At 45.9% G+C, this 136,820-nt stretch overlaps 1 protein-coding gene across 2 annotated transcripts; it reads left to right on the forward strand.

Annotated features, from left to right (window-relative positions):
• The first annotated feature begins 1,368 nt into the window (after window positions 1–1,368).
• On the forward strand, window positions 1,369–115,776 carry NRP2 (neuropilin 2). 2 transcript variants are annotated; one of them, XM_063095111.1, is made up of 17 exons: window positions 1,369–2,218; window positions 16,222–16,399; window positions 34,460–34,641; window positions 40,087–40,317; window positions 41,371–41,526; window positions 43,245–43,414; window positions 45,301–45,456; window positions 60,095–60,239; window positions 63,161–63,510; window positions 65,239–65,383; window positions 69,513–69,629; window positions 72,517–72,657; window positions 83,929–84,191; window positions 85,771–85,867; window positions 86,980–87,000; window positions 111,197–111,247; window positions 113,682–115,776. In XM_063095111.1, the coding sequence occupies exons 1-17, from the start codon at window positions 2,146–2,148 to the stop codon at window positions 113,984–113,986; spliced, it is 2,781 nt and encodes a 926-aa protein (XP_062951181.1). In that variant the 5' UTR covers window positions 1,369–2,145; the 3' UTR covers window positions 113,987–115,776. The 2 variants fall into 2 exon arrangements, with proteins under 2 accessions (XP_062951181.1, XP_062951188.1); XM_063095118.1 differs by lacking the exons at window positions 111,197–111,247; window positions 113,682–115,776 and adding an exon at window positions 96,242–97,000.
• The last annotated feature ends 21,044 nt before the right edge of the window (window positions 115,777–136,820 follow it).

Consider the following 136,820-nt stretch of genomic DNA (forward strand, 5'->3'; position numbering starts at 1 on the left):
CTGTAATATCCCTCTATGGCTTGGCTCAACTATTTGCAAATCACTTCTGATTCAATCTTGTTTTGGTTATCTCAGAGTAAATAACTATTAAATGGGAGATACAGATTTTTCAAACACTAAAAGTGATAAGCAGAGCTAATGGCAGGTACAGATAAGGAGGGAAACCACCCAGAAGAATCCTCAAGTGCAATTAAAGAAAAAAATGTGATAGTCAGATGTTTTGTGCGTTCTGTCACCAAAAGTTTATTTTTCGTCATCTGCAGAGTGGCAGAAAAGGTATATGCGGGGGTTATGAAGGCTGCTCCTGTCGGTCTTTTTGATAATGTAGCCATAGGTGCCTAGTGAAGCAAGACAGGTTGGAATCCACAAAGCCGTCCTCAGAGACAAAGATACAGGTGTTTCCCCAACTGTTGCTTGCGGTTCCCAGTAAACAGCTTTCACGCCTCCATTTAAAAATAGTTGGCATAACGCTGTTTCCTTTCTCTAAGCGTTGTGACCACGTTTCCATGGGGGAAATGTGAATAGAAGTAGTTACAGTAGCATTTCGAGGAGAAGCTTCCCTGTACCTGTACTTTTTGTGGGGATTTTGGGGGAATCCCATTTAATTACCTGGAGAAAGTCTTCCTCTTCTTAGGACAGTTACGAGTTAAGGGTGCAGGGATAGCTAAGTCCTCAGCCCGAGAGGAGAGGAGCACGTCTGGGACACATAAAGGATCTGAGCAGTAAACGCAGGGGGTGTTTGGGGTTTCACTCAGCCCGGCTGACGGTGTGTGTCGCCGCCACGCACTGCTGCCTGCGCGAACGCATGGCTGAGACGCGACTGGCTCCCCACCCCAAACACCGCGCGCCACCCAACTCCTCCTGTCACGCCATTGCGCGTGGCATTGTGTCGGGTACTGCGTGTGCGGCATACGAGTCACGGAATTTAGGGGGAACGAGGATTTCCCCCGCTTCCCGCAGAGTCGCCCTCGGCCCTCGGGCGGGGGCGACGCGGCCAAGGGCAGCGCGCCCCGGAGGTGCCCGTGGGCGCCCCTTCCCCGGGGCGTTACTCCCAGGCGGCCGGACACAGAGGCACGGCGGGCAGGCCGGGGGGCGGTGCGGAGCGGGAGAGGGGCGGCTAGGGGCTGCCTGCACTTGGATCGGGCGGCGGCCCCGGGGAAGCCGCCGCGCCCCGCCCGAGCCGGGTGCCGCGGCACTGGGCTCTGCGCCGCGCGTCTCCGCGGCTGCCTCTTTAATCAGGAACACAGAAGGGGCGGGCCCTGAGCCGGCGCGTAATCGGATAGCTGTGCCGCGGCTCTGACATCCACATGCTGCTCGGCCTGAAAAGGCAGCGGGGAGCCGGAGGGGAGGCAGAGAAGGCGAGCGACGCACCCGCCCGCAGCCCGCCCCAGCACAGCCTCGGACGCGCAGACACTCGGCGAGGCGCCGGGCGAGGTGGAGGTGAGGGCGGGCGCCCGCCAACTCGGAGAGGGGCTCGCTCGCTCCCAGGCGATCCCAGCCGCCGCCGCACCAGCAGCAGCAGCAGCAGCAGCAGCTTCCTTCCTCAGACTCCCCTCGAGAGGCTGGCCAAGCGGGTGTAGCCGTTGGGGGAGGCTCCCGCTAGGGGAACCCGGCGAGGACAAGAGCAGGGCGGCCGCCTCCCACTCGGGCCGTCCGGCGTTCGGTGCCTGCGCCGCGTGTCCGTCCCGGGTGCCGGGGGACGTGTGTCAGTTTGCGCCTCTGAGATCACACAGCTGCCTCGGGGCCGTGGGATGCCCAAGGCAAGTCTCGGCTCTTATTTGTATTACTGTTCTTTTTCCGCTTGGCTTTCGGGAAATATTCGTGATGTTGTAGGATAAAGGAAATGACACTTTGAGGAACTGGAGAGAACATAGATGCGTTTTGTTTTTGAGAGGAGACCCGTCCCCTCTTCCTGGCTGGCTCCTGCTTTGCTGATTTCAGGAGCTACCCTCCTCCTGGTGAGGTGGGGATTCCAGCAAGAATAAAGGTAAAGACGGGCCGCCAAGACCCAGGAGGGAAACACTGACCATTAGAAACCTTTGCAGAAGACATTGTAAGGAAGAAAATAAGAGAGAGCGAAAACACAAAGACTTATAATTATACAAGAAACCTACAAACCCAGCTCTGGAGAAAGACTCCTCCAAAATGGATATGCTTCCTCTCACCTGGGTTTTCTTAGCTCTCTACTTTTCAGGACAAGAAGTGAGAGGCCAACCAGGTAAGCCCCTGAAAGTTTTTTTCTGTTCATTTCAACATGGTTTCCCCTTTAAATGCGACTGCTAATGCAGGGAGGTCACGCAGAATGGCACAGAAGGAGGCTCCCTCGATACTCAATAATTTAAAGAGAGATCCCAGCCGGCCCTCTCTCCAGCACCACTGCCGCTAGAACCAACTTTTCTCTCCGGCTAGGAGTGTGTGTGTGTGTTTTGAAACAGAATTTGGCGGTGTTCATATGTCACATATGGACTGAATCAAAGGTTTAAAAATACTACAAAGCCTTTGCATTACAGTTTTGGGGGATTTTTTTCCCCTGTCTTGAAGCAGAACACATCTCCCTTGAGTTTCTTCAACCTAGCCAGCGAAATATAAATCATTTGCATTCCCTCCTCTTGCTACATTGAGCAATGTTAATTGAAGGGCTTGGGAAAGACTAGTCTAGTTTTGGTTTTCAGATGATGAGATTCTTTGCAGAATGGGTGGATATGCTTCAAAATCATAGGGCTCGGGCTGGTGGAGCAAGTTGGCTTGCGGCTGAGATAGGGGCTTGGGGTTGGGCGTTGCTGGCAGTGAAGGCGGTTGGTTGTCCCTGCTCTTTCCTGCATCCATGTGTTTTCTGGGAAAGTAAATTATATGTTCTTTTGAAAATTATTATTAGATAAAACAAACTGCATGGCCCTCGAAGGTCTCTCACTCTTGTGAAGTGGTTAGAAACTTTTGAGTGGAATTTGTTCTCAACCACTGCCAAAAGCGGTATGTGGACAGACTGCAGAGATAAGCACTGCCAGGCCCGAACAGTCTGGGGCCAGCATTTGCGGGGAGTGGCAAGGGGTACGTTCCCTGAAAAGGGATCTCTGGTTTCAGGGAGTCCAGTGGGGCTTGTCCTTCCTTCCTAGGACCACTCTCCAGGGTAAGCCTCTCTTCTCTCTGAGAAGTGTCTGGAATCTGACAAAAAAAAAAAAAAACCTCTAAGCTGCTGCCACAGGTGACTGGGGATGGGAAACCATCTATGGAGGAAATAGGGAAAAGAGAGGAGAAAACAACCTTCCCAATGTGCCCTTACCCCAAGGCACTTGGAAGGTCGCAGTGGTAGGGCTAACTCCCTGCAGCCTCCTGGGCATCCCCCAGCACATCATTAGCGGGTCCTAAAGGGAAAGCTTTGAATCTGGTACTCTGGTTCTCAACCCCTCCCAGACCACACACACACACACACACACACACACACACACACACACACACACACACACACACACACACACACCCCTTACTTTAAGCTTGGGTGTTTATTTGAGGGGGAAGAAGATTCAGGAATGTCATTGCCACCCATATCAACACGTTTGCGGCTCCTTCTCTGCCATGACTGGTCTTCAGGGCAGCTGCAAATCCTATGAAAGGGATACGTTCAGGTCCCTCTTGGGGAGATTTTCTGGGTCTCCTTATTCCCTCTTGCCTTAATTCTAAGTTCCCAGCTTGAAGCGAAATTAAATTACCTCCTACAAACCTAGATGCTGCCTAAATTATGTATGTCGGTGTGATTCGCCGTGTGAGTGTGTGTCTGTGCGCGCGCGCGCCGTGAGGATGCCCACGGTATGTTATGTACTCAGGCACGGACTCCGGTAGGCCCCGGCGCGTGAGCGCGCGCACACTGGCACACACACCGGCGCGCACACGCATACAACTTCAGGTTCCGTGCGCTGTGCGGAGCGGGAGGGGTCGTGAAGACTCAGGGGCCATCTCCCACCCCAGATGTTCGCACATCTGTCCCTGAGCGCTGCGTGGAGTGTGTGTACGTGCGTGCGCGACACCCGCTCGGACCCACTCCCGCTCTACCACCTGCCGCCCGCGCTCTCTGCAGAGCCCCCTCCCATCCCAACTCCCAGCCGCGCTGCGTCACTTCCAGAGAAGCCCAGAGACGCAGAGTGCGGGGACAGGCCACCCACTACGAGGCCGCATGCAGCCTCGGACCGGGGGTGGGACCTCAGGATGGGACCCACAGCTGGGACCCGCCTGGGGTTATATTCTCCAGCTGCCCGAGAAGGCGATCGCCGGCCACGGGCTGCGCAGGCTTTCAGCCAGAGCAACCGACTGGCACCCGGGAGCTGGCAGCGGGTGGCAAAGGGTGAGGCCGAGCTAGACCTCTGACTCACCCGGTGTGCGCCAGCCCGGAGGGGACCGGGTCCAGCCGCCAACGGCTGCGGCGGAAACTGATTCCGAGAAGGAGTCAGGAGAAGGAGAGGGTAGAAGGTTCGCGCGGGGGAGAAATTGAGCCAATAACCCAGTGGTAGCGGCGCGCAGTCCCCTGGGCTGGCGGGCGGCTGGGAGGCCGCGTGGGCGCCGCGCACCAGGCTCCCCCTCTCCTAGCCACGCCGCCTGGCCAGATTTCAGCTCAGCCGCCTGCCCGCCCCCCACTCCCTTCGGGGCCCGGGGGCTCGGGGTCGCTCGACTAGCCCCTATCGGCAGCGCCCCCTCCTGCCCCCTGCGCTCCGCTCTGTGCCGCGTGCTCGCCGCGGCCCCTGAATCGGCTCTGAGGGGCAGGGGCCCGGGATCCAAGCGCTGGCCGAGCTGGGTGGCGGGAAGCCGGGCTGGGATTTCGGAGCGGAGGGCGGAGAGAGGCGGGAAGGAGCCAGCTTGAGCCGCAGGAATGCGCGCACCTTGGACGGCCTCGAGAAGCGCTGCGTGCCGAGCGCCGCCGGTGCGCTGGAACAGGTGAAGAGCGGGCTGCGCGCGGGCGTCCACGTGGTAGGGACGTGAAGGCCCCCAGCTCTCCCCTCAGCCCCCCACCCCCACCCCGGGCCGTCTCTAACGCCGCATCGATTTGTTTGGGCTACGCGGCAGAAACAGAGCCGAGCGATCCATAAACATTCTATTAGGCAAAAAATATTCCCAGAGAAAGCAGAAGCGAGGCTGAAGCCTCGGCGAAGTCGGCCGCCTCCAACTCCTCCAATCTTGTCCCCTCCTCCTCGTGACTAAGGACACCCCCAGGGAGAAGCCTGCGGCATTTCCTCGACGCTGCCCAATGCCGGAAAGTTAAGTCGCGGCTGCGGCTCTCGCCCCGGGAGAAGCCACTGCAGTCGCCGGCGAGCTCTCGCCGCCGCTCCCCAGCCGCCTCTCTCTTTGCTCTTCCACGTGAGAAGAAAAACTATTCACGGCCAATGCTTCGTTTTCACCGATTGATTTCTTTTTTATATGAACACGAGTTAATGCGCGCGAGGCGCGCTGGGATTAGAGGGCTGCCCCCACCCTTCGCCCCGGGCTGACTGCCCGCCAGTCTTTCCCACCAGGGCCCAGGTGGCCGGCGGCGGGGTGCGGGGCACCGGTAAAGCCGAGGTCCGGGGGTGGGCGGGGAAGGGGCCGTGCGGAGTGGGCCCCCTCAGGGAATCGTCCGGGGGGTGGGGGCCAATCAGCTCTCCAGACCGAGTCTGGGGGATTCTGCCCATCCGTGCTGCGGCCTCTGCGGCTCCGGCTGAATTTCTGGAAGGGTAGGGGTCCCAGCTCTGGTTTACTGGCGTGTGCTGGCTACTCGGCTCCCTCCCTCGCCTCCCGTCCTTTCGGTTTCAGACTGCGAGGAGAGCCCCCTGGCGCTAGCCATTCCCCGTCAGCGCCTGGCCTGAAACTCCCTTTTGCTAGAGTTAATCGTGATCCGCGGGGGACGGGGTTTTGCTCAGGAAATCATTCAGGTCCCGGATGGGTTTCTTCAGGTGGTGGCAACTTTCAGCCCTGACGTCCTCACCTTCGCGACACACCGCTTGGGGACAAAAGAACCCGGACCCTATAACCATCTCCCCTCCCCCCCGCCCTCGCAGGGAGAGCTTTGATCTGTGCTTGGGTTTTAACACCATTGCCATGGACACGGGCAGACTCGGTCAATTCAACCTTCCGTCTGGACTGGACGATCAGATAAGAGGTGTAAATTGGCTGTGGGAGACAGGTCTGGGTTCAAAGAGAAGCAATGACGCTCGAGGCGCCGGAAAAGGGTTTGAAGAGAGCGTCTTTTAGCCTGTCTCCCCAAAATGCAGGATGGCCACGGGCGAGCATAATAATTTGCAAGTGAAACTGTAAACTCCTAGATCCTACATAGACAGCCTGCTCTGGGCTCTGGGGACTGGTCTCATGCCCACATTAAACGTGTGCCAAGTAAACTTTTCCCAATAAGCAGCCACTGGAGGTAGCGAAGCAGCTGCCAGTGCCAACAGAGTACACAGTGCAAAACAGTGGGAAGAGGAGAGCTCCCCACAGGGCTCCAGGACAGGCCCCTACTTGTTCAAGATGTGCCTAGTAGAATTGTGAATGCCCAGGCAGCACCTCGGGTTTGGAGTTTTATGTCACCCAGTGGAGCCCTCAGACCTTAGGCCACTGGGCACTCAACTGGGAAAATGAAAGATAGGAAGGCTGCAATGATTGGAACCCAGGCTATCCAGACAGAACTCCTGCTGCCTACCAAATGGCTCTGGTCCCCTGCTGTTGAAAGTCGAGTCCACATTCTGCAAGGGAAAGATGGACTCCTATCTTCAAGACATAGAAAAAGCTCCAAGTCCGAATGCCAATTCATATGCAACAGGACACAAATACAAATAACAGTCAGGGAGGGGTCTGGGTGTCAGTAGGGAGAGACACCGTGGATTAGCTGATTCTGAGGACCCTGGTGTTTTTCATCTTACTCAGCTGTTCATTAAAGCAATCAAGAGAATGAAGTGACTTTGGGTGACCCAAGTGTGGGACAATTCTGAGTTGACAGAATTCAAGAGCCAAGTTCACTGATAAAGAGTTTTCAGAATACATTCCCCAAAGGTCTAGTTTGGGAAGACTAAGAACTAGAGATGAGATTTTCCTTTTTTAAAGGATGGAGCAAAAGAATACTACCTTTTCAATTTCTTGAACTGAGGAAAAAGGATATGAAAAGTGACATCATGGTATCATTAACATATTTGAGGTATTTTATCATTTGGCCATTATCTGCCACTGATTAATCTTTGAGGCACACCTCCTTGAGTGGCAGATATGTGTTTTGATCCCCAGACGTTAGTCATCATACCATTCCTTCCAGGTAAAGACTTAACTATTAGCTTTTTAAAAAAATTAACCCATTCCCGGTAGATGCTGCAGAAGTTTGTTCTGGAGATCCTATGAATTTTTCAAAGCTTTATCTGCCTTGATGAGAAATGGCTGAGGGCTTAATGGTTTCATTAGCTAACAGGATTCAATGGAGTTGGATTCCAGGACACAGTGGTCTTGTATCATGGCTGGCCCTCCAGGAGAAAGCATCTTCTAAAGGTTTAGGAAGCTGTCAAGTTTAGATAAGGTTGAGCTCCAATCCTATGGGACCTCGGTTGTATTAATAAGGAGAAATTAATTTTTAACCACTGGGAATGTTGCCAAATTATGTGACCTTTGGCAGACCAGCTGTGCTATAAAAATAAATCCCCCATTTCTGAAAATGCTGCTTCTATCCAGTAGAACAATAACAACGTGGCATTTAGGATAGGGAAGGGGGTTGAAAAGAAAGGAGAGAAATGAAGTTGACAAAAAAAAAAAAAGTTGCATGTTATGATACATGGTTTCAGGCCTGAGCATCCTATCCACAACCCCCTACCTCCCCACTCCCCCTGACCCCCACGCCCTGGGGTTTCCAGAACACAGGAAAGAGAGTAGGATGACAAGGAGCTGAGTGCCTGTGCGTGCAGGGAGTGGAGAAGGTGTTAAGTGCTTCCATCCCTCTCACACCCCAGCCTTGAACACATCTCTCATTGTTCACACAGATTACTGACACTGGCAGAGAAAAAAGGGTTTTCAACCAGGAAAAATGTTTGTATTTCCCTAAATGCCACCAAAAATAAGTTTGTTGCTGAGAAGTGTTAGGGGAACCGTCACTGGACTTCCCAGCTTCTGAAACCTGGGAGCCAGACCCACTGGGTTTAAAATCTAGCTCAGCCCCTTGCCAGCTCTGTGGTCCAAGTGCTCTGTGTGATCAGAGTACTTAATCTCTCTGTGCCTCAGTTGCCTTATCTGTCAAATGTGTTTGATAATAATGCCTACGTCCTAGGGCCGTTGTGCTGTGTCAGATTACATAGAATACCGTTGGGCACATAGTAAGCCTATTCTGAAGTCATTTTAAATTTTTTAAATAGCTTCAGTGGGGTTAACTGTATGACATAATCATAGAAAGCACACTATAACCAGTGTGGTAAGTTTATGTTACTATTTTGAGGGTTTTTTTTCCTTTTTTTATAAGTAAATAATTACTCCTTCTCAGCTCTTCCTCCACCAAACCTTTGTGTTTTATAAGCACTAGATTATCTCTCATCACACTGTTCTTCAGAGAAGGGTATTCTCTGCTGGATTCTCATCTTAGATTTATGTCTCCTCTTTTCATTTTTTTCCTCCTTGTTCTATTTTCAGTGTTCTCGCCTCCACTTTTTTTTTTTTTAAGTCTCTTTCTTCTTTCCTTTCCTTTTCCTCCCCTTCCATCCTTCATCACTGAAAGTGTGCTCAGCAGGGAGCACTGTGTTTAAGGCACTCTCCCGAATGTGTAATAACTTCTACTCTGGCATTAAGGCCCTTCAGCAGCTGAACTCAAAAAAGTCGTCATAAAGACAAAATAGCTTTTACCCAGCAAGACTCTTAATAATCCCATTTCCCTCTGGATCTTCATAAAAGAGTCATGATCTAATCCAGAAAAAAAAAAGGAGGGGGCTGGGAACAGCGCAAGGCAAGCTCTCTCCCTGGTAGCCTTAGGTGTAGTGGACGGGCTGAATGTACATGTTCCCGGTGCCCTCTCCCCACCTCCACAGATCCTGTGATAACCAGTGATCAGGTTCTGGAGAGTCTTTCATCGAAGAAGATAAAGGCAATTGCAAATTACTGGACCAAATGGTAATAACTGTTTGGATAAAGAAGAAAAATAAAACAGGTGTGCCCAGAGGCATATTAGGGGCCAGAGAAAGGGGGATAGGGAGGGGTTGAGTGGAGAGAGGTGAGCTGAAACCAACCAAGAGAAAACCCAATACCAGCAAATGGTTTAGTGATGAAGTAATACTTTGCACCTTCCTGGTGCTACTGACAGCAATTATTTAGAACTTGCCTTGGGGAGGGGGAGGGTCGTGGAGCAAGGGGACAAAAAAAAAAACCTCAGGTAAGTTAATTTTACTATTATTATAATTAAAATATGAGTATCCTTTGAACTTCGTTATTACTAAGGTTAGGGTGTCCTAGGAGACACAGTTCACACTAACTCTACTTTGACCTATGACTAGGCATTATTATCCCAGACAAGTTATTGAAACTCTCAATTCACCACTAAAAAACACTTGCATTTAGTAACAACTGCAGGTGGCTAGGAGCTGGAGAAGCAGAACAATTTGTGATTAGACTCAGAATTTGCAATATCTAGTGATACTTTCGGTGTTATTTTCATCAACTCTTAAGTTATTAATTCATCACATCTCATTGAGTCTGACTTCTGGGAAAGTCTCTCTGGGACTGACCCTATCAGGTTTGCCAAAGATGGATCGGAAAGGAGTCATGCCCGCAAGTTGCTGGTGGTCCAGCAGAATGGATAAGGCCATCCCAAACTCTCACACACATTAAAAGACACTAAAGATCTTCAGCCTTTGAGATACAGAGAGGGGAAAGATTACTCATGGAAGGGCAGAGGTGGTATCTGAGCCTGGATTGAGAGAATAGATGGGATTTAGAAATGGGAAAGGGGAGGGTGGGAGAAGAGAAATGGATGCTGGGTTTGTTTGGGGAACGCTCAGAAGCTGCAGTTTAGAAAGTGCGGTAGGAAATAATTGCAAATAAGGTTAGAAATAATAGTTTGGGCTCGATGCAAGGCCCAAATTGCCAAGCCAAGGGGTTTGTGTTTCATTTGCTAACCAATGGGGAGCCATTGATATTTCAACATAAGCTTCGGTTAATCAAAATAAATGAAAAAAAATATTATATTACCTTTTTTCTCCTTTGGTTTTTGGAAAGACCTCAAAATTATTCTTGTTTCCTTCCCCAAATGTCTGTTAAAATGGTCAGGAATTGTAATCCCAGATCTCTCATCAATGGCATCAAAATTGCATTTGCAATGAGGGCTGGAAAAGAGCGGACATAAATATAAACTAATAATATTATATCGGCTGCCCTATTGGAATTGCATTTGTTTATGATATAAGATGACAAATAACAAGGTTACCACAGGTGGCATGATTCGAGGTCGGGGGAGGTAATCGCATCAAACTTACATTTTACCGATTAAATGAGGGTTCATTTTTAGAATCCAGATTGAGGGTTAGAGACGGTTCAAAAGGCCCTATTTCCAGACTCAATTCCAGTTCTCTTCTTGGGGAATTCATTGGAGGTGTCTTAGAAGAGGGAGTTTGCTTCATTCCTCACTCTTTCCCATGCTTATGTGCTGGTTTCCTCTCCTGCTCTCTGGTTCCCTCTCTTCTTCCCTCCCAGACAGTTCTTTTATTCAGATTTTGAACTTTATCACTGCAAAAGTTCATAGGGATTTCCATTTGCTGTGCCTTTAGGAGTGCATCATTCACTGCCACCCGGCCCCATAAATTGAACAGATTGCATCCCTTCCCAGTTGCCTTAGGAAGTGGTCAAACAGTCGCATTCCTGGGCTGATGGATTGGCTCATTTCTTCCCAGCTTAAGCCAAGATACAGATTTTATGAGACTGTCTTGTGACCTGCTGAAGTCGCTTTGAATAAAACAAAATCCAGCCTCAGCTCACAGAAATAACTCTTAAAAAGCAGCTTATCCTCGGGTTGGTGAGCAAAATTTGTTTAAAACCCTGAGCAAAGTACTCAGATAATTTGGGTGAGGGATTTGAAGAAACTCCTTTTGGTCTTTTTTTTCATGCATCTCTATTGTTGACATGCTCACACACAGAACTGTGTATCCATAATATTTATAAATATGCAGCCACAGACCCAGTTAAGAAAAGAAACTCACGTCAGTAGAGCTAATGTGATTAAAAGAGACATTTGAACTCTCCATAATGCAAGACAGGCATGTTCATCTGAAGAATCCTGGAGTTTTGTTCCAGGCTTACCAAGCACATAAAGTGGGGTTAACACCTTGAATAAATGTCTTATTGTCTAGGAGAGTAGAGAATCTTTTGAATTTTGGTTCAATCCGTGGGCTATAGGATTTTTTCCCACCTTACTGTTTAGGGGAGTAGAGAATCTTTTGAATTTTTGGTTCAATCCATGGGCTATAGGATCTTTTCCCACCTCATTACACAGGCTTTGAATTTTAGAACTGGGACAGACCTTTAGAAAACTCAGGGTTGTTTTCTGACTTACCGAAGGTCACACCACTTGTCAGTGGTGAGGCCAGCCTCGATTACAAGGTTTCTTAATCCTTGTCCATTGCTGTTTCCAGTAACCTGCCCTAGTGGAGTAAGTTACATGGCAAGGTGACAACCTTCTCTCTTTTTAGGTAGGAGAGTTTCTTCTTTGCCTTGCTAAATAATTAAATGAAAACAATGTTGTGAAACTAGGGACAGGATGGTATTATGCTGTGGATAAAGAAGAAATTATAAAGTAAATAAAGTGTCTTACTTTCAGGGGAAATGAGACTGACTGCTTTTCTCCACCAAGTGCTCTCAGTTATATGTAAGAAACTGATATCTCCTAATCCTTCTACTCTTTGTTTTTTCCCTGTCATTTTAAAGTAACAGGGGGACTAAGATCTAGTTTAGTGGGTTCCAGGAAGCCTTGATGAAATTGCAGCGGAGCCCCTGCAGAGATGAGAGAAGGACTGGACCCTACACCACTTCTGCCTACCCTCCTTCCCACCATCCAAGAACAGCTCCCCTTTTATTTGCTCAGTACACTGGGGTTCGGAGTAGAGTTTTGTTCTAGCCAAAAAACATAAATAAAAAGTACCACTTAAAAAAAATTTTTTTATACACACCTAATTCAATCCACTCATTGAATAACAGTGTTGGAAGCTGAGACCCAGGAAGGTCACACTGAGTTAAGAACCAGGCGCTACCTCCCCTCCTTTGCTAATATCAAACCCTCCCTTTCCTGGTAACCCAGTCCCATTACCTCAGACTCACCTTTGACAGCAACCTGACTCTAATCCCACATCCAGCCAGCCACCGAGTTTCTCTGTTTTTTGCCAAGGACTTTTTCCTTCAGGTCAACCAAACTGAGGGATCCGATTGTTCTTTTACCTTGAGATTGCGCCCATTGCCTGTTGTCACCAAACTCTGGCTGTTGTGAAGTAAGCCACTGTAATTCTGGTCATTTGAAAGTCTTCGCTACAGTCAGGCTTTTGGTTTTTAGCAATATTATTGTCAAGTTCAAGCCAGGCAGTGTTTTTTTAAAACAAGGCCAATTGAATTTTCCTAGAAGGCAGGCTAGATTTTTAAAAGATCTTCTTTGACCCCTTAATACTTCCTAAAAATCAACAATTACCAAAGAACCAGTGATTTGTCTTGAATTGGGTTCTGTAGGAGGGTAAGTTCCTAAGCGAAAGGGTACAAAATCCCTTTACCTTATCCAGGGCCATGGTACCCCTAGGCAGCATCAGGTGATGCTTCAGCTACCAGCAAGGAGAGGACATCTGAGGGGGGTAAAAAGTGTGACAAAAATTTTAAAACAGTCTGATATTTTGTATTTGAAATCAAATCATCTAAGTAGTCCTTAAAATCACCTAAGTAGTTATTACGAGGGGAAAATCAGAACTTTGCGACTTTAGAACTGTGTATTCTTTTTATTTCAAATTCCATCAGAGGTGTCTCCTACACTCTTTCATCGCTGTGCCTCTGAGGTCTTTATCTGACCTGACCTGACTCATCATCCCTTAGGCTTCCCTCCCAGATGGGGGAGAAAACTGCTCTGAACAGTTTAGGCCTGGGTTTTGCTACTTCTAGTTGGGAAACACATTTGCCCCAGGTGAAAGGTATTCAAGAAATAGTTGGAGAATGAAGTCCCTTGTCAACTCACCAAACAGGCTCAGTAGCTCAAACTTCAACAGGGTCAATTTCCCCCCTGAATATGGAGATTGGCCTTAAGGGGTTTGCCCTTGAGTTCAACTGTCCTTTGGCTTGGCTTGGCTCGACTCCTGTGAAACAGGACAGAAAGCATTTATGGAGTTCGTTTTGGAACACAATAAAGGCCTACAAAGTAATGGATGGTATAGCTCTTCAGAAGAAATTCTGGCTAATTTCTACTGGGGCATGTTTGTATTTGACAAATGAAGGGTCCCCAACTCTGGAAATGAAAGATCAATTACCAAGAGGAGATGGAGAAGGATTAAGTGTGTTTTCTTTACAATTTTTACTGATGTATTTTAGGAATTTGGTTCTCTCCAAGATAAATAGAGACAGAAATTCTAGTATTTATCTTTGTGGATATACGTCTGTGCAAATGATGTGTGATATTTTATGAGAAGGTGTGAACGTGTGTACAGGACTGAAGTGTGAATTACTGATATGTATATGTAATTGATGTATGTGCACCATCTATGTGTGTGTTTCTGAGTGTGAATGCAATCCAAACAAAAATGTGAGTTTATGAATGTTTGGGTACTGAAAAGGTTAAGCACACACAACCGAAGGAGATGTTTTAATGAGTTCTTGGGTATTTTAATAAGTGCCGTGATTTTCTTTAGATAAAGAAAGGACAGGAAAAAGAAATGGGCTACTCCTTTTTCTTTTGGTTAAATAAAATTTTAACAGAAGTAGAAAGTGCAGACTATCAGCTATAGAATATATGTGGTTTAAATTATTTTTTGTAGTGGGGAAATAATCACTCCTAGTGTGGATGAGAAATGAAACCTTCCTATGAAGAATTTTCCTGTCTTTACTGCTGATCTGTGTGCCTGGTCTAATTACTAAAAGCTTAAATCTGGAGTGTGGGGAATTGAGGGAAGAAGTTCCTCTTTCAAGAGTAATTGGAGAGAAGCAGGCAGGGGTGGGGAGAGCAGGGAGAGAGGGTGGATAATGTGGAAACCTTAACAGTTACTAAACAGGAGCTTGGCTCAGATTTCCTGTGATGAGTTCTAAGGCAAAAAGTGTGGTTTGGGTGAGTTGGTGACCAAGCTGTAGTTTTCTGCAAAATAGCTGGTAGAGGAGCTGGACTCAGTAGAAAATTCCCTCTTCTGCTGGTTTGGTAGGAGCAGCTGGTGATCTAAGTCCCCATACCTTGGCCTCCTCACAGAGCCACTCTCAGCCCCATGTCACAGGCATGAGCCAGGACCAGTAGGCCACAACTTTCCCAGCCTGGGTGAGTGGTGTGGTCACCTGGAAAGCCCGTGAGCATTGGCTGCAGAGTAATGGACACTGGGCCTCACTGCTGACCTTATCTGTGTCTGGGTGGGAGGATGGGCACATTGTCCTCCTGGACTGGGTCATTAAGTGACCCAGGTGCAGGTCATTAAGTAGAGGATGAGGTGGTGGCTGCTGGCTTGAGGAAATGGTCTGCTTTTGTTTTCCACCCAGTAGGAAGTGGACCTGAATCCATTAGATTCTGGGCAGTTCAACATGACACAGTTTGAGCTCCTGGAGGCTCAATGCCGAAAATGCTACTTGTGTAGATTTGTGTCCCAACTGCCATTGTGCACTGTGCCCATCTTTTATGCATTTAAAGCCTGTCAGGCTGGTAATCTAAAGCAGAGGTCTGGAAGACAGTAATGCCAACAGACAAGGGGAATAGTAAAGTGCACCTGTAGAGTTAAAAAATGCATGACCTGTTCCCTCAAAGAGTGAACACAGGAGAAAGACCCCATCCTGGAGGGTGGCTGCTGAGCCGTAATACATAATTCACAGGCCCATGCTGCTCCATGCAGATGGCAATATTAAATCGTGATTGATGCTAAGAGACGCACACGTCTCAGGAAGGTCTCCAAGAGGCTTCTGAATATTTCCAAGTCTCTTGTGCCTTTCCATCTTCTGTTCTACTGTGGTGTTAAGCAAAGCCCCCCATTTCTCAAGAACCCCTGCTAGGGACTGCAGAAATTTGCTCTCAAATAGATGAGATTCTTCAAATGTCATCACCTACCTTTCCTGCCTTTGAAGGTCACCTCCTTCCCTCCTGGCCCACATAAAGCTGTTTACCTCCAGCCAGGCACTGTTGGGCAGTGGGAGCCAGCTACTCCCCTGCAGCCACCTTCCAAACAGCTGGATATGGCTGGACAAAGCAGCAGCACACTCTGGTGGTGGTGACCAGGCAGGAGGGACAGTGGACAGAGAGCATGGAAAAAGCACAGGAGTCCATTCAGCACAAAGTATATTTGTCGAAATTCTGAGGTCAGAGCCAGTGGATTCTCCAGTACAGATTTTTCTACTCCATGTATAATGAAATAATAAATCAAATTTGTGGTGTATGTGGAATTAAATGTTTGGGGGTTTTGCTTTTTCTTTAAAAAGAAAAAAAAAAAAAAAAAAGCTGAAATCACCCTCGAGGGCCTGTTCTGGCCCAAAGCTGAAAGTGCTTCCTCTGCACCACGTGTAATTGTTACCAGGCTCCTTTGTGGGTCGGCACCACAAAACCACTGTTGTCAGTTGCTGGAGCCTTGACTGCTGGCTGCCTGGGCTGGGCTGGGAGACAGCAAATAAAATGAAGGATTTATGAGATAAAGATAGAGATGGGAGATTTGAACGAACAGAGGAAGATCAGCCAGGAAAAGGCAGAGAGGCATGTTAAGTTTGCAGCCTTTTTGTTTTTTTAATCTTAGACCATGTAATTTGGAATATTTATGACCATGTTCTGGAATACTTTCATTTGTGTGTGTGTGTGTGTGTGTGTGTGTGTATGCGTGTGTGTGTGTGTGTGCGTGTGTGTGTGTGTGTAGACGGGTGAGTAGGAGGAGGGATGAGCTGAAATAATCTCTTCCACTGAATGAGTAAGTAGGTTAGTCTTCTGGACTGCCATAAAAGGTCTGTAAAATAGTTTTAATCAGCCACTGGTAGGGAAGAGAAGCAGGGAGAGGGGGAAAAAAGAAGGCTGTAACAAAGACGAAAAAAAGTTCTCTGGATTGTTGCTTTCTCTTTCAGACCCACCCTGTGGAGGTCGTTTGAATTCCAAAGATGCTGGCTACATCACCTCTCCCGGTTACCCCCAGGATTACCCCTCCCACCAGAACTGCGAGTGGATTGTTTACGCCCCTGAACCCAACCAGAAGATTGTCCTCAACTTCAATCCTCACTTCGAAATCGAGAAGCACGACTGCAAGTAAGCATTATCCTGTTCCCCTGGGGTATCCTATCCATAGACTCACACTCCCCCTGACACATGCTCACAGCCCCCCACCCCCTACCCATGCTCTTGTCACTGTCACCCAATGGCAGCACCCCTCACCCCAGGAACTCTTGCTAACCAGTGGTGGATCCTGGCACCAGACCTCAAGATGTCACTCTCTTTCGAGGGAAATAAAGTCCTGGTTGATCCCATAGTATGGAGGAAAGAGCCTTCTCAAGTGAAGAGTGTGAAGAATGCACCTTATCTTCAAAAGCTGGCAGTGGAGGAGAATTTCCATGTGGAGGCAGGGTGGTCTACAAAACCTCACCTCCTGACTTTGGGATTTACCTTCCCCATGGAGAGCTCCCCATTTCCACTGCCGCCACATGTAGGAATCCCACCAGCTTCCTTAATAAAATAGTAGCTGAATCCCCAAGTGGAGATTTCCTCTGCATCCAGCCGTGGAGGATCAGTGTGTTATTTTATGAAGTGGCAGCTGGTTTCCTTATATAGAGACTAAAAACTCTTAAGTCTGTACGGGTAGGTCTTAGCTTCGTATTGATTCTTGATATCTGAGCTGCACAGGTTATAGTCTTGAAGCTGATGTTATGGATTTTTTTAGCAAACACTGCTCTAGTGGTTTTACAAATATTAATCTATTCAATTCTCACAACGGCCCTGGCAGGTTGGTGTCATTATAGTCTCCATTTTGCAGATGAGAAAACCAAAGTACAGAGAGATTAAATCAGTCAACTGAAGTGACTTGGCTGGTCTTACAACGTAACATCCAAGGTGGTTCTGCCGCCTTGGAACTGTGTGGCTTAGGAGATATGAAGTGGACATTTAGACATTTGACTGCTTTAGAAATGACACATAACATTGAGGTTTCTGTAAGTTAAGGTGGGGAAGCAGGCAGCGTTATAAAGTCAAGAATGTGAATGTGGGGCCGAGCCCGTGGCGCACTCAGTAGAGTGCTGCGCTGGGAGCGCGGCAACGCTCCCGCCGCGGGTTCGGATCCTATATAAGAATGACCAGTGCACTCACTGGCTGAGTGCCGGTCACGAAAAAACGACAAAGAAAAAAAAAAAAAAAGAATGTGAATGTGCTTTTTACAGTCTAGTGAGCTCGAACCTAAAGTCTTTCCTCATTGAAACAAAAGTGAGAGTTTTCTGTGCAGAAGAGAATGTGCCAATGATTATATTCTGCTCCAAACAAGTGCCCACAGCGTGCTCTGATAGGTGTTCAGTGCTCCCGTATGATTAATAAATAGTCTGAGCATTCCTTCTGACCAAGGCATTGTAAGTACTGAACAATTAATAACGGGGCCAGCTGGCAGGACAGGTACAAGGGCGGAGGCGAAACTTCTGGCCTTCGTTTCTGAGTAGGCCTAGGTTCAGGCCAGTGCTTCCTCATGGAGGAAATAAGGCCCTACTCGCACTAAACTGTGGGGCTCAGTGAATTGATGCCATTATTATCCTCCTGGGACTACTTTGCACCTATGTGATGGTTTTCTCTGAACAAGATGTAGTCTTTGTCGGATACTGAAGGGTTACCCAGATGGATGCCTCATGTGACAAAGAGTCATAAGATGGAGTTTCTAATCCCAGATCCACTCTTGACTCAATGAGTGACACAGGGCAACTCATCAGTTCCTCTTTGTCTAAGTTAAATGCACACCCTGGATACATTTGCTCAGCATCTCAAGGCTTCCCATTCCCTAACAGTGAACTTTACCAAGAGTTTCTGTTAGAAGAGCTTCTGTATAAGGCATTCTGGGTTCCTTGGGCTGGGCTGCAGAAGTTTGGCACAAACTGAAGCATAATATACAGAGAGCTTGGGTCTGAGCTCAGAGAAATTTGACTGCACACCTCTCTCGACTGAGGGCCAAATTCCATTATGCTTATGCCAGCAAATCTCTCAGGGAAATTGCCACGAGGTCATCTTATATATATTTGTAGTGGCAGAGGGAGAAGGCATGATTTTGGGAAGGAAAAACTTGGGAGGTAGTGAGTGTGGCTTAAAACATGTTGGGAAGTCCAAAAGGCCAGAAAAACATGCTCCTGCCCGGCTTTGGGCTGCATGGTACGCCTTCCCCTCATAAGACTCAGCCCCAGGGATGGGGAGAACTCAGGTGGCTGGAGCCTCTGACAGCAGAAGTGACAAAGACACTGCCCCTTGCTGGAGTTGGAGAACGGAAGCAGGCCAGTGACAGGGGATCTCCTGGCTTATCATCCTCACTAAGTAGCTTCCTGTTTTGCTCCTCACTTCCCTATCCCATGCTTCTGGCTTGAACTTAAAAGGTCAGAAAGGTCAGAAAAAAATCTTTCTGGGGTCTGTTTTCCCCAATGCCATGTTGTCAGAAAGGCTCTGTTGGGATTAAGTCTTATCTACTTACCCTTGTCTTTAATTCTCTCTCTTCCTCCCCTATTTCTCTCTCTCTTATTAATTTTTGTATTTAGAAGGACACATTTGGTTCTCTCAGCCTCTCAGTGTTCAAGGTATTTTTGACATTTGCCCCTGGCCATTTGCATTCAGAATCATTGGGCTTCCCCCTCCCCACTGCCTTATTTTAATTTCTTGTAAAGGAGACAATTAATCTAATTGAAGTCCTGGAAGTTCTTTTTTGTTCCTGCTCTCCTTCCCTCTTATTCTCTCTTGCATACTTCGTTTTCATTCCAAGGGAACTCCTGGGTTTGGAAAGCACTTACTATAACAGAGAATTAGCCTCTTTTTTCCTTTCATTTTCAGTGCATGTTTCAAATTGGATTTGGCTCTCAAGACCCATAAGGGGGATGCTTCCCAAAAGCAAACTGCCTAAAATGTCCTTGTGATGACAGTGCAGCAGCAACACCCTACTAAAAAGGGGAAATGAGTAAGAAAGTCAGGAAAAACAGCCAGCCCAGCTGTGGGGAAGGGGCAGCCAGCAGCATTCCTGCCCTCAGGTTTTCTCTTCTTTCTCTGTGCAGGATTAACTGCAAAGATTGCCCCATGACCTGGAAACGGGGCTCTGATAGGAAAGGATTATCCTGGGCAGTGGCCTCTAAATCCTTGGATCTCTGTACCTTGAAATGTACATCCCAAAGGTTGAAGCCGTTGTTGAGTAAACCCCAGACAGACCTTTTCCCCTAACTGCTGCCTGTTAATTTTATTCCATGTGAGTTTGCTGTCTGCTTGGAAAATTTCGCTCACAAGCCTCAGCTTTCACTAAGTCAGTGCAACCCAGGGCCACAATCTCTGGTGAGCTTCCTTGACTCCCCGCTCCAGCCTCTCACAGGGATCCAAACCCTGAGCAACCACAGGCTGTTCTGGGGCCTGGTCAGCAGCTGTGGGCAGGAATCAGAGGTCACGTGGCACTGCCAAATTCCTGTGGCCGAGGGATGAGAGGGCTTAGGGCCATCTGGGCGAACGGAGAGAAGTCTCTTTCCCTGTGGAGTGGGGATGCTGGGATGCTACTGCTACTTGGGCAGACAGAGGCCTTTTGCTTGAGTCATCAGCCAGCAGGCTGAGTGTTATGGTTTGAGAAGCACACACACTAAGTGGAGCATTCTTTCCATCTCTAAAATTTTAAATAAATGTATTTTTTAAAACACCCACCTGCGAATGATACACAGCTTATTCATGAGTCCTCCAGCAGGCAGTCTCACCCAGGCAAGAGGCTCCAACAAATAAAACCAAAATCAGGAGTCTGGGTCCTTTTAAGAACTGGTCATTTTCAGGTAGATATCTTGAAAAACATGTTTCAGAAAGTGCAAGAGCCAGTAGGAAGACTTGAAAGAACATTTCTTAGGCTAACAACCTCACAAGGACATCTGCACTAATGATTTGGATGTCTTATGTTCAGTGTAATATCCCATTTATCATATATCATTGATGCACAGTAAATTAGCAACCGTGTTAGGAGCTTTGTCCTTTGACATAGGAAAGTTTGAAACTATTTTCTGTGAGTACTCTCGCTGTCACTTCCTGTTATGAGTATGCCTGCCAGAGAAGTGGCCTCTTCTCCTGCCTTGTTTTTATTTTTATCATGTATATCAATTTTGCTTCAGAGGTCTTGCTCTCTATTGAGAAATTTGATTCTGGGGTCTAAGCTTTGCCTCAAGTCCATGCAATCCCAGGGCCAGCATTTCTAGTATGCTTCAGTCAGGCAAGCTCACCACAGAGGAAGGACTGGGGTGAGATCCCCAAGTGACAGAGTGTAAGAGCAACAGCGCATGAGTGGAGTTCTCAACACTAATTTAGCTGCTCGTGATCTTTTCTTCTGAATTTCCCATCCCCCAGATAATGGATATTTAAGGTTTGGGATATTTGGCCTCTAAGTGTCCTAGATAAATAAGGTGCTCTTCTGTTTATTTATAGCCGGAGGGGCCCTCTAAATCTGAGAAGATGTGTCTATTTCTCCCAAAGTAGGGGAATATCTTAGAAAGGTAGCAGTTTCCCAGCTTGCTAAATTGACCACAGTAAACAGAGGGAACGGACCAGACCTCAGTGAACTGGCCTCTCCCCATCCAGCCAACCCACAGTGTTTCCCTGTGCTCAGTAAACACCCTCCTCTCCAGTTAAAGTACCAAATACAATCTTACGTCTGCATGAGCCCCCTGGTTCCCAGTCCTCAGACTCTCTGTCCTTCCCCCCGCCCCCTGCTTCGCTCTGCAGAGTCCAGTGCACACCCCCTCCTCTTTCCCTCAGTCTCTTTGCTCCGTCCAGTTCTCCATTATCGGCCTCTACTCTGAACTCCCAGAGCATTTGATATGACCCAAGTTGCTTACTTCTTGTTCATGTGTGATCATCTTGTGTTCTGAGCATGTAAATTCTCCGAGGGCACAGATCACATATTGCATTTCTCTAGTCCTACAGCACCTAGTCCTGAAAGGTGCTAAGCAGGTGTGTGCAGGTGATTGCTTTAGTGATATTTTTACATTGGAAATGCCAGCAAATAGGTCAGTGTGACATAAACCTGCAATGGAAGGCAGACAGATCTGTCTTCCCTATTCATCCATCTGAGGATATGGTTAAACAGTAGGAGGGTAAGTAAGATACAGGCTGTAAGTCTCTCACCAACAAAATGGCAATAGACCATTCATTTATCAGGAAATAGGTATTAATCTACTATGTACCAAGGACAATGGTAGCATTGGGAATACAGTGATGAGTGAAACACATTCTGTGCCCTCATGGAGCTTAGATTTGGGGGGACAAGGCAAGGAAAATGATGGTTATTGACCATAAAGTCACCACATCTGGAACATCACCCCTGAGCCTGGCACTTTGCTAAGTATTTTACACCCATTGTCTCATTTAATTCTCCCCCCCCCAAAAAAAAACCCCACAAAGCTGCTGTTTCTCTTTCCATTTTACAGATGAAGAAACTTGGGCTCAAAGAAGTTAAGCAACTGGCCCATGGTCCCACTCTTATAAGTGGCAGAGAAGGGATTTGAAGCCAGATACCCTGTTTTTCAATCTGAGCTCTTTACTCTTGGGTTTTCTGTCTTCCCCCCATTGTGCATTCTGGCTGGGGACATGATATTGGCCTGTTATGTGAGCCTACAGCTCCCACATCCAGCCTAGGCTGGGGAGAACAGGAGGAGGCTCCCCGGAGAAGGTGATGCCTGCACTGATCCTGAAGAAGTTAGCCAGGCAGAGGGAGGGTGTGTTCGGCTGGGGGTCCTGGCGGAGGGGACATGCTCAAAGACGAAGTAGGGAGGGTTTGATGCTTCTGGGAACCACAGTAATCGAACATGCCCGAACCTAGTTTCCTTCCCTGTGAGTATTGTGAGGGTAGAGTAAGAAGAGCTGTCCTGGTAACTAAGCAATGCACTTAATTTTATTTCCTGGCTGGGTGAGTTCCACCATCTCCTTAGCAGAGGGGCTGTGGTCAGGAAGCAGGAAAGACTGAGATTATGGGGACTCTCTGCTGCTCCCACCTCCCTGGCCATAGTAAGGGCTCCATAATCTCATACCCTATATCCAGGGACCCCCCAGTGTAATGCCCGAAAGAGGAGTTTGGCCTGGGAAAGTCCAGGTAACACTTGGATTAAACTTTCGTCAATTCACTCCTACACAGGACTTTCTCTAAATCCAGGTCTCCGTCCTATGAATAGGGGGCAGGAGGCCAAATTGCCCAGCGGGAGGCGTGGCTTCAGCTGGTATCTGCTGAAATCTCTGAAAAGCCAACAAAGCCGAATGAGAGTTCTCTATGCTTCAAGAGGGTGTCTTGTGCTCGCTCAGGAGAGACCCTCGGGTTGATTACTCATGACATGACTACAGATTTACCGCCTGCCCAACCACAGAAATATTGTGATTCCCCCAAGGAACCAGTGAGCAGTCATACTTTTCTGTATTGCAACAACCTTCCTAATGACAGAAACAGATCCACCTCCAGGTACGTGGTGCAATAGTGTGAACAGTCCTGCTAACTCGCTGGCAGCTGACCCCATGCATGCCAACCTTGACCAAGCACTCCACCCAGCAACTCCAGCCTCCCAAGCAGTGGGAAAAAACAACCCACAGATTGTTCTCCTCTTACCAAGGTTAAAGAGCAGTTGAGACAACGGTTATTTTTGGCAGTTTGTTTTTAAGTATGCGATGTTGCAATCATAGCTCTCTCAATGCAAGCTTCACTGTGGATATCCTTCTTGACAATGCGTTTTATCTCTGATTGAGAAAATCACTTGAGATTTTATCATACACAATCCCACTTGTTCTGCCTCTCAACCTGGCACCTTCTCTGAACCCAGAGATCCCAGAGGGCCAGCATCTCTCCCCATGTAACTCTGTGTAATTCTCCTATCTAATTACACCGGCTGGGAGTCTGTCTTCAGAAATTCAGTGGGAGCTCCAGGTGTGGAGAGGGTAAAGAAAGAGAAGGAAAATACACCAAGTAAAGAAATTAGATTTTTCTAAAAAAGGATTTGTGTATTTTCCTATAGTCATGAGTCCTATAGAAAAAAAAAATTCTCTCTGTGTTGTCCTTTGTAGTGGCAAGGGGATTTAAACCTTTGGATTAAGAGAAACTCAAGAGATAATTTAATTCCATTCTTCTACTTCTGCCTGGATAAATCATCCCAGAAAATATATATATATTAGCTGCCCTTGTCTTTCCCTCTAGAAAAGCGCTTCCATAATCGTCCTTCATTAGGGACCTCGTGCCGCACAACTCATCTCAGTTGATTGCAGAGTAGATGGTTGTATTTAATTTACATAATCAAAGATTTTTTCCTAGAAGAAAAATCCCTGAAAAATGTTAGCTTGATCAAAATAAAAAAATTTTTTTAAAGGAGAAAAAAATAAATATGAGTTGGGCTCAGGTTTGGGCGGGCATCATAGACTCCACATAATGAAGGAAAATCCACATGATGTTTTTATGCCTTTTTTCCTGGCTTTATAGCCAAACACCTTGGCAGTCTCTATATATTTTTCTGCCTTGCCCTATTAGGAACTCAACTTTATGTTTGCAGGTGGTGTGGAGGGACTGTCCATTAGAATTAGACAATAAGAGCAAACATTTATTAAGCACTCACCAACAATCAGGACGTTCGCTAAGAACTTTCATGTTTAACTCCCACAACAGCTCTCTCTCTGTATGTATATAGATATACATATCTCTATCTATCTGTCTGTCTGTCTGTCTGTCTGTCTGTCTATCTGTCTGTCTATCTAGCACTCTACCATTATTACCATTCAACAGATGGGCTTACTGAGGCCGTGAGAGATAACACAGATAGCAGTGGTAGGGCTGGGACTTGAAGCCAACCAGCCCAAAGCTGCCTTCATATCCCTGTGTCAATCTGCCAAGAGCTGTCATCGGTGGTCCCAGTGCTTAAATATGTGGGGCCTCTCTGGTTTCTTTAGATATCCCTGACAAGGCTTTTCTTTCCCTTTTCTCTTTTTATTCCTTTTCTTTGCCTCTTCCTGCCACGCAGTCACCTCCGGATGCCAGCAGGGCAGTCAAGGAGAGAGCTATCTTTCTGTGTCTTTAAATACAAGCTGGAGGCCTGACTCTGAGTCAATAGTCTGCCTCGCTGTCATCTTCCTACTCCCAGGTCCCTTCCAGCCCCCATCACCATCCTCTTCCAATTCCCTGCCATCCCCCCTCCACCCTCACTCTCCATCTGGAGTCCAAAGACACGAGGGATAGTCATGGAGTGTCAGCGGAAGTAATTGATTCCTCAAGCCCAGAGAATTCTGCTGCCTTTAGTGTCAATGGAGCTGAACCAGAGTCTTGGAGGGTGAGCACGACATGTAAACAGTCCATGGCTGAACTGTCAGGGCCAAGCTAGACACACCGAGAGTAAGCGAGAGCAAGAATGGGGGAACAAATAATTGTCTTATTGGAAAGGAAAGAAGTAAATAATATTTCATCCCAGGAACTGGCAGCTTGAAAGAGATGGTGGAGAGCTGAGAGCGGAAGGAATCACAGTGCAGGTGTTAATGGAAGAGCTCTTCTTTGTCTCAGGGTAGGAGGTTTTGTCCCCACCCCTCCCCCTTCTCCCATTATCATCATTATTATCATTAAAATAATTACCGTAACAATTACAGTTGATGAGACCTCAGGTTTATAGAGCACCTTTCATCTAAAAGTTCAAAGTGATTTATCTGTGTGTCATCCCTTTGAGCGTGGTAGGCGGATGAGAAAGTATTATTATTTGGGGGTTGTACACATTGGGAAACTGAGGTCCAGGCAGACAGAGGATCGAGTACAAGCCTCAGGGCAGGCTGCTGGGTTAAGTGCTGGGGTACTGACTTCTCTTCTGGGGGTCTCACCCACGTGTGGCTCTCACAGCTCATCCCTGGCCTTGCGCTTCCTCCATGCTGTGAGGGCCCTGCCAGTCACTGCAACGTGGTGACCAGCCAGCCAGCCAGCAGCTCTGTGCACAAAACAAGAAGCCTGCTTGTGCCTGTGGGATAAATAAAGGTCCTTCAAGGTCTGACTCACACTACTCCCATGCTGCTTGGAGACTTCCTGCTAGCTGGTCCCCTTCCTTATAGAAGCTCACGTGCTTTCTAGACATATTTCTTCATGGTCTTATGAGCCTCTGGCCAAGAGCACCCAACATTCTGGAACATTTGCTGCCTCCACCCCGAACAAACCCCCACCAGTATGGAAGGGGTATCTCTGTGATGGGAGAGGCAAGTGCTTTAACATGTGTTGTGGGAGCGGGCTGGGGCTGCCTTTGCACCAAGTGCAGGCAGCCAGGGTACTTCAGAGCGCTGCCTTCCAGAGCGTAGAAGTGCTGAGGCTTGAGCAGGAAGCAGTTTCGGCTGACTGGCCACTGCATGTGATATTCAGAATCTCCACCCTGGCGTGGCAGCAGCCCCTTCCTGTTTGGACATTAGTGCAGGCCCATCATTTCCACACCACAGTGCTTTTTGCACAGTAGTGAGAAGCTCTGAGCTCTGTAACCTGAAGCTCTGAGTAAATAAAATCAAAATGGCGCCCATCACACCTGCCACCTACTCCCAAACTGTCCTCTACTTGGACTTCTGCATGGCACATTTTTCAGACAAATTTTATGTCTTCCAAGTTTTGTTATGGAGGCTGGATGCCAGCAAAGGGGAACAGAAAAACGGTTGAGAGCTTAAGTCCCTGGAAAAACAAAAATGACTTTTCTGATACAGTGATTGACTCCCTGGTGCCCAGTATACCTCTGTTCCCAGCAGGCTCCCATTTTTTGGACAGATGGGGAGATTATGATTTGCTTTCACAATTGGATCCTCCGGGAGGCAGGATTAGTGAATGCCTGTCCTAGAGGGACCTGTTCACCCTGCCACGCGAAAGGACACTGCCAGCACACCTGGGCCCTGGGATGATGTGCTCTGGTTTCTCCTCGATGGTTACCAGTCGCTTTCTGCCCCTTTCAGTCAGCCCTGAGAGGCACAGAAGCATGATCTTGGTTCCCTTTGATGAGATGAGCAAACTGAGGCATGAGAGCTTGACCGGCCCAGCCAGCATAGGACAATTTAGCAAGTCTTGGCCCTGCTGGGATCACCTTCACATCCAAGCACCAGATGTGCTGCCTCTAAAGAAGTAACAAAAATTGACATAAATTCTGGACTCCTCTTACCTACTTTGTACACTGGTATCATTACAGAATGCTAGCAAGGGGCTCTTTATGTTGATTGCAGAGGGTGAGGATTGTATAAACTCAGAGGAGACCAAAGAAAGACCCAACAGTCATGCTGAAAGCAGCCTGCCCAAAAGCCTTAAACTTTGCGTTGGCTCCGATTGCCTACAAAATCATTCCATACATAAGCAAACATGTTCCATCCTGGTGGCCTCCAGAGTGCTTGCTGGTCCAGCAGCAGAGCAGATCTGTGGCCATATAGCTTCAGGAACGTGCCTTGCTGGGAGCCAGGTCAGTGGGGTAAACAGCGTTCCTCCAAAGGGTCGGGACAGACGTGGTGGAGGCGTTGTGTGTGCCCTGAGTACTCTGAAGTTCATCTACGGCAGGACTTATCTGACACCCTCTTTGGAGCGGGGCCTCCTTTCTCAGGTCGGGAGGCGTTCCTGGCAGCCTGCTCTGTGAGGAGCAATGGGGTCGCGGGCCCTCTTCCTCATCCCGAGGCTTCTGCGGAAAAACAACCAGCAATTATAAATAGATGTTATTTGTAGTTTCCACCTTCTTGCCTTCAAGTTTTGGGGGAATAATTCTTTCAGTTTGTTTTGGGCTGTTCTCTTTGTGTACTTCCTTGGCTGGGTGGTCAGACTTCCTCCCTTCTAAAGAGCCATGGTGACCCAGGCTGTGAGGGGATTGCAGATGAGAAGCTCAGAATATTAGAGGTGGGTGGCGGGAAGAAGTGAAGGAAGAAAATGCACCTGCAAACAGCCACTATGAAAAATGCACCCAACACTGACACAGGTGCACAAACAGAGTTTTGGGAACTGCTTGAGGCCTTGGAGTTAGACAACGAATAGTAATTATAGCAGCAATAACAACTAGCGTCCACTCACTGAACACTTACTGTGTGCCTGGCACTGTGCCAAGCCGTTGACATTAATCACCACACTGCAGGGACGCTGAGTACCTTGCTGTTCAAGACATAGCACATGGTTCCAGAGACTGTGCTCAGAACCACAGGTTTGAAATAAAGTCTCAAAAACTCAAGCAACTAAGCACTGTGGATGGACTCTTCGCAGGTGTGGAGATTTTTAGAAACCTAACCCTGAGGTTGGGAGCACTGAGACTGTCTGTGAAACTACGTCCATTGAAACTATGGCTTTTCGTTTCATCTTCTCACATCTGGTTTTCAATGCATCATAAGTATGTAAATCTTCTCTCCTCCAAATCCACCATCCTATTTTGTCAAATGCTGGTAATAAAGAAGATAGCACTTTCTAAGGTATCCAGCCCTGTGCTGGGCCTGTGGGTACCTTCCCAATGCTGCCACAATCCCAAAAGGTGGGGACCATTGTTATTTTCATTTTGTAGATGAAGAAGCAGAGACTTAGAGAGGTTAAATACCTTGCCTGCAGTCACTCCACGAGCAAGTGCCAGAAACCAGCTGGATTTGTCCACGAAGCCCTCATGCTACACTACCCAGAGTATATACAACACCCTCAGACACAAATATGTTTTTGTGTGACAATGAATTAAGATTTCTTTTGTCACAGATCCCTTCCCTGGGAAAATATGCATATACACAAGCACACAAAATTTTAGCATCTGACTACAGGGGTTCCCCAACCCACTGAATGTCATGTGTGGACCCTACTGGAAGTCCACGGACTTAAGAATATGTGCTCTAGACAGTACTTAAAGAGCTTATAAATGCACAGAATCCTGTTTTCTCACTCAATGGGCCATATGTTCACATACAGGTGTATATGTGCTTATAAAAATACCAAACTTACAAAAATTAATCTAAATACTTTCCAGCTAGATTTCTACTTGATGAATCTTGAAATTGTGAGTCCAGATCTCTTCACTTCTCCCGTTGGTGGTTTGTCTATTAATTTTGGCAAGCCTGTCGGCTTTGTTTAAACAGAACAACTAAATAAAAAGAGCAAGATTCTGTTAAGTCTCCTTCAAATGCCCATTTTGTGGAAAGTAAACTGAGACCAAAAGATTTTTTTATACCTCGTACCGCTGAGGCTATTGTGCTGTGGCAATCTGGTATTTTCCCTGCTCTAAGATCTTCATTCAACAATGAGGCAAAGGGAGGGAGGCAAGGTCTGTGTGCTCTGGAGTGAGATTGTCTGGGCTCAAAGCCTGCTTCTGATCTTTCTTTGTCATGTGACCTTGGACAGGTCACTAAACCTCACTGAGCCTCAGTTTCTGTGTCTGCAAATGAATGGTAATGGTAACAGGGCCTGATGTGTGTCAAATGAGGATTGAATGAAATAATATCTAAACTGAGGGCCTAGCCCATAATAAATGCTCAAAAAAATGTGAGCGTTTTTCATTGATATACCAGCTTCTTATTAAATGGGCAGTACAGATGAGAGGGAGAAATACAAGGAAATGAAATTTAATTCTTACAAGATCTGACCTGACAGCAAACCGATTTCTCCACAAAGGCTAGGTATCTGGACTGAGCTCAAGAAGCAGGTGCCCTGGCTTTGGGCTCGAATTGACCAGAGCCCTCAGCATGTGCAGACCTGCCCTGCATCTTTTTTATATCTCAGGCAGCTTCTTCACTGTCAACATGACAGTGTTGTTTTTTTATCCTATTTTCCCCACAGGTTTTAATGTAAGGATTAATAAGACAGTGTTTGTAGATGTCTTTGAGCTTCCTGGAAGAAAGGCACTCCAGGAGGTGATAAATTCTCTGGCCTGGATAATCTACTCATGAAATATGGAACTTTGAAAGTGTGAGAAAAATCTCAAATCACTTTGACAGCATTTTAATTATAGTTGATTTGTTTGCTACTAATAGTGAAAATGCTGTCAGCATGATTTGAGATGTTTCTTCCACTCAGAATGTTATATTTCATGTTTTTGAGTCACGAGGAAATAGTTTGGTTTTCAGATACAACCAGAATAGCTCAGTGTGTTCGGGCACAAATACAGAGATTATAAAATGAACCAAACATATCAAATCCCTCGGAAAGCATCATCATAGCATACATTCTTCTTAACGTGTAACAGCAACCTCAAGTCTCTTACTCATTTATTCATACAACAGAAAGTCAGTGAGTTCTCCTGTTTGCTAGGCACCAAGCCAAGGTCATTGCCTTCATGGTGCTTACTATCTAGTGCAGGAGACAGAACATAAACAAATAAACAAGTATATTGAAAAGGCCTTCCCAGATTATGACAATTGCTATAAAGGAAATAAGAGGATGGTAAGATTGAGAATAAGGGGATGCCATCTGAAAATAGTGTGGTCATGGCAGACTTCTCTGAGGAGGTGACATTTGCACTTAAGGATGAGAAACAACCAGCCACAGAAAAAGCTAACAGAGTGTTACAGGTAGAGAAAAGAGCAGGTGCAAAAGACCAGGGGCTAGAAAGAGTTTGCCATATATGAAAGGTCTTAAATATTTTTCGATAAAAGCAGTGAGAAAGGAGACATTACCTGGTTGGCAAAGGATGATATCAGGGCTTGGGCACAGGTGTTCTGATGTGTCGACCCAAATCCCATAAAATGGGCATGGTATTCTTATTCAGAGGACCTAAGTACTCTCTCTCTGATATAGAAATCTCCTCACTTGCGTTTGTATGGGGCATCCCAAAAGGTAGACTCTGACAGGGACTGGACATTAGTCTGCCCTTAGAGAAGGGCCACAGCTTGGTGAATCTTCTGGCACAGGCTCCGTTGGCTAACCCAGCCTTTGGTGCCCTGCTGGGAAGTGTCAAGTGTGGATGGAGTTTTGGAAACTAGAAAGCCTCTTTCTACATCGTTTGCCTAGTGATGAGAGGAAGAGATGAGATTGTGGCTTTTCCATATCTCTCCAGTGGACTTTTAAAATTAATTCCACCATCAAGATTCCCACACCCCAAACATGGGTTTGAGGAGAGAAATTAAGACATTGAAGTTGAGGAGGAAAGTAGAGAAAGCAAATGCTCAATATGCAGATGTTGGAATCTGTGAGGAGAAAATTAAGAAGGCACTCAGGGAACCATTTTAGAGAGAAAAAAAGAACTAGAAGCAGGGATAGCTACTTCAGCTCAGGAAAAAAATAAATAAAATAATAAAAGGTAGTGTAAAAGCTTTGAAAGGAATTTTTTCATTTAAGAGAGATTATGAATAATGAAATGCAAACACTATAGTTAATATGTTAGCTGGTTTATGTTGCCTTCCAGAAAATGAGTAATAAGTTCTAAGAGGAGCAGCTTTTTGAGTTATCCTACTTGACTCTCATTGGGGTGAGCTCTGAGTTTGTACCCCAGATGCCTTTACCAAACAAACACTAGATCTTAGATGCTAGATGCAAAGCCATATTTATTCCAAGGCCACAAACTTCCTAAGCCTCTGCCGAGCTCTTCCCAAATGAACCTGGCAACACTGAAATTTCCAAGATTTACTCCAGCTGTAGCAAATCCCTAATAATAAAAAATTTCCCCAAATGAGTCAGTCACATAGGAGGTAAATGAGACATTCTGTATGAAGTCAGCGTGTCATTTGGAGTGTGCCCTTTACATAAAAAGCCCAGCCAGAAGACCCTGTGGTTAAGTGGGGCTTGTCCAACCACGACCCTAGAGGGAGGGGGTATTTCAGCCAAACTGTAACTCAGGGTCACTTTCCTTCAAGCAAACCTGATAGGAAAACCCAGTTTTTCTAAGGAGTTCAGGTAAAGTCTGATTATTTGCTTCACAGAAGGATTTACCAGAGGGGTTCTTTAACTAACAAGCTCAGAGAGAAAATTTACGATGTAATTGAATTATTTGAACCTTTTCAAAAATGAATGCCTTCACTGTATTTGTATGTAGCTAGGTAAGGAGTTATATGTTGCTGTCCACATCACAAAAACAGATTTGAGGAGGTATATCCATTGAGTAAACTGAGGCCAGCTTATAACTGCGGCATTTGCTGGGTAGCCCTGTTCTACTGCTGATTCTGTTAATCCCCTAAATTACTCCATGGGTGATTAGGCAGCCACGTAAACCTCTCCCACTTCTGGTGAACAGGCCAGTGGGATGTCAGGGCCTCTCTTTGTCCTTCCCAGAGAAATTGGCAACACAAAGACTAGAGCTATCTGATGGTCTTCAAAAATAATTTTTAAAAAATTATTATTGCATGTGTGCCACGTCCCTGGCACTGTTCTGGGGTTGTGTCTCATTTAGCCCTGACTCCGATTCTGTGAGATGGATGATGATGGTGATGAATTTACTTCTTCATCTGCTAAATCATGAGAGCTGGATTTTTTTTCTCAGTTCTTCTACTTTGAAAAAAACACAATGCAATCATTTTTTAAAATTTTTGACTTATTAAAGAAATGCAGGCTCATCATAAACAATTCAGGCAATAGAAGAGAACAAAAGAGAGTAAAAATGACCAGTTGTCCCACCACCCATATATCTCACTTATTAATACTTTAGTATATAGTCTTTCAAACATTTTCTGTACAAGTTATGCAAGAAAATAAATGTATATATTTTAGAACACACTTCCAAAAATATCTACTTTCTTAAAGTTAATGGCACATCATGAACATTTTTCCATGAAAGCAAAAAATCTAGACCTTACAGTGCTATTTACAATAGCAGCAGAGTATTCCATTTTACAAAAATACCAAATTTGATTTACCTACCCTCTAAAAGTCTATGGCTAGACTTTTAGACATGATGCTGTTTATAAACCAAGTATCATCCCACTTTTCAAATGCTTTTTAAAAATAAATGCACAAAGATGCATATAAATCTTTGCACAATTGTTCAATTATTTTCTTAGGAAAAATTTCCAGCAGTAGGCTTGCTGGATTAAAGGCTATGTACATATTAACTTTTGTCTCATTTTGCCAAAATGCCTTCCAAAATGTTTGAACAGATTTCCATTCCCGCTGATACTGCACCTCTGCTCATTTGCTCTCTCTCCTAGGGAAAGTCATTTTCTGCTCTGTGGCTCAGCCTCCTTGCCTCTGAAATGGGCGTGAGTACAACAAATCACAGTGAATACTCACTGAGCACACGCTGAGTGCCAGGCTATGGACTACCACTTTACATAGATCAGATTCAGTTATTTAAACATCACAACAACCCTAAGAGAAAGGCTCTCATATTCCTATATAACTCTTATTTTCCCCATTTCTGAGGCTCAGAAAGATTCAATAACTTGCCTGAGGGCATCCAGCTAAAAAGTGGTCAAGCCAGATCCAAACCCAGCTCTGTCTGCCTTGGGGATTGGGACTTTTGCGCCCAGGGCCCTGAATTCCCTAGTCCAGGTAAACACGATAATGTCTGATTAATGACTACAGGTGGCAGGGCTTCCCAGGTGTGGAGCACATTGCTAGGGCATCTCCATTGCTCAGTGGAGAGTGACCATCCAGCCATGCTTACATCAATGTGGAAATAGCAAGGAGGGGTTTTCCAGAAGGTTTGGGGAGTTTCCCCTGAGAACTAAGCCGCTTCACTTTTGTTTTGCAAGTGAGGAAGCAGATTTTTACTGTCTCCCACAGTAAAATCACAGACCTACACAAACTCCCCCTCCCCCTCTCTCAATCTGTGGCCATCTCGACTTCTCCAGACTCTTAACCAGCTTCAGAGATTCTTTTGACTGTAAATACACAGCCCTCTGGGGTCTAAGAATGAACCAATCCTAGTCCACTACTTCTACTTCCTTCACAGGCCTATCTATTTGGAAGTGGCTGAGCACTTTCTGGGCGGGGGACTGAGGTGAGGCCTCAGGCCACTCCAGCTCAGAGCAGCCACCCCTGCAGGCAACTGGCTCCCATTGACCCTGTGCGTGCGACAGGAGCTGGCAGGCACTTCCCAGAGAGGGGAGCATTCCCAGCCCCTCCCTTTACCCCGCAAGGAAGAGATTTCTTACTTGTTGTTTTAACAGGTTGATGCAAATAAATAAACAGAGAGGGAGGGAGAGGGAGACGGATGGTTTTCAGTAAATAATGGTACAGTGGCCAGCAATTCGAAGGGAGCTGGTGGGGAGGAATTTTCCCACCTAAGCGGTTGTGACAGGAGTATTAACTGGGAGCTCTGAAAGGGAGCACAAACATAGCACAGTGAAGATTGCCAGAGCACAGACCGAGGCTGGAAGTGTGTCTGTGAAGATAAATGGCACGTTATGTGTGCACCACCCCATGAACCTAGCCAAGGATGTCTCTGAAGGTGTCTTTCCCCACCCCGGGCCAGTCTGACTCTGTTTGAAATGCTTAGGGAGGGAGCCCCTCCGCCTCTGGCTGAGGCTAATAGTCATTGCTCATAGAGGCTGGTCTCCAGGGATTCACCCCCTGCTTTTGGAGAAAGGTTTTTATTGCCTTATCTAATATGATGCTGATTCCTTTTAAAAACGTATGTTGACTAGGCACTGCTGATGTGAACTTCGCAGAGTCATCTTAGGGAAGGAGTGGGCCCACAGATGGGGAGTCTGTCACTAACAAAGGAGGGATGACCCAGGAAAAAAATTGAAAGGTGGTAGGGGGACAGGAAAATAAACAAATATCTCTGAAACATCCCCAGTGTGCCTGGCACAGTGCCTAGCCCCTTCCATATATTTTTTCATTCCATCTCCATCCCAACCTTTTCATCCTCACCTTACAGATGAAGACATTGATGCTTAAAGGGGTTGAGGATACTTGCAATGACACAGAGCTAAGAAGGAGAGACTAAGGTTCAGAGAGATCGTCATGGAAATAAAAATGGTGCTACTGAAGGAAGAAAAAAACGCGTTTTTGGTAGAATGATGCTACTGCTCTCACGTGGGCAGGAGCTAAGGCCTTCCACCATGTGCTCATTCACTCTGACTTTAACAAAGCAGTGCAGCTTCCTCTAGCTGTGTTTGCCAGTCTGTACCAGTGAACATAAGTGCCCTGTGTTTATCAACCTGAAACACCTGAATGTCTATAAATGAAGGGAGAGAGACGTGAGTGGAGGCAGACAATGGACCTTCTCTTCTCCTTAGAGTGCCGTTTTCCCACACCTTTGTGCCGTGCCCATCTAGGTATGACTTCATTGAGATTCGGGATGGGGACAGTGAATCCGCAGACCTCCTGGGCAAGCACTGTGGGAACATCGCCCCGCCCACCATCATCTCCTCGGGCTCCATGCTGTACATCAAGTTCACCTCCGACTACGCCCGGCAGGGGGCGGGCTTCTCCCTGCGCTACGAGATCTTCAAGACAGGTCAGTGTGGCCCGGCGTGGAGGGCGGTGCGAGGGGTCCTGGTTCCACCTGGCTTGAGCGGTGGCAGAGGGGAGAGAGGGTCCAGGTGAGCCTGGAGGTTCCCGAGATGAAAAGCCGCTTCCATCCAACTGGACGAGCGAGTCGCAGGGTGGTGGGCAGAACAGCGGAGTGGGAGCACAAGTTAATAGTAAAACGTCTTCTGAAACAATCTGATTTGTGTGTGTTTTTAGAAATCAAAATAATTTTCATGGGAAAAAGCAAAACTTGGTTGAATGTCCTCCCAATTACTTCATGGCTTAATGTTGCCTTTATCTGGAATTACGTGGGATTGAAGGACATAATCTTTTCATTGTTCAGAGTCCGTAAGGATCTTACCAGGACCCTGCAAATGGGGTCACGCCCTAACTTTTATATTAAAATGTGGCTCCTAGAAATTCCCCTTGGCGATCCATTCCACCACCTCTGTCCATCGAACCCCTACTTCCTACATGCCAGTGAAGCTGACTCCCTGAGAAGCAATCGGAAAGAAAACAGAAATAGAGGCAGAGAACACTGCACTTGTTTTAAGTTGACTGCTTGATTTCCATTAGGTCTCCCTTAGATTACTTTAGGCCCTGAGAATACGGGCCAGTGCTCATTTCCATAACAGGGAGAGCAGGCTTATTCACAAGATGCTGCTTCAGCATCTACACTCAGGCGCTCCAGTAGCATGTCCTCGTCTCCAGAGTGTGGAGCTCATTATCTCCAGGCTGAGGGCAGCAGATCCTCTGATTCTCCCCTCTCCCGCAGCCCTCTCCCCACCTCAGGGGCTCCCACTCCATCTACCAGTGTGTCTCCCTCTCCCCTCTCCAGCAGCCTAAGTTTTACAGCTTGTGGATGGAGTCTCGTTCAAGGGGAAGCTGTCAGTCTTGTCATCGAGGGGCCCAAGACCGGCGCCTGTGGAGTTCAGTGTGAGGGGAACTATTCATATATATTTTCTTTTTCACTAAACAGTTCTTGAAAGGAAGTGGTAGCTGCTGAAAGCACTTTTTATATCCACTCTGTCTAAATATTTGTCGGATTTGTCTGCCTTGAGAACAAGAAAGTGGAGTCAATGAAGGGGTTGGGCTAGGGAAACTCTTGCCAGAGTGGGAGCCTGGGCTGTCACAGGGTACAGGTCCTAAGAAGGTCCATCTGCCGAAGGTTTCCATGCTCCTGACCACGAAGAGTTCACAGGGACTGACCACCTGTGTGTCTGGTGGCTGGTGTTGGTGTGAGGCCCCCCAAGAGCTCAATCCACATTCCCTTCTGTCCTGTGTAAGATTCAGATCAAAGCCACAAATGCCGATGGAACATCCCCTGCTGCAGAGCATGGGGAGAGAGAAGAAAGAAAGGAATGAAACAGGGTGTTTACCGTCTTCTAGTGGGAAGACAGGCGGGTAAACCCTCAGCAGATAATAGATGCACAGTCGACGTTGATGAATACATGTGTGAATTAAAAGGAAAGCTATGCTATGAGGCAGAGTAAATACTAATTGAGGGTACAGTTAACATGCTCTGGTGTTAGGCCAAGGCGTGATGCCACATTTTCCAGAAAGCCACAGAAAAAGTGAATGTTAGCTATGCCCATCATGTAGATTGGAAAGGAGGATATTAAAAGACAGAACACACAAGAGGGTATCATGATTCAGCATTGCTGTTGTGAAGACGTGCTGAAGGAGGATTTCGGGTGAGGCAGCGAGTCTGTGAACTGCCTAGAAACAGAGGTAGGTGGCTTGGGCATGGAGCAGTGGGGCTGCCTGCTCTGTGGACTGGGATGGCCACAGTGAGAGACAGCCCTGCCAACCACAGCCACACTTCTGGGAATGTGAGAAAGAAGATGAGATCCTGGTAGCCTTCGCAGGGCCACTCAGACCTTCCACCTTGCCTATCCAGGACAGCACTCCCAGCATGAATGTCTATCCTGTATAAAACACATGCATGTATGGGCTGCAACATTCAAAATAAGAAGTTTAGAAAAATGATCATTCTCCCAGGTGCTATGTCTTATACCCGTATTCCCACTGTCAGAGTCCTGAAAGAAAATAGGCAAAGTTTACGTTCATCCACAGAACATGAAAGAAATGGGTGGACATGCTAAAGAAATCCAAACAAACACAGCTATGTTTGCCAGTCGGATTCATAAAGAGAAAGAAGGGGGAAACTGTAAGCACAGATACACAAATAGCCATGCAGAGGGCTCTGGAAGCCCTGGTGAGACTCTGTTGCAAAATTACACTGAGACATAAACCCACACATGCATACATAAGGGGCATGTGGCTGGAGTGGAAGGCTCGTATCTGCCCTAAATTAAAGTGGTTTGTAAAAGATTCTATACATTGCCACCCAAATAACTCACAAACTTAAACGTTCTCAAATTGCCCAATCCTGTGCAGAACATAGAAAGGAATTTTTAAATAACTTAAAAAGTAACACTGGAAACAGCATCGGTGAAAAGTGTTTTTGTTGTTGTTTTATTTTTTCTGATGCTCTTTTGACCAAAGTGCAAGATCAGGTTTTCTTTCCTGATGCCCCATGACATTTCTGAAACCAAAATTTCTTAGTTCATTTCCAGATAGAGAAACCCTGAAGTGCCCACTATACCCCCACTCCCTGAATCAAAGAACTGAATTCACCTTCTGTAGTCAAGCCAAGCTCAGCTTTGGATAAATCCACCATGTTTTAGATAACTTTACGTGTGTAGATTCTTCTTCCACTTGCAAAGTTACTATAAAATTTATACTGTAAAAACAAGGAGTGGGCATTTTTCATACCAGAGTCCTTTGGTATGAAATCATTCACTGCAAACAAAATCCCCCAGCTTCTATGGACAATCTTAGCATTAAGGGGACCTGAGTATTTGTTGACTGAGTTATTTTTTTAAACTTTAATCCTTTTAACACATTGCAGGAAAGGATCTTGGATTAGGTAGACATGTGCAAGATTCAACTTTTGTCTCCTTTTCTGAGATCTCTTCTCTGGCATTTGATATTCAGCTGCCTTTCTGATGCTTTGACCATCTGCAAACAGTGAGATGGTGTGATTAGAGACAAACGTGTGATTTTAATAGACAGGTTTGATTTTCCTGCATAGAAAAGACAAAACTGGATAAAAGTGTTCCTACCTCATTCAAAATAAGCCAGAAGAGATACCCATTTGTAGCCATACACTAGACATGCACACTTTTTTTTGGCGAGTAGGGAGCTTAAAGTACCTAAGGTTAAAATATTCTTTGCAGTTGAATGTAGGACCTCAGGACCCTGAAAACCATGGATACTTTAGAATCTCACATCCTCTGGGCTTCTCTTGGACTCACTAGATATCCATCGTGGAAACATGTGTCCCTCACTGATAGGAGAGACCAAAGAAAGATTCCACCATAAATTCCCCACTCCCGGGCAGTAGGGATTCCCCTTGCCTTCTAAGGTAATGACAATAGAGCAGACTTTAAGAGGGAATGTCAGATGCCTTTTCTAGCTCTCAAGCAAGTTGTGAATAGAGAGTTAATTTCCTCTAAGTGGCCCACATGAAGAAGGCTGCATAGCAGCTATAAACTCTAACCTTTTCAAAATTCCTTTTGGCCCCCTGAAGACCTGCCAGCTGGCTTGGCTTTGCCAAATTGCATCATCCCAGGCCATTGAGGAGGTCTTCAGGAGTTTGAGGCCTGATGATAAACAAAGCTTGGTGGGGAGGCTACCCCAGCTCCTCCCTCCCAGATTGCTGCCCACTCTGGCCATGCCTCAGAAGGATGGAGGGCAGAGTCTCTGAGATGCAGTCTTACAGCCTCCAAAGAACCAATGCAAAGCTTATTTCTTGCCCTCCTGTGTCCCCAGTGCCCACCCCACCGAGGCACAGCACAGGGGACAAGGGAGGAGGCAATGGGTGGATAGATAGGGAATACTGGAATTTCCTCTCTGGTGCTAAAATAAAGTTGCAGCCTCTGTCCCCCACTTATTTGCATGGCACCTTTTCCAATGTCAGACATTTGCCACTTTCCAGAAAGTCATCACCAATAAAGAGACTTGTGGAGGGGCCTGCTACAGGAGCTGCAGATAAAGACATCGCTGCAGGCTAAGATCAGTGTATTGACATCACATAGTTATATTTCAGTGCGATCCCCAGAGAACACTTCCTGCCAGTAAACACCTGGTTTCTCGAGTATTTCTGTGTTTTTCTTTGTGCTTAGAGCATCTATTATCCTCCTTATAAATCCTGCTTCCTTTTCTTATTTTAAAATCGGAATGTAGTGAACAAAATCAATTCTAATTGTCTGGTGTTTTCATTCACCATGTTAACTTGCATCCGTTCTTGCTCTATGTATATCTGTGGGTCCGTGTGTCTGGGTTGCAGTGCTCCTGGGACCCATTTTTGGCTCTGCTCTGGCAAGTGGTAGTTGGGTTAAAGCACAATGAGGGCTCTTTTAACATGACTCCACCTAGAAGCATTAGGAGAGATGGCTGTCATCCTTTTAGGAGCTCCTGCTGCCGTCCAAGCTTGCACCAGGCTGCGAATGTGTGCTGCATTTAATCAGGATGGCTCCATGGTCCCGAGAAAGCACACACAAGAGCTTAAGAGAGAAACAAGGCCATCCCCACCACAAAGGAACCAGAAGCCTTCCAAATGTCAGTACACTGCTGCATTTTTCCAAACTTGCTGCCGGAGCGGCCTTTAACATCCCCAACGCCCTGCTGTGATCCACCGGCTACAAACGTTGATTGTTCATTGTCTGATCACTACAGAGCAGCTCGTTTTAATATAGTCATGACATGAATGAGACCCAAGCTCCCCTTTGCCCCTCCCCTGAGGCACCTTGGATCTTGGAGGGAGAAGGGGGCACTTAGTTGGCTGTGCTACAATAGGGGCTAGTGTTGAGGTCAGCAGTAAATAAGGGGTGACATTGTTTTCCCTGCTGGCAATCAGCAAGCCTTCCTTAAGGATTGAAATAACTTACATTTCTGGAGTGAGCAGCTGAGCAATTGAGAAAGAAGACTCTGTTCCTCTTTTCAAGGGAATCTCTCTCTCTCTCTCTCTCTCTCTTTCTCTCACACACACACACACACACACACACACACACACACACACTTCTCTCTATCCCCCGATCCTCAATTGCACACACACACACACACACACACACACACACACACACACACACACTTCTCTCTACCCCCCGATCCTCAATTGCTGCTCTTACTCTAACATGCAGAGCAAGCCAGCTGTGCCTTCCTACTTTCTGTCCTAAAGAGGGACTGGCTTCAGGCCTTGAAACGTGCATGGGAAGAGTATGTTGCTTCAAGGGCCACTCCAGTGGAAACAAAAACCTCCAGAGTAGGGGGATTTACTGAGCCCAAACATTTAAATAACCCATGCAACAGAGGCAGCAAAGACAGGCATCTTCTTCTTCATGCTATAGTTCTCTTTTACATACAGGCTCTGAAGATTGTTCCAAAAACTTCACAAGCCCCAATGGGACCATTGAATCCCCCGGGTTTCCTGAGAAGTACCCACACAACTTGGACTGCACCTTTACCATCCTGGCCAAACCCAAGATGGAGATCATCCTGCAGTTCCTGACATTTGACCTGGAGCATGACCCTTTGCAGGTGGGAGAGGGAGACTGCAAATATGACTGGCTGGACATCTGGGATGGCATTCCGCATGGTGAGTGATGTCGCTGTCATGAGGCACTTCTCAGGAGCTCGGCCTTTGCCTGTTAATTGCTTTAGTAATGATAAAAAGGGAGAACAAAGGCTTCGAAGCTGCTTAGAGTTCTTATATGGCCTACGATGACTTTCTCTTCTCCTTCACCAAGAATGGTTTGAGGGAAATTACAGAAAGGCAGGCTACTTTCTTGGAGATATCTCTTTGAAAAAGGGTAGGAGACTCTGCCAATACTTGGGAGAGGATGAGTAACCCTATAGGTGATGTTGTTTTCCACTGCAAGTTGTCAGGATAGAAAGTGACTCAGTGGCCAAAACCTATGGCCAAATAGAAGGACTATAGAGCCAGCTTGACCGGGCTTGGATCCTGCTCTGCTATTTACCAGCTGTGTGCAACCTTGGATGTTACTTAAGCTATCTGTGTCTTACCTATATCATTTAGCTGCTATCATTATTATATCATTATTATTAATATAGTCATAAATACTGAAAAGCTGCATCACCCAAGGCCAAGAGGAACCTGTACTTCCCAGGTGAAGACCAATATAGATCTTGGGTGTAGTCAGTATTAGAAGGGAAACTAATCTTTCACTTTTGTAGTCATTCTAAGTATTTTCCAATCTAAGGGAGACTTGATGGCTAAGCAAAAAAAGCAATTTCATTTCCTGGGAAAAGCACAAGATTTAGTTAGAAAACTTGAGTCTGAGCCCTGCTCCTCTATTTCCTAGTGGTATGAACAAGGAATAGTCACATGACTTCTCCGGACCTCGATTTCTTCTTTTGTGAAACAGGCATTGTAATGAGACTTTTCTGGCCCATCTCCCACAGCTGTGAGAACAAGATGAAGCCAGCTCAGTGAAAGTACTTTTTAATGTACAGGGGAAATATTAGATCTTGTTCTTAAAACATATCTTTCATTGTTCTTTGGTTTTTTGTCAAGGTGTACAAGGTGATGCTCTGTTGAATGGCATGCAGTGATGGGGAGCAAGAACATGTTGGAAACCGAGTTAGACATTTTCATATTTGCTGACCTTTCTTTGTCCTGTATGTGCAGTTGGCCCCCTGATTGGCAAGTACTGTGGAACCAGAACACCATCTGAATTTCGTTCATCGACAGGGATACTCTCCCTGACCTTTCACACGGACATGGCAGTGGCCAAGGATGGCTTCTCTGCACGTTACTACCTGGTCCACCAAGAGCCGCTGGAGAGTGAGTTGGCTGGTTGGGAGCCTGTCCTGTCTTTCCATCAGGGCTGTGAGGGTGTACAGGGGACGAGAGGCTGACCTTTGTGAGAGAAGAGAATGGGAACAGTACAGAATGTTGGTGGCATCTGAGTGCAGGAAATGGGAGCCACCTCCTCTAGCCAGGCAAAGATTAATGAGAAAAGAACAAATGTTGATCTGGGTGCTCATTTCTTTAAAAAAAAAAATGTGTGTGTGTGTGTGTGTGTGTGTGTGTGTGTGTGTGTGTGTGTGTACCAAGAATTAGTTATTCCCAGAGACAGTCACCAGACCATCTCATGCCTCAGTTTCCTCATCTATGAATGAAGGGGAGGTTAGTTAGGATGATCTATACAGGGTTCCCTCCTGTACTAATACTGTTTGGGTCCAGAGCCATGTATCTCCCTCTCCGAGCCTCATGGGACATTGTCACAAAACTGAGCCATTTTAAACCTCTCTTTCTACATTTTTTGACATTAAACATCTGTGGCCCTAATTAGAGTTTACCTGGCTAGACTGATACAAGTAGTTTGAGTTTCATTCCACACTTCCAACAGAGATAACTTTTGGAGCTTCTACTGTGTGCCAAGCACTGTACAAATCACTGAAGATGTTGCTGTGACCCCAGCTGTCATGGACCTGGTGGTCTAAGCCATTGATCTCTCACCCTGAGCTACATCTTCAAATCAGCTGCTCCTGGATATGTGCTTCAAATGTGCTGCCATTTCTACTTAGAAACCCAAACGACAACTTTAAGGACTAAAGAAGCACTTTAAGAATGATTAGAACAGAGGAAATCCTGCCACGGTTGTAGATAGCTCACTACATTTGTAACTACAGACTTGGCAGCCTGGCCTGCAGGAAAGTCACTGCGTTTTGTTCTGGGTTTTGCTTTTGTTTTTTTCATCAAAGAGCTCGTAAAAATTGGAGTGACAAAGAAACAGTATGGCAAATTGTACAGTTCTGCAAATGGACAGTGTAGTCACAGAGCTAAAGAATAGGTTTGATATCTGAAAAAGATTGCTGGTCCTTATCAGACACATGCACACACAAATATTGATCAGCATCAATGGCTTCCACAGGAAGGACAGCAATTTCACTGATGGCACAAGGCCAGAGAAGTGACTTCTGGGTCCGTTTGCCCAGACAGGTGGAGCAAGGGAATATAGAGTGACATGTATGTGCTCACAGAGGTCTCCCAAAGACAAGTATTTATGCTCTGTTATGTCTGTCTTCTGTGCCAGAACTCACAAGACAGTTGAATGAAAGAAAAAAGTAAAAGTGCCTCCTGGGTGTTTATTAGAAAGCAGGCTTCCCACGATGTATCAGCCCACCCAGATTGCCACGAATCTATCTCACGTTTACCTGTATTGCAATAATAGCGCATCTGCTGTCTGTGAGCATCCGTAGCCTGCAGCAGTAACAGTTCTTGAGCTTTAGATTGTATTTTTAATTTGTATGATGATTCTTATTTATCCACAGCCTGATTTCTTTTAGGTCCAATTTAGTTTCTTTCAGACCCGGAGGGGTTGACAAGCTCTATGACTTGGTGTATGTAGTTGTTTTTAAAATGTGAGCCCATAATTAGGGTCTTTTAGATGAGGGAGTGCCTGTAAGGACTTGTCCCTAGAAGGGAGAGGTGTTTGCAGGATCCCAGAGCTTTGAGGTTGAGAGGCCTAACTGCCCTTGACCATCTCCATTCCTCAGACTTTCAGTGCAATGTCCCTCTGGGAATGGAGTCTGGCCGGATTGCTAATGAACAGATTAGTGCCTCATCTACCTACTCTGATGGGAGGTGGACTCCTCAACAAAGCCGGCTCCATGGTGATGACAATGGCTGGACCCCCAACTTGGATTCCAACAAGGAGTATCTCCAGGTACTTGCTCAGATACCAGAGGGTGTGCAGAACGTGTGTGTGTTGGTGGGGCAGGGGGCTGGCTCCTCAACTACAGTGAACAAAGGGCAAAAAGAAAATGAACAGCATGCTTGAAAACTCCATTCATTTATTCATTCACCCATTCATCCAAACAAATATGTATGCCAGGCATGAACAGACTGTGCCAGGCACCGTGCTATGTGCTGGGATAAATCGATGAGTGAGAATGACCCTGTCACTGCCCTTGTGGAGATTACTGGGCCTGGGAGAAGTTGTTTGGCCAGGTTGCTGTTTGTCCTAACACTGTAGTTATACAAGGACCATTCTATAAACAGTTCCAGATCTTCCTCCTTCTTGGCACAGGGAGGCATCAGAGACTTGGGAGTGTTGGGGTGTTTTCCTGAGGCAGGTTTGTTGAAGTGCTAGCTGAGCATGGCAGCTTCTCATGATCTTTGCTATTTCGAGAGAGCCCTGTCAGGAAGGTTTTGCACATAGCTATCAGAAGAACACATGGGAAAATGTCACTACCGGAAAAAAAACTCAAGTTGCCCAGATGCTCTGCAGCAGCTTTTCAGACTATTGTTTGCTTTTCTTCTCAATATGACTTACGACTCATGTTGAGTAATCTTCCCACACTGCAGACTGGTACAGCTCTCATCCCATAGAAAGCAGTAAACAGGGGAGAGCAAGCTGCTAAGTCCATACCAGAACAACAACTGCTTTTATGACACATGGCAGACAGCCTTGTGACCCACTGACAAGCCTGTCCTAGCTCTGATGGGGCATGGTGACCTCTGCTTCAAGAAGGACATTGCAGAGCAGACACAGAAAAGGGAGAAAGACCACTTAGAAACTCCAGGGAGTCCACAGAGGTTCTAACAGCACAACCCTAAGGCCATTTGTCACTGTCTCTCCTCTGTGTCTCTCCAAAAATTCTTCTCATCCTGTAAAGCTTCCAGAAAGTTCTCCTTTATAATTGGCATCCATTGACTATAATTCTTATTTTTGCTCCTTAATCATGTACTTTCTCCTATTGCCATCCACCTGTATCTCATACACGTAGATGGCACTGCGAACGTCTTCTGAATGTTCAATAATGCTGAACACGTATTAAGTGGCCAATAAGTGCTTGTTGAATTGAATTTTACCAGTTGGGCACTGGCTAAATTTTGGTGGCATGAAGATTGCCATTTAGAAACACTGTGGCCAGCAAAGAAATTTTTGCATCCAGCAATTTCCAAATAGGTTTGGCATTGTGGGAGGGAAGGTACCTCAAAATGTTGGCGATCCTCCTCACAGAGCAAAAGGTCAGGACTCAGTGCATAAGCCTAATTGCTTGGGCAGACTCTGCATGCTCTTTGACCCCTTAGTGACCTGAGCAACTAAATACACAATGGAGCGAGGGGGTGTGGGGAAGGGAGACAGCTATGAGCTGTGACTTTTGCAAGTAGGGCATTATAAGTGAATAGGATTGAACTGGACTGGATTGGAGTGGATTGGAGTGGATGGAGCCATTGTTCCTTTAAAACAGCATCTGCTTTCACCATCCCAGGTAGGCCATAGTTTAGTAAGAAGGGATCATAGTTCTAGATGTTTAATGATTACTCTAAGAAAAACTGAATACTGTCTGTTCAGATTTCCAAAAAAGAGAAAAAAGAGAGAAAGAGAAATAATCAAGTTACATTTTCAAGGTGTCTGATTTAGTGTCAAACAAGTTGAGTTTAATTGTCCAGTGCAATTGTAAACTGATACTAGTTACAAATACGTCTCAGTGAATCACAAACACAGGTTGTGAGCTAAGTATAATGATCCTGTCCTTTGAGGAAAAGTAAGATGCTGCCTCATGTTGGGAGTGGTGGCCCCCTGATGCCCCCCTGTCTTCCCAGGTGGACCTACGCTTTCTAACCGTGCTCACGGCCATTGCGACACAGGGAGCAATTTCCAGGGAAACCCAGAATGGTTACTTTGTCAAATCGTACAAGCTGGAGGTCAGCACTAATGGTGAAGACTGGATGGTGTACCGGCATGGCAAAAACCACAAGGTAAATCCATTTCCCCTCCTCAAAGGCACACCAGAAGGGCACGGGAGGGGTGGGACAGGAGGAGCTTCGAGTTGACCCCACACAGGGGAGAAGGCCTTGCTTAGTGAGACTCAAATAATTGATGAAGGAAAGTGACATGCCGGCCATGAAAATCCTCTTCCTTATGGTCAAGTGGTTGGAAAGCACCGTTTCTCAACAGCCTGGCTGCTGTTGCATCTTGCACAGCAGAGAGAGAGCTTACAGAGTGTTCTCTGACTTCAAATGAAGGAGAAAATGCCTTCCCAGTCCGTGTCTCCCTACACAGGATTCACTGAACACGATGGCCTGAGTCCCCTCCACATGCTGGGTTAACAATCACAAAACCACATGAAACTACAGTTCAGGAGTTACCGAGGTCTGGAAGTGAAAGGGCACAAATCCTGAGAGGGAATCACAATGTCCCAGAGAAGAAAGAGGACAGTAAATAATGAGAGATTCAGTTTGTCAGGGATGGGATCTGAGCTGGCAGTCGTGCGTGGCAGCGAGGCATTGAATTGTCTCAGCTGGTGTCTTCAGTGTCTGCGCCTCCCAGAGGTGTGGTCTGCGTGGGTGTGCAGGGCTTTTGTTGTACATATGGATGAATGTCTGGCACTCAGCTTTCTTAGTACACATGGCATTCTGGTTCTGCAGCCGGCGCTGGTGATGTGCTGGGGGTTCGGCACACTCAGCATATGGGGCTGATTGGAAATGGCCAGCGTCTCACCTGGATGGGGAGTGGGGGCTGTCATGGAAGCACAGGCATGGTGGTCCCTGCAGACTGTGGAACGGCTCTCAGGATTGGAAGGAGAGTGTGGTTCCCAGAAGCTGCTCAGCCTTCCCTGGAAGAGAACTGGGGAAGGAGGAAAGAGGTGTCTCTTCTATAGTGCTGCCGTTCCACCAGGCCTTGGTCTGTCGGGCTGTGAATTATCAAAATTGGCACAAGTGGCTCAGCCTAGACAGGCCAAAGGCCTTTTTCAAAGGGAATCTCCTCAGTCACTGCCCCAAGGCATCTTGCTCTTGCTTGCACAACTGGAAACCCTGGACCTAGAAAATCCTAAACTATAAATGTTGGCTGTCTCATTCATGAAATGTGAGTTTTTAAAGGAGTAGATTTTTTTAAAATTTTAATTTCTCAATATACATTATAGTTGATTTTCGTGTCCCTTTACCCGTTCCTCTTTTTCCCTCCTACCTTTCTTCCCTGCCCCCTCCAATCTACATTGTATCTGTTTACTTGTCTTAACAAGTTCAAGGAATTGTTGTGATTATTGTGTCTTCTTCCCCCTCAACCATTGATTTGTTTGTTTATTTATTTATTCATTTATCTTTAGCTCCCACAAATAAGTGAGAACATGTGGTATTTCTCTTTCAGTGCCTGATTTGTTTCACTTAGTATAATTTTCTCTAAGTCCATCCATGTTGCTACAAATGGTAATATTTCATTATTTTATTATAGCAGAGTAGTATTCCATTGTGTAGATATACCACAGTTTCCTTATCCACTCATCTGATGATGGACATTTAGGCTGGTTCCAACTCTTGGCTCTTGTAAATAATGCTGCAATAAACATGGGAGCACAGGTATCCCTTCGGCATGATGATTTCCATTCCTCTGGGTATATTCCCAGCAGTGGAATTGCTGGGTCAAATGGTAGATCTATCTGTAATTGTTTGAGGAACCTCCATACCATTTTCCATAAAGGCTGCACCATTTTGCAGTCCCACCAACAGTGTATGAGAGTTCCCTTTTCTCCACAACATTGTCAGCATTTATCATTGTCAGTTTTTTGGATATTAGCCATCCTAACTAGAGTGAGATGGTATCTCGAAGTGGTTCTGATTTGCATTTCCCAAGTGCTGAGTGATGTTGAGCATTTTTTCGTGTGTCTGTTGGCCATTCATATAACTTTCTTTGAGAATTCTATTCAGCTCCTTTGCCCATTTTTTAATTGGGTTATTTGGTTTTTTGCTGTGAAGTTCTTTGAGTTCCTTGTATATTCTGGATATTAATCCTTTGTCAGATGTATATTTTGCAAATATTTTCTCCCACTCTGTTGGTTGTGTTTTAACTCTGTTGATTGTTTCTTTTGTTGTGCGGGAGCTTTTTAGTTTGGTATAATCCCATTTGTTTATTTTTCCTTTGGTTGCCTGTGCTTTTAGGGTTATATTCATGAAGTCTGTACCCACTCCTACTTCCTGGAGTGTTTCCCTTATGTTTTCTTTAAGCAGTTTTATTGTTTCAGAATGTATATTTAATTTTTTAATCCATTTTGAGTTGATTTTGGTATATGGTGAGAGATACAGGTCTAGTTTCATTCTCCTGCATGTGAATATCCAGTTTTCTCAGCACCATTTGCCGAAGAGGCAGTCTCTTCTCCAGTGTGTAGACTTGGTACCTTTGTCAAAGATCAGATGGCTGTAGGTGTGTGGGTTGATTTCTGGGTTTTCTATTCTATTCCATTGATCCTGTGTCTGTTTTTATACCAGTACCATGCTGTTTTGGTTATTATACCTTTGTAGTATAAAGTGAGGTAGTGTTATGCCTCAGCTTTTTTTTTTTTTTTTTTTGCTCAGGATTGCTTTGGCTATTTGTGGTCTTTTGTTATTTTATATAAATGTCTGGATAGTTTTTTCCATTTCTGAGAAAAATGTCATTGGAATTTTGATGGGGATTGCATTGAATCTGTAGATCACTTTGGGTAATATGGACATTTTCACAATGTTAATTCTTCCAATCCAAGACGATGGGATATCTTTCCATCTTTTTGTGTCCTCTTTAATTTCTGTCAACAGTGGTTTGTAGTTCTGTTCATAGAGATTTTTCACATCCTTGGTTAACTTTGTTCCTAAGTATTTTATTTTTTTGGTGGCTATTGTAAATGGGCTAGCTTTCTTGATTTCTTTTTCTGCATGTTCACTGTTGGAATATAGAAATGCTACTGATTTTTGTGTGTCAATTTTGTATCCTGCAACTTTGCTGAAATCCCTTATCAACTCTAAGAATTTTTTTGTAGTGGCTTTTGGCTGTTCAATATATAGGGTTATATCATCCGCAAACAGGACAGTTTGACTTCATCTTTTCCAATCTGGATGCCCTTTATTTCCTTCTCTTCTCTGATTGCTCTGGCTAGTACTTCTAACAGTATGTTGAATAGGAGTGTTGAGAGTGGGCATCCTTGTCTAGTCCAGGATGATATTGGCAGTGGGCTTATCATATATGGCTTTAATTTGTTGAGATATTTTCCATCTATGCCTAACTTGTAGAGAGTCTTTATCATGAACAAATGTTGAATTTTGTCATATGTTTTTTCAGTGTCTATAGAGATCATCATATGGTTTTTGTCTTTGATTTTATTGATGTGGTGTATCATGTTTATTGATTTGTGTATGTTGAACCAAACTTGCATCCCTGGGATGAATCCCACTTGATCATGGTGTACAAAAAAACTAAATGTTGGCAGTCTCACTCATGAAATGTGAGTTTTTAAAGGGGTAGATTTTTTTTTTAAATTAAAATCACCATGGTAACATATCACCATTCATCTGAAAATCATGGCTTCCAGATATTACCTGATGTCACACACACACACACACACACACACACACACATACAATTTCCCCATTTCCCTGATAAAGAAAAAGTGAGGTAGTTAGCAATCAACAGATGTCCCCACCCCGAAGTGTTGGGCCAGGTCTGGTTTCCCATTGACTGAGTTTCAGGAAGGGTTGCCAAACATCATCTGGGAATGGCAAGTCTGAATTGGCGCTGGAAGCCAGGAGCTCCAGGGGCTGGTCTTCATCCCACCCCACCCTTTTCAATAGGAAGTTCAGCTAGCAGGAGAGTTTCCAACAGCTGGATAGGGCTGGCTCCTGGGAGAGCAGGAGAAGGCTCACCTGACTGTCTCCCTGTCCAGGTTCCATGACTAAGCAGCGCTGGCCAGAGGGAGACTGTAGCATAAGCTGATTTTAAAAGCATGCAGTTGGACCAGGATGCTATTTAAAATACCATTTGTAGGAAATCTGCTTTTGGAAATACCTTAGCACTGCACATTTTGATAGAATACTGTCCTCCCTGGCTTTATCCCTGGTATTCATTCTGCAAGGAAGATATTCCTGAGAATTGAATTTAGCTTTCTGGTCTTTAGAATCATCCTTCTCAACTTTTTCTTATTGGATACACACTCTCTCTTTTGCCGCCTCTTCCCATCCTTGGCTACATTTCTTTCCCCAGTAGCCAAGGGGTAACTTGGGCTTTTTGTTTTTGTTTTTGTTTTAGTGAATTGGTCCTGCCCACATAAAGAGCTGGGGCAGAAGAAAAGCCCTTTCTCTCTCCATTAGAAATTCATCCTCTTGGTACTTAGAAGAAGGCAGGAAAATGGAAAGTCTGCCAATTAGGCATTGCCCGGCTCCCCAAGCTCCCTCACCCCAGTGTGGCTGTGGCAAGTTGCCGGGGACCTTCCCTGCAAGGCTGATCTCTGCTGCCCCCTCATTAGCAGATCTTTCTTGCAGGTATCTGTATTTAATGTGAGGATTTCTCGCTGTTCGTGGTGTGTCAGTGAAGCTCTCCAGGCTGCTGGGGTTGAGATAGTTGAGTGAACCATGGCAAATAGATTTGTCAAGTCTGCTGCAGTTTGATTTGATGCCATGAGGGGAACGTGGAGCAAGGAGGTGACTTGGGGATAGTGGGGAGAGAGGCTTCATCCACGCCGAGTGCTACCACCGAGTTTCTCTTTGTAGCTGCTGACTGTTGGGCACTGTGCCAAGCTAACGGGTGCTGAGTGGTGGGCTTGAAAGTGAAATTCAGACAGCAGGACCTAGAAGAAAACTGAAGCAGAGATGGGGGCAGCAGCCTGCTCTGCTCTGTGCTGCAAGGGGGAGGGTTTGCAAACGCTTTCCAGTGTAGAGGGAGTGAAGAGGGGATGGTGACATTTGGGGCAGAAATGTGGGAACTAGATTTCAATTCCCTGCTCTCTGTCAACACCAGTACAGCAGACCAAAGACCAGGGAATTGGGGGGGGGAAGGAGAAAAACAAGATTAATGAGCACTCAAGGTGGTGGGAGATGGCTGTGCTATGTTCTTGCAAAAATACTATTTACAATTTGGACCCAGGCTGGGCTGAGGCAAGGCCTGGGCCTGTGGGGGAGTCCCGTCCTTCTTGCTGCCAGGAGCTGAGGAAGACAAAAGAACTCTTTTCCAGCCTCCCCCAGCCAGTGAGCAGCCTCTTCTCATTCACTTCCCACTTACCAGGTAATCCTGAGGTTGCCTATGAGAAAGCCGACCACACTTGCTGGACCACACTTGGCAAAACACGGCCGGTTACGCAGGCCACATGCACAGCACATCCCCAAACCCCCATCCAATTCCACATGCCATAAATATGAAACCTATGATTTTCATATAGGGTGGGCCCTTCTTAAGCATATTTATGGCATAACCACAAGGCAGAGAGCTCATCTGCCTGATGGAACTCATATCCAACCCACGTGCTCCCTTAGATAATACAAATTGCTTCCCATACATTTTTTGAGAAACCACAAACAGAAACTACTGCTTTTGGTTTCACCAGCTGAATTAATAACGCCTCAGACATAGCATAGTGTTGTCATGAAATAGTAGAAAGTTCACGTGTTGCATCATTATAGGCACAATTGGGAGGTGAGATATGAGGAGAGGTACATGGAGAAGGGTTGGAAGAGCTCAAAGGCACGAGGCCTTGGTCAAGGTCCCACCCTCCTCTAAGATGCCCATCCCATGAGTCTGCACTGGATGGATGGGCTGTGCCTGAGGAATGGAACCATGACTGGTGTCAGGACAAGGGGACTGAGGCCATTGCCCTTACATGTCTAAATGGAGCCCTTGTCTCCAGTCCTCCCTTATTTGGTAATCATGGGCATCTCCTTTGTTGACATGGCTCTGGTTACCTTGCTCTTAGTCACATTGTTGCTGTGCTTTTCCAATGTATTTGGAAGAAATTTGGGCTAAAAGAGAGCATCTGTATACCCTGATGGCCAGATGGAGGATGGAAATGTGAGGACAGGGATGAGGTAAGGCTTGGGTCCAAGAGCTTTCAGAATTACCCCTTAGTAAGTGGCAGGAACACACTCAGCTCATCATATTAATGTAACCATGATCTCCAAGGGGCTCAGAAAACCCTCAGGCACCAGCTAGTTTGCTTCAGAACTTCATAGTGTTTTACACACTGTGGAATAAAAGTTCTCAGAGACTAAGTAACTCACCCCCGGGAAACTGTGCAGTCCCCGTGGAGGGCTCTTGGTCACCAGGCTTTGATTTCCAGGCTGGTGCTCTCAGCAATCTGACCTACGCCTTGCTCCTCATCTTGCATCCAGAGGGAACTTGGCTTCCTAGATGTTCTGGCTAAGGGCTGAGAGGTGAGCCTTTCTCTTCTGATGGAGATCTGAAGGTGGGTTGAGCTTGGACAGCGAGGCTTGGAAGCAGGCTCATCAGTGCAGAGTTTGGACCCCCTCACAGAATCATGAGGATGGAGAGTTGAAAGAAGTTGTTATTTGTTTGATTTGGCCCCAGCCCTTCAAAACAAATACCCCACTTCAAAAATCCTCTGTCCTGTATTTATTTTCTAAATTAAAACAAATCATTTTTAAATCAGACTTGAGAAGAGAGAAAGTGGTGTCAGAAAACCAAGCCCCCAGATCAGTTGGCTAGCAGAAGTACCTAATGCCTCTCTTTAGATCCTCTTAGATGATGCTGTGTGTGATCTCAGACATTTCTCTTAACAGTTCCATGCCTCAGTGTTTCCATCCACTGTTGGCAAAGTACCTTGAGATCTGTGGATGGAAGGCTCTTTGCAGATATAATTAATGTATTAGACCCACAAAGCTCTTCTTGAGCAGAAGCAAGTTATCCATTTAAAAAGTAACAAGGCCCCATGGGATATTTGTCTGCCTCTTTTAAAATCATTGGTCTGGAAGGGACTGTGATAAGTCATCCAGACCTTTCCCTGCATCTGATGGGGCCTGCATTGAGCTGCTGCAGATAAATATTACCATGCTGGCCTCATTCTTCTGTTAGGGATGCAGTGATTCCTCCAATTAATAATTTGAGTTTTCAAGAGAAACTTTTTTTTCTTTGTACCTCTTGGTAGCTAAGCAGCTTCCCCTTTTTCCTTTTGTAGTAGTAACTTTGTATCAGATTAGGACAATAACTGAAACTTTAAACTGGTAACGGGCATCAGCCTTCAGGAGTCATGGGCTCAATTGCATGATGTAACCATGGCTATGTGTGCTCTGAAGAGGGCCAACGCCCCTTCCAAGTTCAAGTCCCTCAGTTTCTCTGCCCCCCTGAATTGTAACTGAGAAGAATCCAGTGCCCTACGTAATTAAGTTTATCCCTTATCCATTTGCCATGGGATGAGCTCAGACCTTTAGCCTCTCCGCTTAGGAAGCTCAAGGGAAAATTTCATTATCCATAAGCTTGAACCTTTTCTCTGTCAGGCTCCTGTGGCCTTCACTCAACTCCCATGGGTGCTGACTTGTCCCTGGGAGCTGATGCCAGCCTCACTGGTGCTCAGAGCCTTCATGCTAAATCCCCTGTGCTCCTCGCCAGCGCCTGCACAGAGGCAGCGGGAAAGAGCACACTCAGGGGGGATGGAGGGCAGCTTGAGGAAATGCTTTCCTTGCTGCAACCCCAGCCAACCAGCTGAGCACTGGAGGGAGGGCCTCACCTGGGAGCATGACAAGTTCCTTGCTGTTACCATTTCCCTGCTCTGGGGTTTACCACCCGGAAGAGACATGCAGTGGCAGAGGTGCCCTGGAACCTCAGTCCCTGTTCCCCTGGCTCTCTTCTGCACACCTGGGAGTGAAAGGTGCCTCCTTAAAAAGATCTTCGAACCTCCATGTCAGGAGGTTTTCCGGTGTGGAGGGCCCTCCATCTGCACAGGAGGACGATGGGTCCGTCAGACAGTCCCTGCTCTGACACTGTGCTCTCCCCCGCCCATCTCTCCTCCAGCCCCAGACCCCTGAGCTGTCCTCCTCTCCTCTCCTCCCTGATGCCTTCCTGTCTCAAATCCTGAAACCCTAATCCTGTTAGGATGCTGTGTTCCAGGGCGCAGCGTCTCGATGGGGGTAACATAATCCTGCAGTAAATCTAGTGGACCCCACAGGCCCGCACAGATGGGGATGCGCAGCCCCCACCCACCCCACCCCCGGGAGAGACCGCCTGGCTCCTCTGTCTCCTCCTGCATGTCAAGAGCACTGCCTGATGACAAAAACAGCCCTGAAGGAGGAAGAGGAGAGTGGGGTCATCACAGTCATACAGGAGCATTTGGTTGTTAGGGAGCTTCTTTACCCTACCCCGGCCTACCCTCCCTCAATCTCTCTCTCTCTCTCTCTCTCACATAAATATAAATATATTTTAAAATATACACACAAACATGCAGACACATCCCTTCTGACTCTATCTGGCTAAGTTCCCACATCCACTAGAATGAGAGCAGCTTTAAAAAACATTTTTTAAATAGTCTTTAAGGGAGAGTTTTAAAAGAGAAATGTCAGAACCATGATTTGCAAATAGGAAAAAAACAATGCCCATTCCCTTAACATCATTTTCCCCCAGTGCCCCCTCCCCTTGCCTCTTTGGTGCAACAAATTAATTAGACAGGATGGCATTCATTGATTAACCATTTGCTTTTATGTGTAGACCTGATGGCTGGTTTTGGAGACAACGCAAGGGAAGGGGTGGGAGAGGGAGGGCAGGCGCCCGCTCTGCAGCCCGGGTGAGTGGGCACAGTTGTTTGAGACCCATTTTTACAATGGCTACTGGTTTCCCCAGTTTCTGCCCTCCCTTCCTGCCACCTTTCTCTTCCGCCTGCTTTGTTCTCCTCCTCCTTGAGCGTCTGTGCCAAGTAGATTGAAATGGAGAACTTTGGATGCAATGAAACATTTATTAGTGGAGAGAAATATTTATTTTAAAAAAGCAGCAGCAGCAGCAGAACATCTCATGCACGATTTCTACCTCAGGGCTCTGACACTGTATTTTCTTTGAAAAATTTTCCTGCTTTCTTTACAATCCCTGGAGCTGACTGAGTTCAGATATTTACAGCAAAATAGAAATATACAGTAGGTTAAACCATAGGTGATGAATAGACAGGCGTGTGCAGGCTGAATTCCGAGGATCTACTCAGATCGGATGCAGTGTCCTCCAAAGGGCCGCCTCAATTAGGGGGGTTACCCCAGCCAGGCAATACGTGAGCTTGCACTGTCTCTCCTCCCAGGAGCTTGATGGCTTTGAAAGAATCTTCTTGACCCCCTGAGGCAGGCATAATGACATGTAGCATCTACACTGTCCTGGGCACCTGCACATTGACAGCAAAGGTTAATGGATTGGAAAGAGATTTAGGCTGGGCAGAAACCCCCCAGCCTGGAGGCCTGGAAGGTCAGCGGGCTGTAATGCTCACGGTCCTCAGCAGTGCCAAAGCCACTGTCCACTCTTCAGAGAGGACTTCAGGAGGGTCAGCAAGGGGAGGGGCCATGACTAGAGATGGGCCAAGAAACAGGGACAAGGGGTCCTCAAAAACCATCAGGGAAGTTTTCTGGCTGGATGTTTCTTATATTTTGTGTGTGTATATATATATGTGTGTATGTGTGTATACTATATATAAAACATACATGTGAACATATAATATATATAATACATGAGATGTCTTCAAAAATTCATAGAAAGATTCATATTATCCTCCAATTCCATTTTTTCCCATGAACTTTTTGAAATACCCTTGTATATATAATATGTATGTGTGTGTGTGTGTGTGTGTGTGTGTGTGTGTGTGTATTATATATACAATTTTCTTTTATTTTACATTGCATTATATAGTCCATGCCTGTGAGTCCACAAGCATGGTAACCACATGCTGATTTTCTTCTCCTGGGGGGTGTAGATAACAACCCAACAGGGATGTTGGATAGCAGCCGATTTAATTGGCAGATACCCCCCCATCCCATTTCCCTCCCCCAGAGGTGCAAATCAGAAAATCCATGAAATGCTGCTGGTTTTCAGATCTTGTCTTGCTGAAAATAAACCAAAGGTCTTAAGAATCAATTGGAAAATGTTGGATTATGTTCAGAATTCAGCAAGGCACCAAATGGATTATCCAAACCACTTTGTGCCCTGAATTGTTTTTTAAACTTGGTTTGCAGAGATATACTTGAAGAAATCTTTATATTCAACATAGCTTCTTTTTTAACACATACAGACACACACAAATATTTTCAATAATTACAATATAATCAACTCTATCCCCCAAAAGCTAGGGTCACCTTGAACATATTCCCGGTTCTCCTTTGGGTGGTAAAGCTATCATAGTAAGATTTTTCTTTTAAAATTAGTAAAAATGTATGTTTTCTGTGATATCCAGCTTTTAAAGCCAATGTTAAAATTTGATCACTGTGATTGTTATATGCCTATCTGGGTATAACATACACTGGAAATCCATTGATTTTTCTCAGCATTAAGGCTATTTCATGGCAAAGTTATGGCCTGAAAAGTTCTGGCCTCAAGGTGGGCCTTGGGGGCCAATCGCTTTGAGAACTTGAACTGTCCCAATTGTCCCGAGACCCATTCGTTGCTTGTGACTCAGCTTCCACTTTTCCGTCCACCTTGGGTGTTGCTCAGGCACTGGAGCCAGCAGGGAGGGCTGGTGAACTTTACTGTCTATCTGCAAGCCTATTATCGATGCCATTTTCCTGAAGGAGAAACCAAGGTATCTAAGGTTGATTGATTGGCCTGTAGTGATTCAGTGAGTCACAGGGAATAGGGAATAAAACCAATTACCTGGCATCATTTCCCATGCAAACAGGCCCTTACCTTGCAATGCCTAGACTGGAAGCCAAGAAGCCATCTCAGGGAATTTGATCAGAAAACAGGTGAAGGGTGATTCCAAAACCACAGAAGCATTGAGAAAGTCATAAAGATGTATAATATATGATAGCATTTGCCAGCTATAAATAGGGGAGATACAGAGAAAAAAAAATTGAGGCATTGTAAATCCATTGAGTCAGGAGAAATAGAAACTGCTTAATATTTCATTAAAAATGGATTTTCATAAATTGCACTTTGATATCTTTGGGTGAAAGACAATATGTAAGGACTAAGGCGTTGTTATTTATTACTCATTGTTATTAATAATTTGAACTGTTATTGAACCAACACATCAGCAAAGTATATTCTTCCTGGGAATGGGGCACTCAACATGTGTTCCGGACACTATTTAAAGTGTATAAAAATCCACAGCACTTGTCCACAGAAGCACTTAGGCTATAAGGGACGACAGGTAACTAGAACACCCTGTTATAAAGTGGACACTCTTGGAGCAGTTCAAATCACAAAAACTCTCGTGAAGAAAGGCTTAGGATCTGGGGCAAGAGAGAATCTTACAAATCAACTTGTACATTCCCCTCATTTAACAGAGGATGAAATTGGGCCCCAAAGGAGATGGAGACACTTGCCCACACTTATGAGCTAATTAGCTGCAGAGCCTGGTTCCTGGCTCCCAATCCAGTGATTTTTGTTTGTTTTTTTCCACAACGCCACACTCAGAGTAAAGTGTGTGAAGAGTTTAATAGAGTAAGAAGGTGTTCCTTCGGCAAAGCGTCCAGAGAATAGAGGGCAGATGTGAATACAAGGTGAAGAGCAAACAAGAAACCAGTAAGAAAACATGAAGGATCATTTGAAGCCAAGTTGAAAAGAGTCTTCATTTGATTCTAGGGGTGGGAGAAGAGCAAAATGGAATGGAGAATGAAGTTCAATTTGAGCAGCCAGATAGATGGCCTAGGGCAGAGAAACGATGTGCTTGCCTCTGTTCCTGACTGATGCTGCTGGAGGCAGAGAACTAGGGGGCTCACCCAAAGCCTGAGGCCACATGCATCCCTGGGCAGGCTAACCCCTCCTTGGGCACATACACACAGGCATGTGCACACTCATGCCATATGCAACATTCTCACACACATGCCACCCTCCCAAAGGCAGTCCAAGTATACAACCATTTCTTAACTGAGGGAGAAAAGAGAAGGTCTCTTGGTGGTATCTGCCAAGGCTGAGAAATGAAGAGGTCCGGCAGGATAAAACTGGGTATTAAAAACACATAAGACGTGCTGTGTCTCTAAACGGTGCCAGCATGGTATGTATGTTGTGGATGAGCAGCTGTGTTCAAGTTCACATCCACTCAGCTCTCCAGTTGTGCAGTCACATGGCAGATAAAGCTCCCCCACATCCCCATATAAACTCTTTCACATCTCCTGATGGAGGCCACACACACAGTCACCATCACCTCCTCGGGAGCTGTCCAGGGATGGCCCCTGCTGCTCACAGCACCCGTCCGAAATAAGCAAAGTGCTGCATTTGTTTCTTCCTTGCCAGAACAAAAGGAAGCACAAACAAACAGCCTCTGCCTCATGCTGAATTCTTCTCTTTTCCTTGGATTCAGTCCCTCTGTCCCTTTCCTCAGAGCTGTGGAGCCCTTTACCAGCAACAAAGAAGCAGCAGTGGGAATGGCGGGGCCTGGGCTTTCCAGGGACCCCCTTCCGTCTTCTTTTGGTTGTCTCTCTCATAAGATCACAGAGGGTTGGGCACCTTTCCCCACGGGCCTTCTCCCAGATGTCTGGCTCTGGCTTCTTTCTTCCTATTTCCTGGGCCCTTCTCCCCTTGCTAATTTTGTCTTCTCACTCATCCTCGTCCTCAGTCACTGTACAGGAAACAGCAAGATCGAACCTGGGAGAGATGAGGGGTCAACCAGTCCTTCCTCTGTGCTCCCTGCTGTCAACAAGGTGGCAGGGGAAGAAGCCAACAGCCTTAGGGCTCAGGGTGGGAGGATTCCCCAGGGGAAGAAAGGGAGTCTGCTGGGCAGGCTGGGTGGGAGCCCCTAAGATTTGGTGGGCTTAGCACCAGGAACCCTGGTTTTTAACTCAATATGGTGGACCAGTGAAAACCTCTTTCCTTCTCTGTCATGAGCAAACCTCTTCCCTTCATTTGGTTGCAAAAGGTATGATGTCTCCTATCCTTCATCCCCAACACCAGTGGTGTGTTATTAAATGGCTCTAACTTTTGACCTTAGCAAGTGGGAAATATGGAGCATTCAAGGTTGCAAATGGTGGAATTCACAGTTCACGAAGAAGAAAGGACTGTGTTATTAGTTGGCTATAAATGTCCGTGATGCTCTTTACTGTCATCCAAAGCCATTCTAAGGTGGATTGTAAACATCAGTGGTCAGTGACTTTACTTCCAGTCAACCCACGCTTGGAGAACTTCAGGGCTCTGTGACTCCGAGCCACCAACATAACACTGCAAATTTATTAAAAGAGATGAGTCAGCCTAGGAAACCATAAGCTTAATGCCTAAAAACTTGTCAAGGGCCCTGGATCAAGACAGGCATCTCTGAGCCCTGGTTTCCTCACCAATAAAGTGGAGATAATAGTACTTACCTCCCAGGGTGTTATGGACATAATTACGTTTACACAGTGCCTGGCTGAAGGGTATTCAAATATGCCAGTTCCCCATTCCTCTTGTTCCAGCCCTGTTGTATCCCAAGCACCTGGCATGTCCTGGGTATCATGAGCTGAAGCATCTAGTTCCCCTATGCAGAAGAAGTCACTGGTTGTTGAAGAGTTGGCTGTCAGTAGGTTTACAGAACTCGGTTGTTATAGCTGTGACAGGTATGACTGAGAAGTGATGGTTGGTTAGTTGGTTTTTCCCTCCAGCCTTATCCAGGGAAACCAAGAGAATTTCACATGTACTTACTCCAGTTACTTTTTTTTTTTTTTTTTAATGGAGAGCACAAAAAAGCATAAGGTCCATATGGCAATTATTGATTCCAGCCATCTGGTTAGCTAGAACCGGCTCCTACCATGTTGGATTAGAAGCTACTCCGAAAAGCCTTTCCTCCCGTAAGAGATGTATTGGTCAGATGGGGACAGGGATGGATTTCATTACAGGCAGGGACTACAGTGAGAGGAAGCTGGAGCAGGGTTCTGAGGGACTGTGCAACCCTGACCCTCCAACAAAGACCAGAGGGAAGCAAGAAAGTGTTGATTGACACAGGGGCATTGGGGGGTCGATGGTGCCCCTCACCCTCTCACCCGCTTATGGAGTGGGGAAGCATCTAAGTGACTAAAAACACAATTGTGAAGCACTTCACAATTATAAAATGCCCTGCAAACATTCCTAGGTGCCTGCAACATGGGGAAGAGGAGTGTCAAGTTCAAGTTAGCGGGTGAGGTCTGCTAGCCCTAAAAGATGACATTTCCACTTCATTTTTAAAGGATCGTCTACTTTTTTTCTCTCTTTCTCAGCTTATGAAGTGTTTTCCTTTTCAAGCCTCCTTCCTCTGCTTGTTCTCAGCCCAAAGGCAAAATTTTCCTTTCCTCCAAAAGTTTTTGTGAAGACCATTTATTGTTTTCAAGTTGGAGTAGTGTGGGAAATTAAATTTTTTTTTTCAGTGTTTCTAAAAAAGCCCCAAACAACAAACCCACTGATTATTTTTTAGCTTGAGGGAAATAAAATTCAACAGAACCTTCCCACCCACTTCAAAGACTGCTCGAGTGGCTCAGCTACAAACAGGGATTTCATGAACCTGGCTCTGCTTTTACGTTACAGGTCTTTCAAGCCAACAACGACGCGACTGAGGTGGTCCCAAACAAGCTCCACACGCCGCTGCTCACAAGGTTTATCAGGATCCGTCCTCAGACCTGGCACTCGGGCATCGCCCTCCGGCTGGAGCTCTATGGCTGCCGGGTCACAGGTGAGGCGGGGGCTCCAGTGAGGTTGGTGAGCTGATTACATCCTAGTCTGTCTCCCTCTTTCAGCCCTTGTACACAGCGTGATTGTACCATGTGACCTGCCCAGAAAGATGGTGTATTAGTCAGTTTTGTTGCTTATAACAAAATACCTGGAACTGGGTGATTTATAGGAAATGAAATTTATTGTTTATAGTTTGAGAGGCTCTGTAGTCCGCAGTCCAGGAAACATGGTGAGGGCCTCCTTTAGTGGTGGCTTTAGAGCATTGCAGGGGTCTCACATGGTAAAAATTGGCAGAGCACAGAGGGAGAGACTCGTGTGCATTCCTTTTAAAGCCCTCAGAACCATGCTCACTATTCCAAGAATGGATGAATCCATTCATGAAGGTACAGTCCTCACAATCCAATCACCTCTTCAAGGCCCCACATTTCAGCCACCACAATAGCATTTCCCACTCTCTTAACACTGCCACAGTAGGGGTCAAATTTTGGAGGGACATTCAATGCAAGGCAGATGAGCTCAAGGACTCAAGTCCTACCAGAGTTTGTCTTTTCATTCATTCATTCAGTATGTATTTATTAACCATCTACTATTCCTACTAGCTAACATTTACTGAATGCTGACTATGTACCAGGTTCCATTCACACCTAAGGTGTGTTATCTTTTATCATCCTCATAAGGATTCTAAGAGCCAGTAAGTGGTAGAGCCAGAGTTTGAGTCTAGGAGGCAGTTTGAGTCCAAAGCCTGAGCTCTCAACACTCTCTGCTGCCTCAGCATGGCCAGGAGCTATGCACACTGCTGTGGACACAGTGGTGAGCATAGCAGGCCCAGCTCTGTCTGGGCATACAGAGAAGTTGGACAGACACTAATTAAACAAACTAACTCATAAATAAATATAAAATCAAAACTATGATAAATGTTGGAAACAGAGGCTCATGGTCTTTGGAAGTGCAGTGTAAGGGATTTGACCCAGTCCTTGAGGAGGTAGGTGATGATTGAGCTGAGGTTAGTGGGCAGATAGGCATTACTTGGTGAAGAGGGGAGGGGAAGTGCACCGGGCAGTGGTCACAGCTTGCTCAATGGCACTGTGTTAAGATAGACCAAAAGAGAAAGTGAGAGGGGTGGGCACAGCATGTGGGCTGAAACCGAAGTGCTGTAGATTGGAGAGGACCAGAGTTGGAACTGGGACACCTGTAGGAAGCTGGCACAGTGGTATGAATCAGAGGTGATGGTGGCTGGACTAGCCCCAGATGTTTATGGACAGTCCAATCCCCTTCATCCTGTGGACTCAGCCCAGAGCAGGCAAGCTGCTTCTCGCACCTGGAAGGGTCTTCAGCATACATCCGTCCACCTGCCAGCCCCCTCATCATCCCAGCCCTGATAGGGAGTGCCCTGTGGTGTGGCCCTGTTTGAGGCTTCTGGTTACACACCTTGCTTGCATTTGTACAGTCTACATCTTCCACATCCCTTTCTTGTACATCATCCTGTCTATTTTTTCTAACAACCCTATGAGGTGAGTGGGGCAGGGACTGATAAAGAAACCAAGACTCAAAAAAGCTAAACAGCTTGCTCAGAGTCACCTAACTAGGATGCGACAGAGCCTGGAACTGAACCCACATTTTCTCAATACAAATTCTCTGCTTTTATCACCTTTACACAAAGACCCAGCTTCCCTCTGATGGGAGAAATTTATCCTAATCCTGCCTAGGGACTGTTTTCTATTCCTTCCATGTTGTTGCTCCAGGCCAGCAAAGGCTAACCAGCAAGGATTTAGTTCAGATTGAAAGGAGCCAACCAGTGAACAATCACGCTGTGTGCAGGGGCTGAAAGAGGAAGAGAGCCTAAGACGTAATTTGAATGAGACAACCTGGAGGATCTTTCTTATCTATAGCTCAGTTTGCAAGTATTTAATGCACACTTCATAGACCCTGCCTTGCCCAACATCACTTAGTCATACATTCTCCACTCACTCCTTTATTCCACAAATACTGTGTGCAAAGCCCCACATTGGGAACTGGAGGTAAAGAAGTGAACAAAATAGATGAGGTGTCTGACATTGTTGAACGTTCGGGCTAGTGGGTTAAAAATAGATGATAAACACATGCAAGCACTGGATAATTGTAAACCAAGATGTGTATATGAAGGAAAAGAACAAGGTGCACTGAGAAAGAGTGACCGAAGGGACCTAATTTACTGTGCATTGAAAGTTTGGGGACAGACTTTCTGAGGATGTGACATTTAAGCTTGGGGGTGAGTAAAGGTTAGTCTGGTGAGGACTGAGGGGAAGAGCATTTAGGTTAGTGGGAACAGCATGTGGGAGGGTCCACAGCAGTAAAGAGCTATGAGAACACATCTGGAAGTAATGACTCCAGAAAGGTTTCCATCTAGTTGACCAAACAATCACCCAGGAAATAATTAAATGCTCAGCCGAGCTCCCCTGCACGCACCCTCCCTAGAGGGCTAGTGGGGACTGGTGTCATCCACAAGGATATGCAGACACTCATTCTGAGCATCCTTGGTTATAGCTGTAAGCATGAACAGCTAACAGCCACTAGTTACTTAGATATGCCAGGCACTGTTTCATGAACAGTTCTTTAGTAACTAACAGAATAGTCCCAACAATCCCCAGAGGCAGGCACTGCTATTAGCTCCCCTTTAGACCTAGGGAAACTGAGGCACAGAGCAATTAAATAATTTGCCCAAGGTCATCCAGCTAGTAAGTGGCAGTGTGAGCATGAACCCAGGGAGTCTGGCTCCAAGTCCAAGCTCTTAACCACAGTCTATACAACTTCAAAACACAAAGAAATCAGTGTTGATGTAAAGTATTTGATAGTTGGGTTCTCCTGCAGCTCCCTACTAATGGGGGTGTCCCAGTTAGTGGGGTGTAGGCCATGACCTCCTATATCTTCCTCCCCTCTCCACAGACGCCCCCTGCTCCAACATGCTGGGGATGCTCTCAGGCCTCATCGCAGATTCCCAGATCTCCGCTTCCTCCACCCGCGAGTACCTGTGGAGCCCCAGCGCGGCCCGCCTGGTCAGCAGCCGCTCGGGCTGGTTCCCTCGGATCCCTCAAGCCCAGCCAGGTGAGGAGTGGCTTCAGGTGGACCTGGGAGTACCCAAGACGGTGAAAGGCATCATCATCCAGGGAGCCCGCGGAGGAGACAGCATCACCGCAGTGGAAGCCAGGGCATTTGTGCGCAAGTTCAAAGTCTCCTACAGCCTCAACGGCAAGGACTGGGAATACATCCAGGACCCCAGGACGCAGCAGCCAAAGGTAGGCTGTTCCTGCAGGCCTCTGTAAGCTTACCTCACACAGGGAAGCTAAGTGGGGTGCAGGGAGTTAGGGTGCTGATTTCCCAGCTTGACAGCCATCACCAAACCCCTGCAATCCAATAAAAGAAATGGCAGTTGAGAGATTACATTGTGCCAGGCACTATGCTAAATGTCTTATTTAGACTCTCTTTTAATCCCTGCTACATCTCTACAAGGTAGATGCCTTAGTTGTTCCCATTTTAGAGTTGATAAAACTGAGGCTTTGTATCGTGACCAGGGTCACACTGTTTACCTGTTGTAGAGCCATGATTCAGAAACCCTAAGTCTGACTCCAAATCCCAAAGACCTAACCACTACTTAACACTGACTTATTATAAAGTTCAACGCCCTTTATACCTTCTTTCAGATAAAGTTTCCTTGAAATTGGCTAGACATCCAAAGGGGATGTGGTTTTTGGAGGCCAAACTATAGAAACTAGGGGTTTTCTTCCAAAAATAACTGTGTTTTTCTGAAAGTTGCTGTGCTCCGTTGTATTTTCCTAGTCTTGACTGCTTAGATCTTTCCTGCCTCTCATACCAAGGCTGGGGAAAAGCTTAGGCCAGTACAGCCCGTCCTCTGCCACCAGAGGAGTGAAGGTCAGCCTCTGACACAGGGCACGAGGAGCCCCAAGAAGGGAAGGGATCATCATGTCTCTGTCCCTCTCCAGACTAATCTCCTGGTGAGCCAGGCCCTCTAATCCTCATTGCTAAGTCACCCCTTGTTTTCCTCAGAAGAGCAGGGCCCCTAAAAATGAAGGGGGTATTGCATGTCTCTGGTCAGCCACCTTTGCTGAGCAGTTTCCGTTCTGAATGCAGAGGCAAGGACTGGGTTGGAGGCATTGCAACTCTCTGCTCACAATTCCAGAAGCTTGAAAAGTCTCAGGGCTTGTAACAGGAACCCACAGTGGATGGGTCAGAAGTTGAACCATAGGCTTCCCCAGGGAGAGCTGATCCTGGCTCTTCTTGGGAAAGGAAGTGATCTTTGCCAGGCTCAGAGCCTGTCCTCCCTGAGACAGTGCCCCCTTTTGTAATCAGCCACAGCCCTAGCCACCCCCTTTCCCCAGATGAGTGGCTCCAAGGTGTTGGGTCCCCACTGGCTTCCACCAGGGCAGCTCCACTGCCATCAGTTTTCAGTACTGGGGCTTTTGACAAAATTGCTTCCCGTAAATAAGGGTTTGGAAAACAGTCTCTAACTATCAATGTGTGGCCACAGGACTTTTTCATTAGCCTAGAAAGAGGGTGGTCATTTTCCCTTCAGGCTCTCAGTGGACTGGGAACTATCTGTCAACTGAGACTTTCTAAATCTAGACTTCAGTAAACCGAGGAATTCAGAATGGTCTAAATTGCCTTCTCTTCTCTCTAGCCATGTTCAGCTTAAACTGCATTTGAAGCCTAATTCTCCTCCGAGTCCTCAGTTTCAGTCCCGGGATAAAAGATATAACCTGGCAACTGCCACTTTTATCTGCTCCCTATTTACCATAATTTGGGGTCCCTAACCACCTTCCAAATGAATAAAAACCTAGGTCTGAAAATAAAGCTCGCAAGGATCATAATATCCCAGTGACCATAAATCAACCATGCAGCTGCCTTCCCGGTTGGATGAGGGGCGGGGAGGAGAAGGGGAAGGAAGGGGGGAGGGCCAGTGGGGAGGGGTCTCACACAAGAAGGGCTGAGTGGCCGTCTCCCTGCAGCTGTTCGAAGGGAACATGCACTACGACACCCCTGACATCCGAAGGTTCGACCCCATTCCAGCACAGTACGTGCGGGTGTACCCAGAAAGGTGGTCGCCAGCAGGGATCGGAATGCGGCTGGAGGTGCTGGGCTGTGACTGGACAGGTAAGGCTCTGCTTTCCTCTCCGGGTCTCACTCACATGGTCTTGTGGCCTTGGCATCCCGGGATGCTCTGGGAGGGTGGTGGAGGTGGCAGCCATCCCTGGTGAGGCCCTGTCAGCTGGAAACACTGCAGACCCCTCTCGTGTTCTCCTGCCTCAGACCATGGTACTGCAGCTTCTGGATTTGGGACAATTTCTCAAGGGATGTGCTTTGTCTTTTTTAAAGGATCATTTCAGTTCTCGAGAACTGGATGACCAGAGTCACTCAAAAACAAATCATAACCACACACCACCCACCCAAATTCAATTAGACCCTGACTCTTCAGGCCAGAGGGCTGTGGCTGTTGATTTAGGGAAGAAAAAAACCCCTCATGATAATAAAGTAATCGGTTTATGTCTGAATCTGGCTTCCAGATGTCAGTGGCTAAGAGACTTCATTTTCATTTCGAAGCCACATCTGTAAAAGGCATTTATTTGCTCAGGAGGAACCCTGTTGCAGAGGAGCTGATGGGAACAAGGCTTCTTCCCAGTGTGTGGCAGGGGTCTTGCTCATTCCTGCCCCCACCAGGTGGCACAGGCCTGCGGGAGTGCCCACCCCTCCTTGTTTCTGAGGGAGGGCCCTACCCTTTTGAGTCAGGCCCCACCTTTCCTGTGGGCACCAGCCCTCCTCCCTTGGCAGAGCTGGCACTAGATCTCACCCGGTGCTCACTCACTGCCTGCCAAAGGAGCTCGTGAGAGCCAATGGGGACTCAGGGCCCAAGCCTAGTGCCAGCAGAAGCAGCCAACAGGCCAAGCTGTCCTGCCTGTCTCCCCCAGGGCCCCAGGTATCCACATTTTCCTGTCTATGCCGTACCTGTCACCAGCTCCCCCAGCAGGATAGCATGAAGGATTAATAACAGCATGTTGGAGAAGGGCTTTGGCTCCCAAGGAGAAAAATGCTGCCTATGTACTGGCTACACTGGTGCAGAGGAGCCTGTCAAGGCACGCAGGCTGGGAACCAGCCCAAATTAGCCTCTCTCACCTTTGAATTGAAGGCAGCCCCAACAAACACATCTTAGTAGGGAGGCTGAGGCTCCCTGCAACCCACTAAATGTGTGTCACCTGTCCCGTCACTGAAAACCTCCCCTCCAATTCAAGCTGGCTTATTTATGGCCACTTTAGAATCAGCTGGTTAGCAATGTAGGGGATCCAGGATTTTCTAGACCAGCAGCTTTCAAATATTTTTGACCATGATTCACAATTTAAAATAAATCTGTATCACAACTCACTTCATTCACAAGCACCCACACATGTGTGCATATGGGGTATAGTGCACTGGTATAGTTAAGTACTTGGACTCTGGAGACAGATTGTCATGTTAAAGTCCTGCCTCTGCCCATTGCTGGCTGCATAACCTCAGACAAGTTAATGTCTTGGTTATTGTAGCTGAAAAATGGGCATGACAATAGTCAATCTACACCCCCTTGGATTGTTATGAGGATTAAATAAAATCATGGATATGAAATACTTAGACTGCTGCCTGGCACCTAGCAAACCTGTTATAATATTTAAATGTAACTGAAACAAAAGGTTCCCAAAGCAAGGCTCATCCTCACCATGTGAGCGCACTCTGAAATATTGTAGCCCATATTTTTAAAATGCTAGTCATGACCCATTAAATTGATTCCACAACCTACTGATGAGTGTGACCTATGGTTTGAAAAAGAATCACAGATCTAGGCCAACTCCTCTTTCACAGGCAGGGAAATTGAGCCCCAGAGAGAGGAAGCCACTTGCCAGAGGTCACTCAGCTAGTTGGGGGCCAACTCCTACTTCCCTCCTGTCCTTTGCCCTTCTGTGCCATGCTCTCTCCGTCTGACCCTGCTTTATGACCGGCTGGACAGTTGCTAATGACCTCTTCCCTTTCTTGCTCCCCGCTACTCTAACCTGCCCCAAATCACACTGGTAATGGTCAGCCACAGGTTTCTCATTTCAAAGCCCTGCCTAGCCATTCCTTGGAAGATCAGAGTTGAGGCACGTCACCCTCTACCCAGTCTCCTTCCCTTTGAAGTCTCTGACATCTGGTTTTAATTTCGGGGGGCGTTGCTGTTTGATGGGCAGTTACCTCGAAGCGCCCAGTACAAACACAGTGGGCACAGAGGCCATCTGCCATTCCTCCACTTTCGTTTACACGCCCTGCTCTCTCATCGCCTCGCTGGCCCCTGGTTTAACATTATCTCTACCAACCACCTGGCCCATTTTGCTACCAACCATCTCCAGAAACTGTTCTCCTTAGGTGGCTTTTTTTTTACTTTTCAAATTTCCTTCAGTGTCTCTGACTCATCCTGGCTTCACTTCTTCATTCTTACCCCAAAAGGACAGGAGGAAAAATAATGGGCTGGGTCGAGTTGCTCCGTAGCTAAATAATTGGACGGGGCTGCTTCACCTGTTCATTCATTTGTTTGTGTTTCAAATGATTACTTCTGGCCTTGCCGCCCATAGTTTGCTTTACAATTGAGTTTGCAATTCTATGACACAGTGACAAATTTGAACTTACAAATTACGATGCTCCAAGGCTATTTGCTATTTACTGTGAGCAAGAGGCAGACACAGCAAAAGGAAGTATGAAAGGTTATGTGCATAGTATTTAATAGCAGAAAGGTGGGACGTCAACCGTGAAAAAGCTATTCAGCGTATTTAGCAATTTCCTCCAGCTTCTGGCTTTATTAAGTGGTATCCTGAAGGGTGCCTGACAAAGACGCCTAATCACACACAATAGTGCAAAGGAGCATGCATAGAAGCAGGAGGAACAATGCACCAGCTTCTTCAGGGCATCTCGTTGAAGGGCAGCTCTGGGATGAAGACGCCACCCAGAACACATGGACTTGAGCAGCCGTTTCCAGAACCCCTTTTCACCCCACCCAGGGCGTGACTCACAGCTCCATTCATTCCCTAAATGGTTGCTGAATGAATGACTGGCATGAGTAAGTAAAGAAGTGAATAAATGGGTGAATGAATCACCTAGAGCCCAGATCAAAACCCACTGCCTGCAGCCAGGTTTGGGCTAGCCAGGTTTTATTGCATGCTGCTATGTATAACATTTGGAATTTGTTGCCAACATTTATGAGTCCGGAGATTTTACTTACGGATTTTTGCCTTGTTGTGAGAGGGCAAAATGTGGAAGACCTGGGCATACTGGGCCACCTCCCCTTCGGGCCTCAATCTGCTAGAGCCAGTCCCGATGGCCTCCTTTAAATGAGACATGCAAGATGCCCTCTGCCACCACTTCTACCACTCCTTACTCTCTCCCCAACCCCCAGTCTGCTTCCTTCTGGGACAGTAGCTGTTTGGATCCAGGAAGCATTTGAATTTGCCGCACCCTGACCTAAAGGCACAGCCCCAAATTACTTTTACCAAGTATAGTTTGAGTCCCTTTAAATCCATGTAAGTCCATCCAGTTTTGTGCAAACACAAACACAATGTCTGGGATCACGCTTTCCAAGCAGTTGGTCTCTGCTTATGGCTTTGGGGATAGTGCTTCTGACGATGTTATTATAGGTAGGCCCCATAGGTCAGAAGGTCTTATAGGGTGGCTTTGGTTCCGAAAAGTTCCATCTGACTCAGAGAAGGCTGAAAAGAGAAAGTCGTTCCAGGTGAAGGCAGGTGTGGCAGGGAAGGCCCGCCCGCAGCCATTCATGGGGCAGTACATGACGCATTTCCCACCTAACAGAAGCTCACTTCATTAAGCACCAAGATTTTTCAACCCAGTTTTGGAGGGCATCACCCATTTTGTGTGTGAGTGTTACTCATGCTTCTGGCTTAAACGGAATACCCGGAATGTGGTTTAACCTGCCCTGGGGAGTGGACTTCTGTGCTGGCCTCAAGGCCTCCACTGCAGAGTAAAGAGCGTGGGTTTGTGTCTGTGCCTCTGCCACTGTTTTTGCAGTTCAGACCACTCTCATTCAACACACGCAATGCTCCTGACTCCACTGATGGCACACAGAGGTGACTTGGGGGTGGTGTGCCACACATGTGTATCTTTGTCTTCCTTCTCTAAAACCCCACACTTAGAGAGGAAGCTTAGGTTTTGGCATCTTTCTCCTGCTGGGTTGCAGCAGGCTGTTGCAGCATTCTCTTCCCTTGCCTTTACACAGACTCAAAGCCCACAGTAGAGACGCTGGGACCCACCATGAAGAGTGAAGAGACCACCACCCCATATCCCATTGACGAGGAGGCCACGGAGTGTGGGGAGAACTGTAGCTTTGAGGATGGTAAGAATCGGGTTGAGAGTCATATGGCATCTGGGATGGCATGGTGCTGACCAGTCGGAGTGGGGGCTGGCCTGTGGCTGGGCAGGAACCTGGAGACCCCTGGGTCAGAGGTCCAGGGGGTCTCAGGGAAGGGGTCAGGGAGGTACGGGTACTTAGGGGCTAGGGGCAGTGGCAATTTACAACCAATCTAGAAGCATTCAGATATTGTAACAACTACTATAGCTCTATGGGTGTGAACCTACTGGTCATCAGCTGAGATAGAGGTGCCTCCAAAGAGAACCTGTTAAGCTGTGTCTCCATGGTATAGTCAAGTGAAGATCTGGCAATCACCTGGGTGATTTGGTCCACGGAGCACGACAGTAGGGTTAATTCAGCAGCTAACCATGACTTACTTGCATCTCCCTGTGTCTTCCACTGCCACTGATTTGAGGAAGTATAACCACGATGACTCTAAGATAGTGTATCACGTTTTCTATGACTTGAGTGCAGATCAGAGACAACAGCAGAAAAGTGAAAAGGCATCCTGAGCTATTCCTGCAAAACTCAGGGGCTCCGCAGTTTTGGATCAGTCTCCTCACATGGGAGATCTGTCTTCCTTTCATTTTATCTTTCAAGCATATCCAAGTTAGATTAAAAATAATAATTGGCAGAGCCCAAAAGTAAGTTGCATTTTAAATCATACTGTTAAGGTCACCAAGTATGAGGACGTTCCTAATAAACCACAAATTGTGAAACACCTGGCATTTGGGGCTAGAATTTTAAGCTTGACAGCCTCAATTTCGAGTAAATTATTGATCATTACTAAATGTTTATTAATCAAAATGAGGGAAGATTGGCGAAGAGACTTGAGAAGTGACAGAGACATAAAGACATAGATGGTGAAGTCCGTGGAACCTGCACACCCAGCCTTTTGCCAGTATGAGGAACTGTGCGAATGGAGTGGACGGCTCCAAGAAATGGCTACAAAGAAGAATGGGAGAAAAGCCAAAACTAAATGCTGAAGTTGTATGACTGAAAAATGATAATTCAATGCACATGCTTTTGGAAATGTGCTTTTGCGTATTGTGTGGGTGGGGGACACTATTGGTCAGGATTAGTTGAATACAGAATTCTGACATTTTAATGAACTTGTTTTTGTTTTATGAAGAGATGGAGAAGTCTTGGAGAATCTTCCGAGACATGTTTAAGATAGCTTGAGAGCCAAAAGTGGAATGCATAGGGAGTTAATATAAGGTATTGGGTTCACAGAGCTAGCCTGTTGGGGGACAGGGGGTGGGAGTTCTATCTAAATGACAATCCAAAGGAAATTTAGGAAATTTTGCTGCAAAATTTCAGTTTATTTTTAATATAATTTTCCTGTTTACGGTAGTGTGTTTCATTTGAGGTTTCTTTGATGGTTCCTCTCTTCTCTTTTTCTGCAAAAGATCTTTTTGTGGAATTTGGTTCCTGAGATACAGTATGCATGTAAACATTAGAGAGGAATGATGGTATATTGAATTACTCCATATTTTGAATGGAAAAATAGAAATTCAGAAATTGTCAGCAGAAGGGGATGGCTAAGGGCTGGCTTTTCCAAGCCACAGGTTGATGCTTCTGTAATAGATTCCATGTGTTCCTTCTCCGCTCGCGGTGACTTTGGCCGGGGATAAGCAAACATTAACTATTCTCTATTGGGAAGGGGGTACAAACAGGGTCTGGTGGCAGTTGGCCTCCTGCCTCCAAGGTCAGCACTGCCCTGTCCTCCTAGAGGTGAGCCCCCCTCACCCTCTTGCTGAGCAATTTGTTTCCGTTAGTCTGTTGTTCCCTTTAGACTTCTTAACTGCATTCTAAGCCTTCCCCATGGAAATTCCTCTCTGGGAACCCTGGGAAGGGAAGTGAGAAGGCCAAAGACCCCACTTCCTCCCCTGCCACCAGCATCGGCCAGTGCTTTTCCGCTGTCTCTGCAGCCACTGCCAGCTCGCATCCAAATTTGGGTTCCTGTTTCCTCTCTTTCCCCACCTCCATGCCACCCTTACTTACTCACATATTTGGCACCAGCTCAAACTGGGTTTTTGGAGCTGGATGGAATCTCCAAAGAAACTTCCTTGGTTCAGTCTTCTGGCTTAGGCAGGTGAACCACCAATGCAGATGGGACAGGCCATTGTGTAGTCACTTCTCAGATTTCCATGAGGCCCTGGCCTTTGGGGCCTCAGCACAATGTGAATTACTTTTCCTCCTGATCAGCACTGAGCTGGGCAGCCGGCTGGTCTGGCCCCTTCCTTTTGCCCCTAACCTGCCAAATTCCCTGCCTGGTAATACCTCCCCATGGAGATGGCAACTGTCCCCGTCCTCTGAAATAAGAGATGTATCACAAAGAGGTGAAGGGGAGCAAACAAGCCTTCCTTGTTTCTGAGGCCACTTGCTCTTCATGGGCCAGAACCTCCCAGGCATTTCGGCCTCTCTGTATGCTAATGGGTTGCTCCATCACTTCTGAGAGCCAGGTTGGCAGGAGATGAGATAACACTTTTTTTGGGAGCCAGCCTTCCACTGAGGCACTGGGGAGACATTCTTCTCTGGCATTGAGGAAACTGCAATTTTCACATTTGTCGGCTCTCCGAGGTGGACAGCAGAAGCTGATTAAAGCCTGAAGCCATTTGGTGGCCTCATTTATAATTGCTTACTATGGAAACCACTGGTAGACTTGGCTTTCATGCCTGGGAAGGGTGAGACCAAAGGCTGACCCAAACGCCGGCGATCGCCAAGATGAGTTGAATGAATAGGCAGAGGCAGCCACTTCTTCCTCTGCTCACCACTTTGGCCTCCCCAGCCATTTAAACAGCGCCACTGTGGCTGTTCTCTGAACCTGTTTCGTTTGCCTTCCTTTGAGTTATTTTTTCCTCCCTTTTAGACAAAGATTTGCAGCTCCCTTCAGGATTCAATTGCAACTTTGATTTCCCTGAGGAGCCCTGCGGTTGGATATACGATCATGCCAAGTGGCTCAGAAGCACCTGGACCAGCAGCTCCAGCCCGAATGACCAGACATTTCCAGGTAAGCCAGCTGCGAAGGAGTTAAGAGAAAGAAGAGCTAAGGCTAGCCTGCTCCTTGTTCCTCAGCCCAGATTCCCTTCCAAGCTTCATAACTTCCCACCGCACAGCAATCCTCTGTTCTTTGCCCACAAACCACCACAGTCTTTGCTCAAGACGTCACCTCACAGAAAAGCCAGTTGGTGGTTCCCAGCCCTCTCTTGTGATTACAGCACAGCCTGGAAGCAGGGCAGGAGAGAGGGAGGCCAAGAAAAAAGAAAGCAGAGAAAGAAAGAAGGAGCAATTGAGAGGTCCTAGGAGATGGGGCGAGTCAATGTCCTCTTGTTCCCCTAGCCAGCTCTGGCTGTCACCATCACAGAGCCTCTTGTCAACTTGGAGCTGGGTATTGCTCCTAAAATGGCTCATTGGGTAACCACTGGCCTTGAGTCTGACTGATACTTCTCTGAGGGTGTCATCATTTCTGCAGCAAACCAAGTCGAGGGGCTGAAATCCTGCCACACCCACGGGTGTCTAGCAGAGCCGCCGGCACTTGGCCTCTGCAAGAGTGGTGCTGCCAGCCCTTGAAAGACTGTTGGGCCCACCCTTTTAGTTCGGAGAGCCAGCGTGCAGAAGCCTCCTGGCCCTTCCAATAGAGAAGGGTTGCCCATAGCCCTTCTAAACAGTGGAAGCAAGAGTTGTCTTCTGTCTCCACTGTCGCTTGCTTCGACAGTGGCGTTTTGGTAAATGTTTAACAACAGGTTTGCAGGGATTGGTAAACAACCAAACCTGTTATATAATGTTTGCCACTTTCAGTGATATAAATATTCTTACCGTGGTTCAATTCAAGCTACCAACACAACATTGGAGGTGGAGTTGGGCAGTGCAGTAATAAAGCTCTATGTGGGGGGTTTCCCATCCTGCAGATACACTAGCTACAAATAATCTCAAGAGCATAGATACTGGGAAAAATATTTTAAAATAATGAAGAAGTGTTGAGTTTGAGTATTCATTACCTTTGGTTTTTAATATAATTTATTGAGTTTTAACTTTATATAATTTAATGTTTAACAATGATTATATTTAACAACTGGCTTGCAAAATTCCAGAAAATTTTAAGAGTGTTTCTCACAAGCTGGTACAAGTTGGCTCCAGCACACCACACAGTAGCTTCCAATTTTCCTACACCTCTGGCCTGGACCTTATACCCCCATAATCATTTGAGAGGAAAGAGATTAATTCCAGAAATTTAGTAGATCAAAAGTTGCCAGGGTACAAGGGGGAAAGACGAGAAAATAAAAGGGGGACGGGGCCTCCCCTACTGCAGGCTTCCCCAGAGCTGCTCTCCTGCCCCTTACCCCAACTACTGTCTGTGCCCCTTGTCCCCAGGAAACAGCAGTGGGACAGACACTATGAGAGCACTTCAGGCCAGCCTCCTGACACAGTGTGCACTGCTTTCCCAGAGGGTCACAGCGTCTGCTCTGGAGAAAAACATTTTCATATTTCAAGTGTTTATCTCTTCAGTAGTTGAGTGCTCGGAGAGATTAATATCTGAAGATCACCAGGGCCTCAGGCAGCAGGAGCGAACACTTACCCCAGTCCAAGCCTTAATCACCCTCCCCCCACTTGTTCACTGCAATAATGTTTAATTAATATAATGAGCCTCCTGCATGTTGGAAAAAAATACTTATTTTTATAACCCAGCCTAGATTTTTCATTTCATTTCCTCTCCTTTGAGACTGGGTCCAATTAATTGGTTTTACCCAACCCCCACCTTTTATCCGAATGTAAAGAAGGTTGGTGGGGTGTGTGCATGCGTGTGTATACATGGTGTCTATGTGAGTGTGGGTCTGTGCTTTCCATGCATGGCTGTGCGTGTCTGTGAGGTGTGTGCAGACGGGCAGCTTGGCAGAGGCACTTTGAATAAAGGCAGTGGGGAGATTCACTGGCTCTTATTCAACATCTCTCTTCATGTTCTTTCTAAGAACTCTGGCCTCCTCCCTTGTACTCTTCTAAGCAAATTTTCTCTGAAAGTGTCTGAGGCCAGCCCTGCCCAGGCTACAAGGCCACCAATTAGCAAGTGACAGTTCTGGAAGAGCTTAAGTTTCCTCCCTGTGACCCCAGCCTGTACCTCTGTCCCTTTGCGCGTTTGCCTCCGCCACATCCTCCTCGGTCCTGTCCTCACCTGAATGCCCTATCGGTTGACCCTTGCTACTGGCTGGGAATTCTAGTCTTTGTTCTCATTCCAGTTGATTCATTGCACCCTGCGGGGTGGGACGGCTTGTCAGAGCGAGCTCAGAAGCAGGCAGAATTCCAACCTTTGGCTGAATGGATGGGGACAGAGAGAAAATGAGGGCCATCAAGAACTGCTAGATCTAATGTTGTTCCTCCCTTAAGATGCCGAGCAGGAAAATAATTATTTTCCTCCTCCAGAGGAATCCCTGAAGTTAGGAAAAGTAGCACTTGTAACCTGCCTCTGGGAAACAGAAGCCTAATATTGTTCTGAGAGCCCTTCCTTCCATCCTCTGATGATTTTAAAAACCGTTTTCTTTATTTCCCATTTTTCCTTCTCCTTACAGAACTCAATATTGGGCGTTAAGCAGGAGAGGAGAGAAAGCCCTTTCTGTTCAGGGTGGTCCTTTCTTCTTCACAAATCGGGGCCCTGAGGGGTGCAGTTGGGAGAAAGGAAACAGCTGTGCTTGGTTAGGGGCAGGGCAAACGCTAATGGGTTCAGAGTGGTGGTGCCTCCCAGGTCAACCTGAGGCTGGCGGTGTCACCCGTCCTTGGCCATTCCACAGACAGGAGACTATTCTGCTCCTTACAAGAAGCGTGCCACATGCTTTCACCCCTCATTAGGGAGGTAAACAGAAGTAATTAAATTTAAGAAAGGTGGTGCAAGTGTAGAGGGAGCGGGGGCTAAAGAGAAGCGAGGAAAGTCGAGAGGAAATAACCATGTTGAAATATCCTACACAGGCAATTTGATCACAAGTGTCTGTGGAAAATACTTACATTCCTTAAATATTTTCTGATTTAGTTGTTTTCTCATGTTTTCTTTTTTTTCCCTTTTCTTTTTCCTTTTAAGTAAGCAGTTAGTTCTGTTTTTTGGCTAGCGGTAATGGTTGCTTAAGGCCGACAAGACACCCACTGGTTTCATTCCACTGTTTTTGTTTTTTCGAGATAGTCTTTCAAGCCACTCTGAATTTCTTTTTTTAGCCAGTTGCTGTGGCTTAGCTGCCTGGAGTGTGTTCATACCGGCCCCTGGGAACCCTGTCTCAACTCAGTGACCCCTGGCGGTTGTAGAGGAGACTGCCCCACGTTCTTTGAGAAGCCACTTTGCCTTTTCTCTGGAGCCACAACGACGTAGAAAAGGTCTCCCTCAGTCGGAGCTGACATATTTTCTACAGACCTTCTCTGTGCTCTGATCATAAACAGAATTTCAAGAATGCTCAGACTCAGGTCTAAAGGAATGAAGCAAAAACTCCTTGAGGTGATAGGGTTATCTGTGGTGGCTAAAAATTTAAATTATAACTAATTAAAATTTCTACAGCTAAAACTTTAGTTCCACTATCGCAATAGTCACATTTCAAGGACACAGTAGCCACACTGTATTGGCCAGTGCACACATAGAACATGCCCTTCATCACATGTTGTATTGGACAGCACTGCTCTAGAGCCTTGGGGCCCTTACTGATGCTTTCGTTCCCTGGTTAGGTATAAGCCAAGGAGCAAGTAATTAGAGAGAGATGTGTCTTTTCTATGATCCCTTGATGGGAGTGTTCAGTGGCTGGTATTTTTTTTATTACAGTGTCTTTGTACTTCACTGAGCAACCATAGTAAAGTAAACAAGTAACATAGCATTCGATGGTACAGGAACAATTTTGGTCAATCAAAACGAACGTCCTAAGTAAATACTAAGTAATACCAATAATAATAATTGCTATTGTTCTTTAGTCTTTATTACTATTATTGTCAGGAATGAGACAAGAAGACTAGAGATAAAGGGTACTATACCAGGTCAGCTTCAGAGTCTTCAAGCATGTGGTATGCTTAAATGTGAGCTCTTTTCTACACTGGTTGACCTTGTGAAGTATGATTACAGTATTACTTCATTGCAATAACTTCAAATCATGGAAGTGAGATAAAGAAAACAGGCACAGCCTGTTTGGAATAGCATGCCATTGTGAAAGGACAGAGCTTTGGCTGCCTAGCTTGCATGTTTATGGGATTGCGAGAACAGAACCTTAACTCTGGATTCAAAAATGAGCTCAAGTGGGAGTAAGTCAAGAATCCTAATGTTCTGAAATATTCAAATTTTACAAATGGCAACTATTCCTTCTATGTCAGTGGTAGACTTGTTCACTCCATTGGGGCTGTCTTGATGCAGCTTGGGCCATTGAATAAACTCCACAAGAGTAAAGACCAGAGCTGTGACTCACTGTGGACATGGACATGAGAGGATTAAGCGAACTGTGGGTGGGTGTGGTGGGATTTCTTGTAGAGAAATCAAAGGAAATTATTGACAAGTGAACTTATGATGAGCTTGAATTTTGACAGTGAACTAGCTGTGATTCTGAATTAAAAAGCAACTCTCTGAGATCAAACAATCAGGTGGGACCAATGATAGCAAACAATCCAGATACTGGGTTGGTGTTAGGTTGAATTGTCTTTAGAAAGAGGTTGCTGTGGCTTGACTGGTGCACAGACACTGCAAATACAGAGACAGGAACTTCTCGGGCTGTGGTCCATGATAGATAAAGAACAGCTTGCCTAAAAGAAAGGCAACATTCAAGGAACAATTTCATCTAGAAAAGGAAAGAATAGAGGCCCTTCCTTAAGGAAGATAGGAAAACATCTCTGGCTTTGTAGAAAAGACACCAGTAGAGAAGAGAAGCTATTTCTTTTTTTTGAAAGTCATAATTGGCTGAGTTCAAGGGCAAAACCTTCCTGAAAGCTGGGATACCAAAACACAGCTCTAGGTAGATTCCTGCAAAGACCAGGCCTGAAACCTCCAGTATCCACAAAATGGTCTATTGTAAACCTTAAGAACATCCTGATGAGTTCATCCAAAGTCAATGTTTCCCTTAACTGGTTGTTAATTTGAGGACTTTAGCAGAGATAGACTGACCTTGGGAGGCCAGCTGAGGGGCTGACTCATGTTTTAAGCATGACCTATACAAAGAGACTACATCTCCTGCAGCACTAAATATTCTTTCAGATGGTTGTTCTAGTAGGAGGGCAAGATGCTAGCCAGGAGATGTGTGTGTTGGACAGATGGTGCATTTGGCTTTGTGATAGCCAAGAGGATCAAGCTGGTGATTTATTTCAGGGTTTGGTAAGGTGTAGACACAATTGATTCCATTGCTGTTGGGCCAACCATAGTCACGTGTTCACATGACACTTAAGCAGCTAAAGCCAGATGTGGCCGTAAATCGCCAGGTAAATATCAAGAGACCCGTTCTAGAGACAGCAGCAGGTTAAAATGCCTGAACGACCCTGTACTCTGCACTTCCCCCCGCCCCCGCCCTTTTGAACTCCTGTTGTTCATTCCCGTGTGATTGTTTTCCCTTTGTCACTGGCAACAACAGATGTTTTGAGTCAAGGACCCAGCAAAATGCCTCCCAAATATGTCAGGTCCAGGAGGAGAGGGATTGTATCTCTGGGACATTATTTCTTCATTCTCTTTCAGCAACTGAACGTATTTCCTCTCCATTGTCTTTTTGTTGGAAGCTGTCCATTGCCGGCATCGCAGCCATCAGCTACAAGTACAAGGGGGCAGCTTCCAGCAGGCAGGGCTGGTCCATTGCCATGTTCCAGCAACTTCTTGACAATCCAAAAGGATTTTCCTTTGGGTCCAAGTAAATCAGTAAAGTAGCCCCCCACCCCCACGCCATGCCCACCCTTTCTTTACCAAGAAATCGACAGCCACTGTGCATGCACTTAGAACTTCCTCAGTGTTTGGCAGTCGGGGGCCATGAACTGGGATATCCCAGAAAAACAAACTTTGCTGCGGCACACGTGTTCAATCCCAATATCTACGTATGGGTGCCGTGACCTAAAAAGCTGAAACATTTAACGTGGAAGAGGGGTCAGTGGAGACCCACCACTGTAACCAGAGCCCTGGAAAGTGGACATGGAAAGGGGCAAGGGTTGTGTTTCCTGAGGAAGTGAACTCTAAAGGTCTTAATTCTTCGCAAGTGAAAAATGTTTCTAAGTCAGAGGACAGAAACTGGCTATGCTCCATCAGGGATAAAGGAGGAAATGTGTCTCAATGACAGCAGGAAAACTTAAAACTGAATGTAAGAAGTTCCTGACATTAGGAAAGACAGACCACAGTGAGGCGTTGCACTTGCAGAGGGAGAGAACATACTTACAGATACAAGGTGGAGTGGGGAAAGGGGGATGGAGACGGGGGTCAGGGATAATTGGGGGGCAATTGGGTGGGAGACAGAGGGTATAATCTCAATTTGTGGTAATGGGCATACTGCCAGTATGGATTTGGCCATCATATCTTAGGCACAAGTGGTGACAATTTGCTCTGTACGCCATGAATATTTATAACCAATACAAAATATAAATAAATTAAAATTTTTTTAAAAAAAGAAGTTCCTGACAGTTAGGATTGTGACTTAGAAAATGCATTGCCAATGTGGCTTATGGAAACTCCTTCTCTGGAGAACTTAAAGCAAAGGTTGGACAGCTGTTCTCAGGGATGTTTTCAGCATGGTTCCTCTGGGAGGCAGGACTGGCCTGCACTGAACGATCTCTTGAGGTCCCACTCATGTCCCACTCATGTAATATTTTGCTTCACCTACCATAGGTTGACACAAAAGACTTGATAAACAGTGCATGATGGACAGCTTGGGGCTGGCTGGTTTCTGGGGTTAGGGCAGATCTGGGGAACTAGTCTTATTCCAGAGAACATCTTTACTGTCCTTGGGCCAAACCATACTTCTTTTTGAGTCTTGGATTGGCCTGCCCAGGTTACTGGTGGTCTTTCTACCCTTTCCTTTCAAAATAAAATAAAGGCAAGCATAGGAGGCAGTGTGTATAGTGACAGTAGCAGTAGTAATAACTGTTATTGAGTGCTCACTGTGTCCCTGCTACTGTGCAAAGCACTTTACATGGCTCATTCCACTTACTCCTCCCCCAACCCTGTGCAGTCATAACTTCGTTATATCCATTTTACAGATGGAAAGACTGAGCCTTTGAAAGGTTAGTGAGCATCAGGCCAGGATTCCAATCCATATGAGAGGCCATGCTCTGGCAAGTTTGCTGAGTCCAATCAGGATTCAAGTCCTGCTTCTGTCACTCTCTAGCAGTGGTCTTGGGCACACTAGTTCAATTCTCTGAGCCTCAGTTTCTTTTTTGGTAAAAATGGAAGAAATAATACTGATTTTATTATCAAAAAATAAAAAGATTACATCAGATAAGGTGGATAAAGCCTCCAGTGCAATGTCTGGCACATAGTAAGTGCTCAATTTGTTAATTATCTTCCACCTGCTTTTCTCTGCTCTTCCTGGGGCTTTTCCTGGTCTGAGTCATTCCTTCATGATGTCTCTGGTTCTAATCAGGCCTCTCAGTGACAGGCAGGGACATTTTGCAGCTCAGTGTCTCTCTGACTGATGTCTACTGCTAATTCCTTAAATTTACATATCATCTTTCTTCCCTGGAGCTCATAGCACTTAACAGACAAGTGGGGCACAAATGATTTAACGAAGTGAAATGCAGAGGCCTGCTTGTCTGGAGATTCTGCGAACTAGTGGATTAGCTCAGACGTCAGCGCTGAATTATGATCCTTCAGCTGCTCGTGCTTAGCACGCCACTAGCATTAACTCCCTGGTCTTGCAGTGGCCCTTTAAATCATCCCTAGTGATTATCATCTTATTGTGGGAGCGAGAGGGGAGGGGAGAAGGAAGGGGAGCAGAGCGGAGGGGGCTGCCCAGGCCCTGGAAGAGGCAGTCCGTGCAACCTTGGGCCTAGTTGTGTCTGGAGTTTTAGGAACAGGGTGGGTAAATCGAACAGACCCAGATGAAATCCAGTCAGCCCAGTTCTTAACACCTCCATGCACATTTTACTTACCAAATTCTAACCTTTATGCTATGATTCCCCTGCCGCTTAAGAATGTAAATTCACACAAGTGGCAGAATTTCTGCCAAGCAATTTTCAGGCAGCAAGTGGGTCTTATTTGTGAAACTGTGAAGGGAGAAGGCTGGATAATAAGTCTCTGAAATCTGGTTTCTTTTATATATGAGGTGGAAACAGTAAGGGCTTGGAAATTACCAGGAGCATGGGAGCACTGGGGAGTTCTCACTGGTGTCTCAGTGGACTGGGTGCTTCCACAGGTCACCCTGTTATTATTAGTTCACCTCACCTTTGAAACGGGCTGTTGTTGGCTCAGGACAGTGGAGAGAATTGTGAAGGGATTATATGAATCGGAGGGATTACCAAAGGCTGGATGATTGTCCCTCTGTCCTCATTTCCGATGTATAGTCATCCCTCAGAATCGGGGGTGAGGTGGGGGGAATATTGGTTCCAAGACTCCGCGTGGATACCCAAATCCATGGATACTCAAGTCTCATATAGAACAGGATAGTATTTGCATATAACCTGTGCACATCTTCCCATATACTTTAAATCATTTCTAGATTACTTATAAATACCTAATGCAAAGGAAATGTCATGTAAATAGTTGTTATACTGTATTGGTTTTTATTTGGTTTTTTTATTGTTGTGTTGTTACTTTTTATTGTTTTGGGGTTTTTTTTCAAATATTTTTCATCGTTGGTTGGTTGAATCTGCAGATGCAGAACCCACAAATATGGAGGGCCAATGTATAACCTTATATCATTCTTTACCCATGTGTTTGTCATGCATTTGCTCATTCATTCATTCATTCAGGGAACAAAATTTTCTTGAGTAGTGGCATATATATGGCATTATCTAGGGACAGGGAGAAGAGGCAGTACTAAGCCTTACATGTGTAGACCAGGACCTTACAATCCAACCGGGGCAATAAGAAAGACACACATAAAACAGTTAAATTATAGTGACAGGCAGTGGGTGGTTACCTGCTGAAATCCACAGAAAATGGTCTCAAGTCCTTATAAGAACAAGTTAAATTCAGTGGTACAGTCAGTAAATGCTGGATTGATTGAGAGGAGGGAGATTCATGTTGCGTGTGCCAGCATGGTTAGGAGAAGAAACAGCAAAAGAGATGCAATAGGTGGAGTGGTGGGGGAAGTGAGGAATTATAGGTAAGAGGAGGAAAGGCAGGAATGGGCCCAGGAGGGAAGCCAGTTTGCCTCAAACAGAGTGTGATTGATTGCAAGGACTTGGGCAAGGTACCTGCGGTGCAGCAGAAATGAAGAGCTTACTACATGAAGGCAGGACAACCTGCAGTCAAGTCTGGGCTCCACTGTCTAACTAGCCTCTCTACCCTGAGCAAGTCACGTTAAACTTTTTGAGCCCCAGTTCCTTCATCACGTGTGAAGTAACGTTAGTAAGCAATCGTATAGCAAGGATGAAATGAAATAATGCATACAAACGTGCTTTGTAACCTGTTCAGCATTATGCAAATATGAGTTATAATTATAATCATTAATCGCAGTAGTAATGAGATCTGATAGGGGAAGCACAGGTTTAGAAGATCTTTGAGTGCCTGGTTGTGGCATCCATATCTCCTCCCTCGGCAGACCACCATTTAAATTCCCTTTTGTAGACAGCTGCCTTTTAGTTATCTGTGCTGACTTTGGCCTTGAAGAGGTCAAATGTTGTGGGATCTGTAGAAGATGTGGCTCTGGATGGTTAAAGAAGCACAAACTGAAATCCCACATACACATCCTAAACTGATATAATTTGACTTCAGGGAAAGATAGCTTCTGAAGCAATAATCCCAAAGAGTCCAAAAGCAAGGGTATTAGGGGATCCAGGGAGTGGGCAAGACAGCCAGGGTAGGAAAGAGCTGTTTGTGGGCCACTGATGGGAGGTCTGTCACAAGCTCAACTCTCAGCTAGAAAGATGGTGTCAGTGGGAGCAATAACAGCAAAACCAGTGGTCCCAGGAGAGTCACGATGAGTCAGGGCTCTGGAGTCTTAGTCTGTCCTTCCCTGACAAACCTAGGGTGTTGAGTAAGAAAGCTCTGTGCACATGTCTCAGATTAACATGCATCACATTAACATGATCCTAAGGTGTCTGATGCACCCACATTCCGTGCTAGGTATGTAGTGAAAAGTGTCCCTGCCGTAGTGCAGAAGTGTTCAGGATAAGATGCTCCCGTGTGTCAGGGCCAAAAAGAGGTAATAAGATCTCTCCTCAAAAGCCACCCTGCTCTCTGTACAAGGGGCCTGAATGCTCCAGCACAAGTTGGATTTGCAGGATCCCCACACCTGTGTTTGCAAGGCGTGGGGTCCGCCAATGGTAACGAGAACTCGCTCGTCTGCATAAGTATCTGATATGTTTGAAACCAACCAGCCAAAAGGGCTGTTCTCCAAACATTTGGACTGGTGAACACTTAATTTCCCAGAACATGTATATTCTCTGCTAAACACATAGTCTTTGTTAATAGTAATGACAGCACATTTACCATTGGAGCCGTGTGGGCCTGGCTGTCTGAGAAAGGCCAAGTTCAGGCCTCCTTAGGCTGGATAGAGCAGGGAGTGGAGTGTCAGCCCCAAGTCACCCTGCTCAGCCACCACCCCCTGCTCTGCTTGAAGCTGACACTGAGTCACAGTCACTAGAGCCCAGCCATCAATTAGTAGCACTGGCAGAGACAGAGGTTTTAAATGTCTTCCATTTGGACAGTGCCCAGCTAAGATGACAATGGCTTGAAGCATAAGCCACCTGGCCGGTCACCTTCCTATCTAGCAGCCACCTCATCCCTGGCAACTATTCATGAGACTGCATTGGCCCTTTGGGTAAACCAATGATGACTAAAACATGGGTCGAGCCTCTCAGGAGCCAGGGAAAGGAGACAGGCACATTTTCAACTAGCCAAGACCTAAGGCCGCCTGCGCCATGTGCTGTGCATGAAATAAATACAAAGAGAACAACACAGAGAAATAGCTGGGAGGGACTGATTTGGCTTAGAGACCCAAGAAAGGGCTTCAAGAGGACACAGCGTTGGAATCAAGGCTCTAAAGGAGCCTTAAGGAAGGGACGCAGAGCCTGGAGAACAAGGACATGAATGAACAAACACCACCCAAACTCCAGTCCCATCTTTTCCCTTGTGGGGCCACAGCTGCAAACTGGTGTCTTTGCCAAGCGTTTACCAAGAAACTCTGCTTGGGTTTGTTCCCCCCAGATGACAAGAATTTCCTGCGGCTGCAGAGTGACGGCCGGAGAGAGGGCCAGTACGCGCGGCTCATCAGCCCACCTGTCCACCTGCCCCGGAGCCCGGTGTGCATGGAGTTCCAGTACCAAGCCACAGGCGGCCACGGGGTGGAGCTGCAGGTGGTGCGGGAAGCCAGCCAGGAGAGCAAACTCCTCTGGGTCATCCGTGAGGATCAGGGCAGCGAGTGGAAACATGGGCGGATCATCTTGCCCAGCTACGACATGGAGTATCAGGTGGGGTAGCGAAGGGAGTCGTGTGTGGAGATCCGAGGGAATCGGTGTGATCAGTATTTCAGTATTTCAAAGGGCCGTGCCCATTCATCATTGGGGGACATAGTTAAGCTGCTGTTTTCATTGTGTTTCTCACGTTGCCATAGCAACTAAATGACACTCTTATTTGTTATTCAGAATGTGCCTATCTCTGCACCCAGACTTGGTTCTTTGTTCCTCCTATTGCCTTTTATATTGCTGAAATCTTTGCCAACAAATGTTTCTTCTCTCCATTTCATTTTAGATTGCTATCAGGTAGGCTGACAAAGGGACACAGATGCCAGGGAAATAAACACAAACAAACCCTCCACACACAAGAGAAGAGGCCTGTCGAGCCCTTCAGAATCCAGGCAGGAAATGGGAATAGCCTCCCAGGCCTGTCCCGGGGAGCATGAGCACAGGAAAGGGAGCGGATGCTGCTTGTGCTCAATGGCCAGCAGACCCGAGAGCATCCTAAATGAGTGGTTTCTCTCTCAACAAGCAGCTCCAGGAATTGAGCGCTGTTATCTCTGTCCCACAGAGCAAGAGACTGAGGCACAGATGGGTATGTGCAGCTGTAGCTTGCAACTTGGGTAGGAGTAGACACGCTGTGGAAGAGGTGACTGAGAATCAGCCAAAGCATTAACCTGCTCCTCCCCAGACGAGGAGCAGCAACAGATGGCTGGTGAGACAGCCAACTGCTCGCTCAGCTTGCCAGAGGACATGTGCTAGTTTGCAAAGAGAGCCTGGGGAGGGCAAGAATGAGGAATGATTGAAGACCATGGAGCAGAGGTGCTTCTGTGTGCAGCCTGCAGCCACTCTCTGGAGGTCGTAAGGTGCCCTGACACCCTCTCCGCCTCTACCAGTTCCCATTTATTAACCTTAATGCATTGTCCTGTAAGTTCCTGTTTACATTTTTGTCTCACCCACTAGATGGTGAGCTTCTCCAGGCAGAGGTCTTGTTTTATTAGGTTTTGTTACTATCTTTGTGCCTGGCACGTAGTAGGTGCTCAGTAAACCACTGGTGGAAAAAACAAATCACTGTCCTCCCCGTTGCAATAATGGAACCCTAAGGTGACGTATAATAATAAGCCATCAGGCCCTGTTACCCACAAGGCAGTCCAGATCTGTGAGCTGTTTTTCTCACATTATCTCCACCTGCTCATGTCCTCTGAGTTTTCAAATACCTGGGTTGGGCATTTGAAAGATTTATGAGAAAGGAACCTCAAAAATAGCGAGGAAAATTTCAACCCCCCTTTAAACGTGCCCTGATTGTGGTCCTTTTAATCAATACATTCTAGGTACTGGACAACAATATCCGTCACCTTGTTATATTTTCTTATCCCCTGGAATATGCATTTGATTTGAACCAACTCTTTTTAAATTAAGATTGCAAGAGCTGCAGACATGTGGTCAACAGATGTGTACCAGGTGCCATCACACGAATACACACACACACACGCACACACACATACATTGAGCAGTTAACAGAAAACTGGAAACCTTTGCACTGTTTGGACCAGGAGGCTCAGTTAACCATGGATCTTGTTCTTCCGGCTTCTAGATTGTGTTCGAGGGAGTGATAGGAAAAGGACGTTCGGGAGAGATTGCCATTGATGACATTCGGATAAGCACTGATGTCCCGCTGGAGAACTGCATGGGTACGTGAATATGTGTCTCTTTGTGGCTTTTTAAAGGGACCAAGGCCTGGGATATAAAGGAGGAGACAGCACATCATTTGCAAACACCGGAGTTACCCAGTGGGTAGCACAGCAGCAGTCTGTGCAGGAGGTGGGCTGTGGCTGAGTTCAGCGTGGGAGGGTATAAGATGAGGTGGAGGCTTATATCCCTGTTCCCAATCAAATAGACGTGCACTAAGTACACAGAGATTCAGGGTGCCAAGACCCCATCATCAAACTCCAGCTTTTAGCAAAGAAAATGCTAGAGGACGAGAGCAACTGCCAGTCAAAATTACATGCTGGAAAGGTTTGATGGATTTAATGGAAGCCTTCACTGGTGAGCAAAAATAGTACATATGTTGTATAGGAGTGATAACACAATTACTCGAGTAGTTCTTTCACATGAATGGAAGGGCAGGGCAAACGACGGCACATGAAGTAAGGTTTTTGGATTTGGCTTTAAAGTGAATACCTCTAGTGCCCAAGATCTCAGAGTTGTTGTAGGATTAAACATTGCAGCCAGCCCACCTGAGATGCACACATTTTACTCGGGGCCTCCCCTGCAGCAGGGTCCACCCCAAGGGCACCCTAACTGTCTCCCATCAGAGCCATGGACATTCCCCAAAGCAAGTGGGAAATCCAAAGAAAGAATGGGACCTGCTTTCAGCTGGCAGAGTGGCCGTAATAACTCACCAAGTGCTTCTCTTGGAACACAGTCCCAGGTGTGTGTGTGCCTGATGATGTCAGAAGCACCTGGGACCCCCCACCCCCACCGGTCCCTTCAGGCAACTCTCAGGCCCTGGGCATCTCAAAGTAATCCCGGCTCTGAGAAAGTAATCAGTGGTAAGTGACTGATTACAATGCTTCAGGGACCCATTACTCTATGAAGGACTTTTTGTTCCAAAGCAACTTTTAGAATCAGTCCCCACCCACTCGGCCCTGTGATGATGATGTGTTAGACACAACCTAGGACATGTGGAGGACATGGGGCACTTTCCATACAGTATTACGAAAACACCTAATGGAAGTCATGTTCACCCAATTATTTCTTCCCTGTATCTAACTCATATTTTCTGGCTTTTTTTATTTTCCAGAACCCATCTCAGCTTTTGCAGGTGAGAATTTTAAAGGTAAAAAATAATTTTTTTTTGCATGCCTTTTCCTTACCCCATGTGATGTGAACTTGATGGGGGGGAATAAATCTCCAAATTTGACAAATGTCACAGGAGAAAATAGATGCCACACTTTCCCACCACTAGATGGCACCAGCAACACCTGGAGAGGTGGGGAAAGAGGGATTGAGATCCTCCCTGTCTCTTGTTTAATTAAAGTTTAGAAACCTATAATAGAGACAAATAGGTTGCAGATAAACCTTTCAGCCTTGCATCGTCCAATGGGGAGCAATGAGGCTGAAAATGCAAGAGTGGGGAGAACAGAGAGGCTGTGGGAAGACTGAACAACTAAAAAAGAAAAAAATCAGTCGTAAATTAAAAGAGAAATGAGGTGGCAGTGATTTATTTTAGCCTGAAGATGGTTTCTTTCCAGTGCCAGGGTACCACGGCAGTGGTCTCAATTAACCCCCGGTGAGGCATAGTGGCAGGCAGGCTTATGAGGGAAGAAAGTTAGGGAAAGGACATAAGGAGTGCACATCAGAAGGAGAAAGAGTTGCTGGATTCAGGAGCTGGTATCTGGTAAAGGGAATAAGGAGGCGCATTCAATAACTGGCATTAGTGCACCTTAAGTGCAGGACTGAAAAACAGAAATAGACATTTTCTCTCTAATGAAGTAAATAGAGAGCAGAGCAAAGAGAAAAGAATTCGGGATGCTTGCCTCATTCAAGGGCTGTGGGGGAAGAGGCCTCCAACCTTGGGTGATGCTGTGAGGCAGTGGGTTTTACGTTTTGCCCAGTTTGCATGCCAATTAGTTGATGCTGTTGAAGTTTCCACCCAGGAATCTAATGCTAAACATCTAGGAGCCACTCTAAGTGTTTCACTGCAGTTGGCCCAAGTGTAAAAGCACGTTCACCCTCACCTAATGACAGGGGTCTTTGGTGACCTACTTGATTCAAACCATTGTGAGGGCTGCCATGCTGTGGCGGTGCTGGCTGGGCTGACCCCTGCAGGTGGCAGCGTTTCTGAGATAAGGGCAGCCGTTTTCATATCTGTCATCTAGACGTGCGTTATTGTCACCCTCGTTAATCTATCCAGCTCTTGGCTAGAAAGAGATGAATTCCTGGTTTGTCACCTCGATGTGCTCCCTGACTCCAAATCATCTCGTCTAATTTGCCATTCATCACCCACAGCTCTAAGACAATCAATAACGGAAAAAGCAGAGTAGGGGAGAAGGACAGACCTACAGAGAATATATTTTCTTTCTTTACCCCTGCTTGCCTGCCTGACCCCCATGCCCACTCCTCAATCCACACTTCGAAGTATTAAGAGTATTCACGTATGCATACTGATGTTCTCTGGGTGGGAGATTTATGTTAACGCAAATCCAGAGTATTGAAAGGAAAGCTGAGATCCAAACTGAATGACTTGGATTACAGCTGAATTCAAGTCCTAACCTTCAGGATCCCAGGTAATGCTTATGCTGGTGAAGAGAGACCTGAGGATGTTGTTTCACCTGCTTCTCTTTGGGCTGTTGAGACTCAAAGATCCCAGAAAGACTGGCGAAAGTCGCACCAGCAGCTGCCGCAGACACCGTTCTGTGTGCGCACCGTGTTGGGTCGTGACTGACAAGTACAGTGGCTAAGTGCTTCGCTGCTGTAAGAGAATAAACAAACCAGGGCACGTGTGCTCTCCTCGAGGCGGTGCATACCAGGAGGCTTCACAGTCCGGTCGTGTTCTCTTGTAAAAAAGATATAAATAAAATCTCATCAAAGCAGCAGCATTCGTTTAGCCAAAATAAACACAGGGCTTAGTGACTTGAAGGTAAGAATTTCCAGTGTGCTCCTGATGGGCTGCTTTGGGGGTTAAGCAAAGGCAGTGAATGAGTTGCACAGACTGGGTCATGGCTGTTGTCGTGGAAGATGGCAAGCATCTTTGGAGAGAGGTAACCCTGTCCTGGGGAGCAGAGACTTGGCCCAGGAACACGGAGTCAAGGGCAGAATCAGAACTGGGAATGGGCAGTTTCAATCACATTGGCTCATTTCACCGGGAGCCCGAGTTGGTAGCCAGATGAATAGGGCCAGGGGTTCTCTTCTTTCGGGCTGGGGCCCATTGGACCTCAGCGTGCAACTCTGTGTATTGACTCAAGCAAACTTTCCCATGTGGGAGAGGAAAGAGGACCATGTGTTGACTCAAATTCTGTTCCTCTCCTGGTCAGGACAGCAGGAGCCCGCTCTTGGTCAGGGCATAAAATTAGCCTTTCACTAATTGAAAGCTGAGAAATCAGGTTTGGGCAGGCAAGACGTGAAAAGTTGGTGATGAAACATATTGACAATAGGCATTTACATTGTTAGTATGTTTTTTTAATTGGGGTTGTTTTTCTATTCCATTATAAATTAACCATGTGACAGAAGTAACCTCATGCTTTAGGAGAGATCCATGTGTACTAGGTTTTTAGGGAAATGCAATAAAAGTGGCCATTGGACCTGGGCTTATTAGGTATTCTTAATCTTTTGTGTTTTGAAGTCTTTCATTTTCTGCCTCTTACTGATTTCTTGCCATGCAACATTTTCTTTTTATCCAAATCGCCTTGTGTTTTCTGCTTAGTATATATACTTAGATTGTGTCCCAGGGTAGTGAGTCAGTGAAGAAGCGAAGCCGAGGAGAAAAGAGCACTGTGCTGAGAAGGGAGAAGGAGAGAGAATGAATAAGCTGCGCTTGGCATGTGATTTTTGAAAAGACCTTTTTTGTTGTTGTTATGAGTCACATTTTAAACAATGTAGCCTGGGTGTGTGCATTTTTTTTCTTTTCTTTTCTTAAAGCGGTGGCTATAAACATGATGTCGTCATGTGTCTTTTTCTAGGATTTGAGCTTCAACAAATGAAAAACTGTGTAAAGGGGTGGGGGGGAGAACCAAAAAGTGGTTTCATGAAGGTGATGGATTATTTCCTTTTACCCAATACTTTCTTTTTTTCAATAAAAAGAAAAAAGAATAATAAAGAAGCCAGTGAAAATATATGAAGCCCATGATGAGAGTTCTGTAGTTGTTGACCAGATGGTTATCTTTAGCAGCTCACGGTAGAAGCAAGAGTTTTTGTTGGTGTTAGAGGCTGTGAGCTTTGAACAAAGCAGGAGCAGAGAGGCGGCGCCTGGTACCCCGCCTGCTAGAGACCTCTGGGCATGTCAGGCTGGGGTCCGCTTGTGGAAGGTGGTCATTAGAGTGAAGGATTCAGACTGTCTTCTCCTCACGGATGCTGAAAGGAACATCGGCATCTCCTGTTAACGGGTTTTATGTCTAAGATCATTTCTAAGGGCCATCGGTCCCGTCTTTTGGGTTCCACTGGGTGCCTTTTGCAGCTCTCCACAATTTTCATCCAGTTGAAACCAGGAGAAAGTGAGCATCAAAGGCTGTCTCGTGGGCATAGAGGGAGCAGTTTTAAGAGAAACCATTTTGGGGTAGTGTGAGAGCTGGCTGGCATTTGACTCTCTGCCCCGGGACTTAAGTTCTGTGTATTGGGTGCCAACTGGCCAATCTCTGCCTTTTCGCACCCCCCCCCCCGTCTCTCCTTCTCCATCCCCACCCTCACCCACTGTGACCTGCCTCCCAGTGGCCTTGCCCACCAGTGTAATGTCCCCCATCCCAGGGCATAGGACCAGGGCTTGGCTCAGACTCTCTCCTTGGATTCCCTCCCACACCTCTCTCTACTAGAAGCCCTCCTGAGAAGCAGAGAGGGTTAAATGGCATTCTCGCACGTCATCCTCCGATGAGAGGCAGAGAAGTATTCCTAAACCCTGCCACGGTTCCAGATAGGCAGCTGTGGTGTGTGAGTCCCCCTGCCACCCCCCTTATGTCTCCAGCTGCCAGATTGAGGCTAGGTGTTGCTGAGCGAGGAAGGATGGAGATCAGACGTGCGAACCAGGAACTGCTTGGCTGCCGTCCTCGCCCAGGGGACACTGAGGCGCTCTTTGTGAGGTTCGCTTGTACTCACTGCCTCCTGTCACCAAGGCCTGCCACATCCCCTCCTCGAAAGTTTACCACGAGTCTAAACAGCTGCCGAGGCCAGTTTATTTAAGGGAAGAAGAAAATGTCTTTCACTGACTTCTCTCTCTGACAACACAGAGAGCAAGACTTAGTTTAAAGAAAGTAGTTTAAATGCCACCAAAGAGGTGAGAAGTATCCGCGACTTCCGCCAGGCAGGGATCTGAATTTAGAGGCATTTTAGATAGACGGGGGGTGGGGGGCAGTGGGATCTGCACAGTTTCTGCTCGCACACTGGAAACCTTCCACACACTGAAAACCTTCCACCCACTGCTTGTAGGGCAAATGGAAGGCACCATTCCTCAGGGATGCTCTGTGCTTTTACATCCTTCTCCCAAACAGATCAGAGGGCGCGACCGAATTCTTCTACTATCTTCTGTAAACTTTTCTAGAGGAGCCAACCCTTTTTTTTGTTTGTTTAATCTCACAAGTTAAATAAACCTTTTATCTGAAATGTTTCTTCACTAGCACTTCATTTTCTACCTGTACAGAAAGGACTCCAGACAGGCCAAGCCTAAAACAGCTCTTATGTGCAGTGAACCTTTCCTCCTCCTTCCCCCCGGGCCCCCTGCCTCTTTAATGAGAAAGAAGACTCACTATTGGTGTCTTTCAAAACATTTCTTTTGGAAACCTGGGTGACTCCTCCAGATCCAGATGACATTTCATAAACATAGCTGTAGGAGATGCTTTCTCTTTTCGGGGATTCCAGGAGAACCTGAGTTGGCCGAGACACACCAATCCTCAGACAGGTTCGGACAAATAGGAGGCAGAAAGGGAGAGGGCTGCTTCCTGTTCCATCCCTACTTTGTTAGAGCAAGGGGTCTACGAACTTGTTCTGTAAAAGAACAAGTAATATTTTAGACTTTACAGCACATACGGTCTCTGTTGCAAGTACTCAACTCTGCTACTGTAGGACAAAAGCAGCCATAGCAATATGTAAACAAATTAGGGTGGCTTTGTTCCTATAAGACTTTATTTATAAAAACAGGCAGTGGGCAAGATTTGGCCCAAAGGGTTAGGACACAGGCTGAGAATTCAGTACATCTGGTTCCAGTCTTGACTCTGACACTTACTAGCAGTGTGCAGTCCCTCTGTGGGCTCTGGCCCATCTCTTGGGTTTCACTACCTCCTCTGCCCTGCTCCCTAATTTTCATCCAAGTAAAACCAGAAGAAAATCACTTACCCTCTCAAGTCCTCTGGTCTCCCATCTGAGGATCATGAAGAATAAGATGATTCATGTGAAGCTCATAGACCAATGGTTAACACTCTGGAAATGTCCACATATTGTAGCTACTGTTCGAGCCACATTTGCCAGGTGCTTATTAATGCAGTAACCCTATTTGCAAATAGGAATGGAAGGAACACTGTCTAATGTATAATTTTTTTCTTGTTTTCTCTCATGTGTGACTTCTCACAATTTATTCTTTCTCAAAATTCAAATTCTTTGTGTTCACATTGCTTTTCTCTATAGGGGCTCAGAACTTTTACAGTTGGGAGCCTGCTCAACCTTGCAAATATACTTGGAGTCACTGACTATTTAAATATCTGTTTCTCATTATCTCACACAATGAGAAGACTTTGTGGAGAATTATGAAAAATAGTTCAGGAATTGAAAGCATTTTCCAATTGGAAAAAAAAAAAAAAAAAGATGTGCAAGTAAGGAGTGGAGGTTAGAGCCATAGAAAGGAAAGTTCAGGTCAGCACATCACCAGCCCTGGGCAAGGCTAAAGTCTCACCTACACTCCTTCTTCCATGTTGGTGGACCCAGCCCAGGCTCCTTTGTTGTTAAGCAATGGCCTGGCCACCCATATTGCAGAGGTGGCAAGTGGGTTTAAAATCAAGCTCCTCACCAACCTGGGCAGCTGGTGCAGGTGGCATTCCCAGAGTGGGCATCTTTTTCCAATTTCATATAGAGGCACTGTATGAGCTAGCAGAATCGCTAGTACTTTATGAAAGTAACTTTTCTGTGAAGTACTAGTGGGTCAACAACATTTTCCAAGGAGTGTGGATGTTGGTCTAAGATACATTCCTTCATCCATCTGTCCATCCATCCATTTGTCCATCTATCCATCCATCTGTCCCTCTATCCATCCATCCATTCATTCATCCATCTAGCATTCATCGGATTGCCACTGTTGTCTTGGAAAGTGCTTTGGGTGGGGATTTAACGCCTATTGACTTATCCCCTTCCTTTTCTCTAACTGGCAAACCACAGCCTCATTAGCATACAGCCAGATTCCAAACCAGCACAGTCCATCTGCCTTTGGGAATTGAGTTTCCTTAGCCTGAGAACGTTCTGAGAAACTTCTCGTCCCCTTCTGCAAGTGACCCAAAAATTGCTTGTGGGGGATGAGGAAAGGGTTGTTAGTTGTGTCCTCTCTTTTCTAACCCCTTACCATTAAAAGCATGAATTCACACAGTATGTTTTCTCATTTCTTCAAACAAATGTCCAGGGAAAATGTTTAAGGAACCAATTTAATGTCCCCCAAATGGCATTTGCCACTAAAGTTTTCTACATGTTTCTAATTTCAGGGGAGGGAAGCATTGGTAAGAAAGGGGCAGAGGATCTGAAACCTAAAGTGTAGTCTGACTTCCAAAGTAGAGCAGAATTCTGAGGCAATGAGTTTGTATCTCTGATTCTGAATATGTCATCCACATATTGTGATTTCATCTTCCTCCAGCAGGTCCCCTGGGCTCTCCCCACTGTTCTCCAATTTTGCCTATATCATAACAAACACTTTAAGAGTAGCATTAAGGCTTCATCCTTCCCCAACCCAGCACTTTGAGCCCTGGGTGGTGTCTTGAATGTTGGAAACTAGCATTTTGGTGGAAGGAAAGCAAACCTTTGAAGTGAGACTATGTGAGGATAGAGGGAATGTGGGTAGTTGTGATCATGTTCTGCTTGCAAAAAGTGCATGCTCTTGCCTTTGTGGTCCGGTCACGAGCTTCAGATGGGGAGTTAATCCCTGTGGATTTATTGCCTTGCTTTTCTCTGACCGGTAAGCTGCAGCCTCTTTAGAGGACGGCCTTCACTGTGGAGCCAAATCTAAATCAGAGGCAAACCTGAGGACACCCTCTGGGGAGAGAAGGGATGGCTTTGAGGAACTTCAGGCCCATCTCGGCACACTTTGTTGTCTTCATGCATTTTTGTGAGCACACATGAAAATCCAACGACAGGATGGTTGCCAGGCAGCAGATACTCTTGGTGACCTGAATAATGAGTTGACACCAGTTCACTGTGACTTGCAAGCTGGCCATTTCAAGGAGCCATTTTCAGTGCCTTGCTTTCTGTCTCTGTGCCTGATTTCCAATATGGCCACAAATAAAAGAGAGAGAAAGAAAGACAGAGGAGGGCCCTTTCTCGGCTACGATAATGAAATTATTCAAAGATAGAGATATTTGGGGAACAAAGAAAAAGAGAGTAGGTGATAATGTGGGAGAAGATGCAGGAGCAGAAAGGAACATTTGGGGGATTCTGGAGTCTTTTCCACCCTGGGGGATGTGGCTGCGGCCATCGAGGTGTGTGCTGAGCAGGACATCCTCGTCAAAGCTCTTTCAATATTGTAGGACTTCTGGTCACTCAAGAAGTACCAATGAACCTGCACCTTAGCAGAAGGAATCTCTAAAACTGGAGGAAATAGTGATCAAGAGCTAGGAAGAGCTAGGAAGTTGGACAGGCTTTGAAAGATTTTCCAAGAAAAATGCTCTTATTTTTCTATCACTTCTGAGAAGGCATTAGAAGGTCTGAGCCACCTCTCAGCTATTCCTCACATCAAAAAGAGGAATTCTGGTGTCCAGGCTGCAGGAATCGGAGGACACTAACTCAGAAGTAGGAGTGTTAGTTTCAGTTCAGTGTACCATTCATCAAGCATTGATCGGTGCATACCCTTAGGTAGAAACCAAGATGAGAAAGAGCTGCGCTGCTTGGGGAACTCTGAGTCTCGTGGGGTAGGCATGAAAATACTCGTGTAAGTGAGCACTGTCTGCATCCTGTGCAGAAGCACGCCGGCAGAGGAGGGCCGACGGTGCAGGAAGAAGGCAGCAGCGCCTCCCACTCGTGCCTCCCCTCCCAGGGCACCCCAGGATAGAGAAGTCTTTCTGGCTGCCACCACTTGCTGCAAGCAGATAGGGAGGCATTTTTCATAGGTTAAGCCTACATCATTTTTCGGAAGTAAAGATCATGTCTGGTTTTGGCAAGCTCAAAAGCTCCTAGTCCCTTTCTGGGCCAGATTCTTATCTGATGTAAATCTTTGGGAGAATCAAGTTGTAGCACTGTTTTGCATCAAGTGGGACTCTAGCCAGTCTTTCCCCAGAGTTACCTTGGGCTTAAATCTACTACATCATCTCCATGGCAACCAGCAGCCGGCCCATGTGCATGGTTGCCTTCTAAATCCTCTGCAAGCCTCTCTTCCCTGCTCTTTCTCCACGATTAAGAATGATCTCCCTCCCTTCACTTTCACTTACTCACTCTCGCTCTCATTTACCCACCATCCTTTTAGGCCCATATTTTTGTTGCAGTTTCCCTCCCAATCTGCTTTGAAAATTCTCCATCCAATTAAAAAAAATGAAGATGCATTTGTCGTTGCTTGACACTGGTAATTGGCCTGTTTGGACAAGACCAGGCTGATTTCAGTAGGCACAGAAGCCTTGGCAAGCCAAAGTGGAATTTACCTTCAAGTCTAGCCAGCCTAATTAATATATTGTTTGAAAATACTGGCCAGCCAGACAAAATATGGCATTTCCATGCATTTGGAGAATCTGCTTTATTGAATCTCAGGAGTCATTTCAGCATCATTTACTTGTGTGTATTCATGTGTGTGTGTGTGAGAGAGAGAGAGAGAGAATTATAACGCTTCTATATATTATGGAGTAATTGTGGTTAAACAGAAAGAAAAGAGCTCTTGGTCGAATCCCATACTTACTACTTACTAGCTTTATAACCACGACTGTTTTACACTCTCTGAGCCTCTGTTTCCTTATCTGTGAAATGGGTGTGACAGTACCTACCTGTCAAGGTGGTGAGTAGGAATTAATATCAACCATTTAAAAGTGCTCGGCACTACTAAGGACTGAGTACCACCTTAGTGTCCCGTCCCCTTCCCCGTGCGCCCCAAAGCATGTGTGTGTGTTTCTTTCTCTCTTTTTAAAATTAATTTTGGATGAGTCTGCATGCTCTCGGTCTAGCAACGCTCTTCTGTGTCTCTCCAGCAGGGGGCACCCTCCTGCCAGGGGCCGAGCCCACAGTGGACACGGTGCCCGTGCAGCCCATCCCAGCCTACTGGTATTACGTTCTGGCCGCCGGGGGCGCCGTGCTGGTGCTGGTGTCCGTCGCGCTGGCGCTGGTGCTCCATTACCACCGCTTCCGCTATGCGGCCAAGAAGACCGATCACTCCATCACCTACAAAACCTCCCACTACACCAACGGGGCCCCTCTGGCGGTGGAGCCCACCCTAACCATTAAGCTAGAGCAAGACCGCGGCTCGCACTGCTGAGGGCCGAAGCAAGGACAGCACCCAAACAAACAAGAAAGACTGCAAACACGTTGCCTCGATTTTGCACTTTTTCCTCCTCGCCTAGTCTCTGTGTGAACTCCCAGACATCTCTCTCCCGGGTCCCCAACCCTGAGCGCTCTGATCCTTTCCAACCATGCTTCTTGAGTTCATTTTTTTTTTTTTCTTTTTCCCTTTTGTTGTTGTTGTTGTTGATTCCAAACCAACAAAACCCAACTCTAATGCTGCATCTTGGAATATAAGAAGAGATCCACCCCTAAGCACTTCACAACTCAAGGCTCAGCTGGTTTTGTTCCAGAGACTGGTTCTCTTGTTTCTTTCTCCCCCTTGCCTTATCCCAAACCTCCTCTCGGTGGGCAGTCTGCCAGCAGACGTGAGGGGAAACCTGGATCTGTGTGTATGTACATAGTGTACATCTGCGCGTGTGAATAGCTCTGTGTGTGTGGGTGTGTGAGAGAGAGACTGGCTCATTTGTGGGTGGGGGGAGTGTGTGGTGGGTGTGTTCAGAGAGGGCCCCTTTGACTCATGTGTTACTTCTCCTGGGGTACATTTTACAAGAAAATAATATACTGTACAAATTTTGTTTACTTGGAGAAGAGATTGAAGCTTTTTGTTGCCTTATCTAGCTCTGGCTGGGTTTCTGTTGGCTGTCATTGTCATCTCCAGGTACCTAAAAAAATAGAGGCCACATGGAATGCAATGTGGCCCCTCCCGTCCCCGTCCCCAACCCATCTGACCCAAGAGGAAGGTTCCCTCAGCACTCTTAGACATGACCCCCTTGTCATGTCTCCTGGCATCTTTGAAGTAAGGAGATAATCGCCATCGAGTGTGCGCGGAACCATCTCTACTTCCAGCCCTGAAGCAAATCTGTCTCATGTTGCCTTATAAAAGAGAAGTTCATGATGAATGTTTAGCTTTTATTGGTTAAGTTCAATCTTGGAATAAGTCATAGAGAACAACAAATCTGGGACTGATGCAGGAAGATCAGTAGTCTGTTAAGTGGAGAACAGGTGGAGGTGAGCGTGAGAAGGGAGGAAAGGAAGGACTGAAATGTCTCCTCACCGGGCGGGCCATTGGGCCCAACTTGGGATGGGATGAGGAAGAAGGTTAAAAACCATATTCTTTGGTATTATGTTGGTCACTGTAATAGCATTTGTAAAATATGGGGGGAAGGGGACCATTTGCTTTCCTTTCATGGTGTTAATGTGTGCCTGAATCTATAGCCGCTAAAATATAGGCTGTCCTCCTGACTTATTTAAATATTACGAGAGAATAGAAAATCACCATTTTTTTAATGTACCATCATGCTACCCACTAAAGCATTCGTGGCATCAGGCAAAAACACCCTCGTAGGCTGGCCCGAATATACCTTCATTATACCTTCTCTCTGACAATGCATTTCTGCATTGTCATTCCATGTGGCGTTTCTGCATTGTCAGAAAGATAGTATAATGAAGGTATGTTCATGGCTGCCCATTTGTCCTCTCTAAGCAACGCAGGGAGGGGCATGTTGTAGAGAAATTGCCTAGTGATACTGTACAAAGGATGGATTAAATAGTGAAATCAATGTCATTGATAGAAAATGCATATTTTAAGATTCTCAGTGTATTAGGTATCAGCCTTGGGGGCATTTATTTTTTACCTTTCTGCTAGGAATCCACTGGGGAAGTATGAAATTCTCTCCAAAGACAGTTGCCTGGGCTGAAAGCCTCCAGGTACCTTTTTTCCAGTTGTTTGGAGAGAGACTTTTAGCATCCTCTCAGAATATCCAGATAGGTCCCTCCAGCACATACACTCAACTTTCCATCTGGCTCTTTTCATCCTCCTAAATGAATGGTGCTCTCCCACTCTTACTATTTCAAAGAGCCACTGTGTCTCAACCACAGCCGCCCTGCCAAGGAAAGAAAAGATGAAAGGGTAGAGAATGCCCTACCTTGAGATTTCAAGAAGTATCCTACCCCAGCTGAAGATGGAGAAAGGAGCAGGGAAGGGAAGGGTGTGCAGCCGTCCAGGATTCCATGTGACAGCTAACTTGCCAGTCACTGAGGGCTTTTTATCTCAGGGGGAACACAACCAATCATGTGTTTGGAGCCAGGCTTCCTTCAAATTGATTGACATTCCTGTAGGTGCCCCATGGAGGCACGGCATCCGGAAATTACACCTGGAAAATCTAGCCAGTGTAGCAACAGGCTGAGTTACCATATACCTTTGAGGATTCCCCTTCTTTAAAAGAAGATGACAACTTTGTGAACTTGCTGGATCTTCATCTGATGCCCCATGGGGCATAATCCTATGTACGTGCCATAGTTGAGAATATGAGACTGCTCAGATCTTTGTGAATCCCACGATACACTTCAGCTGGGGATGTCACACTCTCTTTCTCCCTCTTCCTCTCTATCTCTCTTTCTCTCTCCCTCTTCTCTGCTCTCTCCCCTCTGCTCTCTCCGCCTCAGCAACTTTCATAGTATTACCCAGGTACTATGCTAAAACGGCAGCTTTTCTGTAAAATGCCATGCCTTGTAGCTCTACAAAAGCAAAATTCTGTATTTCATGGAGGGAGAGAAGGGTCACTCTCTTCTAAGAAAAATAGACTGGACAGGTGAATGCATGCATGCATGTGTTTAGAGTTGCTTCTCAGAAGACAAAGAGGTGATAGCAACTATTAAAATATGAATGAATAATTGAATGAATGAATGAGTTGAAGGCCTAGCTTGGGCTGGTAAAGCTTTTGCCTTAGGAGAGGTTTTATGTCAACACCTCCAGGAGGGAAGCCCTTGTCTCTGGGGTGCAAATCCCTCCCTTGATATTATGCTAGCAATTGCCATTACCTAATTGCTGGGAAAGGAAAAAAAAAAAAAAAAAAAAAGTATAGCATTGCCATTGACAAAACAGGATGCTGAAAATAAAGTAAAAACGTCTTTTTCCTCATCCCACATTTTTGGGATTAAAGCCAGAACTGAATAGGAAATCCAGTAATATTTCTGAGGTTGATACCCCATCTTTCAAAAGGCCCTGTCTTTAAAATGAAACTAGCAGGCAAACAAACACCTAAATCATCAAAAATTACCAAAGAAGAACAGAACAAGAAAGCCTAAAGATTTTTACTTCCTGTTCTTACCGCTTCCCCTGTTACTGTGACATCCTTTGCATTGCCCAGTTGCCTGTGTGTCAAAATAACTTGTGGACGTTGGAAACTATTTGAAAATGTATTGTGTGGAATGTAATAAAATGATGATATTTTTATACAAACATCTGGGTTTTTTTTTTTTTTCTCTCCTTTTGCCTGTGAGAACAAAGTTGAAATGTAGGCTTTAAACAAATTATTTCCAAAGTTTACACACTGCCTTCTGAGCTACAGGGCATTTCTGTGGGAGGTAGGTGGGTTTCTCCTTGAGGCTGAATGCCAGTTTTTCCTTCTTTTTATTTTTATTACTGCTTGTTAGGAGTTTTATCCAATTTGTGCAGCTGAGCCAACTTTTATGATTGGTGTGGGATTTTGCAAAAGTTGCTAAGTGCTAAATTGCTAAATGTGATTCCACAAAATTTCTCTTGATGGCAAATCCCTGGAGATTGAACTCTGTTTTCAAAGGGCCCCAGGGGGATTGGGACCAGCTTAGCTGAATCAGGGACTCAGTTCTACGGAGACAGATCACTTCCTTTGGAGAAGCAGCAGCGACGGCTTACCTCTCACCTACCAAATTATTACTTCCATGGGGATGTTGATCTCCAATTTCTGAGCATTTTCCCAGACAAAACAAGAACTTGCAGCATGTTCGGGGCTCAAAGGTATTCTAGACTTCATTTCTGAGCAGGTAACGAAGATAGTTATGACTACGATAAACTTGGAACTATTAGAGTAGAACATTTTATACAAGGAATATACTATAAAAACTTTGAGGAGCGAAGCTTGGAGAAACTTACTCAAAAAGCCAGATCTTGTTTGACAAGTATTTTTCATTGGACCTCCTCTTTAAGTAGTTAATATCTAGCTATGTAAAATATTTCTATCAAAGGGGATTAGGGGGAAAACATCTGAGAAAGACAACCTCCCAACGGTTCAAGGTTTCTAGGTAGCAGTCAAGAAGAGGTCATGGAAGAATTTTCCACTATTTCCCATGCATGGTATGTATCAGGAGCCTTCTGTCAACCCGGGAGCTGTCCTCCAGGGTCTAAGAACCATCCTTAAAGGTCCTGAGAAAAGGAGCATGTCTGGAAGACCCTATTTCTGTGAGGGTATTGCTCTTCTTCCTCTCCAAACCTAGATCTAGGAAGGAGTACATTTTACAGCTGTAAAACCTGTCCAAGTGCCGGTAAAAGGAGACAGTCTTCTGGTTTTCAGATCTTACAAGAAGCTGTTAGTACAGATGGTTCAGTATAGATGTCACTATCTGTCCTCTGCAGAATAGAGTAGAATGTCTATGATTAGAGAATTGTTGGTTCCTCCAATGACAAGCACAGTTACCCATTTTGTTGAAATAACATTTGGCTTTCCTTAAAGTTATTTGTTTCCATTAGTAAAGGAAGAAATGAAAGCATCTCAAAGTGTTTATTCCAAGCAAAGATCCAGGCTCAGTCAATATTTTCCTGGGCTGATCTGGGACCAAATTTGCCAGACTGAATTAAATTAGCCATCACTTATGCTTCGTTAGCATTACTGGTTTGGGAGCTATGTTTGGAAATTTTCCCACCTTGGTTCTAGTCCCAAGACTTATTTTAAGGGTATTCTCTCTCCCGCAAAAGGTCAAAGATTGTTAGGACTCTATTCTCAGACATTGCACATAGCACCGTTACCATTAAACATTCCTCAGTGTGGTATTTCAGACTAAGCCCCAGCATAGGTGTTAAGAAATTGTGTTTCCATGGCTCATAAATACCAGATGTCTGTAGGGTCTGTTTCTGCTCCTACCTGCCCCTTTATGATGGTTTAAATTTGCATTGTTGCATCAACTGCCCTCCTAGCCCGGATAATCGGAGCTCAGCCAAGCTGATGTGACACGGTGTTTGTTTTCCTCACCCCTCCTCATGGACTCTGCAGTTGTTTTGCACAAACACTGTGGCCTTTCTGTCATCTGTGATGAAAAAGGCTTCATTCTGAAGTTTTGATTTGTCTGCATTGTGGGCTACACATCTGAGCCAAACTGCGGATCTGTAGGTGTAGGCTTGTTTTTTCTCTTTAATTGAGCAGATCACTGGGGCTCTCACAGCTGTAATTTGCCTTTCATCCACTTCAGTGACAGCCCAAAGAAAACACAAAACAAATGCAACCAGAGAAAAAGGAGGGGAGAGGGAAACACCAGCTGACGACCTAACAACCAGCAGGGAGAAGAATCTCCTTATATAAATAACGCAGAAGCTAGCAATAGCATAGGATTTAATTAAGCCTGACATAGATCAGGTGCACTGAAGTACGTATAGAAGTTAGATACAATCAGAAACCTTGGAGGAGTTCTGCTTGGCTCTAAACCTAAGCACTGAAGAGATCAAAGATTTGGAAAATCACCAAAAGGCAAAACCCCGTTAGTGAGGCGTGGAAAAATGGAGAATCTAGGTGCTTCAGGGCAACCAGCAGAAACCATCCTTGCTCCAAGTCCAATAGGCAGGAGACCCAGAAACATCTCTTTTCTGGGTAAAATAATTGTTCTTGGGCTTTTCTGTCGCTGACCTCTGAGAGCCCAAAAGAGTAAAGTCCCACAGGCATTGGACCAAAAATTAGGAAAGACCATTTGAAGGGTGAGCAGGAGAGGAACTGGAGGAGGATTGATTGGGGGTGAGAAAACACCTTTTCTTGGAAGCTCATTGCCAGAGGTTACTGATCCTGCAGAAGGTTGTTTGAATAACTTTTAGGATAGTAACTGGCTGGTTTATTTCTTTTTTTTAACTCAGAAGTTATACATGACTACATTCTCCAAGAGTAATAATATATAAAAAGCAAAAGTTCATTTCATTGTTGACCAGTCCCACTCTCCTTCTCAGAGGTAATCACAAGAGATGGTATGATGAATATATTTCCAGGCCCTGTTTTTTACCTTCAGAAACATACCTGTTCACATGGATTTATGTGGTTTGGTTTCAGTGTTTTATTTTATGGAAGTGGTACCATAGTGTTTGCTCACTTTATTTGACAAGTTGCTTCTTTTCATTTGACAACACCTTGAAGATAATTCAGTAAACAATGACAGATTTACTCACTTCTGTTTAGCTGTGACATAGTATTCCATATTGTGTCAATATGCCATGTTTATTAACTGCTCCCCTACCGTGGGCATTCAGGTTGTGTCTAGTTTTTTTTGTTTGTTTGTTTGGTTTTTGTTTTTGTTGTTTTTACTATTATAAACAATACTGTAATGAACATCCTTGAAGTTGCCTCTTTGGGCACATGTTTCTCTGGGATAGAATTTCTGGGTCAGATGGCATGCCTGTTTTCATTTCGATAGATACTACAAATGGCTGATGTTTAACGTTTTTAAATGAACCTGTCCCCATTGGGGAGGGTAACAGAAACTAGTAAACATCCTGGATATAGATCCCTTGCCACATTCACATAAGCTACAATCTCCGTGACAATCTCTCTTTCTCTAAGTGGGCATAGTGCTTGCAAGAGAAGACTTTGAGCGGTTTTAGCTGAAGGAAATTTTAAACTCAGGGAGTGTTTCTCTGGTACTTTTTTTTAAACTGCCAGCTTGTGGAGAATATGGGCCTGACTCTAAGTGGCAGCTCACGAGAGCTGTGGTGGCTATGGCACGGGAGTTAATTCTATCCCAGGTTCAGTAGGCAGAGAGTCTTGTTCTCCATGATTAATGAGTTCCACTCGGTTTCTTCAAAGAGTGACTGTGTTGTGCCTTGCTGTTATTTATTTATGTTTTCTACTAAAAAATTCATGTAAAAAACATTCTTTAAGGTCAGTACGCAGTTTTGTGCTGCAGACTGAACTATTCCAGCAGCCACAGGTAGACCCACATGCCAAGAGAAAGTCTCAGATCCTTGGGGCTGTGGGACCCAGGGCCCCGCACTGGCCCAGAGAGGAGCACATCTTCTGTGCTGAAAAGGAGGCATCCAGCTTCCTTCCGAGGAAGTTCAGGGCTACTGTGACCGAAGGGAAGACACCAGGCAACGAGATTGTTTTCTAGTGGGATGTGTATATGTGTAGGCAAAGCTTCTAACCCCGCATGGCTCCGGCAAGGAGTGGTGAGTGGAGGAGAAGCCAAGAGAGCTGTTCGTCTGAAAGACCATTTTGAACAAGAGAGCAGCTTTGATTTGTGTTGTGCGCTGAGACAAAAGGTCATAATAATGTGACTTTGACTCTGAGAGTAATGGACAGTATCTATGGCCATATATGTGCTGTGGGGGCTTCCTTTCATCTACCAGAAATCTAGGGCTGCTGCCTCTTGGACATGGGGCTTGAGTGTATAATTCGGGGAAGAGAGCAGCATGATTGCTAAGTCTGAGTGAACTAGAGATGTTAATGCGCATGCACACACGCGCACACACAATACCTTGTTTTGTCTTCTCTGAATAATGCAAAATTGAACCCTTTTAATATCATTAACTAACATTCCGAAAGCAAAGGCTCTGATCCAGAACGGGAATGACAGTATGCCATGCCTTGGCTTTCAACAATAGCAATTTCTTTCTCCGGCAGCAGGACTCATTAACAGGATGTCTGGACTAGAGTTCTCTGCAACTTGTTAGAAGCAGCCAGCTCCAGTAATGATGGGAGTGTGGACAGATCTTTGAGCTGGAGGTGGCCTTGACCAAAGTCCTATTCTCAGCCAGCCTGCTGGTTATTGAGGCTTCAGTTTAGCACAGTCAAAAAACCTTTTTGTCCCTTTATTGCCACCAACAGTCTGGGACTAGGGGCATAAAGATTTCAGGGGCTAGTGTGGGCTTCCCCATTTCTTCCCTAGGGCAGTTCCAACAACTGGCATTGAGAGTAAGAGCATGGTGACCAGGACCTAGACAGAGTCCAATGTGCGTATGTCAAAGGAGCCCAATAGGTGCCTCCTGAGCCTCGGCCAACTGTAAAGCAAGAGTGGGAGCCCAATAACAGTGTCCAGGGGAAGCCCTGGGCCCACAAGCCGATCATCACTTTCCAGCTCTGCAACTCCTGATAGGGTCACCGACCCCTCTTCTTTCCCCAAGGAGGACCTGGTCACCACCTGTCTGCTTCGTGCCAGGTGCAGTTCATCTTCAGCCTCCAGCCTTCCCTTTCTGCTTCTTGACCTCTCCTGATGGCCCCTTTTCTTTTCCTCTTGCATCTTTACACGTTCTCTGCCCTCTCTTCACCAAAGCCTTCTCCCGGAAAAACATGGGTAAGATTCCTTCATACAAATGCTTAATTGGTTACTTAATCCAAGTGCTTGCATTCTTACAGGAGACCAAATGTAAAGCTAGAGGAATTGTTCTGTTGTAATTACACTCTGTGGCTACCAGTAAGCTACTGGGGGAAATCATCTCTTGAACAGGTACTTGTAAAATCCTGTCACAGAGTCATTCATTCTTGTGTTCAGAAGAGCCCAGCTTTTAAGTATGGCAAATTCTCTTGATAACATACATGTATACAGAATTTTTTACAAGAACATACAAAGTAAGAGGGGCAATCTCTAAGAAGACATCACTTTTCACATTGAGAGTGGATGCAGTTTTGATTCAACCTCATCCTCTCACTTGACCAAGGCTATACCAAAACCACTCCACCTGAGCGGTGTTTCTACATGCACCTCTTAAATATTGGGACTGGAGGAGAGGAGAAATGTTGAAGCCCACTGGCAAAAAGTTTCTGAAACATAAAGATGTAAGATTTCTTTTCCCTAACATCTCAGGAAAAAGTTAGAATGCAGAGGGAGAGAAAAACAACACTTTTTCCCTGAAATTGTCTGTGTTTTTCCTACCTTCATACCCTGAGAGAAGGGAGCCAATAAAAGAAATAGAGAGAGCCAATTTCTTGTTGACATATCTACTTACAGTGATGGAGAGGATCTCCGATTTTTTCAGACTTAGGGTAAAAGAGATTCCAGAATTTTCCCCCATCACCATTGCTGGGTTTTCCAGGCTGCAATATCTTTATGGCTAAACATTTCTCTGGCTGCATTTTTCTTATTTCCATGACATTGTTGGGGCTCAGTGGAGACATTCTGGCCTCAGCTGCTCATCCGCGTCCACACTTGAAGGTATTATTAGGTCATTTCACAACCTTCTTGTTTGCAGTAGGTATTTCCAGTCCTTTTTAGTGATTCCTCCTAAGTTATTTAACTAAAAATAATATAAAATAACGGCTAAATTCAAGATCAAACTCTTCCAGTAGTCTAATACCAAGCCCCCTTTTTCTTTTCACGCTCAAAACCATTTGAAAAACTCCAAAGGATATTTTTTCTATGACCTTGCCTAGATTGGGCTGTAGCCCAAGAGATAAAAACCCATGATAAAGGATCTTCTGGTGGTGTTTCTAAACTCAAGCCAAACCCAGCAAGGGATGAACCGCTCTCAAGTAGCCCGGCTTTCTAACAGAGAAGATTTGGCAATGTCTAGATCAACATCTGATCTTTTGGCTCCTGATTGAAAGTGGGGATGAACAGACTCGAATTAGGGAAATTAAGTGTGGTAGGAAGGGGGTACTTTCAGCCCATACTGAATATTAAACTGAATTAAACATTTTGAAGCACCAAGAAATATCTCCTTAGGCCTTCATTATTTCTCATTTATTGAGGTCTCAGTATTGTATTTCCTGCTGGGATTTAAACAGAATGGCTGAGAGAATTTGCTGAAGGCTGCTCCCATCTGAACGGTCTGGTGATTTAGCTGGCTCAGGGGGTTCAGGAACCTGGAATCAAATTCAGAAAAGGCTCTAAGTGGCCAAGATCTTATCCCAAATAAATCACAGGCCCCAAACAAGGTGTTGAAAATCTGTGACTTACTCTCATTTCTACTGCGGATCTATTCAATGGCTTATTGCATTTTTCTACCCTCGTTTCTCAATTTCTTCATCTTTAAAGTAGAAGCGATGACACTTGGTACCTGTGAAAATGAAGAATTTCAGTGGTTTCCTGTGTGTAAGAGTCTCTTCGATCCTTGCTTTCAAGGCTGGGTTAAGTGGACATGCTAAGACTGGTCTTCCACGAGGTTTTATCAGCCCAGCCTCAGTTAAGGGGGAGGCTTAAAACTAGGGGCACAGTTTACCCGTTTTGTCAGTTCCTGGATTGCCCATTAGCAGGACTGGGAAAATGGGAAGGACCATAAGACACAGCATTCTTGCTTGGTGCCTCAATCATGCTCAGTGGGAATTTCCCAGCTGCAGGTTGGAGTGTCGTGGGGCGTTTCCCCTGAAGAGCTTGTGTGGTCTTACACCACCAGGCAGTGTTCCAGACCCCTCGGGGAGAAACGCATTTCATTAGAGGAGGTTCGGGTCGTGACTGGGTAGGGCTGTTCACCATTTGTGCCGCAGTGTTGCAGTTTACCCACAGGAACACTACAGAGTATTTGACGCTCCTAGGCTAGAGAGAGCTCCTGCAATAGTCCAGTGGTGTTTTAATAACTAGCCACGATGGTCCCTCACTTGGAAAAATCAGGACAGCAGGAGGTGGGTGAGACCTTGAGTCACTGCACCACGTACCTACTCTGCTCTCGGAGCTGCAAAGAGAGGGGACACCTGGGGAAACTAGAGGACTCAGCCCAAGACTTTGATCTCAATGTGAAAATGACCAGGTTTTTGTTGACTTGGGCTGTATTTCTTTTGCAGTAGTGGATGAGCTGCCCATTTGATTACTCAAACTCTGCTAAACTCCCTTCCAGGCCTTCAGGAGCCCACCTCTGCTTTTCAGTGCTGGTCTGCAGCAGCTAGTGAAGGGGCCCTGGGGACAGAGGCCTGACTCACACATAGATAAATATAGACTGGAAGTTTTGCAGCCGAGCAAGGCAATCTCTCTGAATTCCTTGGTGGATCTGATACAAATGAATACAAGCTAAAAGCCAAGAGATGAGTGTGTGGGTAAAAAGGCTCAGGTGCCACGTTTGAAAGCATCCCTATCAATCACATAGATAAAGGAGAGAGAACTCTCCTAATCCCCACCTCACAACAGCCTCAGTTACAAAGTAACCTCCCCACTCCCACATTTTCCTTCCTGGAGGAATCTAGCCTCATTTGCCCAGTCCCCACCATGGACTCCAGCAGCACTTGGAGTCCCCTCCACAATGCCCCGTGTCCTTTTATGCTCTTTTGGCATGGGTGAGTCCTTACTTCCCAGCCACACTGTAGGGCCTTGACACCTGGTCCCATACATCTTTATTCTCCAAAGTCCCCACTACGGTTCCTGGGCACCTGATAAACCCTCTTAATAAGTGGTGGTTGGTTGACTGGTTGGGTAGTTGGTTAATGATGACTGCCCTTTGAAGAACCATATAATTCAGCCTTCTCTTTCTGGGTGCTGCCTATCATGGAAATTGTGAAGCCCCAAATTTCAGATTGCCACATCTTCACACTCATGAGAAGTCCCCACGAGTTCCCACCATAGAGATGAGCCAGTGATCCAGGCAAACAGCCAGAGAGTGTGTACCCAGCCAACTGGGATCTGGGACAAGGCAGGTGCTTTCTTCTGTTACAGTGGGTCATAGTGATAGGATGATAGTTGCGGTGTCCTGCCCACACCCAGAGAACTTGAATGCAGACTTGGTGGTCCCCTCTGGCCCTAATACAGTATTGGAGAGTCAGCATTCAGGCTTTGGAGTCAGACTGGCCTGAGACTGAGCCCACACAGGGGTCATGTGAGCATGAAGGTTAAAAGTAGAAGTGATGTGGGTGGTCAGATCCATTCCTGACGCGGGTTGTTCTAGAGGTGTGGCCCATTCCACTCTCCTTAGCCCCTCTCACACTCACAAACTCACCCACCCACTGAAACAGAGTCCTGCAAGGTCCTCTCCAAGTTTTTCTCCATTAGGGAAAAAAAAAAATTCAAAGTCCCTGGTCCCATTTTCCTGCTGTCTCCTGTTACCCTTCTCACTTTCCAGCTGGCTCCACCATCCTGTGCCTGCCATTTTTGACTCCCAGAGAGGCACCTCACTCTGTGCCTTGAGATCCTAGCTCGTTGTCCTCCCTCCCGCCCCACAGCAGGGCCAGGACCTTTCCCCTGGATTTCCTCTTGGTGACCACTCTGCTCCACCTTGCCTTTTCCTTGCCAGAACTGGAGGGACTGGGTGGGGGAGCCACATTCCTTCCTGCCAGCGTCCTGAGGACACAGCTGAGGCTCGCCTACCAGGCTCAGCAGAAAAGGAAAGTGGCCTGTGAAGGGCAGGAGGCTTTTGAGAGAAAAAGCTCTTAATCAAATCCAGATATCAAGAATATCAGCAAAGGGACTAAAGAAAATTGCTATCAAAGTAAATTGCTTTTTGTACAAATGTTCCCTTTATTTGTGTTTTCCCCTGTGTGCCATTCTTTCTTTAAGCTTGGTGAACAGATGCGCTTTTGAAAATGTTGATTAACTTATCCTTTTTTCGACCCCTTCCCACTCACCCAAACTCCTGGGAGCAGTGATTATACAAAAAGCCAAGTCAAGCCACTAAAGTGTTCTTATTCACCTTAAGTAGCCTCCGATTCTCCAGGTGCAGAAATCCCAGCTGCATCTGGGCTATTGATTTCATAAAACCTTAGAAATGGACCAATTCTTAGGAATCTTGTCCAGTCCTCTGCCTCCAGAGACAAGAAGCTGTGATCTCCTGCGATCAAATGTTCTCATAGCCGTTATCATCCTCTTACTTTTTCCTTGAAGATCAGTGCCACATCCACCCCTTTCCATCCCGTGATCAATGGTATCCCGAGACTTCTTCCCTGAGGGTGCGAGATGGAGCAAGATGGCATTCTCACCTCCAAGAATTCAACACATCCTCGGCAGAAACTAAATCCCTAAAGGCGAGAATAGAATTTCACACCAAAGTCACTAGCAGGGGCCCCACAGTTCTCATCTTAGGCCGATTCACATCTTTTTATCCGATGTTCTGCATCTTTCATCCATGCAGCTGTTAACACATATGAGCATCTCATCAAATGAATAATTGTTGGACATGTGATGGTTTTCTTCCATGTTTGTTCATAGGTTAAAAAAAAAAAAGCCTCTGACTTTCACAAGCTTGCTTTGATCCCTGTGACAGACACCACCTGCCTCTCCTTGAGTCGTGTTTACGCCATCATTCCGAGGACACAGCCTGCTTTGTGGGGGCCTGGAGAATAACGCAGGGGATGGGCATGGAGGTGGGGAAGCTGCCGTGGCCTGCAGGTGCCAGTGCTGTGCTACAAACATGCCAGGAATGGGCTGGATTTCCAGAGGATCAGTGCCACGTGGCATCAATCCTTTCAAGTGGGATCTTGGCAAGTTGTTCTGTGTATCCCTTTGGTGACCAAGAGGATGAGAATGTGCTTTAGAACCTTGGCCGGGCATGAGGAGGACTTCTAACATGATGAAAACGATGGCCTTCAGGAAAAGACTGAATCTGAAGTGTGACAGTGATGGAGCAACCCTCAGTTCAGATCATGGTCAAGCAGATCTTCCCTAAGATGTAGTGCTGGTGAGGGACATGCTCAGGATGATATAACATTCTTTTGTTCCCCTCTCATTTGATACTTTAGCTGTTTGGGATTTTGATTTTAAGTCTTGATTTTTGGATATTAATTTATAGTGCTGACCTCAAGGTTGTTCATTTGACTTTGGGTTGAAAAAAACTCCTAAAGGGCCACATGCATTCACCAGGACCATCTGGAGCTGACAACCCAGAAAGGCATAAGTAGCTTGTGAGATAGGAAGAAATGCTAAGACCTTGCTCTCTGTCATGTACTTGATTCTCTTCATTAATGGTTTACCATTTTAGGCAGGTGATTTTCATCGGCTCTGATTTCTATATGATGGACAGCATAGTGACAAGAGAGACCTATATAACCCCCCCAAAAATTGTCATAAATAAGAAAATGAGAGTGACAATACTGGAGAAAATTCAGAGTAAATTAACTTAGCTCTACTCAAGCCTGGGCTAGTCAGATTGGATGCCCATGTTTGACCGTCTCTAAACCATGAAGAATGCCAGTAGAAAAAACAGACTGGAGAGGAGAGACAAGCAGTATTAGCACAGATATGTGAAGGTGACGGGTGTTATGGTGTTCTTTCCAGTTCTACTCTTACGTTAACATACATCATGATGAAATGTGGCTCCCTTAAATTACCATATGTTCATTTGAAATCCAGAGAAGGATTCTGGTACCTGTGTCCACTCAGATGTGTGCACACGAGGAGATGCAGTGGTGTGCTACACCAAATGGACATCACACTAGTGGCGACTGGTGATGGGCATAAGATGCTGTTAAAGGTGGCTTAGATAAAACCGAGGTCTAGTTTGGTAATGAATGACAGACACTTTAAAGACACAGTGACAGGGCTTACTTGGCATTGAATACCTGGCATTTCTTATTAGTTCTGTTTTCTGGTTGTTGAAAGAAAAATCAGATCATCTGAAGGAGAAACAATCCAGTAATGTCTATACTCAATGATCTAGAAGTGGATGTGGTTCTCTAGCTGCCCGCAATACTGGGAAGTATTCTCAGAAAGTGTGCATCTCTGCCTTTTAGCCATGGTGATAGAATGTGTTGTAATAGGTTTGTCTGTTTTCCTTTTTATTGCAGTGGACATCCCAGAAATACATGGGAGAGAGGGATATGAAGATGAAATTGATGGTGAGTATTGCGATGATTTAACAGATAATCATGAAATTTAAGTTTGGTTATAAAGATATCAACAAAAATAATGCCCAGCATATTGGAGGGCCAGAATTTAGAACTATCAGTCAGAAATAAAAGTGGAGAAAACTAGAAAAATGAAGAAACCGTCAGTTGCTCTGTCAAGGACAAATTTAGAGATTTAGAAGGTTTATCGAGTTCCCTCTGCCTGGTGTGAAACAGTTCCCCTACTTTAAGCAACTTTCTGTATCCATAGACTTCTAATCGGGACAAATTCTTTAAAGGTAAAAGGCAAGCTCCTCTTTACGTGTCACTGCTTGAACCTTTGACCTCCTCCCAAAAAGGGCCTGGGTGAATGTGCACAAATGTGAATATTCTCCCAGGCCCGCTGTGGTTTCCAGTTCCCTGGCTTGGGGGGAACCTTTCTCCCACTATCCAAGATCAAGTTGAAGCTTGTTGCAAAATTTAGTTTCTTTTTCACGCTGCCCATCTCATATTTTCATATTTATTCCAAGCTCTATTTTTCCACTTCAAACACACATACTTCAAAAGGCCGAAGCAAGAGTCCTGACTGGAGGGCCACTGAGCAAACACGTAGATGTAATTTCTTCCCTCCCTGGGCTTCTCTGAGTGCCAGAGCTGATCTCCAAGCGACTCAACAGCAAGATTCCACTCAGAGAACAACTTTAGACCAAGATTGATGCATTTAAGAAGAGCAGTTTATAGAGCAGCTGCTTTTAACCTGACCTTAATCAAAAACTTCGTGTGTAGTTATAGAAACTGGAGTGACTAACCCAAACAGCACCTTGTTAACTGACTGCAGACTCTCCCTGCAAAACCCAGTCCAACACTCCTTTTAAGGGCAAAAGTGTGCGACTGACCTACACGGAGAAGCTGCACTAGATCAAGCGCAGAGGCACTATGATGAAGTAGACAGAGCAAGGCAGGAGGCTGCAGAAAGCCTGATTCCCATTTCCACGCTAACGGCTTGCTAAGTCTGTGATGTGGAGTTAACAAGTCACCTCATTTCTTTAAACCTCAGTTTCCTTACCTATTAATAAAATTATAATATCACCCTGCCTTCTTCATGGGATTATTAGGAGATCCAAAAAGAAAAAACAAGCCCTGGATGTGGTCATGCCTTGGCCACTATGGAAATTTAAGTATATTAGTTTGCTAGAGCTGCCATAACAGAGTACCATGGACTGGCTTGAACAACAGAAATGTATGTTCTCACAGTTCTGGAGGCTGGAAATCCAAGATCAAGGTGTGGACAATTTGGTTCCTTCTGAGGGCTGTGAGGAAGGATCTGTTCCAGGTCTCTCTCCTTGGCTCGTAGATGGCCATTTTCATGTTCACATGGCACTCTCCCATGCCTGGGGTTCTGGGGTTTAGGACTTCAAAGTGAATTGGAGTTTAGGGAGACACAATTCAACCTTGGTAAGTATATTAGTCTGTTTCTTTTGCTTATAACAAAGTACTTGGAACTGGGTAATTTATAAAGAAAACGAGATGTATTGCTTACAGTTTCAGAGGCTGGGAAGTCCACAGTGCAGGGAGCACATCTCGTGAGGGTCTTGGTGGTGGCGACAGTGACCCAGGGGTCTCATATGGCAAAAAGTGGCTGAGCAGAGAGAGAGAGATAGCTGCTCCTGTGTTCTCTTTTTAAAGCCCTCAGAATCACACCCCTGACCACCGTTATTAATCCATTCACTATGGCATGGTCCTACAATCTTATCACCTCTTCAAGGCCCCACCTTTCAATCACCATAATAGGATTTCCCACCCTCTTAATACTGTCACAGTGGGGGTCAAGTTTTGAGGGGACACTCGATCTAAGGCAGTAAGATAACAGTAAAATAAGATGCATGTCAAGGGAGGTCTAGTGGCTAGAAAAGATGTGCTGCCTAAATGGCCAGGAATGCTAAATTGGGAAGCTCGTCATGTGAAAATAGTCCAACCCTATCCTTTGATTTAACTTGAAGCAGTTGGAAGTGAGGGATTGGGTGGCAAAGAAAGAAGGCTGCCTGGAACACAGGGTCTCTGAGGGGCTCCAAAGGCCCCATGAAGATTCTGCAAAATCTCAGCTTACCTAATATAAGTCAAATTATTTAAATATCAAATACTCAGTACTTACTGTGTGCATACAGTAAACATTTTACAAATATTAGTTCATTTAATCCTCCCCAAAATTCAGTGAGATAGATTTCATTAGTATCCCCATTTTACACAGATGAGAGAAATGAGGCAGAGAGGTTAATAACTTGCCCCAAATTACATGCTAGGACATGGCAGGACTAGGCTTTGAATTCAGGCCATCTGGTTCTAGAGTTCCTGCTGCTTCCTGCTGTGCTCTGAAGAGCTGGGGTGGCTCAGTTATTTCACCCCAAAATAAGCAGTGCCTGCAATCTCTCATGTGTTTAAACCACAGATGAGTACGAGGTGGACTGGAGCAACTCTTCTTCCCCAACCTTGGGGTCTGGTGTGCCCTCAGCTGACAAAGAAAAGAGCTGGCTCTACACGCTAGATCCCATCCTCATCACCATCATTGCCATGAGCTCACTGGGCGTCCTCCTGGGCGCCACCTGCGCGGGGCTCCTGCTCTACTGCACCTGCTCCTACTCAGGCCTGAGTTCCCGCAGCTGCACCACGCTGGAGAACTACAACTTTGAGCTCTACGACGGCCTCAAGCACAAGGTCAAGATGAACCACCAGAAGTGCTGCTCCGAAGCATGACAGATTACACCTGAATCACATCTGACGTTTCATTCCAGCAAGAGGGACAGGGGAAGATTACGTTTTTTTTCCTTTGGAAACTGAATGCCATAATCTCGATCAAACTGATCCAGAATACTGAAGATATGGACAGGACAGGCAGGCGAGTGGAGGGAGGAAGGGAGATGCAGCTGCGAAGGGGATTATTACCCACCTAGGACCGCAGTGGCTGAGTCATTGCAGAAACGGGGCCATGTTCTCTGCTAGGACAAAGACAGGAGCTCATCTCTTTGGGGTCACAGTTCTATTTCGTTTGTGAGTTTGTTATTATTATTATTATATTTTATTTTATTTCTTTGGTCTGTGAGCAACTCAAAGAGGCAGAAGAGGAGCATGACTTTTCCAGATGGAAGCAGCGTAATGATAATTATTTGCTGCTTTCTCTTGCTAATCAACACTTGAAAAGCAAAGGGCCTTTTTAGCCTTTCTGTCTTGAGAAATAAAACTCAAAAAAAAGCCGTCCAGCTTATCCCATCCTCTGATCGTCTTATGACTTCAGGGATTTGCTGTGGTTAGGTTCTGCCAGCCAACCCTACAAGCTGCCGTATCCAGTCCTAGCATTTAAGTAGGATGTTGTTGCCTTTAACTTTTTTTATCCAGGGGAAAATTGCCATTTTAGGGTCAGCATGAACAGCTCTGTCTTATACGTGATTTAAAACAAACCAGAAAAGGGAAACTTTACACATCAAAATCCATAGATGCACCTCCACATTAGAAGCGGATGAGCCTTAAAGTGCTTTGTGAATAGGAGCCATTCATTAAACCTAGACCCAGGATTTGTGGCTGTGAGTCTTCCCTTCCAGGGCCTCTGGTGGTGGTTTTGCCTTTTCTTTTCCCTCCCTCCTCCTTGTTATTTTAAAACATATAGATATACACATGCACACACGTGTGCCTGCACGCACACACGTGCACACACACACACACACACTGTTCAGGTCTCTAAGCCCCAGGAAATAGCACCATTTGATATTCTCAGAGGTGGAGTGGGGAAAATACAAGCTACTGTTGTGTTTTCTCCATTGGTGAGTTGTGGTAACCAGTGACCATGGGATGGAAAGCAGAACAGTGGGGAAGGAAAGAGATGCCAACCTCTGTAATCATGTGATGGCAAAGACTGGGCAGTGTAGACGGAGACACTGTGAGGAACTAGTCTCTCGGAAGGGCCAGTAAACACTGATTTCTCCTTTGGGTTCCAGCCACCGCTTCAGCCTCTCGGGAGAGTCAGGGCTAGGATATACAAGAACAGATTCTAACCAGAAGTCTGCAAGTCCTGTGGACCAAAATGCTGACCATAGTGCTTCAGCCCCAGAGAGACTTAGGTTCTTATTCACACACACATATACATACCAGTTTGTTTTTTATTAAGTGCCTTGAAAAAATGAAGAAAAATGTATTTTCCCTCTATGTAGAAATCAGTGAATATCTTACAATTTAAGGCATTCCTCCTTCCCTAACCCCAATGGCTCCATTCCTGGCTCTCCCATCTCACAGCTGATCCTACTAATGGAATGAGCCCTGCTACCCGAGTGGTAGTCATAGCCCTAGATGATTCTCAACTGCTCTAGAAAGGGAGCCATCAGGAACAGAACGAATCTGTGTGAAGGATAACATCGTCCACATCAAGATCCAAATCTTGATTTCGTATTAATGCCTAAGGATTGCCTGTGTGCTGGAAATACATTTGAAACCCAGCCAGTATGCCCAGCCTATTGCATATCAATGGTAAATGTTAGACCATTTTTGCTGCTATGGTCACCCACAATTTCATTTGTCTCATACCCAGGTGAAAGGGGAAAGGTGAATGGGACTGGCTGGTTCCTTTAAATGGCAATTTATGGAAATGCTAGTTTAAATGGTAATGTCACAGTGTTTTGTATGCAGAGAGGGAGAGTTCATACCCACAGCTATTTATTCATATGTGTGTCTGTCTTTGCGAGCCTTTGAGTTCTCTGTGTCTACTGTGTATGTGAATGGTCACGTGGGACTCAGTGGTGGTATTGTGACTTTGACCTAGGGCCCCCGAGTATAACTGCTGATCTTGGCACTTGTTGGCATAGTGGTAGTTAAAGGTGCAAAGCAAAACTGTCACGCCCCAGGGCTTAGCATCAGACACGTCTTGAGCTGGGCATGCAGCAGAAATGAGTTTTTAGTTAGCCCACCCTCCTCTTCACCCTCTTTTGCAGCTCAGTGTTCAGAAAGCTGGTAAGTCCTAGGGATTTCCAGAAGTAGCCTGCAGAAGAAGAGAAGTTCGAAAGCCTATTCCAGGGGTCCTGGCCTTCTCATGCCCAGTGGGCCATTTATAGTTCCCCAAAGACCAGCCCTGTCTCAGGCCTGCAGTTCACCTATAAATTATGTACAACTCAACCCACATCCCCCTACAAGTCCTATATCCATATTCACTATTGGCTGATTTGAGGCCCTGAGTGGGCCCTGAATGCTGAACAGAAGCAGGGTACCCAGGGCTACATGCAGTTACCTCACTAAGACTGGAGGCTGGTCTGTTGTAAAACAGAAAGAAAGACAGCTGGGCCCAATTTTAACTTGGCCAGGGGACACCTTGGTGTCACCTTTATCTACAGTTAGGCTCGCTGACCCATCTCCCTTTGGGAGACCCAACTCACAGTATTGATCTCCTTTTTGCCTTGTACTGAATGACATATTACCTCCATGCTCTCCTGGACTAGGCGGTCAACAAGGCCACAGGGTTGCTTTCTCTCTGGTGGGGATGGGGTAGTGACAGGGATGAGGGTCCAAGGAATGAGCATGAATGACAAGAAAACAAGGGGAAAAGTTAAACTGTCACACAGAAGATTAACTTTTCCAGGGTTTGCAGTTAAAGGTATTCAACCATTCGCTGGCTGAGCCAGATCACGGGAACTTGAGAGCTTTTACTGTGATTCTTCAATGTAAAAAAGAAACAATGTCAAGCTGTGTTTATATGATTTGTATAAAGCCTTTTTATGATTACTATTTAAATAAACATTATACCAGAGATATTTTTCTGCATTGTCTTTATTGGAGACAAAGAGACTTGGAACCGGGGAACCAAATCATCCCAGTTGGCCTGAGACTTTCCTACTTTTCAGCACTGAAAGTCTTATGTCCTGGGAAACCTCTTGTCTTGGCGCAGGCTGCTATAACAGCATACCATAGACTGGGTGGCTTAAACAACAGACATTTATTTCTCACAGTTCTGGGGCTGGGAAGTCCAAGATCAAGTCACCAGCAGATTCAGTGTCTAGTGAGAGCTCTCTGCCTAGCCTGTAGATAGCTGTCTTGTCCCTGTGTGCTCACCTGGCCTTTCCATGGAGAGAGAGATCTGTCTTCTACTTCTTATTAGGGCAGAAAACCATCATGAGGGTCCTACTGCCATGATCTAATCTAAACCTGATTATTCCCAAAGACTCCACTTCCTAATACCATCACAATAGCAGTTAGGGTTTCAACATATGAATTTGGGGGGGACACAAACATTCAGTTTGTAACACCCCTTAATCCCGGGCAAACTGAGATAGTTGGTCATTCTTTTGTGACAATATTTCTCAACATTGGAATTAGTAGGTTGATTGGCTTGTTGGCTTTTTATAAAATAAAGATATCATGGGGATGAAGGGTGGACCATCTGGCCAAGTGGGCTACTTTAACTCAAAAGTCTTGCCCAGAAGACTCCAGCAGCTGTGATACCTACAAACACTCCTCCTCCCTGGACATCACCAGGCCCCTGCTGCTTCCTTTCTCTCAGACACTTGATTGTCAATGTCTCTGGTGATTCCAGCATCTATGACAGTGCTTCTCAAAGTGTGCTCCCTGGCATTAGTATCATTTGGGAACTTGTTAGAGATGGATATTCTTGGGCAATTTCTCAGATCTACTGAATCAGAAACTCTGGGGGTGGGGCCTAGGGATCTATGTTTCAATAAGCCCACTGGGGGATTCTTACACATTTTCACATGTAAGAACCATTGATCTAAGAGAAATGAAAAGCATCCTGGCCTCACAAAGTGATTAAGGATCTTTTAACCTGTTGATTATTGGATTTAAAACAAACTGGACTTTGGCCAGTGAAAGCTAAAGGAAGCAGAGTATACTCTTAGGTAGTACAATAAGTTTCCAGGAAAGAAGGCGCGAGAAGCTCTGTTATGAACCCCCTTCCCCAAGGGAGCTATGAACTGGAGCCAAATGTGCCTCCATCCTGAGACTCTGTTTACTTCCAAAAAGGAAATTTGGTCCAATGATTTGTTCAAGAAATGTTTTTGAGCACTTTCTGATCTTGTAAGCTCTTGGAGCCTACACTCCAGTGACGCGGACAGAAAGCAAATAGCCAAGCACGTAAAATAAGGGCTAGTTATGGCAGATGTGCTTATAGCAATTAACGGGCTGCTCTAATGGGAAATCACTAGGGTCACTCCCTCTAAACGGGTAATCAGGGAAGGCCTCTCTGAGAAGGTGAGATTTAAGCTTAGGCATGAAGGGATAAGAAGGAGTGATCTAAGCAAAATGCCCACGGAAAGCTCTCCAAAGTGAAGAAAGAACATGTAAAGATCCTGCTGTAGGAAAGAGTTTGATGCCTTCCTAGGAACACAAAGCAGCGCAATGAGATCACAATCAACCAGGGAGAAATGCTCCAGATGAGGCTGGGGAACAAAAGGGGCCAGATCACACGGTGCCTGAAGGCCACGGTGAGGCGGTACTCTCTGATCTGTACCATTCTTCAGCTTCTCTTAATTTATAGAAGGGGCACCCCCCCACCATCCTCACTGGCCGGGAAGGTCACCACAGTCAGATCTCTGCAGCTTCCCTCTTTGCCCTTCCTGCGCTCTTCATGATATCGTGTGTCTCCTGAGATGCCTGGTTCTATCCTATTACTAACCCTAGCATCATTTACAGAGGTTAAAATTAAAGCAAATTTCTTCTTTCCTTTAGCTGAGCTTTGGGGTAATTTAAAAGCCCTAATAAACTATTAATATCTCCTGGTCCCTAGCCATCTAGTGTTTACGTAAGATCTTCTTTTATTTATTTTTTTATCTGCATCCTTCTGGAAATGTTTACATGACCCTCAAGGGAGGCAGGCAGGCCAGTGAAATGAAATTGCAACAGGACCATCATTGAGGGAAACAGGACCCATCTGGATGCTGAGGCCGCCTTGGCCCCCACAATGTTGGTGGTGGTGATGGGGCTGTGGGAGGGGACCCTGAAGAAGAAGTCGAAAGATGTCTCTATTCCAGTTCTCACAGGCTTCAGGCTCTAATCCCAGGCTGAGCTAAACAAATCTCCCAGGAAAAATGTCTGCCCCCAGGGGATAGGGTGTGAGTTGGGGGAGGGGGTTCTGAACAGGAAACACTACCTGTTGTGGCTCCTTAGAGCCACCTTGCCATCCACCCAAGGGCCTTGCAGTTACTTTAATGCCCAGTCCCATCAACAACACGGGAAGGGTCCCAGAAGCCTAATGACCACCCCCGGCGCGGCTGGGCTTGGCCTTGAATTCCTCTCTCCCCGCATTCCTGAGTCTCCCACCTGCTCCCACCCCACCTCCCAAGGCTCATTCCTCTCACGCCTCATTCCTCCTCGTTCATGAGTTTTCGCAGTGACCCGAGAGGAGGCTCCTGCGGAAGGACATGCCTTCCACATTCTCCCTGGAGACTCAAGCCAGAGGCCTGTGAGGGAGCCATGAACTAAATTGTTTCTGTAGCTCATCCAGAGAATGACACCTGTTTCCTCTCCCTTCTCTGCCAGAAAGCCCCGTAAGACGTGTGTGTGTGTGTGTGTGTGTGTGTGTGTGTGTGTGCTGGTCCTGTCACTGCAGGTTTACAAGTGCTATAAGAAAGAGGTCCTTTCACTAACGAAATATGTCCCACCTGGCAGCAGAGCATCTGAGCCCTTCCTCATCCCTCTTTCCGCCCAGTGGCACCAGCGTGGCAGGGCCCCCTCCACAGAAGACCCATCCCAAGGGGAGCTCACAGGGTGCCACCCAGGGTGCCATCCCTAACCTGAGAGCCAGCCAGGCCCATGTGCCCACAGAGGCGCCTGGCCTCTGCAGACAGCCCCCCCACTGGCTGAGAAGGAAAGCCCCAAGACGGGCACCCCAAAACCCTCACCATGCCAGCAGGCCTGGGTGGCTGCAGTCAGGTGGGACCCTCCTTACCCCTGGGCCTCAAACAGTCTCCCCAGCAAACGGGGGGCAGCTCTGTTGGCAAGGTGCTGTCTGCAGCCTCCACAGCCCTTCAGGCCTCTTGGAACTGTCTGCAGGGCCAGGTTGCCCAGGTTTGGAGCACAGCCCCGCTAATAAATCTCCTCTTGAAGTCACTGACTGAGTCTGCTGGGAACAGGAGCTGGGCTGTGCCTCCCCCGCCAAGCCCCGTGCATCGTGCCCTGACCAGCCTTGACTCTGGGGTTGGGGACAGGCGGCCTTTCTGGATTTGCCTCTTTCTTTACCTTTTTTGCTTCCCTAAGCCCCTCATTTCACCTCTCCTGGACGATTCATGTTTCTGTTCCCAGCCAACTATTTTTAATGCCTGTGGGAGTTCAAAGACAGCTTCATAGGGTTTTGAAATCCCCAGTGCTCGCAACCCCTTGCACTTGGACATGCTGGGGAGGTGGGAGAGCTCTGGTCTTGGAGCTTGGAGGCCAGGGCTCCAGATTCAGTTCTGCCTCTGTGTGACCTTGGGAAGGCCATGATACATCAAGGCTTTCCCATATGTGAAGTGGGCATTTGTACTAAATGAATTTGAGCTCCTGCTATGACGTCCCAGTCAACGGAGTGGTGCTGTCTGGTTGTGTGTGTGCCAGACAGCGAGGTGAGGATAAAGCTCTGCAGGTGCTCTCTTCCCTACCTCCTGCAGAGGCTCTGGGGATGGCATCTTTGGCCTTGACATTATTGTGGAGCTGGCCCCCAATCCCAGCTCCCTGGTGGCAGAATTGCTCTTTTTTCCCAGAGCCCTTTGCTCCTATCTATTTACATAGAAATTGACATGCTCACTTGTCTATCCCCCACGACCTCTTGAGGGAAGAATTTATGCAGACATCATCTGGATAAGCAATGTATTTTATTACATTCCTACCATGTGCCTTGCTAGGTGATAGGAGATGGTTATAAACAGAATGACCCGGCTTCTTGCCTTCAGGGAGCTTACAGTCTAGAGAGACATAGGTGAGTAAACAACTGCACCAATATGCCATAACAACATGGTAACAGCAGAGCTGCGCATGCATAAGCAGGGATCTAAGCATAGTGTCCCACAGGAGCTGAGATCCTACAGTGAGTTGGGGAAGTGAGAAGAGTAATAGGAAGGAGTCAGCATGTGCAAAGATGTGGAGGCTGAGGGAAACCTGGCTAGAGCAGAGTGGGAGGTGAGGAGAGTCTCATCCACCTTTGCATCGGGATCCCCAACTCACACCTGGCACCTGCTGTGCGTGCATAATAAATGTTTGTTGAGCAACCCAATTAAAAAATGGGCAAAAGAGCTAAGTAGGCATTTCTCTAAGGAAGATATCCAAATGGCCAACAGACATATGAAAAAATGCTCAACATCACTCAGCATCCGGGAAATGCAAATCAAAACCACATTGAGATACCATCTAACCCCAGTTAGGATGGCTAAAATCCAAAAGACTATGAACGATAAATGCTGGTGAGGCTGCGGAGAAAAAGGAACTCTCATACATTGTTGGTGGGACTGCAAAATGGTGCAGCCTCTATGGAAAATGGTATGGAGGTTCCTTAAACAATTGCAAATAGATCTACCATACGACCCAGCCATCCCACTGTTGGGAATATACCCAGAGGAATGGAAATCATCAAGTCGAAGGTATACCTGTTCCCCAATGTTCATCGCAGCACTCTTTACAATAGCCAAGAGTTGGAACCAGCCCAAATGCCCATCATCAGATGAGTGGATACGGAAAATGTGGTACATCTACACAATGGAATACTACTCAGCTATAAAAACGAATGAAATACTGCCATTTGCAACAACATGGATGGACCTTGAGAGAATTATATTAAGTGAAACAAGTCAGGCACAGAAAGAGAAATACCACATGTTCTCACTTATTGGAGGGAGCTAAAAATTAATATATAAATTCACACACACACATACACACATACACACACAAACGGGGGGGGGAGGAAGAAGATATAACAACCACAATTATTTGAAGTTGATACAACAAACAAACAGAAAGGACATTGTTGGAGGGAGGGGGGGAGGGAGAAGGGAGGGAGGTTTTGGTGATGGGGAGCATTAATCAGCTACAATGTATATCGACAAAATAAAATTTAAAAAATAAAAAAATAATAATAATAATAATAAATGTTTGTTGTATGCATGAATGAATGACTTGTATAAATTCTCCTTCTGACAGGCATCCAACTGTCCAATTTGTACAGACTAAAAGATAAGTGTTTTAGTTCTTGCTTATTGCAGCCTGTACTTCACTACAATAGAAAATGTGCAAGTAACTTTCCATGAGTCTGAACTGAGAAATTATGCCCACAGTTCCAGAATTAAAATTCTGTTGAAGCACTTGGAGGATTGCCAGATTTAGCAAATAAAAATGTCCCATGCAGCCACTGTGGAAATCAGGATGGCCATTTCTCAAAATGTTAAACATAGATTTTATACGTGATCCAACAATTTCATTTCTACAGATATATGTACCCAAAATAATTGAAAGCAGAGACTCAAGCAGATACCTGTGTGCCGAAGTTCATAGAAGCATTACTCACGATCGTCAAAAGGTGGAAACAGCCCAAATGCTCATCAATAGAAGAACGAATAAACAAAAGTAGTGGATACACACAATGGAATACTATTCAGCCTCAAAGAAATGGCATTCTGATATATAGTACAACATAGATGACTTTGAAAATATCATGCTAAGTGAAGTAAGCCAGACACAAAAAGACAAATGTTGTATGATTTCATCTATATAGGGTACCTAGAATAAGCAAATTTATAGAGACAGAAAGTAGATTAGAGATTACCAGGGGCTGGGGGGAAGGAAGAATGGAAGTTACAGTGTAATGGGTATAGAGTTTGGGAAAATGAAAAAGTTTTGGAAATGGGTAGTGGTGATGGTTGCATGACATCATGAATGTATTTAATGCTACTGAATCATATACTTCAAAAATGGTTAAAATGATAAATTTTGTTATGTAGATTTTACCACAATTTTTTAAAATAGCATCTTCCATTTAAAAAAAAATACCTGATGCAATACTTGGGACATACTTAAACTAAAAATGTGTTCACTGGTTATCTGAAATTCGGATTTAACTGGGTGTCCTGCCCTTTATCTGGTATCCTAGTCGAGGAGCTTCCTCTTCACTACGGACTTCCTAGGACCTTCCCAGCATTCACGGGCTATATTTCCCAAAACCAAAATTAGTGCTTAAGGTCTGATAAGAATGAGAGTATAAAACAGTCGCAGAAAATCAGGGGAGCAGTGCCTGCCCTAATTATAGATTCAACCATAGAGAGAGGCCACGAAGTGTCTCCCTCAGCCCTCACTCACTCCACCAGTGAGGAGGTAGAGATTAGAAATCTTGGTTGGGTTTCCCATCTGTTGTTTAATCATCATGATCCACAAATGCAGTAAAAGCTGGCTATAAAGCCCTTCTTACAATTGACCACGTGGCTCGAATTACAGTTGCAGATGGTGACACTCGTGCATGTGACTCAGACTATAGCCTTGTCCCCTGCCATCAGTGGATCTTCACACCAGAGTTGGTAAGAACCCATGGGGTGCCCAGATGCCTAATTGTACCACCATTTGCACCATGCCTTCTCAAAGAAAGAAACTGACTGCACAGCTCACTGCGCGGCAAGAAACAACAGGTGCAAAAGGCAAAGGCCACTTTGGAGCCATTTGGACCAAGGAACATGGCTCAACATAACAAGAGTGCCACAGACTTGGCATGCCTGCGCTAATCTGCCTGTGAGATGGGCCTGGAATCACACATAGCACCGGAGTCTACAACTGCCGTTCCAGGTGGTCCCACCTACTCCTTCTCTCAACCGAGACGAAAGGCAGCTGGGGAGGGCATCGCACGATGAGAGGGGTTGTGTCCAATTCATTTTTACTAGGTGCTGACGAGCCACTGAGGAAGTCTGGAAATGTGTAGCACAGCAAAAACACACGGGTCACAATGCGCTGGTGAATGATTACCAGAGGAGAAATTCATTACAGCTGCTCTCAGCTCCCATCACATAAGGAAGTGTTACATTAACAAGATGGAAGGTCCCTGCGGTCCCCTCCCCAACGCAGCCCCCACTGCCACCTCCTGCCACCCCACTATTTCAATTTGTGTTGCATGGTGGGAGCAGAGCTCAAAGGTAGGGGAAGTTAATTCAGCTATACTCATCAAAAAGGGGGTCACAGTGGCAGCCACAGCCAATCAGAGCAGAGTCAACCTGCATGCTATGTAAAATTCTTTCTGCCAGCCTGCACCAGCCATGACCATGGACGTCTGGCACCTGTGTATGGCATTAAAACAGAGCAAGTCTGTTTTTAGCTGTTCATGTAACTTGCTTCCTATCCAGGGTGTATGTTCCCTGTAGACATGCCTGGTCCCCATCCCTGTTGGCACCCAGGTTCCCTTGGGTTTTTAACCTTTCCTTACACAAATTTAGACATAGAATCAGGTAGTGCCAGCCTGAAACTTGTGATGGAGACCATGATGAGACGAAGATGAATACGACCAATGGGCTTGGAACAGCTCTGCACCAATGAGTTCTGGGTGGTGTGGGGTATCTCCATTTTGTGGTGGCTGAGAGGACTTTACAGATCAAGTGACCTTTGAGTACTTGCTCTTTGGTGTCACATGCAGTCTCTGTCTCATTCCTCTTTCTAATCTCTCTTCTCCAGTCACCACTTCCCACATTAAAGAATCACAGGCCACAAATGGAGGGTTAGCAGAGAGTCAAGAGCATGAGACAGATGGGTCAATAGTTCCTCCTCAATGGGATTTCTGCTCCTTCACGAAGCCATTCACACGCAGAAGGGCCAGCCAGAGGAATCTGCTTTTAAAGTCAAATGCACAGCCAGGCCCAGGACAAGGGCTCTGCCTGGGAGGGGGCTCTCCACAGGCACTTTCCAGAGGAGACCAGAGGGGCCGGTGCCTTGGTCTCATACTTGGGCCCAACCTCTCACCCCCAGGAGGCTCAGTGGAGTTCCTGTTGCAAATGTCAACCTTGCATAGATGAGCCAACCCCAGCCTCTCACCAGCCAATACGGCGTTAAATATTAAACCCCCCTGTAGCCGGCCGGGGCTGAAAGCTGCCATTTCATTACACAGCTTTCCCTGGGCTTAAGATAAAGCGAGCTCGTCTCTTCCAAGCGCACTGTGGAGACCTGCCCTCAGTCTTCTCAGCACTGGGGAAACCTTCAAAACTGTTCAATTTTTCTAAGCCCATCCATCTTTAATGTCACAGTCTACATTTTCTCCTCTCCTCCTTTTTCAAAGCAGCCAAAAAAGAAAATGTCACTGCATTTGGGGCCAATTCAAAAGCCAGGCTTAGACGAATGTTCTATTTCGTTCACACCCACCCGCCCCTCCCCCGTGTCTCTATCTCCTGTGGAGCCTTCAGGGGCTGCACCTCACCCCCTCCAGCCCTGTGTTCACGGGGTGTCTTTATGTCTCCCCTCTGTCGCATGGTCTTCACTCACCTTCATGAGGTTCTCTTTGTGACGGCAGCCCTTGCTAAGAGGACATCAAGTTGGTTTTTATGTGGGAGGGGGCTGCGGGGAGTGGGGCAGATTGCCAGGCGAGGCTGTCACCACACCCATCCACTTCCTGACAGGGATTTGGAAATTGAGCAGCTGATGCAAGTCTCCCGTGCTGCCTTTTAAAAGTGAGATTCCCCAAATTTGTTCAAAACACATGGAATCATCCCCAGCCCTGGCAGATGTGGTTGGGAGCACCCTGTGCACCGCCTCTCCCCGTGTGCCTGAAAAAGACCCTTTAAGCTGTGCAGGGCAGGTGGCAGTTCAGATGAAGATGACAGATAGAGTGCATCCCTCACAGCTCCTAGCTCACCCAGGAACAGAGAGCTGATGCCCTGATTGATACCTGAAAGGGCAGCTGTCATCAGGGAGGACACGGAAGGGAGATAAGGGACTCAATCAGCATCAGACCGGTCCCGACACAACACAGTCGTAAATCACTCTGGGTAAAGGTTCTCAGCTGCCGAAGTGGAGAAGGGCGAGCAGGTAATAGGAAAATGGGGGAGAAGCCGCTGCACGGGCCGGTCAGCTGCAGGATGGACAGGGCGCTTGGGCTTAGCCCTGGATGCAGGGGCAGGCTCTGTTCATGGAACTCCACCTGTCCATTCTCAGCCCAAGGGAGGTCCGGCGTCTTCCTGAGTCAATTGCAGAGGGTTAAAATATAACCCAGGATGAAGTTTACAGTGTGTGAATGATGTCTCAGTAAGGCTGTTATAAATATGTATGTTCCACCCCAGCAGCCCAGGACGGCTGCAGCGGAAACCCTCCCCCCTTCTCCCACCTCCCACGCAGAGGCAGGAGAGATCACTGCTGGTGTGCTGGCCTCGTCCCTGCCACAGGTAACCTGAGTGAGACGCAGCACGTGGTGAACTGTGAGGAAAACAGGGCTCAAAGGCTCAGCGTTTTGATGAGAAAAGATTTCTCCAATTCCAGAAAGCCCCAAGACTGCATTTCAGCAATCCCCAACCATATTGCAGGTGCGATGTAGCACTGGCCAAACCCATTTTAGAGATTGTCTTTCAATGTGTTTTAATTAGATATTTTAAAAAGTAATAACCTTATTTTTTTGTCCAGGGGACAGAAATTCCTAAATTGGAAATAATGAACGGATTAGTGATTAATTCATTGTTGGCAGGTGTGGGGAGAAGCCATCTATAGCTTCTTAGCATTTTTTTCTCTCTTTCTCTCTTAAGATCATTCTTTCTTATTTTAATTAATTTTTTGCCACCCCGGTATTTTTCTTATCAAATATTCAAATAAACTAAACAAATAGAGTGTACTGAGACCAAAGTATTCAATCTGGTGTTTAATTGGAATTGTAGCCCATTTTCTCCCAGTGGAGTCTCAGGGTACCTGGAAGCTTTCCCTGGCAGTGGAGTTGGACTCCAGAAGTGCATTCCTAGCATCAAGTTAATCTTTCTTTCAGGTGCCAAGGGCACAGCTTGATTGAAACAAAGAGAAGTAAGCCACTGGGTGGTTTGTGGTTTTCACTCGCCTGGTAAGGAACAGAAGCAGTAACATAACAAGACCGTGGACTTTGTCTCCATTCATGCTGTTCTGTTGTCCACATATGTGTCAGTGTCGCACAAATGCACAGCATCAGGTGCATGGTCCAGCTGTTGGACAGACCAGCTCTGATGGCAGCCATGTGCCCTCGCCTGCCAGCATCTCTCTGGACTCACAGGAGAGCCACCATCACCACTGCCACTTACGCTGCTACAACTAAGGTTGACACAAAGTTCCTGCAATGATGTCCTCAAACCCTGGCCACAGCCAGAGTAGGGGTGAGAGGCAGAGCATGTGCTCATGTGCAAGGTCCCCAACATGAGCCTCCCAGGGAATGTGGACTTTATGTTCTGTCCTTTCCAAAGGGACACCTCTCAGAACAGTTATGGCGCAGTGCACTTGCTAACATATAGAACTGTTTCCTGAGTGAACGGTCCTGTGTAACTCCAAGAGGGGGCTTCAGGGACATAGGTCTGTAATGGAGCCAGAGCTATCAGCTGCTTCCAAATGAGTTACAGGTTTCAGAACACCACTCTGGTGCCTTCTAACAGGCAGGAGATTCCTTAGGAGGGAGGGCCCAGGCTATCTTCTCAAAAGCAGCCAGATTGTTGAGCCATGACCATAGATTTATCCAGAAATGATGATTAGTAGGAATGAAGAAGGAATGGAAGGAGAGTTTTTAAAGTGGGTCTCTGGTGGCCACTGTGTCGTTCAGCCCAAAATATTTTTCTCCAGATTCAGGCAAAGATAGAGTAGTCTGCTGTGACTGATGGAGCCCAGATGATTCCTTGCCAAGCATTTCAACAACGGGGGCCTGAAAGGTTGAGCAGTGGGCTGTGGAGAGGGGGTAAAGAGCCCTGAGCAGTCACGACATGGCCAGGTAGTTAGCTGGTGAAGAAATGAGAACTGCTTCTGAGGGCTGATAACACCGTGCAGGCGGCATGAAGGATTCAGCCAGAGGAAAGATGCTTCTCTCAGTCTTCTCTCTCCCAAGCTTGAAAGCATCAAAGGGCTGGAAAATTGGTACAGGGATCCTTACTTCTAAAAGTAGCCATGTATATGGAGGTTCCTCAAACAACTGCACATAGATCTACCATACGACCCAGCTATCCCACTGTTGGGAATATACCCAGAGGAATGGAAATCATCGAGTCGAAGGTATACCTGTTCCCCAATGTTCATCGCAGCACTCTTTACAATAGCCAAGAGTTGGAACCAGCCCAAATGTCCATCATCAGATGAGTGGATACGGAAAATGTGGTACATCTACACAATGGAATACTACTCAGCTGTAAAAACGAATGAAATACTGCCATTTGCAACAACATGGATGGACCTCGAGAGAATTATATTAAGTGAAACAAGTCAGGCACAGAAAGAGAAATACCACATGTTCTCACTTATTGGTGGGAGCTAAAAATTAATATATAAATTCACACACACACACACACACACACACACACACACACACAACCGGGGGGGGGGAGAAGATATAACAACCACAATTACTTGAAGTTGATACGACAAGCAAACAGAAAGGACATTGTTGGGGGGGGGGAGAAGGGAGGGAGGTTTTGGTGATGGGGAGCAATAATCAGCCACAATGTATATTGACAAAATAAAATTTAAAAAAATAATAATAATAAAAGTAGCCATGTATACAAATTTTTTAATTCTCAAGGAGAGACTAGTGGGCAGCTATAAAAAATATAATTATAAAAAATATAATGAGAAAGCTCCTTATATATAAATGTTAAAAGATCTTTAAGACAATTAAACAAAAAAGCAAGGTGAAGAACCATGTCCAGTATGCAAGACAGGCTATAAAATTTGCAAGGTCCTGACTGGATAGGGAAAATGTAGTATATACGCATAATGGAGTACTACTCAGCCATAAAAAAGAATGAAACTCTGCCATCCGCAGCAGCATGGATGAGCCTGGAGAAAATTATGTGAAGTGAAATAAGCCAGGCACAGAGGGAAAAATACCACATGTCCTCACTCATAAGTGGCAGCTAAGAGAGCAAGAAAGAAGGAAAGAAAGACCACAGTGGTGCGTTGGACTTGCAGAAGGAGAGAACAGACCGAAGGTTGCCAGATTGGGGGGGCTGTTGGAGAGAGGCTGGGTGGGGGACATGGGGAATGGTTGCAATTTGAGGTGATGGGTACGCTGATAGTATTGGTCTGACTATCACATCTTGGGACAGGTGCTGATGGTTAGCTCTGTACCCCATGAATATGTACAATCAGTACAAATTTAAAAATTTTTTTTAAAAGTCAAATCTGACTTGTACCACAATGTTACTTTGGGTTCTTTCTATAAAAAAATAATAATTTGCAAGGTCCAGTGTAAATGAAATTGTGGGGCTCAAAAACTAAGAATTTCAAGATGGTGACAGCAAAGCATTAAACTAAGTATAGGGCCCTCCTGAACTCGCAGCCCTGTGTGACCACACACTCCACACTCCCACGAAGCCAGTCCTGCCGGTACACTGCCACTGCTGCGAACCTGCAATGCTAAACAGGAAATGGATAATGAGGTTTACCTACGGGGAGGGAGGGTAAGATCTCGGAGGCAGGACGAGGAAGACGGGAAGAGAATCTCTACCATACACCTGGTTACATTTTTTAATACTTGAACCATGTGAATGAATTACCTATTCAAAAAGTTAAATAATTAAGAAAAAGTGTTCAGGGCTCCAGAAAACCCCACACAGACCCTAAGCGATCCATGGGCTCCCGTTCACATTTACCAGTGATTCCATGTCGCTATGTGGGGGTCCTGCAGGTGGGAAGAAGCTGGGAAAACAGAAGTATCTGCTTACAGTGACTAAAGCCACACCGTCCTCTTCCTCACCCACTCAGCCACTAGACATGATTTCCCTGAAGCCAAATAAAACAGAAAATGTTATCTCACCGCGTGATCTCTGTTAGGTTCCCCTCGCCCTCCTGAACTTCGCCAGGCCTCAGGCTCATAAGCCAGTGCCTATTTTCACAGCTGCCCTATAGGTTAATAAATGCTACTCTTGTAAGCAGAGGGACTCCAAATCTCATTAAATAAATGGATTGGATGAATGCTCAGTAATAACAGTAAAAATCAGAAATAACAAGATGTTTCAAGTTTAACGAACAAGACCCACTCATGTGTCTCCAGAATTGGGCAACCTGGGGAAATGGGGGCAGAACGTGAGATGGTTCTGAGCCACAAATAATCAGACTAATGACAGTTTGCGTGTATTGGGATCTACAATGTGCTAAATGGATTCTGCATTTAATCCTCATGATGCCCTGAAAGTGAGGGTTTACTATTTTTCTCATTCTATAGATAAGGTAACAAGTCCAACATTACCCAGTGAGTAAAGGATGGAGCCAGATTGAAACATAGACCGTCTAGCTCCAAAAAGCCACGCTCTTCACCATTAAACACAAGGGAGGGAAGCCCCAATTTTAGTGTAAACAATCTTTATAATATGCAACTGAAATGTAACAGGTCTTCTCAGCTGTTCCACTCAACAGAATTTTCTACTTTCCAGAACACAATAGGGCTAATTTGGAAGTAAGAGCTGCCTATTTTCGTTTGGGTAGATATAAGTATGAAATGTTCTGTGCCATCAAATCAAATGAACACTAGGCTCACCATTGTTTGAGGCCTACATTAATATTTGGTATGGCCCTGTATACGCTCTTTTCCTTAGCAATAACATTTCTAAAATTATGACAACTTGACAATTCTTGGGAACAACGCCCTTGGATTTACCCACAAGATCTCCAAGTGATGTAAAAGGTTGAAGCAATCAAGGAGCATGAAGAAGAATTACTTTCAAGAGTACAGATAAGTCAAGAAAATAATCCAGAGTCACAGAAGGTCAATATCAGTGGCAGAGGTTACCATTCTTGCACTAAGGAAGAGACTCCAGGACTTGATTCAAATGGGCCATAGAATTATTATGCAAGTGGACCAAACTCCAACATTTCCCTGGGAATTTTTCCCATTCTGAATTGCCTAGGATACCAGGAGCAAGTATCTATATAAGAGAACTGTACACATATCTATACCAGCTATATTGTCTTGCACTTACCTTCTACTAAATTGTGGTGACTACTTTAATGGGAAAGCCAATTTCAGATATATCTTTCAGTCCCAGAATCTAAAACACTACAAGACACAAGATGGGTCCTTAATATATGTTTGTAGACATGGCAAATGAATGAATGAATGACTCATCCGTCAATTGATCTACAACCATAATCCTTAATGGCCATGTTATGCAAGTAATATCTGATTATGACAATTCAACCCCTCCCTGCAGCCTACCAATGAAATATTCAAATTATTTTTATTTTAATGATACTTTGTGATAATTGCTAGAAATTCTATTCCCAGTAGGCCAGAGCTAGAGATGAAACCAAACCAATATCATATTTCCTCATCAAGAATTGGAAAAGTGAAAACAAAATGACTTGAATGCAATAAAACAGGAGTATTTTGTAGATCAGCTTAACATACTGGCCTTGGAGTGCCTAAATGTGTTTGAATGATGTCGTCGAGTAACTATTCAATAAATACTTTAAAGCATGTTTGGCTTTTTCATATTTAAAATATTAAGAGAAAGAAAAGAAGTTTGGCTGATTTTACAAATTCAATACCCAAAGTAGAGTGGAAGGAAATAAAAGCAGCTGGGATTTGTGTAGTTGCTAATTTAGTTGAAGAATAATCATCCATCTAAGCAAAAATACTTCCTCTGCCACATCTGGAGGAACCAGTTGTAGAAAGGAAAGTGTGGGGCCAAGCCCATGGCGCACTCGGATCCTATATGGGAATGGCCGGTGCACTCACTGGCTGAGTGCTGGTCACGAAAAAGACAAAAAAAAAAAAAAAAAGAAAGGAAAGTGTGGCTTGGTTGCAAAAGGACCTTTCCCTTATTGGAAAAAATCTTAATATTGTGCAAGTTGCTTTTTGTGGTCTTTTTTTTTTTTTTTCCTCTTTCAAAGTGATGAAACAAAGCGGGAAGGTGGTTTGGTGACATTTAAGAGATTGATAAAGCCATGGTTTCTTAGGAAAGAAGCTTGCTGAAACTTGGCCAGGTGATGAGACATTGCAAGAAGGTCAAAGTGTTAAAAGTTTCTAGTAAAAGCTGCAGGATGAGAAAGGCTGCCAGTAGCTTGTGAGGAGAGACCAAGGGATTGGGTATTTTCAACACTCTAAAGTAGAGTTACCTTTAAATAATGATTGATAATAATCAAAGTCTAGTGGGATAAGGAACTTAACCTGAACATAGATTTTTGTATAGTATTTATTTGTACATTGTTTTAACTTAAGTATCACTTTCTCTACCATTCCTACTATTTTAAGAGCTATATTTAGATTTTATTTGCATTTGTTTTACTCAAAATGGGTGATTATCAAAACTTTATCTGCATCAGAATTACCAAGGAAGACCAGCACCTTGGGGCCTGCCTGTGAACCAGAGGCCTGGATCTGGGGACTGGACCCCACTCCCACTTCCAGGCAAACTGCAGCAGTGCCTTGGGGCCAGCCTGGGGACCTGAAGCATAGAGAAGCGGACTGGACCCCTCTCCCACAACCAGGCACACTGAGCCAGCACCTTGGGGCCCACCCAGGGACTCAGGGTATGGAGTCGGGGACCAGACCTCTCTCCCACAACTAGGCACACCACGCCAGCACCTTGGGGCCTGCCTAGGGACCCGAGGCAAGGAGAAGGGGAATGGACCTCTCTCCCACAACCAGGCACACCACACCAGCACCCTGGGGCCCACCCAGGAACCCAGGGCAAGGAGAAGGGGAATGGACCTCTCTCCCACAACCAGGCACAACATGCCAGCACCTTGGAGCCCACCCAGGGACCCAGGGTATGGAGTCGGGGACTGGACCTCTCTCCCACAGCCAGGCACACCATGCCAGCACCTTGGGGCCTGCCCGGGGACCCGAGGAATGGAGAAAGGGACTGGACCCCCCTCCCACAACCAGGCACACTACGCCAGCACCTTGGGGCCTTCCCGGGGACCAGAGGCAAGGAGAAGGGGAACGGACCTCTCCCCCATAACCAGGCACACAGAGCCAGCACTTCAGGGCCCACCTGGGGAACCGAGGCATGGAGAAGGGGACTGGACCTCTCTCCCACAACCAGGCACACCACGCCAGTACCTTGGGACCCACCCAGGGACCCAAGGCAAGGAGAAGGGGACTGGACCTCTTTCCCACAACCAGAGACACCAGGCCAGTGCCTCAGGTCCCACCCAGTGCTCTGAGGTATGGAGCCAGGGACTGGACCCTCCTCCCACACCGGGCACAAAACGCCAGCACCTCTGGGCCCACCTGGGTACCCAAGGTATGGAGAAGGTGACTGGACCCTCCTCCCACAACCAGGCACAGGGCACCAGTGCCTTGAGGCCCTCCCAGAGACCCAGGCATGGAGAAGGGGACCAGACTGCCCTCCCTCAACCAGGCACAATGTGCCAGCACCTCGGGGCCCACCGAGGGACCCAAGACATGTAGAAGGGGACCAGACACACCACACAACCACGCATACTGCCAGTGCCAAGGAGCGTACCAAAAACAGCACCTCCACGTGGGTGGCCCACCACAGCCACCACAATAACCATGGCTGCTGCAAAAGCGGCTAGACACCACAGCCACCACGCAGATGGTCCCCAACCACTGGAGTGCATTCATGCAAGAGTCACCAGCAGAGACAGAAAAGAAGAGGATGCCTCTTTCCACAAAACCCATTTCAGAGTGACAGAAGTAGCATCTGCTCTATGATAATATTGGGGGACCTGATCACATCTCTCAGCATTGGACAGATCATCTAGGCAACAGATTAACAGAGTAACCGTTACTCTTTCAGAAGGAGAGAAGAAATCTAGGGTAATTAGAGGGGGGAGGGGAAGGGAATGGGGGAAGGGGAGAGATTGGACAAGGAGCATAAAGAACAATTACGATTTGTAACAATATATATGCTAGTAATATTGATTTAATCAACATATCTCAATGTTCAACCCCAAAATATGTACAATCAATTCTGATTCAATAAATAAAATAAATTTTTTAAAAAAAAGAATTACCAAGGAAGCTTAAAAATGGAGATTCCTATAGAATGTGGTGTTGATAACACCAAGGTCAAGGGTTTGGATCCCCTTACTGGCCAGCAGGCCAAAACTAAAATAAAATTAAAATTAAATAAAAATGGAGATTCCTGAGCCCAGATAGTCTAATTCAGTGGATGTAGGATTAGGGTTCAAAAATCTGTGTTTTAATAAAGTGAAGGTAGTAAGTCCTAGGTAATTTGATGCAAGTGATTCACATCTCATGTTGGAAAAGCTACTCCTATGAAATTAAGTCCCAGATGTCGTGGATCTATGTAGCTGGAGCAAGGAATCACCACCTAGTGGATATTTGCCAAAATTACAGGCATAATGGAAAGGAGAACTCTGAGAACAGTGTAGGAACTTTGTCATTTAACTGTGACGTTGTCAAATAACTACCATGTAAGTGTTTCAAAGCTTACTTGTCTTATTTAAATTTAAAATGTTAAGAGAATGAAAATGAGTTGGACAATGTTTACAAATTCAATACCAAAAGTAATGTGGAAGAAAAATAAGCAGTGGATTTGTATAATAGCTAATTTATTGTAGAGTTTCAGAGTCCAGGACACATTGAAACAGGAGACAGGAGGGAGATTGGAAAGCTACAGAAACACATTTTACCTACTTTTCAATCCTTCCTGTGTCTCCCTGGAAGTAATGGCCTGATAATAAACTTCAAGCCAATTTGTTAATGCCTGAATTAAGAAGTCACCATTTGTCTGCAAATCTCTGTTTTGCCCCCATTTGCTCACTTGTCCAGGTGAGGCATGTCCAAATCTGTGTTATTAATTCAAAGCATGTTCTTCTGATTCAGTTGCAACCCCTCCCTCATTTGAGAGGGTATGAGAAGAAAACTGAACTGAATGAAAAGAAATCCTGCACTGGATGTCATTTTGCCCCCTGCCAAATATGCACTATGACAACAGTTAAGGAGTACAAGCTTTGGGTGATTCAACTTCCTCCAGTGGGAAAGTATTTGACTTGGGAAGTCAGAAACTTCCATACCTACCTCTCATCTCTCCATTCATCAGTAATAGCAGATGGCACAAAGCACCAAACCCTTGTAGGAAGCGACTGCCTTACAGCATGGCATGAGAAAGCATGGAGCATTCGGCCTTACACAGTAATTTGCATGACCAAGGGCAAATTACTTAGCTTCTCTAGGCATCATTTTCCTGCTCTATTAAAGTGATATTCCTACCTTCTGGGGTTGTCAGAATTTGAGATAATATAGGCAAAATGCCTGGGACATAATACATGTTCAATAAATGGTAGTTATTATTTTATGCATGAGCCTCAGTCTAATGTATGTGTGAACATTTAGTTATTAATTAGATGGTAAATGAAAGCTGGCTGGAGGGAATTGCGTTTGACCTTTAGCAAATTATTTCATTTAGATGTGCTGATGCAAAACTATCACATCTTATAAAGAAAGACGAAAATAAATCTGGCTGACAAAAGATATTTTAATAAATACTCAATCTCCCTCCAACAGCCTCTTGGTCGATGGCCACCACACTATAATTTGTATGCTGTCCCGGGAGGCTTTTGTGCCCTTTCCTCTCTTGTCATAGACAATCACTGGCTCATCAGGGGCCAGATTCAGCTCTGAAAAACCTTTTGGAGCACCTGCATCTGGAGGCTACTTTTAAAAAAGAGACTCAGTGCTTTTTTCCCTTCAAATAAGTTTGCCACCAAAAAAGCTTGGGTGGACTGGGGTTGGTAGAATCTGTCTTCATTATTCCTAGGCTGAATTCAGCTCAGCTGGTGCAATGTGATGCAGGGGCCTGATGCATTTGTCTCTCCGTGTGCCCACTTTATTGACAGGCGACAAGAACCCGACTCGCTCCACGTAAAGCACATGAAGGGAAGCCATGTATTATGAGAGTCACTTTGCTTGCAGAACGATGGTCTGTTAGAGGGAGAGCAGCACGTCTATTCCAGCTGATGAGAGGAAAGGAAAAAGAGAAAATAAGGGCTTGCTGCAGATCAGAAAGAGAAGAGATACGGAGATGCATTGTGACATTATCTTAGAAATCCTTGGAAGTCCACTTCTGTATGCAGGAGTTCTAAGACTTAACAGATAACTGGGAAATGAAGGAAGGAGGGTCAAGGAGAAGGATGAGGATCTGTGAAGGCATTTCTGGAGCTGAGAGCAAAACACGAAATAAGTAGGCATCAGGAGTTGGAGAGGAAGTAAGAGGCTGGGGCCACTGATGGAGTGTGGATGTGTTGTCCCCTCCAAAACTCATGTGGAAATTCGATCTTCAATGTGGCAGTGTTGGAAACTGATTGAGTCATGGGGGCGGATCCCCTGGGGGAGGGAGGATTAATGAGTGAGTTCTCACTCTGTTAGTTCCCACGAGAGCTGGTTGTTTAAAGGACCCTGGCACCTCCTCTCTCTCTCGTTTCCTCTCACCATGTGATCTGCCTGTACCCGCCAGCTGCCTGCCACTTT

Source organism: Cynocephalus volans, chromosome 1 (assembly GCF_027409185.1).
Source record: "Cynocephalus volans isolate mCynVol1 chromosome 1, mCynVol1.pri, whole genome shotgun sequence".
Lineage (NCBI taxonomy): Eukaryota > Metazoa > Chordata > Mammalia > Dermoptera > Cynocephalidae > Cynocephalus > Cynocephalus volans.

Excerpts from the sequence above, each read along its gene's own strand:
- NRP2 (XM_063095111.1), top strand. The coding sequence starts at position 2,146 with ATGGATATGCTTCCTCTCACCTGGGTTTTCTTAGCTCTCTACTTTTCA. Across the intron at positions 2,219-16,221 it reads AGAAGTGAGAGGCCAACCAG|ACCCACCCTGTGGAGGTCGT; the intron begins GTAAGCCCCTGA and ends TTTCTCTTTCAG. Across the intron at positions 34,642-40,086 it reads CTACGAGATCTTCAAGACAG|GCTCTGAAGATTGTTCCAAA; the intron begins GTCAGTGTGGCC and ends TTTTACATACAG.